Here is a 143,323-nt window from a genome sequence, read left to right on the forward strand (position 1 = left end):
GGTTGAATGTGTGCTTTAGCATGAGTGGGCGCTTGAGCAGACAAAACAGTACCTAACAAATGTAACAACCAATCTGAATAATGGGCCCTTAATTATCTTATTAAATTTATGCTATCATTAAAAGTATAGTTTAATACCCATGATTACAAAATAAAAAAAATCAAGAATGTGGTTTCACTTGCTTCGGACAATCATGAATATGTGTAATTTGGTTTTGTACGACACTGAATGATTAGAAATACAGCCTAAAATTTGACATCTTTTAGTTCATCTTGGATGCTACTAAACACATGAAGACATATTTCGGTATCTAGGAATCCAAACTTTTTTTCCCACTTTATCTTTCTATCTAATGGAGTACTTAATATCTAATCTTCAAATTTTAAATGTACAAATTATGTGCTCATAAGTAATAATGAGTAAAAATTCCATGGTCCATCTATACCAAGGTGGCATAATGAGTTGGTGTACTTCACCATTAATTCATTGACAAATGGACGCCCACATGCCACGTCAAATGAATATCAATTCAATAAATCTAATTGCATAAAATAGACATGTATTATTCATGGAAAGTGGCATTATATTACTATTATTAAATTGGAAAATATCATCATAAAATAGGTGTGCAATTAGTTACAATATATATGTATATTGACCTATTAATGTAAGTACTTAATATTTTAAACATAAAAAGTAATTATATTACATTATTTTTCATGCCAAGAAAAAAAATCATATTACAACTCTTTGACAGTAGTATTATTTTGATGTAACTAAACTTTTCGGTAATCAGCAAGCTATTCTATTTACAATAATACTAATATTTTTCAGTTTGATTTTTATTTTTTTATTTTAAAAATTTCATGAAAGTTTTTATATGATAATAAGAAAATATTGAAAATTATAATTGATTTCTTAATATACTAACAAATGATAAGTTATAGTCATAATTTTTATTTGTGTAAAGTTTTTGTTTATACTATATAAACACAAAACAAGAAAAAAAAGGTCTTATTCATAAAATCTCAAAATAGTACTATCAAGAAGGAGTTTTAATATAATTTTTTTTCTTGGCATGAAAAGTATAGAATATGATTAAACTGTGTAAAATATTAAGTATTACATTAAAAGGTCAATATGTATATATATTACACGCCTATTCTAATATTTTGTGATGATAATTTCCATACTCCCTCCGTCCCACGTTACTTGAGTCACTTCTTTTTCGCACTCGTTTTAAATAAATAATAATAAATAGTTAAAGTGAAGATAAAGTAAAGTAAGAAAGAGAATAATATAGTCTATATTATTCTCTTTCTTACTTTACTTTATCTTCACTTTAACTATTTATTATTATTTATTTAAAACGAGTGCGAAAAAGAAGTGACTCAAGTAACGTGGGACGGAGGGTGTATTTAATAGTAGTAACATAATCTCACTTTCCATAATTAATAAGTGTCTATTTTGTGCAATTATGTTTATTGAATTGGTGTTTAATTGATGTGGCATATGTACCATTTTTTATTTCCATTTGTCAATGAGTTATTGGTGAGGTACACCAACTCACTATGCCAACTTGGTATGGATGTACTATGGAATTTTTACTCGTAATGATATCATTGATTCATATTAATTGAGCCCAAAATCAAGCAATCGCAATGTATCTGGATTTTCTCATACATTATACTCAATCCATTCATAAAAAATAATCTTATTTATGGACAATGCCAGTTTGATTCATAAATTTGTAAAGTAAGATAGAAAAGAAGAAAAAGTGAGTAACATTACGAGAAAAAGAGAGTAAAAGTGGATAAAATATGAGAGTGAAGATGGATAAATTATAGGTTTAAGTTGTAAATAAGTAGGAATATAAGGATAATAATTTCAGGGGAACTTTCCATTTTTGAAAAATAAGACCATTTTCTCTGGACATCCTATGAAAAAAATTTGACTATTTTTTTTGGACAGATGAAGCAATAGTGGTATAAAATAGCAACATAACTAAACAAACTAGTACTGCCCTGTTGTATTTCTTTTAGGGATTTCTCAACTAAGTTGAGTCGTTTCCTTTTTTTATAAAAAAAAATATAATCACTCATACATTTTTCATTACCTACTTTAGTCTCTCTTATCTCTTCTAGTTTATTTTATTTTTATTTAATTTATTCAATACAAATTTATTAATTTTCGTGTCCAAAAGTTTTATTCCAACTTAATTTAAACGGACGAAGTACTACTATTTTTATTTTGCAAGTACTAAGTGGTCGATGGCCAGTGGTGTGTGGCGGTGGGATTCTCTTATAGTGCAAAACAGTACGTTGTGTTCCAAAACAAGAGGGTTTTAAAATTTTCTATTGTTTTGACGTGCATAATGAAGTTGTGCATGCATTGCAAAGGCCTTTTTTCCTGGTGGTGGAATGAATGATTTTGACAGTAAGGTCTTATTATGTTTAAACATGAACAAATATTTTAATTTCTAATTTATATATTTTGATTTCCAATTTAGGATGGTTTGCAGGCTAACATAGGAATATATATTTATCCAGTGCACATCGAAGGTAACCGTGGTTAATCTCTTAAACTAAGAAAAATTATTACTCGCTCGGTCCACGAATAGGAGTCCCGTTTTTCTATTTTGGCTCATCCACGAATATGAGTTCTGGTTCATAATTACCATAAATGATAAAGAGGCCCTAGATTCCACTCACTTATCATTTAAAACTAATATATACAAGTGGTACCCCTATTTCACTAAATTTCTTCCACTCACTTTTCTTAACATTTCTTAAAATTCGTACCGAATAGAAATGATACTCCTATTCATGGACGGAGGGAGTATTTTGTATGATGTGTTTTCTTTAGTCGTAAATTATCTTTAGTAAAGGAAGCTAAGAAAATATGAATGTTTTTTTTATCACATTTAATTATAGTGGTCCCAAAATAATATATCTATGATATAAAATAAAAAAAACAGCAACTAATCAATTCTCAAATATACAAACAAATATGGTATGAAAATGCAAAAACAGCAATTAATCCATGACCATTCTAATACACGAACTCACTTTATTTTTTCTTTTTACGAGCATCATGATCGTTTGATGAAATTATTGATTTGATGCAGCTAATGAATATTCATTAATATTGCCAATGGGGATCGAGATGAAAGATTTTGCATTGATGACAAGATGGCCTATGAACAAACTTATTCTGGAATTAAAGAGTTTGTTGGAGGGGATATTTAATTATGGGTTGAGGGATAGGAAATTCTAGGAAATTTGGGTGATAAAGTAGTACTTCCTCAGTCCCGCTTTAGCAGTCGCATTGACTTTTCTGCTCTCTTTTTGTAAAAATGAAAAAAAATAGTTAAACAAGAGAAATGGTAAATTAAGAGAGAGAATAATATAGAGAAGAGTCTTATCTACATTATTGTCTCTCTTACTTTACTATTTCTCCACTTTAATTATTTTTTATCATTTTTACAAAAAGATGGCAGAAAAGTCAATGGGACTGCTAAAGTGGGACGGAGGAAGTATATGCGTAGTAGAAGCATATTATTACGCCAATGGAAATCTAATAATCATTGATGGAAGACACCGAAATCTTGGTGCATACTAAATGATAATATTAATTGTGAACACCCAAAACATTAAATCTTGTAATAAATCTAGTACCTAAAGACTGAGGTTTAAATTCATTTCATATAGTAGTATACTTACTGTAAGGTCGCAATTACGGCTGAAGCCAATAAATTCTCTCATTTTCACAGCTGATATATATTAATATACAGACGTTCGCTTATGTATACAGACAAAATATTATACATAAGTTACTTAAACAGTAAACTAGGGCTGCAAATCTAGTTCTCAAAGTTTCGGGTGTCCAAATCCCGAATCTACGGATTCGAGTACAAGTTCGAGTAAATGATGTAGAAAGTTTTTGAATTTTAGGTACCCGAACGGGTAGTGGCAGATTTAAGGGGCGTTAAGGGTCAGCCACCCCTCCCGACTATCTGAAGAACCTGTATATTCCCTAGAGTCGAGCCGAAAATAGCATATTTGCCCCCTCAATGTGTTGAAATATAGGATTTGTATTTATTATCCATACATGCTTTATAAAATTTTGTAGTCCAATACTATAACTTTAGTCTTTCAAATGTGAGGTCTATGGTTCAACCTGAGAACATATTTTTTTCTCTTCTTTGTCCATTCTTTATTAATCAATTATTCTTTTTATTATCAGTATAAATCCAAATAGTATTTATTACTTTACCCATATTACTTTTGTATTTTTAATTACACTGGTAAATGTATTTTTATAATATTTACAACAATTTTGAATTTGTTTAAATTATAAGATGTTGCTCTCACTTATTATGTCTTTTACTACGACTACTCACTAATTGATTAAAACATGACTTGTTTACAATTGTAAAATATTTTAATTTCTTATAATGTACTCCCTCCATTCCACAGTAGAATACTCATTTTATTTTCTGTCTCGTTCAATAATGTTACTATAAGATTCATTTACTAAAAAAAAATACTCCCTCTGTCCCACAATAACAATCACACTTTGTCATTTTAGTTCGTCCCATAAATAAGAGTCACACTTTATTTTTATCGTAAATGGTAAGTAGGTCTCACATTCCACTAACTCACTTAACTCATATTTTTATTATAAAACAAATATAAAAAAGTAAGTCACATATTCCTCTAATTTTTTCAACCCACTATTTTTTATAATTTTAAAATTCGTGCCCACAATAAGAATGACTCTTATTATGGGACGTGTGAATAATTATTAAATCTTTAAATAATAGATATTCTAAAATAACAGAGCATTTCGGAACAGACGAAGAAAACATCTTACTAATATTAATATTCAACTAAAAAGCCGTTTTAATCACACACATTTGAGTGGAATGATCCTTTTCAGTCAAAGAGAGACTGACGAGTGAGTAGCAAACCCATTTGTTCTGATTCACCAGTTAACGTATTTAACTTTAAAATATACAAATATTCTGTCCGATATTTCAAGAGTTAGTTGAATTTTTCATTATTTTAGTTAGGCTGTTTAGCATTACAAATGAATTTTTTCCTCCGTCTCACTCTAGGTATACTCCTTTCTTAAAAATCATCAAATCTGCCCACCCAACATCAGGTGAGGGTACACGTGTCATAATTCCAGGCCTTCATTAGATGCGGCGGCTGGTTACAGAATATCTCCCTAACTTAAAATTTAAGTGTATGTTTGAGAACGTTTAATTAATCATAAAATTAGATTTACTTTTCCCTTACTAAATTTACATATTCTGAGCTATGGGATCCTATAAAATAGTGGCCTCTTCGCGCTCTCCAGCTTGCCTCAACCCAACTTTCGTCTCTCTCTATCTCAAAATACTGCTACTCTGCTACACTCTCTGTTGGGGAAGAGAAAATCAAAGGAATCCGAGTTCTGGTCTTGGTTGTACTTGTACTCAAAAAACCAAAGGAACCTACAATACTCCCATTTCCATTTGTGTAATCTTCTTCTGCATAGGAGTACATTCTAATTTGTCCTCTTTTTTTCACAACTTTAGCTTTCTCTTTCTGCTTCTCACAACTACTTTTTCCTTGTCAATATACCCATATTTTCACCTCCTTTTTTTCCCCTGTGCCTCAACCCTTGTCTCTTTAACGTTTCGCTTTCTCTTTATTCTCAAAGAATCTCAATTCTCCTTTAATTTCAATGCAAATCTGAAGAAAAAGGGGGAAAAAAGTCGTCTGTTTTGAGATGCAAGAAGAGAAAACAATGTTTTCTACAAGCAGGGTTAAGTACATCACCAGCAGGAGGCGGGAAAATCCAATTTCCGCCGGAAAAACGAGGACGGTGCGCTTCTCCGTCGCCGACCCCGACGCCACCGACTCCTCCAGCGACGAAGAGGGGGGGTTTAATGTGAAGCGCCGAAGAGTCAGAAAATTCATCAACGAGGTCAGAATTCAGCCCTGCTCCAGAGACAGTGTTGCCGCCGCCGTCAAGAAGAGCGGCGGCGGGAAGAAGTTCCGAGGCGTGCGGCAGCGGCCGTGGGGGAAATGGGCGGCGGAGATTCGCGACCCTCGGCGGCGCGTGAGGCTGTGGCTCGGCACCTACGACACGGCGGAAGAAGCCGCTATGGTGTACGACCACGCGGCTGTGCAGCTGCGTGGCCCCGACGCGCTAACTAACTTCTCCGCTCCGCCCAAGTCGCCCAAGTCTGTGCTACGGTTCGTTTCCTTGGCTGACTCCCAAGCGGAACCCGAGCCTGAAACCGAACCCGAACCGGAGGAGTCGTCTTGTGCTTTCCCCCGAAACGACGCCGTCGGGAAACATGCCGAGAACTTGTCGGATTTCGCGATATTCCCCCCGAGCGACGATATATTTGCGGAGTTTAACTTGTTTGATCAAACCGGTTTCTCAGGCGACATTTTGGGTGTGGATTTCAGCAGCAGCGATTTGGTTATCGGGTCAAGTACAGATTTCGGGCTCGGGTCATTCAGCTGGCAACCCGACAACTTTTTTCATGACTTTGGAGATATATTCGGGTCGGATCCTCTCGTTGCACTTTGAGTATTTTCTTTGTTGATTTCTAGGCAGTTTTGGGATGATTAATTAGTGTGTTTTATTTTATTTATTTGTGAGGAAATGGACATGTTGTGACCTAATTTAATTTATTGTGAATTTTCATGCTATTTTTGTGCTTCGCGGCTTTATATATATTGAATATTTTTAATTCATAAAAGCGATTTGGGGAAAGATTTTTATCATAATTAGAGGGGCAATCACGTGACTTGGAAAGTTATCAATTAGGTGAAAGAAAGAAATGGAATGAATAGCATAAAGTATCAATGGAAACAAAGATACACGTGGTTAATACAAATAGTTTGCCTACCCTTAATTTGTCACATTATTTGTCACACCGAATCAGATGCTTTAATTGTGATTTAAATTTATATTGTCCTTTGCTACGCTACTTTTATTACCATCAAATAAATTATGACCATAGACAGTTGCAATGGTACTAAATAGAGGAGGCATTATTACCACCAGTGTTGCGCAAAATTGGCCACATTTCGACCTTTATAGTTGCATTATTATATGCAATTCTTCATTATTGAATAGAGTAAATGTGACAATAATTAAACTAATCAGTGTAACCTACAATGATAATGCGTTGGATTGGACCATTGGGTACGTTTTGAAATACTACCAGTACTATTTTGGGAAAATAACTCTATTAGCATAAACATAAGAGTTTATGTCAATTTTATTTCTGTAATTTTGATAAAGGTCAACAATTCATGCTCCATATTCATAAACATAAGAGTTCATTATTTGTTCAATATTATAAAATTTTAAAAATATATATACTAACATGCCCAATTCAAATTTACATGCTTTTAAACACGAGATATATACACCATTACTCATGAATATTTACGTGGTGTCACGTTTTATTTCCACTTAGAGTCCTGAAAAAATCAAAATGCATGTTTTATGAAGTTTATCGTGAAGCTTGCATTTTTTGTAATCGTGATAGTATAGTACTTATAGTATAGTATAGTACATATAAAGTTATTACAATTACAATACATCAAAAATCGCCTCTTATAGGATTAGAACATTGAGTTGGCATTCATCTAGGAAGGCGATCTATGCATCCCCTATAAATCTTTTTAATTGAATGGTCGAAAATATTTAGGGCTTCTCAAGTGAACCCTCTCCTATTTAATGAGTTCAAATTCTATAAATAGGAGACGGAAAAAAAGTAGGTAAATCAAGTTGAGAAATAAAGTAAGATATCCACAAACAGAAAAAGGGAAGAAATAATGGTGTGTTTGACGACATTTTTGTTTGGGACACTGTAATGTAAGAAAAGAATGGTGCTGAGTAAGGTAAGTATAAACGGTTCTGCATATTGAGTGATACACGTTGGGACCCTTCACTCTTGTGTTCAGTTTGTTAGGAATTTTTTAAGCATTATTTTCAAGCTTATAAATTATAACCAAAGAGTGTTTCAATTTGTTCATTAGTGATATTTAATTTTGTTTAATTTACAAATAAGAATCCTTTTGTATAATTTTTTTAATAAAATATGATGAAAAATTGTTTATTTTTAACAGTAATATGAATCATATGGTATAAATTTATACTATGACTACGACAATGGAAAATGATTACAACTAGAAAGTTGTAAATGAAGTATAATAGCATCCAAACACGCATTATGCATAGAAGCATGTAATGAGAAATATAAAGTTTTCATTTAATTTTAAAAACTTTGCTATATAATAATTGTACAATAAGAGGAATAGAAAGGAAGGAGAAAAAGAAGAAGAGAGAAGTAACAATAACAAAAAAGAATAGTAGAAATGGGCAAACAATGCCAGTAACATTAAAAAACGTATAAGCACTGCAGTTGACAGCATTAGAACTCGATCGGTCCCTGTTTGACAATGGTTATACGACGCCACTACCAGGGGCGTAGCCAGGATTATGCTTAAGGAGGGGCAAAAATAGTATATAGGAAAATTTTATACATTTGAGAAGGGGCATTTAGTGTATTTGATCTATATAATTGGAAATGTGTGTATGGAAATGTAATAAGAAAAGGAGTGTGAGGAGGGGCAAATGCCCCATGTGGCTATATAGTGGCTCCGCCCCTGGCCACTACACCAACAGAGCACTTGTTCATGGTATGGCTTAATATATACTTAATGAATAATATTTGGGGATACAGTGATACCTCTTGTTATACATTGGATCCGTCACTGATCATACTACCAGGTGATGTTCAAGACTTCAAGGAAACACACACATGTAGTGCAATATTGAACTTGGTTGAATATAGCTTAATTGATTAGATATTCATTTCATTCAATAGACTAGGGATTGAATCTTTATGAGGAAAATGAGAAATCGTTATTGATCTTTGTTAAGGATCGAAAGTTGAAATTTGTTTTAAAAAATAAATAAATCGAAAAAATCTTTGGTGGAAAAAGTAAAAAGTTGTCTCTTTTGCATTAGGCCAATTTATGTAGATATGAAAACAAAAAAGGAAAATAGTGTTATGATGTCAGCCTACATCACCGGCCCTTGAGCCTTTGGTGCGGCTCAAGCCTCTGAGTATGACCTTCTATTCCACAATGATGGTAAGCCCTCCGCAAATAAGAGTGATTCTTGTTATTGTTTGAAGCCGTGATAAAATACAAGTGAAGAAAGTGTTAATAAAATATTTAAAAATGTCCAAAATGAAAAAAAAACAAACTATACCCTAGGCTAATGTAGGAGACACCATAAAGTGATAATTGTATGCTAATAGTATTTTGTGAAATATATATGGATTATTTCTCAATTCTCACAAACATTACATAAATCACAGTACTTAGTAAACATATATTTATTCATTTAATGTTATAGATTGGTTCAATTAAAAACTTTTTATTGTGATAACTATGAGGACGGTTGTCTTAAATCCGAGGTGACAAAATTCAGTTAATCATATTAGAATTAATTAAAAATATAATAATGTACATGTAAGTTTTTAAGAGATTTTAAATAAAAATTAGACTATGAGTCAGTAATTTACAAACTATTATTATGAGATCATTATTGATTTTAATATATAATCGATACTGAAATGTAATATGGAAATTAAAAATTCAGTGGTTGGGACATATTGTTACACGGTCTATTCAATCAATCATAATTGTATAAATCACTTTTCTCCTCCATTCTCTTTTCTCTCTTTTCATAATGGTGATTGGTTAGACGCACTATATTGCAATATGTCCAAACTAATGAACTTTTACTCACAACAACAATAAATTAAAGATTCTACATGAACTGGTTGAGATAATTAGTCTTTGTACAAACATAAAATTTTGCCCTAATAAGACACTCCTGCATAAATGTGCAACTTGGTTTGCAACTATATATACACCCAAACAGAGGCATATATTTGGTTTGTTATGTGAAGGCCCAAATTACAAGAATTGTTATGACACTTGTAGGATAGGTTTGATGAAAATCCTGAGAGTGGTCCAAGGATGAGCTGGTAAATCACAAATACTAGTATTTGGTTAAACAACTATGCTTAGCTTTTTTACCTTATGAATGTTCCATCTCTACCTCTCACTAATGCCAAAAGTATATGTGCCTATAATACATCATACGTGACATGAATTTAATTTACTTCCTTCACATATATAGTTACTATGTCATGTCAATTAGATCAGCACCTCATTGACGTGTTTCTTCAGCTTTGCTTGTGCGAGATGAGAGATACGGGAAAGATCCTCACTTTTTTTACACCAATAAATGAGGTGATTTATATTGCATTACGAAAATGATGAATTTTGAATCCACTTTCCACGTTGGGAGGAATTGAACTCAATTTTCAAGAATTGACATCATTAATTAAGAGACTAAAACAAGAGACTAAGAGGCAAAAAAAAACAAAATGTAACTAACAATTGAAAGTCTAAAAGAGTAAAACAACTCTAGGAAAATTCAAGTGGTCAAGTTCAATGTTCATCTTGTAAAGGGAAAAAGTAAAAAGACAGGTATTAAGGCATAAATAATAACAATTCTAATCTCAATGATAACTATAAATAGCAAGAAACTGGCAATGCACAATGATAACAATCAACAAAATCAAGCCCGTGAAATACGCTAGTAGGATTTAGGTGACAGTGTGATACCATGATCGAGACATTGCCATAACTGATGCGTACGGACTCATTGATGCCTAAGATCTTGGGATCGAGACATTGTCATATAATTCCACATTAAAGATAATTCACATGCTAAATATTAATGTAATCATCCTCCTACACACTCGCATCTCACAGATTACTTTATGCCATAAAATTATTCTGTGGACTACGGTTAATTACTTCATATACACAAATTGTTTTGCTTGAAACTCTATAATTAATTTTTCTAACACGTATACACCATTAGGATTAGGTTTTGAATAATAGGACATTCGCAGATCGCAACACGCAGCCAAATTGACCCTTCTATGTTAGTGGCTTTATTACTACGTTAGAAATAATGCGGTCGCTAATTCAAAGTCTCAAACACTTTTGTTGCATAATGCCCGACTTTCCCCAACTTGTGAAGAGAGGTAAAGAGGCACCAATTACATTGCGAATATTCCCCCATTTCTTGTTAAGTGACACGTTTATTTTCAATATGAAATTTAAGAAAGTCATGTTCAGTTGGTTAAATGGAAAAGATGTAAAATAGGAGATTAATTTTTGCTAAAATAAAAATAATCCACTTCCTTGGGACATCCAAAAATAAATACAATCACTTAAAGAGTATATTACCATTACCAAGGAAAATATATTCCTTAGTCTAGACGTACCATAGTGGCAAATATAAGGTGGTATGCTCCACCAATACTTCTTTGACCATATTTTGCATATGAAAACCTTTTAAACTAGGTTAGGGAATATTTTCTCTTTACGAAGATAAATTGCACAACTACCTTTGTAGGCACATGGAAACTGGCTGATTGTTAAAGAAATACTCCCTCCGTCCCCTATTAAGAGTCACACTTTTCCATTTCGATTCGTCCTCAATTAAGAGTCACATTTTATTTTTACCATAAATGGTAAGTAGGTCTCACATTCCACTAACTCAATTTATTCACATTTTATTATAAAATCAATATAAAAAATGGATCCCACATTCCACTAATTTTTTCAAACCAACTTTTCTTTACATTTCTTAAAACTCGTGTCCGGTCAAAGTGTGACTCCTAATGGGGGACGGAGGGAGTACAAAACATAGATTTCATTGGTTGTGTAGAAATTTGGGTCTTGTATTTTAAAGGCGTGTTCTGTATTACCACAACATGATTTTTGTTCAACCTTTTGTTGTAACACAGATTTATTTACAACAATTTCTTTTGGATTTGGTCTGAATTTCTGATGCTCTCTCTCAACTTCGTTATCACCCATTTGCTGCATAAGCACGCGGCCCTCTTTCTTTCTTTTCCTAAATAAAAAACAATTAGAAAGTACATATATTTTTACGGAACGAACTAAAAAAGAAAGAGTGCATATTCTTGTGGGACGGAGGGAGTATATGCCACTGCAAAAGTACAACATTTTAATGTTCAGTAATACCAATAACAACAGAATTCTTACATTTTACATTGAAAAACATTATAACCATATTACTTTCACAAAATATTATTTTGGTTTGTGAGACCATCCCATTCACAACATTAACCTTGAGATTGTGAATGGGTTTGACAGTAATCCAAAAAGCAGTTTCATCTCCTTCTACCAAACACTCCTATTAAGCATATCCTCATAATATAAGAGGCCAGTTGAATCTCATCACGCTCGAACAAGGAAAACCACTTTGGTTCTTTCAGTTTGAATTGTCTCAGCTCTTAGATGGCCTGATCTCGCCACTCCTCCAACCACCCGAGCCGAGAATGATTATACTTTTGTCTTTGATCTCCACACCACCGATTCATCAAGAGACAACAAAGGAGAGTTGTTCCCACCAATAACGATTCCAGGAAATTTGGTTTGGGGTGCAATAAATAATAATGATTTGAAATTTGAAATATATATAGGGATGTGATCAGGTCCATAAGTGAAATTCTGTCAAAAATCAAAACAAATCTCAGCCATTGGATCCTGTGATGTAACCGTTAGATTAATGCCACGTGTCACCTAATAATGTAGATTGTGTAGTCTAATAATGTAGCTTGGCTAATAATGTAACAGCTGTAGTCTAATAATGTAGCTTGGCTAATAATGTAACAGCTGTAGTCTAATAATGTAGATTGTGCAGTCTAATAATGTAGTCTAGTTAATAATGTAACGCTTTTAGTGTAATAATGTATCTCGGGTATTATGATCACAACCATCTAATCTGAGGATCCAAGGGCTGAGATTTGCTTTGATTTTTGACAGAATTTGCCTTATGGACCATAGTGCGCCTTCCCCTATATATATATAGGATTGTGATCAATTGAGATTTTTTATGCTAATTGAGAAATGTGATGCAATATCAGCCACTCATTTTTATTAAATGAGTGGTCCAGATTTTTCCAAATGGAAAATATCTTTAGATTAATTAATTATGAAAGGCCAGAATGGTAATATCACAGTAAATTTTATTCAATAAATAATTTTTTTTTTTAATTTTAATTTTTTATTAATTTTTTTAAAAAAAATTAAAATTAATTTTTTTTATTTTTTTTATTTTTTTTATTTTTTTTATTTTAAAAAAAAAATTCGTTTTTTTTTAAATTTTTAATTTTTTAAAATTTTTATTTTTCAACTACATATACAATTCATGTCAACTACACACATATAATGTCAACTATGTGTACAATCCATGTCAACCACACATACAATTCATGTCAACTACACACATATAATGTCAACTATGTGTACAATCCATGTCAACTACATATACAATTCATGTTAACTACACAATATAATGTCAACTACATGTACAATTCATGTCAAATAGTATTTATTGAATAAAGTTGTTGACATTTGATGTGTAGTTGACATGAATTGTATATATAGTTGAAAAAAAAAAAAAAAAATAATAATAAAAAAAATGAAATTTTTTTTAAAAAAATAATTTAAAAAATAATTTAAAAAAATTTAATAAAATTACAATTATGCCCCTCTGTTGACATAAACTACATGCTGTTGACATTTCACAAATATTCTGGATGAGTGGCCCATATTGCATCTCATTTCTCAATTTAGCTAAATAATCTCAACCTAACAAGACCCTCTATATATATATATAATATTCATTTTTATTTTATATTTTGTGGATATTACATAATTTATTCTATAAATTTAGATTTGTATAAACCAAATTAAATATTTGTGCATCGCGCACATGTTAATCACAAGTAGCTACTAAAAATCATCCTCTGATTTATTTGAGAAAAACTTCAATTACTTTTTTCTTAAATAAAATAAAGTAAAAAAGTTATGCATCATTACATTTACACTATAAGAGAATTAATATAATTTACCTCTACTATTTTCTGTAATCATCACAAAATGAGCACTGTAGTAAATGCTAAATTCAAATTTATTGTAAGTTTTTACTAATAGACTGTTTATATTTCTTTATACAAACGGGATATTAGTATAATAATGTTAGCTAAAATTTTGGTGTGTAGTTGTACTCTTTGTTCTCTACTAAGTCCACCGATTCTCCACATGTAACGTTGTGTGGTCTTAGGCATTTTCACCTGATTTTAATACTTTATAATTTAATATAATTTCTAATTAAATAAATAAACCATTAAACATAAATAGATAGATAGTATAATAAATAAGCATGATCTAAGCCAGTATCTGTGTTCTTGCTTGGCTTTGTGTCTATTTAATTCATGTTTTACATCTAATTAATTCATTGATCCAAAAAAATAGAAATGAAAATTAAGTCTTTATTATAGATTCCGTGTAAAAAAAAACCATCCAATTAACAATGATGTTCGCAAATACACAATCTCGGGCCAACAATTCCAGAACAACTTGACTGCCTCCATAACTTACTTCACACTTAATTTTACTATATTCATCACTACAATAAAATTAACTTCCTAAAATCGTACAATAAAATTAAAACTTACTCCCTCTGTTGTAGAAAGTTTGTTATATTTTTCCATTTTTTTTCGTCCCATAAAATATGTCATATTTCACTTTATACTGTGGGCCTTATATTCCACTAATTCATTCTTACTCACATTTTATTATAAAACTAATATATAAAATTGAGACTCACATTCTATTAACTTTTTTCAACTAACTTTCTGTTACATTTCTTTAAACTGTGTCGGTCAAAGTGTGATAAAATTTATAGAACAGATTGAGTATTTCACAAAAAATAAATCTATGCAACAAGAGGCATGGATCCTCTGCTAGAGGAAACACAACAAGGGCTATGGTGCCGTAAATTGGCGACGGTTTTTTGTTCAATTACTCACTTTTTAAATTAAGCTTACTCATGACGTGGTAATCTCATGAATTAATTTCTACCATAAGAATGTGGGTTCAAATTCCGTTGATGGCATTTAGTTATTTTCTATTTCTATTTCTTAGTCCTCTGCTGGATTTTATTTTTTATAACTAATTTCATTCTAATGACTAGTTTATTCTTTATATATTTCTCATAACTACTTAAATAATATTATATTTATAGAAAAATTAGTCATACTACTTAGTAAATTTGTTTATTTTTTCTATACGTATAAATATTGTAATTACAAGATCATAAAGTAATGATATTTAGTTTTAAAAACTCTATTCTTAATTATTTCACGTCGACATGTCATCGTATGGATAATCTTACAACTTAGTCTTAAATGGATAATCAAAGGATATTGAGTTGTAGCAACCGAACGACACCTACATGTACAATATAATGTTGTGTGGTCTTAAGCATTTTCAACGGATTCTGATAATTTCTAATTAAATAAATAATCAATTAAAAAATAGATAAATACAAAGGGGTGTCTTAGGCATCTGCACATTGCGAACAACGAGAGCTCATTGATACAAGTATTGATAAATAATTAATGAAGCATGGTCTAAGCAAGTATGGTTGTTCTTGCTTGGCTTTGTATCCATTTAATTCATTGATCTAATAAATGAAAATTGAAAATGGAAAGTAAGTTTTTTATTAATACTCCATATAAGAAACCACAAAATTAACAATCATATGAGCAAGTACATAATCTTGGGCCAAGAGTTCCAGAACAACTTGACTGGGCTCCGACATAAGTGTATTTTGTTTCACACTTAAATTTACAACATGCTTCACCACAAATTCCTGCACCACAACATATCTTATCTCCACATGCACCCAATCCAGTGAAACATCTTTTAGCACTTCCAATTTCAACTGCAAAAAAAAATATCCATAATCTTCATATATCATAAATTGATTGTCTCACAGAATGAATTAAAATATTAATTTAAAATAAGAACTAAAAATTTATGATACATAGTACAATTTAAAACAAGTTTTAAGAGCATTCGAAGATCAAAGCATGTATTTTGATTTCAATTTTGCTTTTTTTTAATGTCATTAATTTTCTTATTATACTTATTGATTTTGGTATAAGATGTAATCAACATTTGCTTTTATATGTTTCGTTGTGATTAATTATAAAGGCTTTTGCACAACAATGACACGAAATACCGAAATTGCGACAATAGTATACAAATTAAAAAAAAAAAAAAAAAAAAGTTGGCAAAACTCCTCATTTCTTCCATGTTTCTATTCCATCGGATGCAGGATTAAATTAACAAAAAAAATATTTTAAAAAAAAATTATAAACAAGTTTCAAAATACAACTCAAACAATAGACTAAACTGACTGGATTAAAAACCTAGTATTGTATAATATGTTCAAAAATATGAATAGGCTAATAACTTACATGAGGCAAAAGTAAGAATCAACAGAATGCAAACGAATTGATAAATTGAAGCCATTTTCATAATTAGTTGATTGTGTTTAAGAATTGGGAGACAATGATGCCATATATATAGTTTCTCGGCAGTTTTACAATTGAGAGTCAAGAAACTGTTTACATTAGTATATTTTTCCACGTTTTTGAATGGGGTTTCTATTAAAATATTCCATACCACATATAATTAATAATTATATCTTTTTATTGTTGTATAAATTAACTTATTAGTGTGAGTCGTCTTCTTAATGATTGTTAGCTTCCTAGAATAATATAATAAAATCATAACTTATTTCAAGAAAACTATGGTAACGGAATGTCATTACATTGTGACAGAAAACTATACTAGGAGTACCATTTTTTAATAAATCACGTACATTGTGACAAATAAAACTACATACTACATTTTTATAATAAAATGGGGTATTTGTCGAAAATAACTTTAGGTAAATTTTGATTTTTCTTATGAACTTTAATCGATGTGCTATATCTATAAGTCTATGTTTAAAATAATGGGTTAGTTTCAAATAATGTAATCTGTGAGATGAAGAGATGTGTAATTTACTTTATATTTAATTTAAAGTAATAAAAATAAGAAATATCCACATTACAAAAAAATGAATATATATGAAATAACAATTTAATATAAATATAAAATAATAACAAATTATATTAAATTTTATCTATTTTATGTTATTTTTACGTTCTAGGAATGTTAATGATGATTTTCTTTTTTTCCTGTGGTAAATCTATCCTCTAAATTATGGATCGAAACTTCTAATAAAATCGAGCGTTAATTACTATTCATAAACTAGCTTTTAGGTGGAGTTGTAAAATGAGATGTGCTATAATTGTCCTCTTGGAATAGTTAAATAAATATGGCATCGCAGAAAATTAGAAATTAGAAAAACTACGCGCACTTTGAGACTCATAGCATAATTTAAGTTAAGCCAAAATTGGTATGAATATATGTCTATTTTATGATTTTGGTTATATACTTTATCTTTTGAATTTTTGCATACTGAACATTTCAACTCGGATCACAATTGGTTCTACACTAACAATTCCATCAATTTTTAAACGGTTTTAACTCGATTTTGACCGATTTTTAAACGGTTTTAACCCGAATCGGTCAAAATATGGATAAAACCGTTTAAAAATTGATGAAAAAGTTAGTGTAGGACCAATTGTGATCCGAGTTGAAATGTTCAGGATGCAAAAATTGAAAAGATAAAGTATAGAACCGAAATCATAAAATGAGCATATGTTCAGGACCAGTTTTGACCTTTACTCTTTAACTTAATGTAAACTTATAGAGTACTCCATCCGTCCCACTGGAGATGACTCACTTTCCTGTTTAATTTGTCCCAATCAAGATGACCCATTACTAAAAATGGAAACACCCTCATCCCTACTTTATTCTCTCTCTTTTACTTCGCTCTCTCCACTTAACACACAAAATAAATTTGCATAAAATCACATGCTGTCCAAGGAATGGGTCATCTTTCTTGGAACGAAGGGAGTAAAAGTTATCATGCTATGATCATTTCAGTGTTGTGTCCTATCAGAGTCATTCGCATTCTTCATTTGAAATTCATACTCCCTCCGTCCCATTCAAGATGACCACATTTCCTTTTTTTTGTTTGTCTCAATCAAGGTGATCACTTTCTAATTTTGGAAATAACATCATCTCTCCTCTCTCATCATTAAAATATTCAACTACCTTTTTCCTATCTACTTTTTTCCACCTAACTACACTTCTTAAAATCTCGTGCCACTCAAGAATGTGGCCATCTTGAGTGGGACGGAGAGAGTATGACTTTTAAGTTTTCTACTACTACTTCCTCCGTCTCAATAATGTTGAGTCGTTTTTTTATGAAATATTCAAACTAAATTGAGTCATTTCTTTTTTTAACAAAAAAAATAAAACATTTAATTACGCATACTTTATTCTATTATCCACTTTACTCTCTCTTTATCTTTCATACTTTATTCCTTTCTTATACTTTTCAACACAATTTTATTATGTTTCCAAAAATTTTAACCCAACTTAACTGAACGGAAGGAATAAACTTTTCTCTATATACTCCCTCTGTCCCAATAAATATGAAACGTTTGCTTTTCGGCACAAGATTTTATGTAGTGTTTTGTGAGTTAAAGAAGAGAGAGTAAAGTAAGAGAGAATGAAAAGTAGAGATAAAGTTATTTCTATTTTAAGAAATGTTTCATTTTTAATGGGACAATCCAAAAATGAAAATATTTCATTTTTAGTGGGATAGAGGGGCATGCACACTAAAATTTGAGTTCTACGAGCCTACCAATCTAGATATCTCATCATTAAATAAATTTGACATAAACGATTGAAATGGTGCGTCAACAAGATAGGAACATTAACTTCTCCCAAAAGAAATAAAAAAGACAAAAAATCTCTAATCAGAAAAAATTAAATAGGAGTAAATAATCTTTATAATTGTTTGATTAAAGATTCTTGTCAAAATATAATTACCAAATATTTCAATTAGACCACACGTCGCATTACAAGAGATCTTGTTCCTTGTTTGGGAAATTCTTTACATTTCCACTTTTTTCTTAACTAAACTAATTTTCTTTTTTATTCGTCCCAAATTAATTGACATCCTTCCTTATTACTATCTTCATTCTATAATAGATGGGTCATTTTATTATTTTTGATTTCCATAATATTATAGTTATTTCTCTTTTTAATAAAAGTCAACACATTTCTTTTCACTTCTTTCATTCTCTCTTACTTTATTCTCTCTACATTTTTCATTTCGTACTTTATTCTTTCTTTATTTAACTCACATAACACGTTTTTTCTTAAATCACGAGCCAAAAAGAAACACATCCACTACCGTAGGACTAGGGGAGTACTTTTTATAATTATCCTCACGTTACACTAACTTATTTCACACTCATTTATCATAAAATTAATACTTTATCTATCCCAACTAAATTGAGTTGTATTCCTTTTTGGAATGTTCCAACCAAGTTGATTCATTTTCTTTTTTGACAAAAAACAACACATCAAGTCACTCTTACTTTATTTCATTACTTATTTTACTCTCTCTTTATCTTTTCTACTTTATTCATCTCTTACTTTTTAACACAGTTTCTTAACTTTGTGCCCAAAAGTTTTGACTCCACTTAGTTGGGACGGAGAGAGTATGTAAAGCTAGGACTCATATTATACTAATTTTTTTCATCCACTTTCACTAAAATTTGTGTCAAATTAAACAGTATCAATTAATTAGGAACGGAGGGAGCCCTATTTCATTATGTATCTTTGAAAAACATATGCTAGGATTCTTTTTAGAAATTTCATTTATCGGAGATACTCCCTCCGTCCCTCTGTAGTAGAAGTGTTTCTTTTCGACACGAGATTTAAGAAGTTGTGTTAAAAGTGAGTTAAGTGATGGAAGAATAAAGTAGGAAAGGAATAAGATGGAGAGATGAAGAGAGATTAAGGTAAGAGAAAAGAAAAGTTAGTGTTTTTTACTAAAATAGAAAATGACGCGGTTACAGTGGGACAACCAAAAAAGGAATACGACTCAGCTATAAAGGGACGGAGGGAGTATTGATTAGAAAGTTGACCATCAAATCATGGTGCTTGACTTAACAATGTAGTACTCCATCCGTCCAATAATAGATGATATAGATTGAAAATAGTAAGAGATTTTATAAGATATTGTTTTGTGTGTTAGTGGAAAGAGAAAATAGTTCTATATTTATATTAATATGAAAGATAACTTTTTCCAGGAAAGGAAATGTTACCATTTTTATAGGAAAAACTAAAAAGGAAAGTGTAACATCTATTAGGGAAAAATTGGTCTCTAAAATCATACTCTTTGCCTAAAATTTGGTATTTCCCACGAACTTTAAAATTGGTATATAATATCACAAACTTTGCACTTTGTTTGATATTTCTCATGGCATATCTATTATATTTGACTAACTTACGAGGCTTTTTTTATCGTACTTCACAGTTGCTTACGTCAAATAAGATTTTGATGAAAATATCTTATTTGAGTGAGTTTGGGAATTACCAAACAAAATACAAAGATTATGATATTATAAACCAATTTTAAAGTTTATGGAAAATACTAAATTTTAGGTAAAGTTCATGATTTCAGAGACTAATATCTCTATCTATCATGAGACGGAAAGAGTAGTATTTTTTTAGAGAATCGTAAAAATCAATGGGCGATATGGATGTATTTGTCCGTCTATTTCATCCTTTAAAAGATTCCATATGACTATTTCATGCATTAGAATTTTTAAGTTTTTCACTATAATTAGCATATAATCTTTCTGTTTCTTATTAATAGAGACACTTCTTTCCGGCACGCAGTTTAAAAATAGTTTGTTAAGTGAATAGTGAATAAAATAAAATAAAGTAAAAAAAATGAAGAGAGAATAAAGTAAGAGAAATAATTACTTTTTGACAAAAATATAAATGACTCCATGAACTTAGAACTTTCCCAAAATAATTAGTGCCTCCCTTGTCCACGAAAAATGCGCATCATAAGATTAACTAAGAGTTAAGAAAATAGTACTCCTTCCATCACACTATAATAGAGACATTTTGTTTTGAGCCCTCATTTTGAAAAAATTATACTCCCTTCGTCTAATAATAGATGACCTACTTGGGAAGTGACACGGGATATTAAGAGATATTTGTGTGTTAGATGGAGAGAGAAAATACTATATATATAACAATGTGAGAGAGAGCTTTTTCCAAAGAAAGAAAAGTGACATCTATAGGACAAACTAAAAAGAAAAATGTGACATCTATTATGGGACGAAGGGAGTAATAAATAGTTAAAGTGGAGAGAGAGTTAAGTAAGAGATTAATAATATAAATAAGACTCTTTTCTACATTATTTTTTTTCTTACTTTACTCTCTCTTCACTCTTACTATTATCATTTTTTCTAAACTAGTGCTCAAAACGAAACGCCTCAACTACACAGGGCGGAGGGAGTATTTGCTAATTGTTGATCCTTTTAGTAGATAAATTGATACAACTATACGTCATTCCCCTACGTCCACCAATACAAGGCCGATTTTGATCGGACATGGGTTCTAAGAAATATAATAAAAAATGAGTGGAAAATGTTAGTGGAAGGTGGGTTCTACGTTTATATGGAGTATTAGTTTTATATTGCAATATGAGTGAAATAAAGTTAGTGGAATGTAGGGCTTGGATCCCCTGCTGTGGAAGAATCACAGCAGGGGATGTTGTTCCTCACATCCCAATTTTTTAAAAAGTTTAAAAAATTGGGATGTGAGGAACAGCATCCCCTAGCAGGGGATCCAAGCCCGTGGAATGTATGGTCCATTTCCATGTAGTAAAAAAAAATAAGACATTTATTTGTGGAGGGAAGGAAATGAAAAAATGAGACACTTATTGGTGGACGGAAGGATTACTATGTAAAAAGGTATAATTTTTTTAAATAAAGGTGTTAATATTGAAATATAATACTCCCTCCCCGAAATAGGAGTCCTATTTAGTAATGATAGAAAAGTGAGTTGAATAAGTTAGGGAATATGAGTCTCACCTGTATATATTAGTTTTATAACAAAATATGAGTGGGATAAGTTGGTGAAATGTGTGGCCTATTTACCATTTATGGTAAAAGTGAATATGACTCTTATTATATGGGACGGACTGAAATGACAAAACATGACTCTTATTGTTGGACGGAGAGAGTATATTTATAATCATAACACGTTTATTTTGCAGACCAACCATATGAGCTTTATCTCAAACATTTAAACTCGTTTGAAACCTAAACTGGAATGACATATTGTCAAGTTTCTTGTTGCCAAGTTCGAGGTTCAGCTAACAAGCTCGGCTTTGCTAGCAAGATGAGACATGCCAGGTAATGTTATCGATTCAGGCGAAACGTCTCCAACTCTGAAACCGCTTCGCCTCAGATGTAGTAGAACCGCTAACAAACGATATCCAACGTCCAGGATGAGGTGGAGGCAGAATTTCGACGAAAAGAATGCAGTTAGAGAGGGAGTGTGTTGTGTGTATGTAGAGAATGTTGGTGTTTGGAATGCAAGAGGATACTCAGGAGGACGCGTGAGAGATGCTCTCAGGAGGCGCATGGAGACGTCTCTATGTGCATACATAAGCCCAATGCAAAGATTGTTGGTGTATGGAATGCAAGAGGACGCTCAGGAGAGATGCACACGAGAGATGCACTCGGGAGGCGCACAAGAGATGCCAGTATGTGCATGTATAAGCACAATCTCCCACATGAGTGTAAATAGTCAAATGCAATATGCATACACAAGCTTATAAAATTATACTCCCTCCATCCCCAAAGATTATGAACTTTAGGTTTGGCACGAGTTTTAATAAATAAGGAAAAAAGTAAGAGAGAGAGAGAAAAGATAGTGGAAATAATGTTACTGGAAAATGAGATCCACATTATTATAACGGTATAAGTGTTGGGATGGATCCTCTGCTTTATAAAAAATCAGGCTGTTGTGGTTAAAACGCACAGCAGTGCCCATGAAACGCAACCGAATCTTTTAAACTCAATTCTTTATTTAAATTATTGTAGGCGGTGGGCCCATATATAGCCTTATGTAAAATACATGTACACTGCACTTCATGCGTGTACACATTACTTTCTCCTTTTTCTATTATAATGCAAAATACTCGGTAAATTTTGTTTTGCATATTTCATTTATTTAAATACTAAAATATTATGAAACTAAAATTATATATATGCATATGAAAATACTTATAAATTGTAACTATGTTGTAATAAATATTTGTTTTTTTATTTTATATATGAAATACTAAAAATATCATGAAATTAAATTATATAAGTACATAGTATATAATATACTTGTAAATTGTAACTATGATGATATTTGTATAATTAATTTTATAAATATTTTATTCTTTCATATTGATTCACATAAAATTATTAAGCTTATTTGGAGATGTTCCTATTTGTTACTCCCTCCATCCACGATTAATTGACACTAATTTATTTTTTCGTACGTTCACAATTAATTAACATTTTTACTTTTTACTACTCCCTCCGTCCCGGCTAAGATGACACATTGCTTAGCCGGCACGAGATTTTAGGAGATATTGGTTAAAGTGTTTAATTGAAGAGAGAGGAGGTGGATGTAAGTATTAAAGTAGAGAGATAAAGAAAGATGGATATTTTAATAGGAGTGAGAAAAAGTGGTTGAGTGTATTAATTGGAGAGAGAAAGTTACCAAAAAAGGAAATGTGTCATCTTAGTTGGGACAAACTAAAAATGAAAAACGTGTCATCTTAAACGGGACGGAGGGAGTATATTTTTTCAACTCACTTTTCACTATATTTGTTAAAGCCCATGTCAAGTCAAACGGGCTCAATTAATCATAGACGGAGGGAGTAAGATAATATTTCATACTCCTATTAAAATAAAATATACAGATATTTATTACATCATAGTTACCACTCCTTCAGCCTATAGTAGATGTCACACTTTCCTTTTTAGTTTGTCTCACAAAAGTCACATTTCCTCTTTTGGAAAAAGTTTCCTCTCACCTCAATTATAAAATTATATTTTTCTCTCATCACTTAACACACAAAATAACATCTCCCAAAATCTCGTGTCATGTCCCAAGTGTGCCATCTTCTTTGGGACGGACGGAAGTACAATTTATAAGTATTTTAACATGTAAATTTATATAATATTGATTTCATAATATTTTAGTAGGGGTGCATTAAAATGACAACACTCTTAAAATGACACCGTGACACCACGCTAGACAGCAATCTACAGCAATCTGTAGATTGCTGTCTAGCGTATTGGATATTGCTGGCCGCGTCACCTTGCAGTCTAGAGTATTGGATATTGCAGTCTAGAGTATTGGATATTGCAGTATGCGTAAATTTACCCTTGCGAATTTTTTATGATTGTCAGATGGCAGCTGATTATTCGTCCACGCGTACAAATGATTGGTTAGGAATAATTGTATGATATTATTAAAAGAGATTGTCATTTTAACAAATTCCTATTTTAGTATGTAATAAAAGAAATATGCAAAATAAATTATACTGTATTTTGCATTATAACTAGAAAAAGGGGAATGTAAATTACACACGCATGAAGTGCTGTGTACATGTAATTTACATAAGGCTGTATATGGGCCCACCGCCTACAATAATTTGAATAAAGAATTGAGTATATAAGATTCTGTTGTTTCATGGGCAGTGCTGTGCGTTTTAACCACAACAACCTCTGTTGTGATTTTTTACACGGTAGAGAATCCATCCTCATAAGTATTAATGGTAATGGTATAAATTATAAATAAAATGATGTGTAGAGGTAGTATATGGTTTGAATTTTTTAAAATTAGAAAGTTCATATTCTTTAGGGACTGATGAAAAAGGAAATAGTTCATACTCTTTGGGGATGGAAGGAGTAAGGATATGTAGTTCATGACTTTGAACTATCCATAGTCAACACCATCGGGTTAGTAGCATGATACATTGAATCACTTCTCTACAGCGTGCACCGCGACAATAAGTGTATTTTCTGAAGTAGTTCCCACTTTTCACTTATATAGGTGATTTCTCAAAGGTCTGATGCATATGTAGCTCAAGGATTTGTTCGTCGACATCTTGTATGTGTGCATTATATTACACGATATAATTATCGAGAACAGATGAGAGGACACCTTTGATTCGATAGACAAATACATAACCATCGCCTCGTGCTCCCCGACTTTGAGCGAAGCCCCACCTCGAGGTGTGCCCACAACACTCCGAGATAAACAAAGGCGTGAGAGCCGATATGCGGTCGCAAAGCCCACGACCAACTAACTCTAACAAGAAATAATTGATTAAATTTGGAGGCACTTCAATCCCCCCGATGAAGATTTTATTTCAATTGTATTGTGTAATTCTTTATTTATTTAAATTCTTTACTTGAATTATGTCATTTTTTTTTAATTTCAATTACATAGGAGTAGTAATTTTTTATTTCAATGATGTGATTTTTAATGTCAATAAAATTTTTATTTTTTGATTATTTAAATATAAATTTTGTTAGTTTATACTCCCTTCATTACACAATAATCAAGTCGTATTCTTTTTTGGGTCGCAACCTAAAATGAGTAATTTCCTTTCTAGTAAAAAATAACACTTTTCATGTCTCTTACTTTATTCTCTCCTCAACTTCTTTACTTTACTTTACTCTATGTTACACTTTACTCTTTCTTCACTTAACTCTTTAAATAATAGAAATGTCTTGCTTATGGCCGGAGGAAGTATATCATAATTGCAAATTATACATGAAATAAGAAATAATCTAAAAAATAAGAAATGAGAAATATAAATAGTTAGTAACTAATGAAAGTACTCCCGATGAGTGAGTATTAAGTGATGGATGGACTCATGATCCATATTAATTACTCCTTATATATGGGTAGTGAATGCCCTAAATAAATGATGAAATTTTATTGGAGTTCTAAATAATGATTAATTATATAAGAAATACATGAAATAAAGTTTCAAAATTTAAAATCGTTCAGTAGTTAAAAGTGTTCCTACTTGTTCGGATACAACATAGACAAAAATAGCATATCAACGAAATAAGCGGGAACATATTTAAAAACTTAACAGACAAAAAAGGAAAAACAAAATACCAAAGAAATGAGATTTCAATGAACAACAACACACTTATATGTTCAGGTGATAAGCTCAGCCAAATAAAAATAACAAAAGAAATAAATTAAAGACAAAAAACAATTGGGTTTCCTATTAACAATCAAGGTGTTTGAATGAAAACCTTCATTTTCCATTTGTTTTTGTTGCACCTAATCTATTCCTTTCCACCACCATCTTCGGCTATCTTTGGTTAAACCTTATCAGGTTTCTGCTGAATATCGTTAGGGTTCATCCCGAACCCTTCAAAATTCAGCAGATGTCATTGCTTTCCATGAAACCTAAACCATTGATGATTTGTGTGTATTGTGAGTAGAAAAAATATTACTACCATCTACTCTTCTTTTCCTTGTTAATCGAGTCATTTTTCTATTTCGGAAAGTTCCAAGATAACTGAGTTATTTCTATTTTTGTCAAAAAGTAACCCTCTCTCTTATTTTAATCGCTCTTCATCTCTCTTACTTTATTTACCATGCCTCTATTTACAAGGAACGGAGGGAGTAAGAAATAGGGATGGATCAATTCAGGCAAGTTGGTGAGGTTGTGGGCAGTGTGAAGGCGTTGATGGTACTCAAACACGAGATTTCCATCAACCAAAGGCAATGCTCTCTGCTTGCAGACATGATGCAGTTGGCCTTTGACACAATCTCAGAGGAGATGAGGCTAAACTTGAAGCTCGACGAGAAGGCCACCAAGTGGAAGTCTCTGGAACTCCCGCTCGAGGAGCTCCACCGTGTCTTCAAGGACGCGGAGTGCTACATCAGATACTGCCTCGACATCAAGGACTGGTGGGGCAAGGCCATCAGCCTCCACATGAACCGGGACTGCGTGGAGCTACACATCCACAACGTGCTGTCCTGCTTCACCGTTGTGGTTGAGGCCGTTGAGACGGCTGCTGGGATCTCAGGGAGCGATGAGGAGGAGAAGCAGAGAAAGAGGGTTGCCCTCCTGCACAAGTATGATCATGAATGTGATGATCTGAAGATCTTCCTGTGGAAGTTCAGGAAGCAGTTTCTCATCCCTGCAGAGGTGTGCGGTTGCATTGACACTGCGTGGAGGGAAGATCGCTGGTTACTGTTAGACAAGGTTGGGGAGATGAAGGCGGCAGATAGTGAGCAGAAGCTGGCTGAGCTGCTGCTGAGGAAACTGAATGATGTGGAAGCTTCCAAGAAGGTGATGTCAAGCAGTGTTCTTGTAGGAGCGCAGGATTACCAAGTGAGGCGTCGTCTGGGGTCAGGATACCCCAACGGGCCGAGCCATCTCAAGGAGATCCATTGGCTGGGGGAGAGCTTCGCGTTGAGGATGTTCATTGGAGATGTTTCCCCTTTACTACCAGAGATCTCGTTTGTGCTTTCCCACTCGCATCCCAACGTATTGCAGTACCTCTGCGCGTTTTATGACAAAGTGAGGAAAGAAGGGTACCTCGTTATGGAGTTGATGAGCAAGGATCTTGCTTCTTATGTGAAAGAGCACACGGGGCAGAAGAATCGAGCGCCATTCACTATACCGGTGGCTGTAGACATCATGCTGCAGATTGCAAGAGGGGTGGAGTATTTGCACTCCAAGAAGATATGTCATGGAGATCTCAATCCATCCAACATCCTTCTCAGGCCGAGGAACGCCACCACCGGTGGCTTCCAAGTTAAAGTGTCTGGGTTTGGGATAAGCGCGATCTGGAGCTGTGCTTCGAGAAGCCCTAGGCCGGTCGCTGCTGATGCTGATATCTGGTTGGCTCCCGAGGTGCTGGCTGAGCTTGGTGGGAAATGCAAGGGCAACTACTCTGAGAAGGCTGATGCGTATAGCTTCGGGATGCTCTGCTTCGAGCTACTAACGGGGAAAGTCCCATTCGAGGATGGCCATCTTCAAGGGGAGCATATGCTCAGGAATATAAGGGCAGGAGAAAGGCCTCTCTTCCCCTTCCCTTCACCAAAATACCTGGCTAGTCTCACCAAGAAATGCTGGCAGACTAATCCCGCTCTGCGCCCCTCTTTCTCTTCTATATGCCGGATCTTGCGCTACATCAAGAAGATCCTCATCATCAACCCCAACCATGGCCACCCAGACGCGCCTCCGCCTCTTGTGGACTACTGTGAAATGGAGGCCGCGTATCTGAACAAGTTCAATGCGGAAGAAGGGAGTGATATCCTCGCGCCCGTCATGCAGATCCCTTTCCAAATGCTGGCCTACAAGATTATTGAGAAGGAGAAAACCAATAATAAGAAATGGGACATGGTCACTGAAGCAAGGATGAAACCCCCTGCATCAATCTTTGATGAGGACCAATTGTCTGCTATGGATGATCTCTTCCTCGTGCCAGCTGACCGAAGGTCGGTTTGTTCAGACATCATCGACAGCAAGAATTCAGTCGTTGATTTGGATCTCAGGACGGTTATATCAGAGACGATGCACCGCAAACTTTTCCAATCGGACTCGTTTGTTTCAGAGGTCTCAAGGAAGAGATACACCAAACCTGCAGAGGCTGAATCTATCTTACCAGAATCTGATCAAAATCTCTCATCTGAATCAGAAGAAAATAGCAATTTCTTCTCAGACAGCAAAAAAAGATTACCTGAGATTCCACAAAGAAAAGGGCTGCAGCTTCAGAAGACATTAACAGCTACAACCAACATCTCAGAAGATTATGACAAGCCTGAAAAGAAGCCTACATTTATCAATAAACTCAAAACCATCAAGACCAAATTCATCCCAGGTCAGTTTCTCCATAATTATTTATGTTTTCTGTTTCTGATAAAAGGATTGATATCGATGATCCATACACACAGAATCGCCAAAATCACCAAGATGTGATGCACCATTGTATCCATCAGCCAAGGGAAAGAAGGAATCGCCAGCAGCGGCCTCATCACCATCACGAGCATTCAGCAAGACAACGGTGCAGAGTCCACAGAAGGACGTGAAACGAACAGTACAATCTGGGATGAGGAGCAGTAACTCGCCAGCATCCTCACCCGCCAGAGACTTGACAGCAAAGAACGAGAGTTCAATGCACTCACCAGGGAGAGTGATGCCAGCTTCCTCGCCATCAAGAGGTTACAATATATGCCCATCGCCAATCCATCCATCGTCTCATCACACATATGCTTCTACAATGTCATCGCCCATTAATCCCAATATACGGCCTTCAAGACTTGCTGGTAGGCCGACTGCACTGCCTTCGGATGTCAGCCCTCGAGCATCAAAGATAGATCACATTCTCAGGTAGTGTGCAGATGGTCCTGCCTTCCGCACAACGTTGTAGGATCACATCAGTAATTTTGTCCATCTCAAATGAAAAGAAGTGCAAGTACATTTTTTGTTCTTCCCTTTTTTTGTGTAACCAAGCCAAAAAAGTTAGGCCATCGATTCTTGATTTCTTGGTGTACATGTCATCTCTAATTTCATGTTTCTCTCACTGGCTGCATCTTCGTGTGAACTAATTTAGCCTGCAATGACATATACCATGAGCTACAATTTTCTTCTAGTTTTAGATGAAGACAAGCTATGTAACAGAAGACAAAAGTCAAACCCATTGAAATCCACAACAAATATGAGGGCATCCGCAATGGTGCGGACGATGCGACGGACGATGCATCGTCCGCTACTGCAGCATTGCGGACGATGCGCAGAGGATACCCCATCGTCCGTCGCATCGTCCGCCACTGTGGACGACGCGGACGATGGGTCGGACGATGCTCACGCGTTTTGTTTTATTTTTTTTTTATTTTTTTCCAAATTTTTTTCTTATTTAAAAACTACAATTCTCTACCATTTTACACACTCCAATTTCACATCTCTTCAATTTCTCTTCAATTATTCTCTCTCATCGTCTCAAAAATGAATCCCGACGACTACGATTTGAGTACATAGGATGGCTGCAGATGGGCCTTGACTCGAGCCTTGTTCGATGCCGTTAATGAAGCCAAGGCGGAATGCATGGCACAAATGCAGCGGGAGCAGGCGGCGGCGGCGGTGGCGCGGGTCCCTCACCCGATACGACGTCGGACGTATGTCCCCCGCGAGTACGACGTAACGCACGAACGTCTGTTCGCAGATTATTTTGTCGAGAATCGAAGGTGGGGCCCGAATGTTTTTCACCGAGGTTTTAGAATGAGCCGAGATCTTTTTCTCCGCATTGTGCACACGTTGGAGGGACGTGATGAGTACTTCCAGTAGCGGGAAGACGGGATCGGCAGACCCGGACTTACGCCGTTGCAGAAGTGCACGGTTGCGATCCGCCCGGTTGGCCTATGGCACAACAGCGGATATGTTCGACGAGTACCTTCACGTCGGGGAGACAACTGGCCCGAATGTCTCAAGACTTTTTGTAAGTTAGTTGTGGAGGCTTTTGGCGACACATATTTGCGACGCTCGACTGCTGATGATTGCCAGAGTCTGATGCGGATGCACGAGACGGTACATGGCTTCCTTGGGATGCTAGGGAGCATCGACTGTATGCACTGGCAGTGGAAGAACAACATCGACGGGGTGGAGAGGCCAATTTACCAGTGGCTACAAGGGCAACCACCCTACGATGATTCTGGAAGCCGTCGCTGACCACCGCCTTTGGATCTGGCATGCTTACTTCGGTGTAACCGGGTCGAACAATGACATCAACGTCCTCAACTCGTCCACCCTATTCGCCGATCAGTGCAGGGGTTGCGGCCCGGCCATCGAGTTCACTGCCAACGGCCGCAGACATCATATGGGGTACTATTTGGCCGATGGCATATACCCAAGGTGGCTTGTTTTTTTGAAGACGATCAGCTGTCAAATTGGGAAAAGGAGAGTCTTGTTTGCAAAGCAGGAGTCCGCGCGGAAGGGTGTGGAGCGGGCTTTTGGGGTGCTCCAATCGTGGTGGGCAATCGTGAAAGGTCCGGCGCGTTTCTGGTACAATGAAGTCATCGCCGACGTCATGTATGTATGCGTGCATCATCATGCATAACATGATAGTCGAACAAGAACGTGGACATGTCACCGATTGGGTGGATGATGAAGCCGGATCTAGCTCCAGCACGACGACCTCGCCTATCATTCGAGGATTACCGATGGGCTTCGGTGAGGTTCTACAGCGACAATGCGCAACCAACATGACCATACTCAGCTCATGACCGACATGATTGAAGAAGTTTGGAACCGCAACTGCCACCGTTGAGAATTTGTAGTGTTTTTATTTCGTATTGTAATGTTTTAATTTTAATGAAATGAAGTTTTTTTTTTTCAAATTTTGAAGTATTTAAATATTCAAATAATAGATAAAATGCTTAGGGAGTCGCTTAGGGCGGGCTATAGTCCGCCCCACTGCAGGTAGAATAGGAAGAGGATAAAATGCTGACGTGGCGGTGCATAGGGCGTCGCTTAAGGCGTCCCACTGTGGATGCCCTAGACATGTGATAATTGCTTCATCCAAATGTACATGCAAAAATCTTGCTCGAAATGTACATTGGTAAAGATAACTTTTGAGTATATATGAAAAAATTTCGTCACCTCCTTTTTAAAGAGATAAAAAAATGTAGTTAATGAAATTGAAGAAGTACTGTTTTCAAAACAAAAAATGTTGCAATGAACATTGATATCATTTGCTTCACGTGAGGTGGAAATAGTGAAACATAAATACCAAAATATATAGGTAGCGTTCGGTTTCCTAGATAAATAGTACCAAGATATAAGCTCAAGTAATACCGTTACATTAACGAGTCAGTTATAAATTTTCAGTGCTCAAGTATATAGCAAACTAACCGATCTTCATTTTGTCGACATTCATCTCGGTTATTCACACTGATCCTAGGAAAGTACTGACAGCCAACTCCAGCCTCATGTCTAATTCCAATTACCATTCTAACTAATTAATGTGCTATGTGCTAACTAAACCCTTTGATTACACCCCTTCGTTGAAGACTTTAACTGTTGCCAATGTGGTGGTGGTGACAACTAATTTGGACCAGAGCCTCTAAAAAAAGAAAAAATAAAATTATATAGCAGGCATGAGTTTATTAGTACTCCATATCTTTTCATATAAATTAGAAAGAGATATCTTCTTCTATTTGTAACAAAGTATTAGCACATAATGCTCCTAAATATGTAAACAAAAATGTAATAGTACATAAATGGTGATCCTTTTATTCAAGGACAATATTCAGACACAAAATCCTGATTTCATCTCTCCACCTTTCCTACACCCCTCTTGGTTTGAGGATTTGTAAATTCATTTGCATCTTCACCATTTTCTCTCATATAATTAGGTAATATTGTTCTTGACATGCATCTTCACCATTTTCTCTCTCATATTCAGGGGATTTGAATTTACTTAGGAATTGCCAGAAAACTTTTACCTGAAACCATGCATAATTCTCCTGATATTTTGTTCACGTCCATTGATTTTATTTGAAAGGCAGATTTTTTTCAGATATAATAAATGATGAATAGGTCTCTAAGGTGATCCATTCATGATATTAGTGAACATTAAAGAAGATAAATAAATTCATGCAAAAGTGACCATAACCAAAATCATGCATTAATCTTTTCTTGTTGTTGTTGTAATTATTTGTTTAGATGGCTAAAATTGTGGAATATAATCTGCAGGTTAACATAGAAGACATTTGGTTTAAAGAGAGAAAATGAGATAAACAAAAGGGGTAAAGGGAAAGGCATACCTTCTTTAGCATTCTGGGGTGAAGCAGAGATGGCAAAGCAACAACGGAGATCGAAGTCCTTTTGCAATCACATTGATCCTGATAAGGAAGAACAGCTCAAACAAGTCAAAATAGGTACACCATCTTATCTTCAACTTTGATATTTTCATGAAATGTGATAGATCATTTTTATGGTTGTGTATTGATGCAAGAAAATTGACATGTTTTACGCTGTGTGCAGCGGTTGAGGATAAAGTGGACAGCGTTCTTAAGATCATGAACGATATAAACCACGGAAACAAAGAGACAAACTTGAGGAAAAAGTCGGAAACAATCGAACTCATCCAAGATTTCAACAAACAGTACGAAAAACTCAACATCCTCTATGAAAATTTTAGAGAAAAGGTGAATAAAAGTGTTGAAGTGGAAGACTCTCCCTCCGCTCAGGACTCGGATGCAGAGCCAAATTACTGGAATCGAAATGATGAAGTGAGCAGTGGCAGTTCAAGAATGTCAGGAAGAGAGAGCCAAGAATTTGAAACCTCTGACATAGAAGATACTTTGACTAGTGGGAGTGAGGTGACTAAGATAATGACCAGCGAACCAGGGTCGCCTTTGGACATTCTGAGGGACCTTGAGATTCAACGGGAGAAGGCTGGGAAGACGAACCAGATGTTGGTAGAGATAAGAGATATGGAGGCAATGATTGCTGAATTGAGGATCGAGGTTTCCACCCACCACACACACAAGAAGCGACTGGAAGAGCAAGTTGAGTTGAAGTCCAACGAAGCTGTGCAAGCACAAGACACAATTTCTGGAATGGGGGCTCAGATAATGGAAATGGAAGCCGAGAGGAGAGAACAAGAAGACCTCCTTAGCTCCTTCAGAAAGCAGTTTGAGGATGACAAGCAGCTCAACAAGACTAGAATCACAGAGATCAAGACTGAGGCGGAAGGAATGGAGCTCGAATTGAATAGTTTGAAGCATCAGAAAAGTGAATTGCAAGAAGGATTGTTGGAGGAAACTAAACACTGGTCAGCTAAAGTCGATGACCTAACGGAACAAGTTAGTTTTCTGCAGGAACAACTGGAGACTGTACATAGCCACAAGGAGGAAATGATGCTGGAAATAAAAAAGAAATCAGAAGAAATATCACATTACCTGCTCCAGATTGAAACTCTGAGAACCGAGCTGAGTTCGAGCAAGCAGCGAATAGCACAGGAGAAAGAAAGCCTGCAAGTTAAGGTACATGATTTAGAGTCAGAGATTGAGTCATTAAACAGCAACTTGGAAGAGAAAATAAGCCATGAAGCATCCCAATCAAGTTTAGAAAGAGAGAAACTAGAAGAAAAAGTGTTTGAACTGCAGAGAACTATTGCTATGAGGGAAAATGAACTATCAACTGGACAGAACAAGTTGAAATACCTAAAGGAAGGCATTGATATTCTCACGAGCAAGTTAGAAACTTCAGAAAACGAGAGAACCGGTTTGCAGATGGAGTTGGAAGCCTCGAAAAATGACAAGAAACTACTTCAGCGTGAACTGGACAAAGAGAAAGAGCACAAGAAATCCCAGTTGGAGAAAATCACCAAAGCAAACTTCCATAATGCGGAAAGAAAAATAGAAGAAATGGCTGTGGAATTCCGGAAACAGTTTGAAGACCAATACAGGATCCTGAGCCGGAGGATAAGGGTTGCCGAACAGCTACAAGCTGAAAACAAGGAATGGTACCGAAAGACAAGAGACTCATGCGAGCAAGATAACAGGGACCTCAAAGTGATGACAGACAGAACTGCTACTGAATTAAAGAATGTGAAGGACTTGACGGTTACAGCAAATGAATTACTCACAATGATAGACTCAAAGACTTTGAAATTCAAGGAATGCACTGCCAAATTCCAGAATAGGATATTAAAAGCCTCACGCGGCATCAACTCTGTGAAACAGTGGGCAGCAACGAAGAACAAATCCATGTCACACTCGAAAAACAATTTAGACTGCTTGCTAGCTCAGCTTGATGACAAGGAAGCCGAGATATTGGCATCCCAAGAGAAGATCTGCAAGTTAGAAGATAAGATGACTAAATTAGAGAAAATAATAGAAGAGAATGAAGATGAAATGCAAGTACTTACAGAGGGAAAGAGGGGGGCCATACATCAGCTATGTATTTGGATAGACTATCACAGAGACCGATCAAATTTTTACAAGGATTTGTTGTCTGAATACAGGAGGCAGGAGAGCATCTTGGATGCATTGTGAGAATTTTGTAACTCAGTAACCATAGCCTCAAACTAATCCTCTTCTTTTGTAATTTTATTCTTCAAACTGGGCAGCAGTGATTGTAGAGGACAAACTTCTCCGTGGAACCATCAAGCATCATTCATCTAAACAGCAATGTAAAAAATACTTATAAACTGAGGTTTTTGGTCGATTAAACTTAGCACGAGAACTGCAGAACACAGTTTTGCATTGACGCCATTTTCCTCTCTCAGTCCCAAAGCTTATATCAACTGAGTAGAGCCAATACAAAAGCTCCCATCCAGAAGGCACCTAATTAAACAACAGAAGCTGAAGGAAACTAAGCATTCAGAAGATACTCCGAGGCAGACATAGTTTCATTCAGCAATTCATTACAACGTCAAAAGGTTAAGCAAATCGATCATAGAACAAAACAACACAATCTTATCAAATGTACCCTATTTCGCATAAGATTTCCACTTGCAAAACATCAAATATTACATATTTAATGGTCCTTGTCAGTTTCTATGAGGATAAAGCTCCCATAGCGTTATAGTGGCATCTTCCTAAGATGAAGCCACAGTTTGCTTTCAGCTGAGAATGTGACAGCATTGCAAAATGCAAATTGCATGATGATATTTCAATATAGCCAATGCATTCCCTTTTTTGGTAGTCATATAACCTAACCATGTGATCCCAGCCAGCAGTGGCAAAAATTTTACCATCTGGCCTTATCGAGGTGCCTGTGATACAGTGACTCTTCAAAATAATTTCTTTCTTAACCATACATGACCCCGTCGAAGGATCCAAGCAAAATGTTTGTACAAATTTTTTTTTTCAAACCCCTCCTCCACATGAACTGTCAATGGACAAGCTTAGGTAGGATTTCTCAAATCCCCACAGCACCATTGATCCATCCTCAAAGCCAGCAACAACATGTGCATATATCTAAAATTCAGATGGTAAAAAGGCTCCCACTGTCATTCACATCCATGGAGCTCGGAAGGAGTTTCACAAGTTTTTCAGCAGTTTTAACATCCCAAATTTCAACCACAGAAAAATTTCCCCCAGCTGTGGCAACATAATTACGCCCTTCAGCCTCCATCCAGTTTTGCTTGGATACTATTTCAGTTGGCATGATTTCATCATATGCAGAAGTGGTACGAATTTGTATCTATCTTAGACCCCAGAGCTTGATAGCCCCATCCCTTCCTTGACTAATCACTCTGTTCTCCCCAGCAGCAGTAATGCTTATGATGCCATGAGCTGCACTGTGAAGCCATGATGATGAAATGATCCTACGCTGCAATGTGTCCCAAATCGGCAATTCTCCATCGGTCTTGAAGGGATGGAAGCAAACATCTGTAACAGAAGCGCGGTAGCCTCGAGAACAGCCACTGGATCAGGAGGAGGCCGCTTGCTCATTTTTCTTTATTTCTTCTACCTACTGCTCTGTGAGACAATATGTCGAACAGTTAGGCTACATTAACCTTTGGTGGTTACATAGGTTTCAATTAAAGTATGAAATGGAGAGTTTGCTGTTCCAATTTCAAGTATGCTTAATAGTCTTTTTAATGTAAATTTCTTAGATTTCATATCTAAAAAAAACCATCTGAACTAATTTTGAGATTGTTTCTTTACTTCAACAACATCAATTTCTGTTGAAGTATCAATTTCTTAAATCTCATGTTTCAAAACAAAGCATCTTAACTAATTTGATACTATTATAATGTTCTACTGTCTTTTAAAACTGATAGCTATCATTGTTTTCTGATAGCAAATAATGTCTAAATTGAAAAAAAAAAAATTAATTATAATTTTATGCTAAAAACAAATTAGAGTAAGAATCTATATATAATCAAGTTATAAGCTATAAGAGATTTTTTTTGTCGTATGCATTTATTTGCAAAAGAACTTAATTCATCGTTAATCCAATTCCCAATATATAGAAAACACAAAATGAAACCTGTTTAAAAGTATTAATCATATATAATTACTTCAAAATAATAATAACTATAATTATTACTATTATTATAGTTTAAAATTATGGATCATACTTATGAAAGAAGGGAAAGTAGATGAGGCTCTTAAGGTAGTTGATACATTTTGAGGAGATGGCGTTCGAGCTTATGAGCTTTGTAACATGCTTGTTGGGAAGCGTAATATTAGAATTGGAAAAAAAAATGTGATTAGGTTTTAGTTTAGACTGTATTTCCAACCTATATATAAGGCATTTTATTGTAAATTATAGTCAACTCTTCCAAAATGTAGGTGTCCGAGGAGATGTTTAGGAAGATGCTGGTTCATGAGTTGAAGCCGGCTTGACAGCAAGTAGCATTTCGAATCTTCGATATCCATTGATGATACTGATGTTTACTCGGTCGTATCGGCATGTCTTTGTCAAGAAAATCATCTCACAAAATGTGGGAGCCTGGTTAATATCATGATAGAGAGAAGTAAAAACATCAAGAACCTTGCTATTATAAACATATAGAAAATCTTAGGAGTATTTAAAATTAGTAGGGATTCTGATCAATTACAGTTGAAATGTTGAATTTTATGTGGAAGCAAATGTCAGTGTGTAAAAATGAAAAGAGGGACTAGTCCTTTTCTTTGCAATGCTGGAATCATGAGAAGCAACATCTTAGTTTATTAGTTATGGATGATGGAAAAGTATTGAGAAAGTTGTTAGTTTCTCAATTCTACTTTTCTTGTTTTTTTCTTCTTGTTTGGAACTGGTTTGGTTAGTTAGTTAGGTCTCATGACTCATTTCAGTTTTGTTTTCACCAGTGAATATCAAATTTATGGTGTTAGTTTGGTGATTGATTTTTCAAGTGAAGATTTATGTTGTTGCTTACTTGCTTTTATATAAAGTTGTCAAGTCATTGTCGTTTTTATATATTTCTCTTCTTGTTATGCTAGCTCCAAGTTAGGCTCTCTATTTTTTTATATAAATTCTGATTCTATTAACTTTATGGTTTATAACTAAAGTTGGGCTATAAAATTAACTAGTCCCTCCTCCCTTCCATAATTATAGGTAATTTATTTAATTTTTAATTACATAAAATAAAAAAATGTTCTAAGAAAATTGTATTTTTTCATGTAAATTAGTAGGGTACTTTCGTGTGCTATTTATAGTCTCAATTCATATTGACTTGACATGAGTTTTAAGATATTATTTAACTTTGTGAAGAAAAAATGAGAAAATGAGCTAGTGGAGTGTGGACTTTACTTTTATATATTGGTTTTATAGTAGAATGTGAGTGTAATGATTTAGTTGAATGATTACTCTACTTGATTAAAATGAAAAGCAAATAAATGAGACTTTAAATTATGAATATTTCAAAATAGCAAAATGAGACATTTTTTCATGGACATGTGGAGTATAAGAAAGTGCTTTGCGTGTAAAATACTTAAGAAAACTGTACTAGGGTTTATTAAATCTGAGTAATTTTTTGGAATGAGTATTTTTTTGGGAAAGGTCATTTGAAATTTCATGGTTTCCTGGGAATTGGAATGATCAAATATAAGTACTAGTCACTTGTGGTAGAAGAGTGTGTACAAAGTTCATAGTCGTTTTGGGAATATGTCAATTAATAATAAAAGAGTTCAAAATGATATTTATAATTGAATAAGGACTTCAGGGGACTGTGGTGTATATATGTCAATTTCTAGAATATATTACTGGGACAAGATTTATCAGCTCTGATGAAACTATTAAGTAAAAGTAGTAAGTATAATGGGATAGATTTGTCAGTTGGAATATTAACCAAAAGAAGTACTGAAATGATAGGTGGAATAGATTTCTTAGTTGATTATTAGTAGTATACTATAAAACTATAGCATAAGCTGAAATCGAAGGAAAATAGCTCAAATATGTAGTATATATATATATACAGATATATGGAGATGATCAAAATAAGAATGAATTTAAATCCAGAAATGTAGCCCAAATCTTGACCGTAGGATTAGATGATCTAATGCTTAATAATTAACTCAAAACATGGAAGGTCATAATTAAATAGTTTTAGGTCATATTATAAGATTTAGGTTTATGTCATATTAACATCATTTTAGGTCATGCTTTACTAGCATGACCTAAAAATAAACTAACTATGACCTAAAAATGTCATACGTATGACTTTGTTCTGTATTTAAATCTGGTCTTCATAGATCAAAACCCGATATACATATTTGGGGTATGTATATATAGGGTTTTGATCTATGAAGACCAGATTTAAATACAGAAACGCAGAACAAAGTTATACGCAGGGCATTTTTAGGTCATAGTTAGTTTTGTTTTTAGGTCATAGTTATATATAAAAGAGAAATTGTACACGGACGACGGAGGGAGTGAAAAAATGAGAAGTTGTACGGCAAGTTTGGTACAATTGAGTTTTTTTTTCAATATAATACATACATTTGATAGTTTATTAGTACTCCTACATTTGATTTGAAGATCTTTTAAAGTTTTTACTAAAGGTTGAGTCATTTGATTTGAAGAAAAAGAGATCATAGAATATAAAATTTTGAAAAGGAGATCATAAAAATATTAAAAGTGAGATACCAAATTTCAGAAAAAGATTCCAAGGATTACAAAATTTTGAATCGGGTTGGTATAGTTTACTAAATGGGAATACTTCTTCTATACCAAATTTTGAAAGTCAGGTGTCAAAATTATTATGTGAATGATGTCAGAGGAATGATTCTGAAAACTACATCTCATTACTAAACAATAGTGAATCTCTACATATTTAATTTCATAAATCCTAAAATCACACATAAATTTCATCGATATAGTAAGAATTAGCCACTAAGTTCCAGCTGGACTCAATCATAGCATGTTTAATCAAATTAATATATTTTTCAAGGCAACATAGTGGAGTAGTAGTTCTCTCTTCTTCCTTGTGTAATTCATCTGCTAAACCTAGACACAGAAATGCCGAAGCAGCGCTGGCGCAACTCGTTTAAATCCTTTATCGATCCCACTGAAGAAGATCAGCTCAGAGGAATCAAAACAGGTGCACAACATACATACACTAATTGCTTCATTTTACCTTCTAAGATCTTCCATGCCTACAATTTTGATTGCTCTTTTCTTAATCTTCTTCTGTTAAACTGCAGAAATTGATGGAAATGTGCAGAAAATCGTCAATTTTCTGAAAGAAAAAGACGGTGATGATAGGAAAGACGAGGTGGCGGATTTGATTCAGGATTTCCACAGACAGTACGAGTCGCTTTATGCTCGTTATGATCATCTATCTGGAAAACTTAGGGATAAGTTTCGTGTCAAGAGCGGGAAAGACAGTGCCTCCTCGAGCTCAGATTCGTCGGATTCTGATGATTCTCTGGCAAAATCGCGGGAAGAATTGGGGAGGAAATTGGCGGCCGCTGCAGATGACAAGGAAGCACTGCATCAGGAATATCTGAGTGATGTAAAGAGGCTAAACGCTGATGTCTCCTTGTTGCGAGAAGAGAATGCGCAGCTGCAGTTTAGGAATTCTGAGATGGAGAAAGTGTTGGCGGAGAAAGAGAGTGAAATCTCGAAATTTGGGGAAAGAGAGAGTGAGTCATCTGCGCGGATTGTGGCATTGGCTGCAGATGTGAACAATCTCCGAGAGCAATTAGGGCATACGATTGATCAGAAAAGTGAGGCAGATAGGGTTATTGAGAAACAGCAACAAGAAATGTCTGAGGTGTTGATTCAGATTGAGAATTTGAAAGAGGAATTGTCGCTGGCGGAGAATCGGAACACTGAATTAGGGCACAAGATTGTAGAACAGAAAAGAGAAACGGAAGAACACAGGGATGAACTCCTGAGATTGAGTGAGGAGCACAAGCAATTGGAAGGCCGGTTTAGGGATTGCAATGAGAGACTCGCTATATCGGAGAAGAGAACAGAGGAGATCTCTGATCAGTTCCGCGGAAGCATGGCTGTTAAAAATCAGGACATCGATCAGCTCGAAGAAACTATAGAAGATCTGAAAGCAGAGCTGGAGATTAAAGAGGATGAACTTAGCTCATTGACAGAGAATATGAGGGCTACTGAGGTTAAGCAGCGGCTTTCGGGTCAGAAGCTCCGGATCACAGAGCAGGTATTGAGTGAGAAGGAAGAGATCCACCAGAAGAGAGTTGAGAAGTTGCAGGAAGAGAAGGAGTTGCTTGAAGGGAGGATTGCTTCGCTGGCCGGGATAGTTTCTGTATACAAGGGAGCTCAACTGAGTCTGGTTGGAGAAATCTCTGAGAAGATGAATGAGACCTTGAATGGGATTGACACATTTAGTATGAAGTTTGAGGAGGACTACGGCCACTTGGAGTCGCGGGTTTATGAAATCGGGAATGAGCTTAAGGTTGTGGTGAACTGGATAACCGGGAACAATGCTGAGAAAGATGAGATGAAGAAGGAGATTGGGTGTTTAGTTGAGAAAGTGTTGGTGTTGACAGGGAAGGTTAATGAGATGGAGATGATACTGCAGAAGAACGAGGAGGAGAGGAAAAGCCTAAGTGAGACGGTGAGACAACATGAGGAGAAGGCGAAGGAGTTGAAGATGGTGATAGAGGAGAGGGATGGGAGGTTGGGAGAATTGGAGAGGAAGATGAGTGAGAAAGATAATGGTATGTTGAGCTTGAGTGAGGAGAAGAGAGAGGCAATAAGGCAGTTGTGCATTTGGATCGATTTTCACCATGATCGCTACGAAGATCTGAAAGACATGATGTTGAAGAAGAGGGGTGGTGGAACAAGGCAGATTGCTGCTTGATGTGAATCCAGAGAATGTTAGTAGTGTTATTTGTTTGTAAGTTTTTTTGTATGTGTTTGTGGTTTGGAGTTTGGATGGATGGTAAATGCTTGTTTGTGTGTCAAAATTTGTTTTGATTGTTTGGATGATGTGTTGTATCTATAGGCAAACATTCAACTTATCTCTTATTATATGTTGAAATCTCATAAGCATGCATGGGCAAATGCCCCACCTCAAATTTCATCACATATCTATAAAATATACATTATAAAATTAATTTGTTGTAATTTCTAACTATTTGCCCCTCTTGAAACTCTTAAATTTTATCTATGTATAATTTTGTCCCTCTTTATATAAATTTCTGGCTCCGTCCCTGGAAGCATGGACGGTGTAGATAAAGTTTGAAAAAATTAATAAAATACTATTCTCTCCGTGTCATAATAGTAGTTGAGTTATATTCTTATTTTTCTTTGGACAGTTCCAAGGTAGTTGAGTCGAGTACTATTTAGCATTTACAGCATTTTCAAATGTGATATGCAGCTTATTTTAATTATCTGTCGTAGTAAATTGAGTGTTGTCAACAAATTTGAGGTAGGAAGGAAATTAGCATATTCACAGATACTTAAAAAAAAGGTATTGTATTTAACTTGCATTTCAAATTGAGTTTCTTTTTAGCGGCATACATTAGTGCTTAGCAATTGGCAAACACGTCTACTTAAATAACAAATGTATGTAATACATTATAAAACTATACTCCTAATTAGGGCTGTCAAATCGGGTATCCGCGGATACCCGATCCGAAAATTTCGGGTACCCGATCCCAAATTTTCCAAAAAACGATACCCGATACCCGATCCGAAACTGAAATCGGATACCCAAATACCCGACTCGGGTATCCAATCCCGATTTTTGAATCTTTTTTAGTTGAAATTTAATTACAATGTACTGCACTATTATATACATATCTGAACTATTATATATTCACTGCACTACTAATGATCATATTTGGAAATGCATAAAATTGCATAAAGATCAAGGTACTGTACTACTAATCTACTATATGCATGCACATATCCAAATATTCTCAAATAGGAAAATAATAACACTCACACTGACACAAACACAAACACAAACACAAACACAAACACAAACACAAACACAGTAACACATTCACCATGGAGTACTGTATATGCTGAAACATACACACCCCAACATACACCATGTATATACTACTGTATATACATAAACATACAACACACTGGCACAATAAAAATACTTTTAATTTTTGGGGTACCCAAACTCGGATTGAGACTTAGTCAAGAGTTAAAAGACATTTAATTATCTAAAATTTTAAAAATCAGAATAACTAAATAATTTATAAAAATTAAAAAAAAAATTAAATAAATCGGGTAATTCGGGTATACCCGATCGGGTATCGGGTAACCCGATACCCGATAATTCAAAAATTCCAATACCCGATCCCGATCCGAAACCCGAAAAATCGGATATCGGGTATCCAATTACCCGACTTTTTCGGGTTCGGATATTGGGTATCCAATACCCGATATCCATTTTGACAGCCCTACTCCTAATATTGAATAAGAGGCGTGTAACGAAGATAAGGAATATGACTCACAAATAAGGATCTGTAATTTCAAGGGTGTCGTTACTAGAAAATACCTAGTGGACCTTCCACGCCAAAGTGTCATTATAAGGTGGTGTACTCAATCATTTAATTTTTGATAAATGGAAACATAAATAGCTCATATCCAACTAGACATGCCAACTAATAGATTTATTTTTAGAAGATATTCCATTAAACCACTTTTATAGAAGATATGAATTAAATCACTTTTATAGAATAATGCATAGTTTTTAATATTATCAATATCTTTTTTACCTCCTACGTATATATCACATACTTATATAGGGATGTATTCATATACTTTTCTTATCTTTTGTGCTTTTTCCTTTTTAATCTCCACCATCTAATATTAACATCTAAGGCCGAAATTAGTGGCTGATCTAATCATTTTTATTCATTAAAAATATAGAAAAGGGTGTTTAGGGGATATACATTAACGTCAGTTATGGAAAGTCCATGATTCTCTCCATCAGAAGATTGCAGCGGTTTTATACAACGATTTCATAAATATTTTTTCTCTTTCTCCGCTTATTCTCCCCATCTTCTCCATTGTAGACAATTATTTTTCTAAAATATCTGGCGAAATTTGCAGCGGTTGTTAATTTCGTCCAAATTTTATTTTATTGGAGCGTTCCCGTTTTGATTTCTGAATATTATTGTTTTATTGTTGTTATTCAACAATGGAAGAACATTGTTCTTCAACAATGGATGAAGGTAAAATTAGTGTAATTTTTTTGTTGAGATCAAACTGACTACTAAACCTAGGAATCGTTTGTTGTAGTTTTCGTTCATTGCAATAAGAATTTCCCACGTTTCATTTATTTGTAAGGAGAGATACAGTCGTTGTAGCTTGGATGTAGAACCCAGTGATGACCGCAACTGTTTCCAAAATTCACCCGTGTTATAGTTTTTTTTTTGAGAAGTTAGTTTTGTATTCCTTCATTGATTTCGATGTTTTCAACAGTTCCTTTTTTTTTTGTCGTTCTAGTCCAATTTAATTGTATATGATTCTAAAGTTTTGCATCAATTTTTTTATGGAGTTCCTGTATTGATTGTTCATTGAGATGTATAATTTTGTGTATTAACACTTTATACTTAGTTCACCCAACCATTCGTGATGTTTTTATTTCAACGTTCATTTTTTTGCTTGAACCAATCCAAAATTTACAATTTCTAATGATGTTGTTCGTGTGTATAATGTAAAACTTTCGTTTGTGTAATGTAGATAACACGTTCAGATTTGGCATGGACAACTCCTATATTTCCTAAAAGTAATGTACGATTTTAGTTATTTAATGTACCAATAGTATCTAATAATGTGCACGGATCAGTGAATAATGCAAAGATTGAAGAGAATAATGTTGAAAGGAAATTGAATTCATTCCCTTTGGGTTTAGCAATCCATGGGGCTAGGTTGTAGTACTCACTCACAAATGGAACCATCACAAAGGGCAGAGAGTTTGAATCATTCTCATTAGGTTTAGCAACCCATAGGGCTAGGTTATAGCACCACCACATGAATTAAATTTCATTTTTTAAAACTACTCATAAAATCACAACAAAAATGTCTCATAAACATATACATTACAAGACACAAATCGTCCATTACTGAGTAAATAAAATCCATTACACTGAAATATTTTTACATTAAGGCGTGCAATGAGATGGGCCATAACGATTGTAGAAACTGTCCAATGCTTAAAGAGATGGCGAAGGAGAAAGAGCTTCGTAAGGGCAAGAGGAAATGTTGATGTATTTTTATTTTCGGTTTAGTCTTATTATTCAATTCGTTGTTTTAGTCTTTTAGTCCTACTAGTGTCAACATTTTATGCATAATAATTTTATATTTTTAATCTGTTAATGTACATTATTATTCATGAAGCTGTACATAATTGTTCACAAGGACTTAACTTACTGTACATTATTATTCAAGTACAGTTCATTAATAAGCACAATCTGTACATTATTATGTTAATTACATCCATTATACAATTTTTGTGTCTTCATAAGAGGTACTCGTCTCGGTCCTTTGCTCAGCCAATCTCTCCCTGAACTTTTGCGCAATCACAATTGGAATAACATCATCGACCGCTTCGTCAATGTCCAACCTAGGCAGCGAAGCTGCTGTCCAAAAATCGGAGGTATCAATAATGTATCACATTTATATTATATAATGCATTCTACTTGATAAATAATGTACAAATCCAAGCAAATAATGCACAAATGAACACCTCTGACTACCAAAATGTATAATTAAATGACGAATACATATGCAGAATAATGTAATTCTGCAAAAACAGGAAACCAATATATTACACATCATAGAATAATGTGCATAACTGATCTTATGATAATATTGACAGAGCATATAATAATGCATATTTTCAACCTAATAACGTATATCTATGATGCCCAGTAAATCTTCGACTTACAAATCACCACATACATCAACAATGACCTACACAAATAATGCAGCAAATGTACATAATAATGTGACAAAAACGGACAACACTTTAAGCAACAATTGAACAGAGATGGAATAGAGTTGTAATGCCAAAAATAAGGATACAAATGCACAAAAAATACTGAATAATGCACCAAAATAAGGGAGAAGATACTATCAGTTTGGTAAAATGTACATACATCAATAATGTTGAAAGCCAACCAAATAATGCAGCATATGCACATAATAATGTGACAAAAACAGGCAACACTTCAAGTAACAATTGAACAGAGATGGAATAGAGTTGTAATGCAAACAATAAGGATACAAATGGACCAAAAATACTGACTAATGCACCAAAATAAGGGTGAAGTTGCTATCAGTTTGGTAAAATGTACATACATCAATAATGTTGAAAGCCAACCAAATAATGCAACAAATGTACATAGTAATGTGACAAAAACGGACAACACTTCAAGCAACAATTGAACAGAGTTGGAATAGAGTTGTAATGCAAAAAATAAGGATACAAATGCACAAAAAATACTGAATAATGCACCAAAATAAGGGAGAAGATACTATCAGTTTGGTAAAATGGCAATGCATTCTCACCTTCGGTCTGCGTGGGCTGGCTTTTGAGGGGGCGACCTCTTTTCGACATCCCAAAACTAACAAACACAACAACAACAGAAACCACTTTAGATTATACACCAGAACCAAAGCAAATTCGTCAACAGAACCCACAAAAAACCATTCTTCATCTTAAATAAAATTACCAAAATCGTGACAAAAATAAAGCATCTACAAAAATTGAAAACCAAAACTCGTATTTTTACAGCAAAATCGACGAATTCAGGACGTCTTAAACCCCAAATTCGAACAACAAACCAAATACAACTCAGAGACCAACAATATACTTGAAAAATGGGATAACCCTACATCTAATGCTCACAATTTCATATTTTACCAATAAAAAAACGCAAAAATAATTTGTGCATTATTGCAAATACGAACTCAATCGGCGAAAAAAAAGGATGATCGCTTACTGTGCCGAGCCGTTAATGACAAAAAAACGACGATTTGGAGTGTTTCTAACTACTAATCGAGAATTTAGAAGCACACCGTTTTCGTAGAAAGTAGATGAATCGACGTCCTACGGCGCAAGCGTAAAAAACCCTGAACTATGTGACTCCGAATCTCCGATCGAAGGCTCGATTCTAAGATAATTGACGGTAGCGGTGGTTTCTCTCGGTTGTGGGAGGCGGCTAGGGTTTACTGGCTTTGAATGAGGGGAGAAGTTTTTCAATCGTGTTTTGATGGAATGGAGTGAGAGAGAGAATGAGAAGATGGATGGACTAAGAAAATCCTGCTAAATTATCGGAGTTTCCGTTTTAAAACGTTTCTCAGATTTTGTATGATTACTATTACACCCTCATAATGCACAACATATGACCAATAATGCAAACCGGGATCCATTTACCAAGATTGATCTTGACCATCCACTACTATAATCTAGTGGATGATATTAAGAAGGAAATAATATCTAAAGAAGGGGTAAAAGGAGCTTAATGCTCCCCTATATATATATATATATATATATATATAATATAATAATAATATTTTATATGTATTCATCATCTTTTGACAACAACAAAAAATAAGTATTATAACGGAGTACAAAACTTTGTTAGTGTTATTTAAATTTTATGCTTATAATTTTCTTTTTCTTATATATTTATACATAAATATATATATATATATATATATATATATATGACTCACAAATAAGGATCGCATTTTTGTAAGGTCAAGGGTAAGTTGTTACTTATTCATGTCATATTTTACTCATGATATACTTACTTGCACCATGAAATAAATGTGTCCATATACGTTTAAGTTGTTGCAAAAATGTCACGAGTCCGACTTTTATAAATGACTAGTTAATAATCTACTAGTAGGAAAGAGAATAGCTAAGAAACTAAGAAACGTTAAAGAATAAAACTCTTGGAAAATTGCACCACTCTATTTGTTTCCAAAATTCATATTACTTTTTCTTATTTTATAAAAAATAGCAAACTACGTACTTAAATTTATAATTAAAGAATCAGATTACTTTGTATGATTTAATCTTTGCCAAATAAATCGCCCTTTGAACACAAATTTGGAACTTTTAATTTTCCAAACAGGGTCATCCTTTTTTCTTTTGGTGCATCCAAAATCCAAATAGTTCTTGTTCTAGACTCCCTCATCTTAATTTTCATTCTATTAATTGCAAACAAGATAAAGGTCAATGACACAATATTCCGATGGGGACAAAAAAAAGTTAATTTCGCCTCATCTAGTTAGTTGGACTTTTGTTTGGACTGAAAATTTAATGGCGTTGTTTTATATATTTTCAATCACACACATTTCTTTTCATATATTCAAATATTTTTGCACACTAATAAACCTATATTCAGTTGTATTAATTTTTGTGGCATCATCGGATTTACTCTGCTCTTCGCCGCCTCACAAGATCTTGGCCAGAAATTTTCCAGGTGAGTTCGATTTCATGACCTTAATTAGAGAGTTCAACATTAACAAAATAAATAGCTACATAAATTCAATTGATTTTTGCTTTTTATGATTATCGGTTTCTTTTTTAATGGCATTGGATGATTCCTTTTTCTGTTTTTTTTTAATATTTCTAATGCAACTTTCTTATTGAAAGGTTTTTTTTTCTATGTTCGTCTGTTAGAGAGAATTAATATGCAATTAACGGAAGCTCTCTGAGTTTTTTTCCCACACCCATTTTTTACTTTCTCTAGATTTTGAGAGAATTCGCAAATTATAATTTTGATATTTTGCTTTCGTGTTTATTTGTTTTTTGTAAATAAAATAAAATAATTTGCCGCTTTTGTCCAAAAGAATTTGGTTGTACCTCTCTTGTTTTGACTAAGATGTCGCAACGAATGTTATATCTAGAGCATGCAGTTAAGGGGAGGAGTGGAATTAATTAAGAAGATCACTTTTTTAACAAAGAAACCGAAAGAGAGAAAACAGCCAAAACAAATTTACAAGAAATTTGTCATTCAAAGTTTTTATAGCTATAAAATGGTGATAAAGGACATGACTCATGACATATTTTTTCTTAAAAGTCAAAATACAAAATCAGTTTATAAATATATTAATATATTACTGTTGTGGCATATTTTTTATTCAACATCAGTTTGTTGATCTATGAATATCAGTTTTGTTCTGAATTAATTTCAGTAATTGATATGTTTTGTGATGACAATATATTACTCCCTCCATTCTATAGAAATAGGCCGTATTTTCTTTTTCGTCCGTCTCATACAAATAGTTCATATCAATTTATCTTTTCTAGTTACTATTTTCTCTCTCTTTTACTTTAGTACTTCATCCGTCCCACAAAAGATGTCACACTTTCATTTTTAGTTTGTCCCACAAAAGATGTCACATTTCCCTTTTTGGAAAAAGTTCTCTCTCACATGAATATAAAAATTATATTTTCTCTCTCCATTTAACATACAAAACAAAACCTCCTAAAATCTCGTACCGTCCCACAAGTGTAACATCTTTTGCGGACGGAGCTTGTGGGACGGAGGGAGTATTATTTATGAGTCTCACCATCCACTACACAATTTCAACTATTTTTTTTTCTCTTATTTTACTAGTTACACATTAAAACTCGTGCCAACCCAAATGACCTATTTTTATGGGACGGAGGAAGTAATATTAATGTGTCATATTGAGTAAAAAAATTGGTATGGTTTGTGGCGGATGGGAAAGAATTGTCCTTGTTTTTGTTTTGGTTTTAGTTTTCTTTGAAACTTTGTTAGTTTGTTGCTAATCGATTTTCTCATGATTTAGCCTTTTATTTAATCGAAAAAATTAATATTCAAATCATATAAATTAGAGTAATCTTGAATCTTGATTCTTGAATAGTAATCTATTCATATTAAAGAGCTAACGAAGGCGTTGACTCTTATATTTAATACACAATTAAATGCATTGAGGCCATAATTATAATTTTAGTAACTGACAATATATATTTAGTCAACATATACAAAAAATCTATCTGGAATTTTATCACTCACCTTACATTCTATTAGTTGTCTTTGAAACTTTGACTCAATTTTACCAACTGTTATATGCACCCTTGAAAAACTCAAAAAATCAAAGGAGTTGAGTATATACACATTGAATAGGTAACTATGGAGAAGAACAAGGAGAAGGAGAAGAAGAAAGAAGGTTCGGTTAGTGTGAAAGCAATAGATGATGTGTGGAACTGTGGGACTCCACTCTATGATGCTTATGAATTAACCTCTATTGCATATATCATCGACAAGCATATGATCACTTCTCAATTTCACAGAGAGGAAACTGCTCCGAGGAACAAGAAGAAGAAGACGACAACTCGATACTCTAAACTCTTTTCTTGGATTTGTTTCAGCAACAGATAATGTACTAATAGATATCATATGAGTTCAAAAATCTTGTTTGTTATTACTGTATTATTTTTCCTTTTGGAGGGGAATCCAACCTTCTTTTACTAATTAGAGATTTAAAAAATAGAATTCATGCCTTCATGATAAGTTTTTAGTTTTTTGCATTTTTGGATGATATGTGAACTTGGTCGGGATTCTTTTGAAGAGCATTTACAACTTATGGGTTCTAATCCAAGGTGACAATTCAACCAGTTTGATAGTTCCCAGACTAGAATAAAATACATCGAGTTTATCTCAAACATCTAGGTTTTCCAAATACTTGTCGATCAACATCTACCATCCCTTTAGTATAAGTCTTAGGTTAGTCGTTAGTTCTAAACTATTAGAATCAGTCTTCTAGGTGCACAACTATGCCTTCGAGACGTATTAAGTTGGTTTTGCACATGTTTATGGTTATCATTTTAAACGTGAGTAGGTTCATTTGCATTGGAAATGTGTCAATACTGTGGGATATCTCATGAATTTCACCATGATCATCATGATTTATGGAGATATACAACTATTGTTCTCATTGTCTTAATTTCCCAATATGTGTGTGCATGATATCCATAAAATGTAATGACAAACAATTTATTCGCCAGCATAGTTAAAGCAAAATTAGTTGCAGAATACTTATAAAACTTGCATAAAATTTAGACCGAAAATATGCAAAAAACTTAGCCCAAAAATCTTCTAAAATTAAGACACTTTGTTACACTCTCTAAATCAATCTCAGGAATCTTTAAAAGAAATTAAAGGGGTTAAAATTGGTCGACGAAGCAGCCATGTCAGCTAGGGATGTCAGTACAGTCCGATCCGTGGAATGTGGCCCAAATAGCTTGATAAATTTAGAAGGTTAGAATTACAACTCGATGGGTTGGACCTAGGTACAATTGTTGTCTATTATTTCTTCATATTTGACACATAATTGGACATTTAATTAATTATTTTTATAACATAATAAAAAAACATTCAATGTTATATTTAATATACATATACTTTGGATTTTTATTAATAAATGTTATAATTGATAAGTAAATTAAAAATTTCAGATTAACCATACAAAATATTCTATTTCTAAAGTAGTTTAAAATTTCTCAAAATATATTAAATTTTTATTTTATTTGTACAAACTTTAAATCAATATTTAATTAAGTTTTATATCTTAAAATTGTCATAATTTAAGGATATAATCCTATAAAATGGCTATTTTTATCATTGTGCATTGGATTGACATATTAATATTATCGGTAACAACCTTATTAGCCCCGTTGGGCTAGTCCGAAACCCGAACATATAATTAGTGTTGAATATTTATAACCCAATAAAATCACAACCCGATTAGCCTGCAGCTCGAGTAGGGTTGGCTCAAAACCCGCTGGACGGACCTAATTGACATCCTTAGAGCATCCGCAATGGTCGGCTAGCGACCGGCTAGCCGATTCGTCGCGCTAGCCGATCGGCTAGCCGAACCATTGCAATCGGCGAGGGCGATTTCGGCGAGCGGATCGGCGTGGGCTGGCCGATCGCTCGTCGCCGGGCCGAAGCGCTAGCCGATCGGCTAGCCGCCATTGTGGAGGCCCGATCGGCCAGCGCCGATTTTCGTTTTTTTTTTTTTTTTTTTTTTTTTTTTTAAATCATATATAAACGCGATTTTCGTTTCATTTTCATTTGCACCGCTTGTTTTAACGAGTTTTCTATCTCTCTAACTTTCTGTACAAGAGCATCATCGAACGATGAGTAACGCGGGTGGTAGCGGTAGTGGTAGTGGTAGTGGTAGTGGTGTGGATCCTGAGGAGTACGAACGGAGGATGAACGAGGCTATGGAGGCCTACATGAACCGCGGGATGGAGCGGTACATGCGTATGGTGGAACAGCAGGCGATACCTCGCCCTCCACGAGTTGTCCACCACCGAGCAGTGATTAATCGGGATCACGTAGCTGCACATCAGCGGCTGTACAAGGACTACTTTGCAGAGTACCCGCGGTTTCCCGCCAACATGTTCCGGCGGCGTTTCAGAATGCGCAGGGAGTTGTTTATGCGCATCGTTAGGGCATTGGAGCGTCAATATATGTGTTTCGCTTCAGGCACGATGCGGTATGGCAGACCCGGCCACACCCCTATCCAAAAGTGTACGGCGGCAATCAGGCAGTTGGCGTACGGAGGCGCGGCAGACATGTGGGATGAGTACCTCCACATCGGTGAGTCGTCAGCCCTGAAATGTCTGAAGGAGTTCTGTGGGGGCGTGATCAGCATTTTCGGTGAGCAGTACCTTCGAAGCCCTACTCCCGAAGATTGTCGAGAATTTGATTCAGATGCACGGGGAGAAGCATGGGTTCCCGGGGATGTTAGGGCAAGATAGATTGTATGCATTGGGAGTGGAAGAAGCTGTCCCGATTGCCTGGAAGGGGGCCTACACGACCGGCTACAAGTCAAAGAACCCCACGATAATCCTCGAGGCCGTAGCCGATTACCGGCCGTGGATCCGGCATGCGTATTTTGGGGTAGCCGGTCGAACAACGACCTCGGCGTCCCGAACTCGTCTCCCCTCTTCAACGAAGTGCCAGGGCGTCGGTCCAGCCGTCTCTTTTGTGGCCAACGGCAACCGGCATGATATGGGCTACTACTTGGCGGATGGGATATACCCTCGATGGCCGGTCTTTGTGAAGACGATCCGACAAACAAGTGATGAAAAGAAGGCCTACTTTGCGCAACGACAGGAGTCGCGCGCAAGGACGTGGAGCGCGCATTTGGTGTGCTCCAGTCTCGATGGGCGGCAATCAAGGGCCCAACGCGTTTGTGGGATGTCGGATGCGTTTTACGAGATAATGTACGCCTGCATTATCCTGCACAACATGATCGTCGAAGACGAAGGCGTACAACCGACTAGTTGGGTCGGTGACGATGAAGCCGGTCCAAGCCACGGAACGGCCACCCCTAGTGTACGACATGTGGGGTACCTCTCGATGAAGCCGACCGACTCAAGGAATTTGCCAACACGCGCCAAGTGGATGCTCATATTCAACTCCAAAAGGATATAATTGAAGAGTTGTGGGCACGGAGGACTGCACGACGATAGTTTTTTTTTCTTTATTATGTATGTACTTTTTTTTATCTATGTAACTTTTATAAATGCAATTAATGAATTTTCCCGTATACGTGTCTAAATTTAATTCCGTATTTTAATCGGAATTTTAATTCCGTAAATGTAGTATATTTTGAATTGTTTTTATTGCGGTTTGCCTATGGCTGGCCTAAATCTGACGTGGCAGGTGGTTTTTTTAGTGTTGCTGACGTGGCAGAGGAGAGAATGGCTGGCCTAAGCACGATTGCGGATGCTCTTAAATTGTCAACAGTTATAACAAATCCAATCAAATCAAATCAAATCAAAGTACTCGTTCTCTTAACTACGCTTCCATCTTTTTCCCCACTCCTTCAATGATTTTTAATCATTAGTACTCCCTCCGTCCCCGATTAAGAGTCACACTTTTCCATTTCGGTTCGTCCCTAATTAGGTCTCACATTCTATTAACTCAATCCACTCACATTTTATTATAAAATCAATATAAGAAAAATGGATCTCACATTCCACTAACTTTTTCAACCAACTTTTCTTCGCATTTCTTAAAATTCGTGTCCGATCAAAGTGTGACTCTTAATCGGGGATGGAGTGAGTATTTTTTATCTTTAACTTTATCCATTTTTCTCTTTTTATGTAGTAATCCCCCGCCACAGAAAATTTATCACTTATTTTCATTTTTATTTGTCCTCGTAAATTTGTCACCTTTTACATTTACTATTGTTGGTAATAGACCCCACATTCTACTAACTCATTCTCGCTCATGATTTATTATAAAACTAATACTCATATAAAGCAAAACTCATATGCTACTAACTTTTTCAACCTGCTTTCTATTTATTATTTTCTCCGTCCCAATTAAGTTGAATCAAAACTTTTAGACACGAAGATTAAGAAATTGTGTTGAAAAGTAGAAGAGATGGATAAAGTAAAAGAAATAAAGAGAGAATAAAATAAGAGTAAATGAATATTTTGTTTTTTTATCAAAAAAAGAAAATGACTAAACTTAGTTGGGACATCTCAAAAAGAAAACAACTTATAATTAGCCAGGATGAAGGGGTACATTTCTTAAAATCTGTACTGCTTTAAATAGTGACAAATTATTATAAATGAAGAAAGTACTTCATTATTTATGCATTAAAACATACCTATACAGTATATTATTAAATTGAAAGAAATTTATAAGCCAACTTGATTACACCCTACCCATCATGCGAATATCGGCACCATGACCTCAAAGAAAGAGTTTGAAAATTTCAAACTGACATGACTCTTTCTCTTTCTAGAGAAAATATGACTTGAAAATAAGTATAATTTGGTATAAATAATTTGTAGTACTCCACTATTATAAGGTCAAAAGTAGTTGAGAAAAGTCAACTCAAAAATTTGTCGGCAACCTTGTTAGTACTACGTACATTTTTGTACTCATCGTAAAGTTCACCCATCCCCAAATGCAAAGCAAATCTCACCTTTTCATAGAAGAGGAAGAAAAATTTAGCAGCTTTGTTTTGTTTTTGAGGAAAAAGTTTCTTCTTTAATCTGTTTTTGAAACATTTTGGTTTAATTGTGTGCCGGAAAGTCTAGTCTGACTTTTCAGTCTTTGAATGCGACTGTTCACTAATTAAATCGCGTTCTTTTATTCATCCCAATACCATTGACTTGTTCCCTTATTCATTTTTGGTAGTTGAGGTTGAGTTGAGATATATCTATCTGCTTTCTGCTAATTGAGAAATTACATATTCTCGTTTCTACTCTGTCTGGTAGCGTACAACCACAGAATCCAAACATAATTTACAGATTTAGAAAATTAGCCAACCAAATGCAGTTACGAAATTAAACCAAATGGCAGTAGTTGATGTGCAGTTGGTGATTGCTGAGCTGTACTCGTCGTGAAAACCCCCTTCCTTCCCATACCCCTCTCTCTCTCTCTCTCCATCTCCTGTGCTGCTCTACCTCTAAAAGGTAAAATTCATTTTGTGTGTGTGTTTATCCTTTTGTATTGTACTTATGTGTTGAAAAAGACTGTGCCCTATCACCTGGGGAATTGAGTATTTGCTTCTATTAAAATTGTATTTCTGTTGACAAGTTTTGAATCTTGATATTTCCAAATCATGACCTTCATTTATTTGATTACTCATTAGAGATGCAGTGCTGAATCAAATCTTTGTTGGTGGATGAAGTTGAAACAATTGTGTAATGGGATTTTAACTGTTTTACAGACCTTGATTCTGAAATTGGGGTTAGCAGGAGAGAAACAGAAAGTATCAGAGGTCTAAACAATTCATATTCTTACTTTGTTAATAGAAATTTGGGAAAAATTGAATCTTGAATGTGAATTGGGCCAGTTCATGGTGCAGACATCTTCATTAGTATAACAAATCTGGTTTTAATTGGGGGCCGAGGCTTAGTATGGACCGAAGGCACGTGGTTGGTAAGAGGCCGGGGTCGTCTTCTTCACCGGCCAGAGGTGCTTCCGGACAGGGGAGAGACAATTACTATCTCTATCGTGATCAAGGGCCGTCTGGTTACAATGGGAACTCGTATTATGCGCAGGGTGAAGGAGGACGATATATGAATCGTGACATTGATGGGGTGTCCAGTTTCGAGAATTTGGAGAATTGTCGGGCTGAGCTCCTGCGAAAGCTTGATGAGTTGAAGGATCATCTTAGTCGGTCTTGTGAAGTGTCTGGGAAAACTGATGTGATGGTTTCTCCTGATCCTTATCCCAGAAGTCGTGCTGCTTATCTTCAAGAAGCGCTGACTACTTCACACGTTGTAAACCAGCTACGCCCTCATTTGGGTGAAGCGTCTGGATATGCTCCTTACGTCCATAGGGATCCACATTTTCGCAGCGGATACCAAGATGAAGGCTTGTCATATGCCCGGGGACCGTATGGGTATGGTCACCCACAAACTAAATACTTGCATCAGCCCTATCATAACCGTCGCCATGGTTATGGTGGCAATGTGGATCATCCAGATGCAAACTTCTTTCACAGTCCTACCTGCTCTTGCGTGCACTGTTTCGATAAGGATTGGGATTTACCTCCACACGTGCTATCTAACCCCGACAACCATCACCGTATGCATCCTATTGGGCACGAGCCACAGGGTTATCGTTCTGGAGGCTTCAACTCACGTAGTTCTCGTTCTCAGCCATCTATAACACCCAATTCCACAGATCTTGATTTTGAAGACGATGGAATTCATCAGGCTCGTCTTAGAAAGGTGCAGGAATCTCGTACAAATGGGCTTATGATGCGTCCTGTTGCAGGTGGGGCTCCTTTCATAGCATGCACAAGTTGCTTTGAATCGCTGAGGCTTCCTAAACAACACATTTCATTGAAAAAAAGGCAACAGAAGCTAAAATGTGGGGCTTGTTCTTCGGTATTCTTGTTTGAACTCGGGAACAAGGCTTTGACTCTGCCAGTTTCTGGAAGTTTTGACCATGTAGTGACTGAGATGGATGATTGTTCTAGCTTGGCAGTGGATGGAGATGTTGGTTACGAAGAGGGCGGTTCAAAATTAGCTGAGGCGTATGCGTGCTCTGATTCTAATGATGATTCTGTTCCCAAGGTTTCTCTAACAGACAAGAAGTCCAGTTCTGATGAATGTGAGAAGCATTTGGATTCGCTTTCTTCAGTTTCGAGTCCCTCCAAGGATCAGCAAATGGAAGATACTCTTCCACCCGAAAAACATGGTTCCCCATCTGCAGAACTACATATAATGGAAGATACTATTCCACCCGAAAAACATGGTTCCTCATCTGCAGAACTACATATAATGGAAGATACACTTCCACCCGAAAAGCATGGTTCCTCATCTGCAGAACTACATATAATGGAAGATACACTTCCACCCGAAAAGCATGGTTCCTCATCTGCAGAACTACATATAAAAGTCGAGTCACTCCCACCTCCTATTTTGTCTACTGAGGAATCCCCTGATCATTGTTCGCCTAGTAGTTTAGTCGGCCAATGTGACAATGGGGACAAAGTTACAAAATCTGAGTTAGACCGCAATGCCACTTGGCAGAATTCTGTACGAGACTCGGCTGTGTCAACTGAGATCGAGTCAAAAGAATTTCCAAAGAGCTATATATCACAGGACACTTGTGACAAAGGTGCAGAGTCTTCATCTTCAGGTCTTGACGACAGTAGATCCGGAAACTTCATGAAATGGGCTCCAAATGCAGAACTTGGTACATCACAAGTTTTTGTAAACGGGCACTTGATACCGGAGAATCTCGTTCAGAAGGCTGAACTCTTGGCTGGGCCGATTCAACCTGGAGAGTATTGGTATGCAATTTCAGCACAATATAAAATTGTCGATTATGTATTGGAACAAACCGGCATGCATATGAGTTTGCCATTGTTTTTTAACTAATGCCTTTCTTTCGAGTAAAAAAAAAAAATCAACTAGCTATATTATCACTCAACATACACCCTATGCATTTTCCTGGTTCCGGTATTGGGGTTTTAGCCTTGCATTTTTTAGCGTTGTGTCTTATTGATTCTCCCATTTTATCCAGAATGCTAATACAGACTAAACCAATGTTTAAACAATCCAGGTATGATGTACGTGCCGGATTTTGGGGTGTGATGGGCTTTCCTTGTCTGGGCATTATCATGGTGAGTTTATATATCTGAAGCATCAAAATCTTCCCCTCACCGAGCTTCTTTAATAATGAGCATTAAATATCACAAGAAAAGATGTGTAGTTATTGTTGTAGCCATAAGAGTCCAACATGGAAAATTTAATTGTTTTGGCAGCCGAACATTGAGGAATTCAATTATCCAATGCCGGAGAAGTGTGCTGCCGGAAACACAGGGGTCGTTGTCAATGGCAGGGAGCTTCACCAGAAAGATTTAGACTTACTTGCTGGAAGAGGTCTTCCAATTCTAAGTGGCAGATCTTATCTCGTTAAGATTTCTGGAGAGGTTGTCGATGAGGACACTGGGGAAGAACTTGACAGCATAGGCAAACTCGCCCCTAGGTACGTTTATCCATTTAAATGCAAGAAATTGCTAATATACATGCTTGAGAACATTATCTCATTTATCTTGTGTTAACGTATAAGCGACATTCCTCGTGTTCTGCTGCTTGGCATAATCATGATTTATGAGATTCATAAATAAGATAAAATTTCTTACTTTTTTCATCAAGTGCTCATTTTTGCATGTCTGCTTTGCTCCAACAAAAATGTATTGACATTGCATATCAGATTTAGTGAATCTCATCTAATTCATTTCATTTCAAACATCCCTCAAAGTCTAGTCGAAAATATGCTGACTGAATCGAAAGAAGTCAGTAATTCTAAGAGCACCAATATCACCACAAGTGCATAAATCTCTTCCTTCCATCCATTGCTAAAACTTTGATTGTTGAACAGCGTTGAGAGGGCGAATCATGGATTTGGTATGAAAGTTCCAAGATTTATCTCCCGATACCAAAGCTAGACTCATGATGGTTCCAGTATTCATCATGAAAACTTTTCACGCTACATGCTAAGTTAGGAAGTTGGTTCGACTGCTTCGACAACACATACGGTTATGGCTTGTTCTTAGAGTTGTGGGAGAACCTTCAACTGGATGATCTTCTTTTGATACCGGTACGCACCTTGTATTCTTGTCTTAATTTTGGCATCATGTGTAGAGAGTTCTGGAATTGTCACAATTCTTAACTGTAAGAAGATCAATAATATACTTGTGTGGTGAGTTTTACTTTGTTAGTCTTTCATCAAAAGGTACTTTATTTTTTTCTGTAATATGAAAATAGTACATTGATTCTGAGATCTGAGTCTTGCATTCGTCTTGGATCCAATTTGGAACTTGTAAACGGTGCTGCCTGTAAGTTCATTCACTTCATTCTTGGTAGCCTAGCCATGTACAACGAACGACCCTTATCTACGAATGCACGTCCCTTAGTTGGGTCTCGTGCCGCTTTTTACCACATTCCTTATTTAAAAAATAACACCAACACCTCATCATCTTTTCCTTTACAGGCCTCAACCTTTATTTTGTGCACTTCGGTCTTAACTGACTCTATGGCATTCATCTACTTGTTGCTGTGAAGAACTTTCTCCAATATTAAGACATACTTGAAAGACATATTGTTATAGGTCTCATAGAATTTAATGATAACTTCAAAAATATTTGGCTTAATTGTGCCACTAGCTCGTTCTTTCTCCTCGTTGTTGTTGATGGTGCAAAACTTCTGTATTGCTGAGCTCATTCGAAATGAGCCCATATCTTTTTACAAGTGAGACCAGTCGTATGTCTAAGCAACTCTATCCAAAAAAAGTCTTCGCTTTTTGGTTGTTTTCGATGATTGGATCCTCAAGGGTGTCAGCGTACCTTTCGTAGATCTGCTTTATTTCCCCCGACGGGTACATTGGATTTTGTCCAATGACTGTGTGGGGATTCGGACATGTCGGGCATGCCGCCCATGTATGGGATGTAGAGATCTTGGGTTCCCCAAGGATAGGGCGTCAAAGATTGGGCAGAACCGAGTTTGCCCACCGAAACGAGGAACTAAACCAACCATGTCATTGCTGCTGAACATAGTGAGAAAATATAAGATCTTAAGAGACAACATTAAGAGGAAGATACATGTTTTGGAGCGAAAAAAATACAAGGCGAAAGAGGTATTCATATGTATGAAAAGATAGTGTTTGGAGCATTAAAAAAGTAATACAAAAATGTAAAAGTGTGTTGGTAACAAAGGGATTGAAGTCGGGAAATAATAATAACATTTATCGACGTATTTCTTAAGACAAATTAACATTGCAAACTTTAGCCTTAGTAAAGTGTTCGTCGCAAATAAAGAGAATCATTGCTAGTGAAGTTTCATATGGTAAAAGTCGTTTGACAATATTTGTTGGAATGCTTTGTTATTTTGTCGATAATTTGTGAATAATATAAAGTGATCTTTTGAATATTTTTTAAAGTTTATACTTATCTTGTATTACGACAACTTGCTTTTTGCAACACACCATCAACAATTAAATTTTATCATTCATTATAAGGTTTCATTATTTTGTAGAGCAATATTGGAAGGTGTCTTCTTGCAATCGAAACATAGATGGAAAAATCTTTTATTCAAACTAATTCTTATAAAATGAAACAATACGAACTCAAATACCAACATTTCACGCTTGTGATTGAGGTGCCTTAACTATTATAACTTCCAAAACAAATTGAGTTATTCTACCTAAACAAATTGAAGCTCGCAATTGCAAATCACTTAAACTAGCCCTTCTGTTTGTATCATATAGGAAAGAAAACCTTAATTCAAACGAGGGATAATTTAATTAAATACGACCATAATTATATCATTTCATCACAATTTAAAATTCCTTAAAACATTCTAAGCATGTATTCATTAAATAATTACCATTGTAAAAATCAACTTACACAGTGGTCAATCCAGAAATCTAAATGTCATGTCGGAAATAATATAATACTCCTATAAAGATGCAATACATCCCACATCTCAGTTGTCGGTTCATGTAAAGGGAGAAGAAAATTTTAAACTAAAATCAGAGATGGTGAAGAGAGTGGAGCAGTGGCATTGGAGTTATCTTCACAAGAACAATTACTTCCTTCTCAAATTGGGTGTTTCACTTCTTTTAGCAGCCCTTGCTTTTATGCTTATCTTCAACAAATCCTCTGATTCTTCACCAGTTCTAACTGCTCCCTTTGTTGAAACCACGATTTCTCCCGATTCTGTGGAAAAAGGTCAGATCTTTCTCTTCCCCTTCACTTATTTCTCAATGTGAGTGGTGGAAGTTGGTTTCTTATCTGAATTTGCATTTCATTTGCTAGCTGTATTGTTATCTGAAGTTGGTTCTTGACTAAAATCATCACTAGTTTTGTTTATGTTTATGTAAAGATTGAATTTTTCCCAAATCATGATTGTAGTAGCTTTTCAAAGATATGAATTTGACCCAAGCTCACTCATTGTAATGATTGTTGCTGTATAGTTTTGAGTCCTGTTGTAATTAAATTAGTCAAACCCTGATTTGGTATGCAGAAAAATGCAATCTTTTTATTGGGGATTGGGTGTATGAAGCAGAGCCTCGTTACACAAATAGCAGCTGCAGCTTCATTGAAGACCACCAGAACTGTATGAAAAATGGCCGCCCCGACTCCGGTTATCTCCACTGGAGGTGGAAGCCCCGGGACTGTGAGTTGCGTCGCCTTGACCCCCGGGGCTTCCTCGACTTGATGACCAACAAAAGCTGGGCCTTCATTGGTGATTCCATTTCAAGAAACCATGTCCATTCTATCCTTTGTGGACTCTCAATGGTAATTCATCGACATTGTTTTTTCGGATATTGGTCTTAAAAACGGGTGAATTCTGGTGTTTCTCGCGAACTTTAAAAGTGATCTTAGAACATAGGTTTATTTTAGTGATTGAATGTTTTCTTACCTTAAATAGGCTATGGAATTGATACTTGTCAGGTTGAGAATCCAATCGAAGTCTACCACGATGAGACCTACAAAAATCGAAGATGGCTCTTCCCGTCGTACAACTTCACCCTATCGGCTCTCTGGTCTCCTTTCCTGACTTACGCGGCCACCTTTGAAGACAGCAACGGTGTTTCCACAGGTGATATCCAGCTGCATCTTGATGTACTCGACAAGAATTGGACGGAGGAGTACAAGAGCCACGATTATGTGATGCTATCTGTTGGTAAATGGTTCACAAAAACTGCAGTCTACTACGAGAACAACACCGTCTTGGGCTGCTACAACTGCACCAATACCGACCTCACCAAGCTACGTTTCAACTTTGCATACCGCAGAGCCATGAGGACTGTTTTCGACTACATTGTAGGATCAAATCACGAGGGCGTGACCTTTTACAGGACCTCCTCTCCGGATCACTTTGAGGGGGGCGAGTGGTTCAGTGGTGGGACATGTAAGAGAAAAGCACCGGTGAAGGAAGGTGAGTTTGAGTTAAACAAACCGGACAAGCTTCTACGCGACGTAGAGCTAGAGGAATTGGATAAGATATTGGTTAAGGCATCAGAGAAGGGTGTGAATCTCAGGCTTTTCGACGTGCACCTAATGTCGTTGTTGAGGCCCGATGGACACCCGGGACCCTACAGATTTTATCAGCCCTTCGCGGAAGACGAGAAGGCGAAGGTGATAAACGACTGCCTGCATTGGTGTCTGCCTGGTCCTATTGATTCTTGGAATGATGTCTTGATGGAAATGGTGGTAAATGGCTGAGAGATTTGATGATTCTTGCAATGATCAATGGTGGTGGATTCATGAGATTTGAAGCATTTTTTCTTGAAATAGACGATAATAAGAATTAGTCTCCCAAAAGGGGAGTTTTTTTTTTTAAGTTCTAAAAATGGGTATAACGTTTTCTGGCTTCAATTTCATGCCTCACGTGTAAGAAAAACGTGTCACTTAGAAAACATAATAACTTGAAACTTGTGCGCGTGTTTGACCTGAGTTCGAATCCGTCTTACACCGGATGGTTTTCTTTCTTATAGAATACTATACTACTTACTTCATTTGTCCTAACCTAAGTGAGATGTTTCTATCTTGGCATAAGAATTTATGAAATGATTTGTAATGGATTAATTATGGAGATAATAAATTATGATAGATAATAAAGAAGGGGATAAATAGAGAATAAAAAAAAAAGAGTCAGAATAAAGTATAGTAAAAGAGAACAATGTTAATTATTGCTAATTTAAGGTTATGTATCACTTAGTTTGGGACAGAAGAATGTGTCTCATTTAGTCTCGGGGAAGGAGTAGTAAATATAGTGCTTATATGAATGCACATTTCCAAACTAAGAAAACAAAATTGAAAGATTCTTGTAATTAATTGTATTTTTGTTGTTAAGTATACGATGGTATGTCAAGGTACTAACTACACTAACGAAATATTTTAGTACTTATTTAATTATGACTGCTGTCATTGATGTCCAAAATGTGTTACAAACCAGAAGCAAAATCTTTTGTGATATGGTAATGAGAACATGGTGTCCCACTTATTAATTGTGGTTATTGTGTTTTTATGGAGGAATAATGCTAAGGTCGAATCCCAAATAATATGGTGATGAGAACATGGTGTCCCACTAATTTGATTTGTCGAACAATATTAAGATTGGATATTTGAATGATTGAACATTTCCTGTTTTCCGGTATTATGTATTATGCCCACATCCAGATTTGTATATGTTCAAAACTTCAACTAGTGCATTATAAAATGTCATGGGATATGTGAGAGTTGAGACAGATATTCATTCCACTTTATATGAATTTAGAATATATATTTTAATTTTTATTTTTAAAGTTATTTGATGTACAGAAAAGGTAAATATATTAACCCCAAAAAATAAAGAACTGAAGATATTTTAGATTATATGAAGAATGATTACGATGATGGATTTGATGCGATTATAGCGGCCGCATGAGAGGAAGAGATAAGGCCTGACTAGAGGCCATCGTGGCTCCATTCCGGGACATCGAGTGATTAATGACTCTTGATCTAAATGAGATGGAGTGAAACTAGAGGTAAAAATTTGTAAAATGAAATAGATAGACAGAGAAAGTAAATAGGGGTAGTAGGCGAATACTCCCTCCGTCCCACAATAAGATTCACTCTTATTATGGGCACGAGTTTTAAGAAAGATAAAGAACAGTGGATTGAAAAAGTTAGTAGAATGTGGAACTCATTTTTTATATTTGTTTTATAATAAAATGTGAGTGAAGTGAGTTAGTGGAATCTGAGACCTACTTATCATTTATGATAAAAATGAAGTCTGATTCTTATTGTTGGACTTCTTATTGTTGGACGGATAAAAATGATAAAATGTGATTTTTATTGTGGAAAGAAAGGAGTAAGATTTTATTTACCTAATTAGTGATATGATTAGGTAGCCTACTAAGCTAAGTGGTTGTCAATACTAAATTGTCAATACTAAATTGATTTGAAAAATGAAGGAGATTACACTAACGAACAAGGGTGAAATCTAATCTCCTAATAAGCAAGAACTATGATTGTGTTCAAAACGAGCATAAGGATTATAACGGAGCTAGAATTCCCCCATTAAGTGCAAAATATCAAATAGAAATATTTTTTTGGGACATCACGATGGTATTAAAAATATTTTAGCTTTACCAAAAAAATAAAAAAATCTAGTAATCAGATACAAATATTGATTTTGGAATGTAAAGTTGGAGGTGAGGACTATAATTACTAGGGAAATTGGTAAAATATCATGAATTTTCACAAATTAATCTTTTTGCCTATGTAAAATGGCGATACTAATTCTAGAGCATTCATATATAATCATCAATTTCATCTTCCCCACAAGATGAAATGTAGCTCCGACTATTACACGTATAATTTTTTAGCATTTCAAAACAATTCGGAAAGTTCGTAATTTTTAAGACCACTTGTAAAAATTATGAAAAGTACTAGTAGTAGATTTTTGAATCATGGTTTTTCACAAATTTTTCAATTTTGTTACTAATGGATCTTGATATTTTCCCTAAATATGATCTACATTTTCTCATGGAACTTGATATCTCTAGCAAGAAATTATACACTAGTTTAATCATTTTAACGAATTATTTATAACTGAAATTTATTCTGTGTTTTTTACTAAAAGAAAAAGAATTGAGGTTCCAATAGCACAACATTCAATTCATTATGCTAGAATTTTCCCATGATGGACACTTCAATAAAACCGCTCCCATTTCTTCATTTCTTCATCACTACTCTTAACACTCTCTTTCAGTTTTCAAACATTTCCAATGGCTGCCGTTGCTGAAAACCCTACATTCGCCGAGCCAGCGCCCACCAAGAAGGGGAGATCAAAGAAGGCGTTGAAGCCTAAAGCTGTCTCGTCAAATGAGGCCAACATCGCCGCCGGTGCGGTTCCGGACCCCTCTCCCGTTGCCTCTCCGCCGCCGGAAAACTCCGCCGGAAAGGAGAACCACGGGAGTTTGTCGCAGAAGAAAAAGAAGAGAGGCGCTGCGAAGGGGAAGCAACAGGCCTCTGATGCGTCTTCTTTCGAGAAGCAGCTCCAGGAAATGCAGGAGCAGCTCGAGAAATTGAAGATCGAGAAGGAGCAGACCGAGGAAATGTTGAAGGAAAAAGAGGAACAACTCGAGACTCGAGATCGCGAGCAGGAGAAACTCAAAACCGAACTCAAGAAATTGCAGAAGATCAAGGAGTTCAAGCCTACTGTGGTTAGCCCTAATTCAATTTCTTTTACAATCGTACAATTACATTTCTTCATCATCTCTCTCTCTCTATATATATAATGTTAGCCCTAATTTCAATTGCTTCTACAATTACTCAATTGCACAGTTTAATTTCATCCCATCTCTCTATATATTGTTAGCCCTAATTCAATTGCTTTTACAATTGCTCCGTTGCTCAATTACATTTCGCCCTCTCTCTAAACAAATTGGGGGTTTTTACAGACATTCCCGCTAGGGATCGGAATCAAAGACGTAGAGCAAGATAAGAAGGAGAAGAAGAAGGGTGGGAAGAAGAAGCCATCTCCTCCTTATGTGCTGTGGTGTAAAGACCAGTGGAACGAGGTATAATTCATTCATTATCGCCATTTCATATCTCTTAATTTTAATCAACATAGTGATTTAACTCATCTTGTGATGTTAATAGGTGAAGGAAGCTAATCCAAATGCTGATTTCAAGGCCATGTCGAATCTGTTGGGTGCAAAATGGAAATCCGTCACTGCGGAAGAGAAGAAGCCTTATGAAGAGAGGTACCAAGCTGAGAAGGAAGCCTATTTGAAGGTTGCAGGAAACGAGAAGCGTGAGCTTGAGGCAATGAAGCTTCTTGAAGACGAGCAGAAGCACAAGACTGCGATAGAGTTGCTCGAACAGTACCTTCTGTTCAAGCAGGAGGCAGAGAAAGAGAACAACAAGAAAACAAAGTAAAAAACCACTTGAATTATCAAAAGGTAATGCATAAGCAGAGTAGTAAAAGTTCATTCTCTGATGTTTGTGTTGTGTTGTTACAGGAAGGAGAAGGACCCTTTGAAGCCGAAGCATCCGATGTCGGCCTATTTCATCTTCTCCAATGAGCGTAGAGCTGCTCTGCTTGCAGAAAACAAGAATGTGTTGGAGGTAATTAAGATGGCAACATAGTTAGGACTAATGATTTTGAAATCACAGGGTTCTTAGTTGAGATTGGGGCTGACTTGGAATTTTGATTTTTGTAATGAAGGTTGCGAAGATCACAGGTGAGGAGTGGAAGAACATGACTGACATACAAAAGGCCCCCTATGAAGAGGTCAGTTTTTGGGGTTGGAATTTGTGTTTATTTCCATTTGTAGGATGAATCTGGTTTCTGAATTGAGTTTTTTGCTCGGTAAATTTTGCAGATAGCATTGAAAAGGAAGGAACAATATGGGCAAGAGATGGAAGCATACAAGCAGAAGAAGGAAGAAGAAGCTGCTAACCTCAAGAAAGATGGGGAAGAGTTCATGAAACTGCAGAAGCAAGAAGCTATGCAACTGCTAAAAAAGAAAGAGAAAACTGAAACTCTAATCAAGGTATTTCTATATTTGAGGTCTCTCTGATTATTCAGTTCAAATGTTTCAGGATTATTGTATATTTATTCGTGCAATCCGCATATGCAGAAAGAAAAAGAGAGTAGGCAGAAGAAGAAGAATGAAGAGAAGATCGTTGATCCGAACAAACCAAAGAGACCTGCCTCGTCTTTCCTTCTCTTCAGCAAGGAGACGAGGAAATGTTTAGTGGAAGAGCGTCCCGGGATCAACCACTCCACGATCACTGCACTCATTTCGCTCAAGTGGAAGGTATTATAGATTCTATTCTAGCTGCAGTTGAAGAAGGTTGATTGAGTTCGTGAATAATAAGTTTGCAATAACTTCGAGTGTTGATTTGTGTAGGAAATAAGTGAGGAAGAGAAGCTGGTTTGGAATGAGAAAGCTGCGCAAGCAATGGAGGCTTACAAGAAAGAATTGGAAGCATACAACAACAAATTGGCAGCAGAAAACAAGGATGTAAACAAGGATAATTAGGAAGGCACTGAGAATTAGGGATGCTGTTCAACTTGGTTCATGTTGAACATGTAGACAGACTTTGATGCTTTTGTGTTCCTTAGGAATTCTGACGTTGTTTTGGATATTGTATTGCAAATGGTGATATCTCACTTATTTGTTTGCTTCAATTTTGTCTATTTTGACTTCATAACAGGCCAACTATATATATATTAGTAGTACTATGTTTCAAGGTTTTAATCTAACTTATGACAACACTCTAAGTGGGAGATAAAATAATGTAAGAGATATTAAAAGAATGGATTAAAAGAATGGATTATTTCCTACACGTTCATTTACTTCATAACAGGCCAACTATATATATTAGTAGTTGGCTGCTGCATAATGTGCTACTTTTATTTAACATGAAAAATTCCATCTATAAAAAAATGGGTTCATGTCAAAGGAGAAAATGGTTCATTTTGGATCATTTGGCCAATAAAATAGTTTTGGTTTTAACTTAAATTATAGGGGACCAAAAAAAAATCAATGTCCCCAAAGAAAAGTTAGTATTTATGAACTTTAGTTGTTCAAAATAAGATGGATAACCAAAATCTCTATGTGATGTAATAATAACAAATGAAATGTAACCCGAATTTTAACAAATGAAATGTAACCCGAATTAAGTTCGTGAATTATTTATCAATTTTAAATTTTATAGTAAAAAACAAATGTTTGAAAAGTTTCATGATATAATATCCCAATTTATTTTGAGTCGAGATGATAGGATTTGGAAAAAAGACAAAATATATATTGTAGACGTGGTTTCTTAATTTCGCCTAATTCGATAACTATTAAAAAAGTCTACAAAGTGTCGCTTTGGCGAGTGGTTAAGGCATGTGCCTGCTAAGTACATGGGGTTTCCCCGCCATAGTTAGAATCACTCAGGTGACGTTAAATAACTTTTATTCTAACAGTAGCCAGCTATATTCATTACCATGTATACAAATTATGTTTTGCATTTTTTGACCTATGTTGTCATACAATTCAATCTTTTTTAAAAATATATTTCACTCACACGAGTAAATTGAGGTAAAAAACTTTATTACACTTTCCAATCTGATATTTTGTCATAAATTGTAGTCTGAATTGAAACTCACATTTTAAATTTAGTATAGATATAGATTGGTCCAAAATCCCAAAAATGGCAGCAGAAGACTAGCATCATACTGTACTTTGATAATTACAAAATATGGAAGTTTATGAAAACCTAACTTAGGACCAAAAGTTACTACATTTCAGCACCAAAACATCACTTCTCTTTCAGATGTTGTGATACAAATGCAGCAATAGCCTCTGCGGCTTGCTGTTCTGTTTCTTCTTGATTGCATCCTGTAATCTGAAGATGCTTTTTGGAAACTTTGAATGAGTGATCACCCCCTTCGATCACATGCATTGCACTCGCGCAATTCATTTTCCTTCTTACACCTTCCAACTTTTCCAGTGGACACAGCCCATCTCTGCTACCCTTCATGTCAGAAACAGCAAACTCAGTAACATAATTACCAAATTTATTGATGTTGAAAAGATTAACCAACCCAGAAATTCACAAGTACTACTATTAAGCAGTAACCAGCATAATATACAAATCTAAGTAAATTTGACCTTTGTCATGCTATTGGAATATCATAAGATTAGGGCATGTATTTAAGGAAAATTTACCTGCACAAACAACACTGGGACTTTAAGTTGTAGTAGAGTATCATCTCGCAATGCACCATTCCTGCCCTAAAATATTAGAATTCCATAAAAGCTTCAGAATGACCCAATCCAAAAATGATAGTCTATTCGATATGCTTCGGATGTGTACAATGTTGTAGACCATATACATGAACGAAGTGTAGAAACAAAAAAACAAAGAGATGAGGTTATAGTAACACCAAAAACCACCATTGGGATTAAATGATAAACAGATAAGTTTACAGATTCATATAGTTTAGGCTAGAATCTTAGAGGCAGTGGATCTCTGAATCTACTTTTTCATGGTTTATGCACCTTTCTTGTAAGAGTTTGATGCACGAAACACCAACCCAACTCTTACGATGCGTTGTGTTAGACAGCATGAAGTTCATGGTCAGATACATTACCACTTCACAACTGAATACTAGTAGATTCATAAACATCAACCATTTTTTCCATGAACAGGCAACCATCCACGACAAGGAGCTTTTCGAGCAAAACAGAAAAACGGAATATACTGCTAATTGTCATGTAAATGACAGACCTTTAATGGATATCCCAGACAAACTACAGCTGATGCATAAATATTCTTTTCTCCGGCTACCATACAGCAGACCCTGTATATTTAAGTAATAACTCAGTTACTATAAGCTCATTTACATAATAACCATAACATTCTTGCAAATGAGAGTATAACGAACGTTACCTTGACCCCATGGACTTCCCAGCCAACACTAGTGGATGCCCTGGATATGTAGCCATGACCTTCCTGACAACGTCATAGTGAAAATCAACCAATTTTTCAGCCTTTGGAGGAGCCCTTCGCTTCCCTCCAGCAATGTCTGCCATCAAACAAAAATCCATGAACACTTTAAATAAAGACTCCTTTACATTTCCAGTTTATTCATGTTAAGATTAATCAAACTCTGGATAACCCAGAAAAATGATAACTATCTTTTTCTGACTTCACCGTATCCATGAAAACCTGAAAGTACTTACAGGGATAGTCAAAGGTCACTACTTCAATGGCATTTAGTGTCCTAGCCAGCATATCTTTCCATCTGTAGAAACACAGTTCCATGATTAAATTCAAAACCTATTCAGGTAAGATTCATAACATGAATCACAAAACTCAAACTTAAAACTTGAAAATTTAGCGCAGCCACTTATTCCACTAAACTAATCTGTATTTGGTATATTCAGGGCAGATTATTTTGCAGCCAGCAATTTTGACAGAATCAGTAATTCCGTAATTTTCCGAATGTATAGGAATGCAAAATGTAGGGAATTATAAAATCCCCAAATTAATCAGCATTTTGGGTAAAAGGTATCACCATCAAATAGAATGACAAGAAAATTGTACCTAATCATCCAATCGGAGGAGGAAGGAGCTCCGGCGCCGTGAGCAAGCACGACAACCGGAGAGTCCTGTGGAGATTTTTTGATTCCATGTGGTTGTGGTGGTGGTTGCTCTTGCTCCTCGTCTTCTTCCGTAGGATGGCTGTGGTTCTTCCTTCTTCTCTTTGAAGCGCGCGTCGTCACCATATCTGCAAGCGAATTTGGTTTTACAGTGTACAATCTGAACTGCGGAGAGAAGCCCTACAAGCGGAGTTGGCGCCAAAGTTATTTGTACTTCTCTCTTATTATTGGTGTTCATAGATAAATAAAGTACTCCCTCCGCCCCCGAAATTCGTCATAATTTGACCCAACACGGGTTTTAAGAAATGTAATAGAAAGTGAGTTGAAAAAGTTAGTGGAATGTAGATCTTATTTTTACATATTAGTTTTATAATAAAATGTGAGTGTGAATGAGTCAGTCGAACGTAGGGAGTAGGTGACTACAAAAATGATAAAAGTGAAAGATGACAAATTTTTAGGGACGGACAGAAATGGAAATAGGTGACAAATTTCGAGACGTAGGAAGTAGAAGACAAAGAAAAAATGTTGTATACGACCTGTAGGTCTCAGTATATATATACATATGTATTCAGATTAATGTGCAAAAACCTGTTAAAAAAGAAAACTAATCTCATCCATTGATTAGTATAGTCTGATGCTTATTATATAAGCCACATGTAATTAAAATAATTAATAAAAAATTCGAAAAAGGGTAAAAAGGAGAGAGCACAAAATTGGCAGTTATTTAAAACCCATGAATCACGTTCAATTATTATAATTGGAGATTGCTTTTCTTTAATTATCATAAAATCACAGTGAATCTTTTTCTTTGTGTCATTTCTGTAGAAGAGGATTTGTGTGTTATTGCTTCCAAAAATTCGATCAACAGTAGTTCTTCATCGACTTCAAAGTTCTTTATTCTCTCCCTCAATTATATTCGATCCCTTTTCCTATCTCCCTCAATTATACACGCCTTTCTACGTTGAAGATATCTGGTGAGGTATTTTCTCACGTACTATTCTTTTAATGGTTTCAGTTTTTTCAACAATGGAAGAAGGTAATTAAATTAATTCCTTCATTGATTCTTTTAATTTTTTTTCGTATTTGTTTTGTATTTGCATTACGTTGCCGCATAATGTGAAACTGATTACAGAAAACTTTCACTCAGGTCAGGGAGATGAATCCATTCCCCTAGGGTTTAGATTGCTATGGGGCTAGGTTGTAGTAACCTCTTATTTAAGAAAACTAACTTCACCACAGAGATGAATCCGTTCCCTAGGGTTTACCAATCCATTGGGTTAGGTTGTAGTAAAAGAACTTTAGGTTTAATGTATGTTTGTACTATGGTTTCGAAAAGCAGTTGATGTAGTGATACGGTGTGACGATGTACGCAACTAAGACGTTAATGTATGCCCTGTGTAGTAATGTTCAAAAACATTGTTTTAATGTCATGCAGCAATTGTTCGTCCATACATTGAATTGAATCCATCCCCTTTGGGGTTAGAAATTCATGGGGCTAGGTTGTAGTATTGAATGATGAATTAAAACTTCACAAATGGCATGGAGATAAATCACTGTTTGCTTCGCCATATTACCAACATTATTCACTAATTTTTATTTTATCCTATATAGCAGTTGATGTACAAGTACACTCTTGTAATGTATCAATCTGAAACTGTAAAGTAAAACCAGTGAGTTGGTAATGTATTAAAACATGAACCAGAGACATGAGTACATCGTGCAACTGTGCAGGATGTTATGCGATTTCGTACGCTTATGTTTGTATAATGTGTTGCGTTTTAGCTGACGTATTCCTTTTTTGTTTAAAGTCGTGGTTGTACCTGAATACTATCTAGAGTTGAAGCCATTTGCTGGACAAAGGTTTAAATCACTTGATTTTGCTGTTGCTTTTTACGATGCGTATGCTCGGCAAAGACAAAGAGAAGCGTAAAGGAAAGATGAAGTGTTAATTAATGTTCAATTTTTTTTGTCCAGACTTTGAGTTTAAATCATTTGCTACCAATTTTCAATTAGGAATTAGCGGTTGTATTATATTTTGTATTTCGTACATTGTTTTCAGATTTTTAAGTTGGTGTCTTATTTTATCATGGGATTTGTTATTTACTACTGCTTAGTATTGTGCAGTACCAGTAATGTTACTTAGTATTACGTAGTATTGCTTAACAACTCCATATTAGACATTCTCTTTGTAGTACATCGTCTAAGATTATATTTACATTACTCATTATCTTGCTTAACAACTCCATATTAGACATTCTCTTTGTAGTATATCGTCTAAGATTATATTTACATTACTCATTATCCAGATCATTTCGTGCATTATGTCATGCCTTGTGTCCTATGTTTGGCATTATATATATATATATATGTGTTAGGGTCCTTACAGCATCTTAGTATAAAACACAGCACTAATCACAGCCCTTGGATCATTAGATTGGATGGTTGTGATTAGTTACATTATCATACTAAAAATCTACATTATTAGCCGAGGTACATTATTAGACTAGAAATGTACATTGTAAGACTAAAACTGTAAATTATTAAACTAAAATGCTACATTATTATCCGAGCTACATTATTAGTCTAAAATTCTACATCATTAGATGACACGTGGCATTAATCTAACCGTTAGATCATAAGATCCAATGGACTGCAAGTGTTTTGAGTTTTACTTATACTTAGCGTTCTGACCTGAATACATCCCTATATATATATATATATATATATATATATATATATATATATATATATGACCCAAAGGTCCATTGTCATTGTATAATATGACTCGGAGGTCTTATTCCCATTGTATACATACATATATATGACCCGAAAGTCCATTGCTTTTTTATATATGACCCGTAGATCCATTGTCATTGATATCACACATCCTCTTTAATCATATGATTCATGTACTTTCAGCACCATATGTAAAATATATCAACTACATATCCATACTGTATTCTATTAAAAAATTCCAATACAATGTAAAATATATCCTATGCATCAATTATATATTCATGCCATATACCATTAAATTCACATATTCACTCCAATTTAATATATAGCAATGAACCATATAACACATCTAAAATTAAAGTAAAATTTATACGCACCTTTTTCCATCACGATTACAATCTTTGACCCTTTAACAAACTTTTCATTCCTTCTCCTCGCTTTCCTATCTTTCTTCTTTTACTAATCCTAATTGTCGAGCCTTCTAAATTTCACTTTTTTTTCGAGCTCATTTCTCTCCCTCACTTATCAATATATTTTTTTTCTAATAACTTTTTTTATTATTTTTTTTTGTCCTCCTACATTTTCTATTACCACCAATGTTAAAAGTTATTCATCCTCACCTCTATAATACACACGTCAAATTGCATGGGACATAAATTGCCATCTCCACCCTATTTTTCTCTTACACGTGTCCTCATTGCAATCAACGTAACCAACTTAAACATTATTATTACATAACTTTCATTATAAAAAAGAAGTCAAGCTCGCATACGTAGAAATACATTATCTACTTTGTATGACAAAAAGTACTTACACATACACATGAGCGTGTATATATTGTAATTACTTCCATTAATTAAATTTTCTAAAATAGTGTATACATTTATATATTGCATATATGGTTTCACTCACTAATTTATAAAAATTTGTTTAATACCATTGCTTAATAAATTTCATGTCCATAATATTAGTAAACAAAATAATATGCAAAAATCTAAAATAATACACATATTTTGGTCTATAAAATAATACACATACTTTGGTTCAAGATATTTCACCTCTAGCAGGTGGCTAGGACGTGCGTTCGTCCGCTATTGCGGATGCTCTTACTTTACCATACCATTCCCCTCCTCTCTCCTAATTTATCAATTTTATCTTAATTTTTGTATCATATCATTGTCCATATTTTTATTGAGGTAGTATTTCATTTTTACTACTTTCTTGTTTCATAAAAATAGAAACTATTGAAATTGTACGAATTTTAATGCAAAATATATAAAGTAAGAGGGAGCTAGAAAGAAAAGTGAGTTAGTGAAAATTGGGTTTCACCTCATTAAAGATAAAGAAATTTCCTAAAAAGGAAAGTTTCTATATTTAATGGACAGACTAAATGGAAAAAATTTCTATTTTTAGTAGACAGAGGGACTATAAAGAGTAATATGCCATGTATTCCACTAACTCATTCCACTTTCATTTCATTTAATATTGATATATTCCCTTTGTCATATAGAGACACTTTTCTTTTTCGTTCATCCCATAAAAATAGCTCATTTATATTTATTGAAAGTTCTCTTAACTCATTAAAGAATATACATCAATTTATTTACAACTACTAGGGAACACTAATGATAATATGAGTCCCACTGTCCACTAGCAATATTTTAACTACTTTCCTCCTCCTCCTCTTTTACTTTACCAATTATGCATTAATTCTTATGCCATCCCAAATGTTTCTATTTTTATAGGATGGAGGGAGTATAAAAATAGAACACATATATCACCCATTTATTACCATTCACTATTTTTAATACTCCCTCCGTCCCACTTAAGATGACACGTTTTCCTTTTTAGTTTGTACCAACTAAAATGACACATTTCCTTTTTTGGAAACTTTCTCTATCCAATTAATACACTCAACCACTTTTTCTCACTCCTATTAAATATTCATCTTTCTCTCTCTCTCTAGTTTAACACTTACTCCCACATTTTCTCTCTCCAATTAAACACACTAACCAATAACTCCTAAAATCTCGTGTCGACCATCAAATGTGTCATATTAGTCGGGACGGAGAGAGTATTTCTTAAATATACTCACTCCGTCCCACTTAAGATAATCAACTTTTCTTTGTGATTTGTTCCAACCAAGATTATCTGTTTCTAAAAATAGAAATACCTTTTATCTATACTATATTCCATCCATCTTACTTTATTTTCTGCACTAACACATAAAATAAAGCTATACCATAAACAAATGAGACTCATATTCACAGTCGAAGGGAGTATTTATCTCTTAGTAGTAGTATTGTTTTTAGTGGATAAATAAAAAAAGAGGAAGAGGAAAAGAAGAAGTGTTTATAATATACTCACTCTATCCCATTAGAAATAAACGTTTTCCTTTTTAGGTTGTCCCAATAAAAATGAAACGTTTCCTAAAATGGAAACAAAATCCTCTCTGTTTTTTCTTCTCTCTTACTTTACTCTCTCTTCATTAACTCACAAAACACCCCTGCATAAAATCTTGTGCCGGAAACCAAATGTTGCATACTTATTGGGACGGAGGGAGTAATAGAGTAAATAAGATTTTAATAAAAAAAAATCGTAAAAGTCAATGTGAAGAATAATTTTTTTTTACACTTATAATACTCCTTTCGTCAACTTAAAAGATGTCACACTTGTGGGACGGCACAGGATTTTTAGAAGGTTTTGTTTTGTGAGTTAGATAGGGAGAGAAAATATAATTTTTATATTAATGTGAGTGAGAACTTTTTCTAAAAACAGAAATGTGACATCTTTTATAGGACAAACTAAAAAGGAAAGTGTGATATCTATTATGGGAATGAGGGAGTAACATGTTTCCTAAAATGAAAACATAATCATATTGATTTTATTAACTTTTTTACTATATTTTCTTTTTTTACTCCCTCCGGTTCCCATTAAATATCCCGATATTTCCTTATTTGGATGGTCATCAATAAATTACTTTTACTATTTTTAGCAGTGGACCTCATATTCCACTAACTCATTCTCACGCAAATTTTATTATACAACTATTATACAAAAGTAGGACTCACATTCCACTAATTTTTTCTACCCACTTTTCTTCACAAAGTCAAACAATTTCTTAAAACTCGCACGGTCAAATATGGGACATTTAATAGGGACCAGAGGGTGTATTTTATTTACAATATTGCATAAAATCTCGTGTTAAAAACAAGCGCTTAATTTTATTTCCAACGAAAATGTCTCATTTTTTTTTTGGAAATTACACTTAAAGTAACTTATTTCTTTAAACGGAAATATTATAATCTCTATTTTATTCTTTCTCATACTTTATTTTATTCATTATTCACAAAATAATATTATATAAAATCTCGTACCAAAAAGAAAATATTTCACTTTATTCAGATAGGTGGAGTAACATATTAACAGAAATATATATATAATTGTTATTTAAATGGACATACTTTGCTAATTTGGATTTTCCTGTTTTCATTTAATCTTTTAATGGATTTTCCTACATGAATGGGAGATTCATATTATTTACGATGAGGGGCAACAAGGAGGATACTATAAAGAGTATTACGACCCCAATCACGGGGGATTATATTATTATGATAATTGCTTTGATTTTCCATATTCTGTACAAGATTATTATTAGAATGAGCATCGGTTCCCACTACCCAAGTATCCAATCAAAGAAATTTATAAGTTCCCTTTTGAAAATCCTTCCTACCAACAATTGGTTAGTATAAGGTACGCCGAGATGTCAAACCCACATAGAACGTTAACTCTAGCATAAAAGGATTAATCGCAAGAGGTGGTTGGTTGTGCAGCCACGCTTTACCTTTTCGGGAACTTATTTAAAGGTAAACAGCTTGGGCAAGTAAATTAACTAAGCATGTGAACGATAAGAAATCAACAATACTTGGACAATTAAAGAAAACAGTAATTGCAGGCATCGAAAGAAATAACGGAACACTTTAAACTACTATATCCTAGATAGAAGAGATGAAAAGCTTGCATTGTACCATGAAGTATGAAAGGAGTAAAATGCGGAAAAGAAAGAAGTACAATGCTACAACCTACATTGAACGGTAGGCGCAAAGCTTCATGTTCAAAGTTTAGGGAAGCAACGACAAATGCTGTCCATGCATGCATAAATTAAGGAAAACCTAATCCAACACCTTGGAAAATAAAGTTTCAAAAAAATAAAGATCTAGCCCTAATATTAATAAGAAAACAAAGAACAATTAACAAGATCTTCGTTCCTTAAGCCATTAGACTTGAAGAAACGAACGATTAAACAAAAGGTTAAGCGCCTAACAGTGGGTAACTCAACTCAACAAGCACAATTAACAATAATCTAGAACAAGAACGGAAAATATCTACCTAGCTAACTATGCATGTCATCGAAAGTAGAGTAAATGCAGAAAACCAAAACTTGAGCTAACACACTATGAGCATTACAAACAGAGATCAGTCTTTACACAGAAAGCATTTTTGATTCTCAATTTTTTCAACCTACTTTCCATTGCATTTCTTTAAACTTGTGGTGAGTCAAAGTGTGATAATTAATGGCGGAGAGAGAGTATTATTTTTAACAAAACCAGATCGAACGGATTTATTTGAGAATGTATAAATTGTTGAAAAGTGTGTTTTATAATTTTAATTTACGCACGTTACGCACGTATACAATGCTTATACTCACGTGACAATAAATTGTATATTACATAAAATTGAATTTCTTCATGTATAATACTAAAATATTGGATACAAAACATTCAACATGTCCAATACTAAAATATTGGATACAATAACCAAATGGTCAGGCATCGATCTTTGCCTTTGGGTATGGACCAGCTTTAAATCCTTGGGTCGATTGTTTCATCCATTAAGGTGCCTACAAATCAGCATGGGAAATAGTCACTGGACCCGCCGGCGGATACCCTTGGTAATTACCAAAATAGTAATTTATTGGATACAAAACATGAGGGTAAATAGTAAATGCACATAATGGTTGAATTTAAATATAGAGTTATTGGCAGTAACAGTACAAGAGTACTGCAAATTTATTTAGCCATCGAAGTGGAAACATCATGCTTTTTATATGGGATGATCTTGAGCGAAACTGCCCGGCGTACCGAAAACCCACTCATAACACCCTTTGCTTCCTCATCGCTCGCGTCCGGCCGCTCCAGTTTCCAGTCGAAGTTGTGAACAAGAATGGCCGGCACTGTATGCAGAATCCTGTAGGCCAATGGCAAACCCGGGCAGACCCTTCTACCCGACCCAAACAGAATCAGCTCGAAATCCTGGCCTTTGAAGTCTATCTTCTGATCGAGGAACCGTTCCGGCTCAAATGAAAGCGGATTCTTCCATATTATGGAGTCCCTTCCCATACCCCATGCGTTGATCAGCACCTGTGATACGTAATACAAATAGACCAAATAATATATTATTGGTTCATGGAGATTAAGTGAAATCGAATAGATATTTGTATTAACTTGTGTTCCCTTGGGATCCGATACCCGTTCACCACTTGGTCATTTTCTGCTTTGCGAGGAACGAGCAGAGCAGCTAGAGGGTGGAGCCGCAACGACTCCTTCACCACTGCCTGCAAAATACAGAAGCTTTGATATCTTTGATTCGTCCAACACCTTCTCGTCCCCAATCACGCTCTTCAGCTCTGTCGCCACCTTCGCCATTTTGTCCGGGTGCGATATTAGCTCTTGCATTATCCACTCCAGCGTGGTCATGTTCGTCTCTACTCCTCCAAGGAACAATTCCTGATCCATCCATCCACAATTTTAGCTAGTGGAATGTAGGAATAGCATGACACGATATACAAATATGAATGCGAACGAAGTAAATGTCACGACCGCCCTTCTAGGGTTAATTAAATGCGGGCAATCGCGACCTAAAAGGGCTTAAATTGCAAACAAAGACAAGGTCTAGGGTACCATAAAAGAGTTTGACCAACATTTAATGAACGGTTAACATCAAGATAAGTCCGAGCAACGCTTTGGTAGTTAAATCAAAAGGATAACAGCTATCATTAAAATAATCAAAATGACAAGGGTTCAGAGTACTCAAAAACATATCATGCCTCTAGGTTCCAAACGGGAATTTATAGTTTCAAGATCAACCAACGATAAGTAAAACATGTTTCAGCGGAAGCATCCAAGAGAAGAGTGAAGTAATGTATGAAGTCACAACGACACCCGAAGTTTCAAGACAACCATAGTATTTTTATTAAATTGCTCAACACCACCAACCGCTCATCGCCAGCTCAACCTGCACATAGCATAGCCCTATAGCCTAATGGAGCGTACTCACAAACTAGGCATCAGGCAAACAACATCATCAAAACAATCACAGGCATGGCATAACATTTTAAACCACCCTTATAACGCCGTAATCATGCTTTTCAATATAAAAGAGTTTAGGAGAATAAAGCCCACCTCGACTGCTTAGATCTCAAGTACTTTCTTCCCTTTACTATCACGCTTTGAGCGCGAGTTATCACCTTTAAATTAACGTGTATCACAAATCAGTCTCAATCAATGACTCAAAATCATGCTTGTTCCCAACGTTTCCCTTTTCCCATCGATTTGTTTTATATTAACAGTCACAATCAAGACATGCTCTTCATATCAATTTATTCATACTACAACTCCAGATCTATCATCAAATCATGGTCACGCATGAATGTTCTTCAACACACATCACACGCACACACAAACACACACGCCAACACACACACACACACACACACGTCGATCCACACACGCACACATGCATCCCATTTATCAATTGGTTTCCCCTTTTTCTCTCAGTCTATATGCATGAGAGTTCAAGAACACCGATTAATCGATTAGATGAGAAAGATGGATTAAATACCACTTCTTGATTGAAACGATCGGTAGAAACAAAGTAAAATCTTGATTCTTCAATAATTCTTGAGGCTTCAACGTTAATTCTTCTCAAAAGATAAAGAATTCTTGGAGAAAAATAGAAGAAAAATTGAGAGAGAGTGGGAGAGTGGGAGGCGTGAGTTGAGAGAGAGAGAGGCATGTGATTAGTGGTGGCTAGGGTTAGGTTTTTCTCTCTTATTTATAGAGTTCAAGAATATAATCCCGCAATTAAATAATCAAAGATTTTGGAAGATATGGAGAGGGGAGTTGGCGTGAAATCTGGGGAGAAATAAGGGGATTTCGAATTACATGCTAATTAATTAGCATATGAATTAATTTGGAATTTATTTGGAATATCACGGAGTAGAATAAAATAATAATTTCCCCCAATAAAATAAGAAAGTGACGTTTTTTTCATGCTCTCCCAAAAGGAATTAAATTCAAATCCTAATTAAAATAGGATATGGCAAGATCTTCTTAGATATGGTAAGATATCCTAGGATATTTGCATTTATTCACGGAAGAGAATAAATAAGGGATCAAATAATATAATAAATAATTCCTTCTCTCCATAAATAGGAGATTTTCGAAATCTCCTTAGAAATAACATGGGGATCGATTTTTCTCATGGAGAAATTAAGAATAATTGGGTTTTGGATTTAATTGGATAAATATCCCAAGCAATTAATTAAATCGAAGAAAATAGGATTCCTCTCGAATAAATCATAGTGGTCGAAAATTCCAATAAAATGGGTGGAATAATTAAGGATGAACCTATTCAATCTCACTCCCCTTAGGAAAATAATTCACCACAATATATTTCACCCCGCATCAAATATTTACACTGTCACATCACAATTTCAACCATTTTGACTATTCCACCTCCACGTCACATTTTCAACAATATTGACTATTCAACAGTCACGTCATATAATCAACAGATTTGACTATTCAAATCTATCTCAACTCCAAATCGCAATTAGGTCACAAGGATATCATGCATTTAATCCACATACTTCACGACATTAAAAACATTTAATGTAAAAATTTTATGGTTCGAAAATTAGGGTTCGAAAAGTGGGGCGTTACAGTAAGCCTTACACGAACACACAATTTTAGGGTTCAGGGCAGACCCAATAAGAAGGTTGGATTAGGGTTGGGTTCGGATTATGAGTTAAAATATCATTTTTTAATTATTTTTATTAGTTAAAAAATGTTATACTTAATTTTATTACTTAAATATTACCATGGTAAAATTATAATCATATTATAACATTGTATGGTAACTTCATTAAGGGTAGTCTGACCTTTTTTTTGGCACGTCACAATAACCCCCACGATCACGTACGAAGTTATTGGGTTCAGACCAGATAAGAACCAATAATTTTCGGTTAGGTTAAGGTTTGACCTTATTAGATTCATTCAATACTGGGATGACCTTATACCAACCAAAGCCACACGATTTGTCAAAAAATAATTAAAATAAAATAAAATAAATTATTGACAAATGGAAAAAAAAAGAACAAGTGTGATTTACTTTACCATCATGAGATGGTTAAATCGCTTAGCCGTCAACTTGTTATCTTTGTCCTGAAGAGAATCCACAATCATCTCCAAGAAGTCATCCTTCTTCGGAGCATTGGGATTCTCTCTTCGGAGTTGGATCCTCTGACGGAGATAGCCCTCGAATAAATCCAGCAATCTGCGGAATTTAACCTCGGCCAGGCGCTTGACCCCTTGCAGGTCGAACGGCCTCAAGACGGGGAAGAAGTCGGCAAAGTTAGGCACGCTTAAGAGGCTGGTGACGCCCTCTATGGTCTCCTTAAACTCCTTGGTGACTGAGGACTCGAACTCGGTGGACTGCATCGAGAAAAGAGTGCCCAACACGAGGTTGAGTGAGGTGGTGAAGGAGGCCTCGCGGATGTCAACTGCTCGGCCTTGCTCAGAGCATTTCCGGGCGAAGTCAAGCAGCTGCAGCAGCTTCTGCCTGCGGAGGTCTTGGCTTCTCTCCAAGCACCGGCTCGAAAACATCTGCTCTCGACATATCTTGCGCTTGTCACGCCACTCGTCCCCCGTGGAAATGAACGACATGGCGATCTCGTTGTGGCCCAACACGTCCAGCGCCTGCACCGTGGGTCGACCGGAGAATACCTGGCCGTGTTTTAGAAGGATTTCCTTGGCCATCTCCGGGGAGGAGACGACAACGGTGTACACGCTGCCGTGGTGGATGGACATCAAAGAGCCGTATTGCTTTGATAATTTGGCGAATGTCTCGTGAGGTTGGGGCCCGAGCTGCAGCATGTTTCCGATGATGGGGAGGGGCGTTGGGCAGGGCGGGAGGCTCTTCCGGCGCTGGAAGGAGATCAACCACGTTGCGGCGGTGATGAGGAATAGAGCAATGAGGAAAGGGAAGGAATCCATTATGTCTACCAACTTGGTTGGAGGGAGTTTTACTTTTTTATAACTAATTTTGTTATGGTGGTACTGTACCTAACAAAATTGATTTATGGCTCATTTCTAGCTAGAAATTAAATACTGCTATAGGAGGTCCAGCTATAAATTAATTATTACTCCATCTGTTTCGCTATAGTTGGGATGGAACTTTTAGGCACGGAGTTTTAGAAATAAATGTTGGGTGTGTTAAATAAATAGATAAAAAAGTAAGATAGGGGAAAAAGTAGAGAATAAAGTATAAAGTGAATAAAGTAGACAGAATAGAGTAAGAGAGAGTAAAGTAAAAAAGAGAAAAAAGTTACCAAATATGGAAATGACTCAACTATGAAGAAACTTCCTGAAATGGTAAAATGACTCAACTATGGCGAAACGGAGGGAGTACTATAGGAGTAAATAGGATAGTCATTGCAGCCAGCAACGGGATGATCTGAATAACCCGCTAAATTTTGAGTGCTAGGGTTGGAATTTTTCAACCCGATGAAATTATATTTATCTGATTAGCCCGCAATCCGACTAGGCCAGATATAAAACTCGATGGACTTGCCCGATATGTTGGATGTGTTGGGACTACCGCAGCGGAAGACACGAAAAACAAACAGGTCCTTAACGGATCTATTTAGGTGATTATGCATTCGACTCCAATTTAATGCAATAAACATAGATCTATAGATATAACATCAAATAAACACATAATCATGCATATTCGATGTAGATTCGATTGTTACCTCTTCTTGATCCATCATAGGATCGAAGTTGCTAGCTGCACCACCCGGAGATCCTTGGTTTATCAACCGTGAATCTTCCAACCTATTCCCTTGTCCTTGATCATCTATCCGTGTGGGCGGATCTTGAATAATCAATAATAGTCTTGAAGAGATCTAGGGAAACCCAATCACAAACTCGATATTGTCTTGATCTAATCCTATGAATTAGGATAGAACAAGAACAAAAACATAACCCTAATTCTCCCACGTGCCAAGGCACGAAAACCGAGGCAAGGAGAAAGAGAGTGAGAGAGCCGGCGACGGCTACTAGGGTTTAGGGGGAGGAGTGTTGTGTTGAATGGTGTGCTAGGGTTTCCACATCTCATCACTATTTATAATGGACTTGTTTGGCTAGGATGGGGATCCATGGAATGACTTAAGTGTTAGGCTCACCCATTAGATAAATTACTAATTAAATCAAATGACCCATGATTTAATATATTATCAATGAAATATTATTTTGTTCCACTAAAGAATAATATTGCACTCCCACTTAAATCACCAAATTACAAATAACTTGGGTCCATTTTATTTTATAATATTTTTCGCGTTTAAGATTATCCTGATCCGTCAATTTAATTCTTTTGTCTGCTATGTGACTAGAATTAAATTAATTCTCCAAAGATTTTTTAGTTTGAAACTTTATTTATTATTCGTGGAATAAATTCCAACTGCGCAGTTTTCTGAATAATAAATTCCTTTTTCAAACACCTCTTGGGGATTACCCCTTAGGGATTTAATCATACCACACTGGGCACGCGAATTCTATGAAATAATATTCCAATACCTTCATGTTATTCAATTACTACCACCCAAGATATCATGAACTTGAGTTACGTACAAACTCTCACATTGATAAGTCAAAGTGGCGTATGACTGAATAAACAATATTGATATTAATTCCATAGACTAGAAAATACTAAAATCTCTGAAATATATTCTTACAGTAGATAGCAATAAAGAATACATATAATATTAGATCCTTTCAGTGCTTTACCACACCGGTGTTACTAATCTCGTCTTAGGTAAGAGAGAATTATCACAAACACCGCAACCGTACGAATAGGTAGCCAAAGCCTATCTATGTTATGAATACGTTTTTCTTCTTACTAGATCTGGCCAAGTCCCCTACTGGAAAACTCATGAGGAGATTCATCGAATTTCCCTACTTGACCTTCTTAGTAAAAAGTCTTAGACTTGTTTATTATATTTCAATAATAAACCATTATATTATTTTACTTATTCTCATAAATAGGTAAACAAGTGGACGTGGCGTTTCGTATACATGCACAAGCTGACTGTACAAAGGCATGTACGCTCGAAGCATCTTTTAGTATACAAACCCCAGCAGGATGTAGGTACAACTATTGTTTATTATTTCTTCATGCTCAACGTATAATTTTCAAATTTTCATTAATTATTTTTTACAGTATAAATAACTACACCAAAAAATATTTAATTTTATATGATATAAATATATGTTAAATTTTTATTAATATAAATATAAATAAATCAATTTAAAAATTCATATTACTTATTAGAAATATTCTAATTTTAAAATATACTTTAAAATATATTTAAAATATGTTTTTTATTTTATTTTATTTATACAAATTTAAAATTAGTATATACCGTCTCCGTCCCGTAGAAATAGGCTAATTGAGGATGACATAGATTTTAATGTATATTTGGTAAAGTAATAGAAAAAGAGAAAAAAATGGTTGAAATAATAGTGGATGGTGGGCTAATAAATGATAAAGTAAAAAAGAAGGAGAAAAATGTTTCCTTAAATGGATATGAAAATATTTATGGGAAAGACGAAAAAAGGAAATTCAGCCTATTTATATAGGATGAAGAATGGTAGTGATAAAATGCAAACTTATATATTGTACAAATTCAAAACTACTCAACACAACTTCAACACAGTTTCAATACAATATCAACACAGTGTAAAATTTCAAGATTTTAATGTCAACATAGTATCAACACGATATCAACACAGCAGCAATTATTGACTACCGTTGAAATTCTGTTGACATTCTCCTGTTGATGCTTTTTTGTGATCTGTTGACATTTTTCAATGGTCCAGCTTATAGTTTTGAGTTTGTACAATATTTAGAGTTTTCATTTGATCACATTCCGAATAGAGGAAATAATTAAGTTTAACTGTAAATATGTATCTCAAAATTCCTATTATAATTAAATGTTTTATGTATAACTAATTTTTATCATTTTGAGCTAATTTAATTTGTAGCCGTGGCGCTAATTGGTGGCCATGGAGCTTATTTGTAGCTCAAATTTTCTACAAAAGTATATTCCATCCGTTCTGCGTCAATGGATGCGTTTTTTTTAGAAAAATTATGTAAAGTAAGCTAATTAAAGTAAAAATATAGTAGGGAAATTAAAAATTGTTAAAGAGATGAAGAGAAAATCTATAAATATATAAATGCACGGTACATGGAAAGAAAATTTTCACGTCCACTTTCATGAAATATTGATAACTATTTTATAAAATTGTATTAGCATGTAATATACAGTATTAATATATGATTGATATGCTATAAATGTTAGGTTTGGAATACTGAAAAACATGTTTTGGGCACAAATAGAATCTTGCTTGTATACGAAAAACTCTACAATCCATTTTTAACCCGATTCAGTATTATTCGAGCAGTTTCGCACGAATAGAATCACTATTATTATTACATCGTGTTTGCTTGTGCATTTATAAGATGTTTTACAAACATTTAAATGCATAAGAAGTAAACAAAAGCCTAAGCTTAGTACACCGGTTGTGGGCGATGTCCAATTTAAGATAACACGGTCAGTTCTATGCAATGCTTTGCAAAAGAGAAAGAAAAATTTCACAACCTAGATAGGCTTTGGCTACCTATCGTGAAAGGTTGCAATATCAGTCTGCATATTTCTAAGCCTCACTGAAATAAGATGACATTGGTGTGGTATAGTACTAAACGGATCTAACTGCAAGACGTGTCTTTATGGAGGTGAGTCTCGTTTGATAATGTCCTCAAGAGGAGCTCGAACAAGGTTTTATTATTCACAAAAACTGGCCAGATGGAATTTAATTATTCCATGAATAATAAATAAGTGTTTCTTGCTGAGTCCACTCTTGGAATTAAAAAGATGTTAATTAATTAAGTCCATAGCAGATATTAATTAATTAATAGACGTTTATATCTTAAGTGCGAGAAATAAATAATATAAATAACGGAAACCCAGATTACTTGTAATTTCGGATGTGGATGGGGAGGTCAATATTACTTCTATAGTGGTTGCTCGTAATAATCAAATATAAGCTTGTATTAAACTTTGGGTTCAATTTAATTAGTAAAAAAGCTAATTGGGGTGAGCCTATATCCAAAACTCGGCCAAATATGAACTTAATATAAATAGGAGAATAAAGGAGACATAATTAAGATTTTTTTTATGAAAATCACGTCCACTCTAAATAATAGAGTAAGGGGCGAATTTTTTTATTATTCTCCTCCGTTAGTTTTTCACCTCTCCTCCGTGAGAAAATTCTATCTTCTTTATTCGAGTCCAAGCCCACACTGATATCAAGATACAGTTCGGAAACCAGTCAGAAGATCCGTGGTCTAATATTGAAGATCATCGTGGAGAAGGCGCAAGCAATCATCGATTCTTTGGAGAATCAAATTCGGTAACTCTAAATCGTAAAAATCATGTTTTAGGATTTATTTTCTTGAAGCATGAATTATTTGCGTTCTAGCATGCAATTCTGTGTTAACATGTGAATAGATTAATTCCATAATCTGTCAAATAGATCTTATGTCTGATTTATTTGTTTTGTACAAGTCTTTCGTTGTAGAAAGAGATTCAAACCCCATCAATAAAGAATAAAGGGATGTCAATTGGTCAAATCACACTTTTTTTTATTATTGGGTAAAAATAAGATCAAGTGGTTTCTTTCTCAATTTATTTTATTGACCAATGAAATTATGTCATTTGTTAAAATCTCATTGGTCAATAAATATTTTATTTATTATTCAAATATATTTTATATATTAAATTAAATATATGTAAAAATTATACTAAAATTCATTTTTTTTTTCATCCTTTACAAATTGAGATCACATTTGCTATAGTTTTATTCATGAAAAAAATCTCTATCTTCTCTACATATAATCTTTCTTCTATATTATAATTTATCTTTTTGTTTTTTAAATTTATTCACCAAAAAGTGGGAATTTTTATTTTTCCGCCCACTTTCATGATAATTTTTAGAGTATATTGTATAAATCTTTTAGCATGTATATTAAAAATTTAATGCAAGATGCATCATATGATGTATTTTCATTGAATAAAACACCATTATACATTATATTATACACATTAAAAAATATGAATGAGTGTGATTGATGTGAGTAATAAGATGCTACTCCATAAATCAATGGTCAATAAACAAATCAATGTACTAAATCACACAATCTCATTGATTGATAAATGTTTTTACAAGAATTTTATATATCTGTTATATATTATATTAATAAAATATAAAAATTATACCAAATTCATAAATTTTCATCCTCTATAAATAGAGGCCACATTTGATATTGTTTTGATTACAAAAAAATATCATCTTTTTGTTCATATAATCTTTCTTCTTTGGTATAATATAATTTTTAATTTTGCAGTCTTCTTTGTCGTTCATTATGAATAATGATGTGTGTAATATATTCTCCGATTCTCAAAATTTCTATTTCTAATTTTTATATGAATCTGGGTCATCCTCTATTCTGGCTGTAATTGAAGGTAAGTAAAAAAAATCTCATTTGGCCCACTATGCATCTATTTACAAATCTTTTATGTGACTTAGTTGGGCCGTACATCCATTGACACCGATATAGTAAGCTTTAGGGGCTTCTTGGTATGATGGAATGAATGGTGGAATGGAATGTGATTCCTACTTCCATTCTATTCATTTGCTTGGTGTGATGGAATGAACGAGTGAATGGATGAAAATGCAAAGGAAATCCAAGGAAATTGACATTTCATTCCTATCTTCATTCCATTCCAACCTCCATTCCATTCCGATAGCATAAAATAATGCAATGATTTAAGTCTCTGATTGTATTATTACTAGTCTTCTATCAAGGGATTGTATCAATCCTTGATTTATCTCTTTCCTTGTTTAGTTTAGAAATCCTTGTATATATTGGGAAGTGTGTGATGAATATTCTTGAATGCAAATACAATATTTACATTCACATGGTATCAGCCTAGGATACTGAAACCCAAATCTCTTCTCGCTCTACCTTCTCTGCTGTTCTCCCTCAGTTCATAGGCCTTAAGCCATGGCTTCTTCTTCAAACCTCTCTTCTGATACATTGCCATATGGTACTTTAATCCATATGCTCACTATTAAATTATCATCAACAAACTACTTGTTGTGGAGAAGCCAAATCTACCCAATTCTCATTGGTCTAGGGCTTATTAGCCTAATTGATGGATCACATCGAGCACCACCGACTGACGTGGCCGCTGACGGAAACTCAACACCAAATCCAGCATACCAATCTTAGCGTGTTGAGGATCAGAGACTTGTCAGTCTCATATTCTCTTCCTTGTCCGAGGAAGCAATGTCCGTGGTGATCGGCTGCACCACCGCTATTGCTGTTTGGCTCGCACTAGAGCACACTTTTAGTCATCAATCTAAGGCTCGAGAACTCCGTCTAAAAGGACAACTTCAATCCATCAAGAAACGAGGTCGCTCGGTCTCTGAATTTGGATGAGATTTCAAACTCGTTTGCATCAATTATCTGCAATTGGGAGATCCGTTGATGAAACAGACAAATCCATCTATTTATGAAAGGACTTGGCTCTGACTTCTCTAGCTTCTCAGCAACTCAAATGGCTATGTCCCCATTACCATCCTTTTCTGATCTTCTCAACAATGCTGAAGCTTGGGACATGTTTCAACAAACACTTGAACCAAACATGTTGTCCCCAGCTGCTTTCACCGCACACACATACTCTCGGTCTTCTAATAATCAAATGTCTCGTGGTCGCGGTTCAGGTCCGAAAAAGAGTGGTCGTGGTGGTTTTAGCCAAAAGCGCCAGCCTCACTGTCAAATATGCAGGACAACCGGCCATTATACCAACGTTTGTCCCGATCGATTCAATCGTGAGATTGCTACACCTGTGGCCAACATTGCTGAGGCTTTCTCCGCATCGAGTATTGCCTCTGATCCTCCTATCTCTGACTAGTACTTAGACATGGGTGCATCAGCACATATGACTCCTACTCCGACGCAACTCCACTCATCTACGTCATACACAAGTTCAGATTCAGTTGTAGTCGGTAATGGTGCCTTATTACCTATCTCTCATATTGGCACTTGTTATTTGAATAATTCTATTCATCTATCATATTGGCACATTAACTACTGATTTACCTATTGATGTGGTTTTTACTGATAATTGCTTCAAAATTCAGCATCGGGAAAATCAACACATTCTGGCTCAAGGCAGTCGTAGGGATGGTCTCTACGTGTTGGATGATACTAAGTCAGCTCTGGTTGCAGCTCGTACGCCTAAAGCATCTTTTGAACTGTGACACTCTCGGCTTGGTCATGTTGCATTTGATGTAATTTCTTTTTTACATAAAATTGGGAGCATATTTGTTAGTGCTTTGTTACCCAAACCAATGATGATGTGAGCCTCGTTGGCTCGCCAAGACCTCGCGACACCTCTCCGAATGAATCAGCCTCTCGTCGACCGTATGGACTGCGATAACTACGATAAACGGGTTTCTGCATGATACTCCGTGACTTGTAACAACTATAACACGAACATGCTTCAGAATATGTATGAAAATTGCAAGAACTCGTTGTAGACATGGCATTCCTACAACTTCACAATATGGATGGATATGGGTTCGACGTGAAATATGGGGTGGAGATGGAATGAATGATGCCACGATTGAGGGCGGAAACTCAATCGATAAATCAATAAACTATTCGAAAACGAACACTTTGCTACAAGGATTCGAATAGGAAAATCAAGAGTAAAAAAACTCAAGAAACACACTCAATTTTTATTCATCGCAAAACTTCTACCCTTCTCGATACATAAATGGCTCTATTTATAAGCCTAAATTCAAACCCTATTATATAGATAGATATAAACGAAAAATAGCAAATCCTACGCTAAATCTCTAAATGAGATTTGATATACATAAGATATATCATAATCTAATTAACTAAAGAGCTAATTTAAAATATACCTAAAGCTAAACTCACGCCTAACCTAATAAAACGTAAATCATAATAATATAATTTTCTTAGGCTTATAAATCCTATAATTGAACTAGATATAAATCCCAATATTTCTAACTAAACTTATTAGCTCATAAATAATATGAAATCCTAACTTCTTTCACTCTTTTCATCCAACTCAAGACTTCAGACCAAGCTATGTTTCCTCTTCTTGTGCACAGCTTTGGGATCGAAACGAGAATCACATCAAATGATTTGCGACGCTTGTGAGAAAGCTAAAAGTCATCGATTACCTTTTGTTCGTGATGAAAAACGATCGTCTTCTATTTTAGACATTGTGCATTGTGATTTATGGGGCCCTGCGCCGGTTAACTCTGAATCTGGATTTCGCTATTATGTTATTTTTGTGGATGATTATTCCATATTTACATGGCTATATCCATTGAGACAAAAATATGATTTCTATGAAGTGTTGCTTCAGTTTAAGGCTTTTTTTTTTAAAATCAATTGTCTAGTCATATTAAAACTTTTCACAGTGATGGGGGCGCAAAGTTTACCAATAAAAAGGTGCAGATGCTATTCCAGGAGTCGGGCATACACCATATATTTTCATCTCCATATACGCCTGCACAGAATGGACGAGTGGAACGTAAACATAGGCACGTTACTGAAACAGGTCTTACAATGTTATTTCATTCCTTTACTCCTATGAAATTTTGGATGGAAGCCTTTAGTACTTTCGTATATGTTATAAATCGTTTGCCCTCGAAGGTGTTAGATGGAAAATCACCCTTTGAGTTATTATTCTCAACTATTCCAAACTTTGCACACTTTCATCTATTTGGCTGTAGGGTTTATCCATGTCTGAGAGACTACACTACAAACAAGTTTGAGCCACGGAGTAGAGCTTGTATTTTCTTGGGTTACAGTAGCTCGCACAAAGGGTTTCGGTGCTACGATCCTTCTACTTTCCGCATCTATATATCTCGTCATGCTAAATTTGATGAGTCATCTTTTCCATTCTCTAAGCCCCCTGGCAGGTACAACCTCTCAATTTCTTCCTATCTCGGAATTTACTGAACCAATGCGATTGGATGGTCAATTGAAATTGCAGCTCCCAAATGTAAATCCTGATTCGGCTCCTCAACCAAGTTCTTGCAATCTATGTGATGAGCCGACTCTACTTTGTAGATTACAGTCACACACCAACCAAGATGAGCCTACTATCAACACTCATGAGTTGTCTGCTATTCCACACGAGACACAGTCACAGCCCAACCAAGAAGAGCCTGATATCAACGATCAACATGTTAATGAGTCAGCTCTCGATCCTATCATTGAGTCCGGTCCACCAATTGAGATGAATCCAATTGTCCCTCCACCAAGAGTATCTTCTACTCATCCAATGCAAACTCGAGCACGGGCAGGTATCATCAAGCCAAAGTACATACCAAATTACGCATATACTCGTTTATTTCAGGCTCTCATTACGGTGATTACCCCTCGTGGAATCAAGTCTGCCTTAAAAACACCAGAATGGGTTAAAGCTCTAAAGCAGGAACTTTCTGCCATGGCTCTCAAGGACAGTTGGAATCTTATTCTCGTCCTAAAGATGTAAATGTTGTGGGATCAAATGGGTTTTTCGAACGAAATTCAAGGCGGATGGCTCTCTTGATCGCTATAAAGCTCGTCTTGCTGCACAAGGCTTTACACAACTTCTGGGTTTTGATTATTGTCATACTTTCAGTCCAGTTGTTCGTGCTTCTACAATTCGAGTAGTGTTATCCATTGTTGTTTCCAATAATTGGCCTCTACATCAGTTGGATGTCCAAAATGCCTTCCTGAACGACGTTCTATCCAAGCCAGTATATATGGAACAACCCCCTGGCTTTATAGATCCTCAATTTTCAAATCATGTATACCGTCTTAAAAAGGTGATATATGGTCTAAAGCAAGCTACTCTTGCGTAGTATCAACGACTCAGTGATTTTCTTGTACACGTTGGATTTTTCTGTAGTCGTTCTGATCCCTCACTGTTCATCTATAATCGTGGCTCATCCACTATATATCTCTTGGTTTATGTTGATGATATATTCTGACAGGAAATTCTTATGATGACTTGAAATCTTTCATCCCTCGCCTTCATCAAGAATTTGCACCTTGGAAAATTTGGTTATTTTTTGGGTCTTGAAGTCACTTATACTTCTTCTGGTATTTTCTTGAATCGGGCTAAATATGCTCGTGATATCCTTCAGCGAGCATCTCTTGAAGAGTCAAAACCTGTCTCTACACCCTTGGTTCCAGGTTGCCAACTTTCAACGGACGGCCAGCCATTTGAGGATCCTACTTTATATCGGTCATTAGTTGGATTGCTGCAGTACCTGGCAATTACTCGTCCTGATTTATCATTTTGCAGTAAATCTTGTTAGTCAACATCTTCAACATCCTACCGTTGCTCATTTTCAAGCAGTTAAACAAATTCTTCGCTATGTAAAACACACTCCAGCCTTTGGCTTAAGTTTTACACGTAGCTCTTCGTTTTCTATTGTTGCATATTCTGATGCCGATTGGGCTCGTTGTGTTGAAACTAGACGATCTACTTATGGCTATTCTATTTTCCTTGGCGGTAATCTAGTATCTTGGAGTGCCAAGAAACAACCCACGGTCTCTCGCTCTAGCTGTGAATCCGAGTATCGAGCTCTTGCAAATACAGCTTCTGAAATGGTGTGTGCGCTCCAACTTCTTCGTGAGCTTCAAGTCCAGCTGTCTTCTTGCCCGACTCTTTATTCAGATAATAATAGTGCTATCTTTCTCAGTCAGAATCCGAGTTCTCATAAACTTGCTAAGCACATTGATATTGACTTCCATTTTGTTAGGGAGCTTGTTTCCAATGGTCAGCTAGAGACTAAATTCGTATCATCGGACTTACAGGTTGCAGACATTTTCACAAAAGCTCTCCATCGTCCTTTGTTTGAATTTTTCACAGACAAGCTATGCGTTGGACCTCATTCGACGTCTTGCTTGAGGGGGGATGATAGCATAAAATAATGTAATGATTTAAGTCTCTGATTGTATTATTAATAGCCTTCTATCAAGGGATTGTATCAATCCTTGATTTATCTCTTTCCTTGTTTAGTTTAGAAATCCTTGTATATATTGTGAAGTGTGTGATGAATATTCTTGAATGCAAATACAATATTTACATTCACACATTCCACCCCCATTCCATTCCATCATACCAAGCATTTAGTGTATTAAAAAAAATTCATTTCTTTGAAAAATGTCCAAGCAAAAGTGCCAATGCATAGTTTTAAGCCTCATTCATCTGGGATATCCCAACTAAGTTGAGTCATTTTCTTTTTTGACAAAAAATAAAACATTCAATCAATCTTACTTTATTTCATCATATACTTTACTTTCTCTTTATTTCTCCTACTTTATTCATCTCTCATACTTTTCAACACAATCTCTTAATCTTCATTCTCAGAAATTTTGCCTCAATTTAGTTGGGACGGAAGAAGTACAAATTATTCACTATTTTAAATAAAATATATTTTAATATCAATAATTAGGGTACATAAATTAAATATATAAATATAAAATGATTGGAAATATCAAGTACCGACGATGGAACCGTTTTTTTTAAATAAAACCGATATCGGAACCGAAATAAGTTTTTCAATTCCTGATTCCTAAATTAACCGGCCGATTCAGTTGTAATTTCGCTTAACCAAACCGTTTAAGCACTCCTACAAATAAATGTAGAGAAGAAAATATGAAGGTAATTAATTAAGTGAAGAAAATATGAAGTTTGAATGAGAGAAAGAAGAGTGAGTACAAATTAAGTACTCCTTTCGTCCACCATTTAAATGGTTATTTTGTCATTTGATTGTCTATGATTTATAGAACTATTTACTTTATTTTACTTTTAATATGCAGATCTCATATTCCATTAACTTTTTACACTCACAATTCATTATAGAACTAATACTCCCTTCGTACCAACTAAGTTTAGTCACGCTCTCTTTATTTAACTTACTAAACACAACTGTCCTAAATCTCATTCTGAAAAGAAACACCTCAAGTAACGTAGAATAAAAGGAGTATTCTTATTTGAGATGTCCATTTTCTTTTATGACAAAAATAAAACATCAAATCACTTTTTACTTTATTCCACCACATACTTTACTCTTTATTTACCTTTATTAATTTATTCTTGTCTCCTACATTTTAATACAATATCTTAACCTTCTTGTTCAAAAATTTTAACTCAACTTAGTTAAAGTGAAATGGATATCAAAAATAAATATTACATTTCACTCATTTTCTTTCTTTAAATTTTCTTCAAAATTAAATAATTTCTTAAAATATACTCCTTCGTTTCTTCATAGTTGAGTCATTTTTCAATTTCGGAAAGTTTTTTCATAGTTGAGTCATTTCTATATATAATAACTTTTTTTCTCTCTTACTTTATTCTCTCTGTTTTATTCACTTTATACTTTATTCTCTCTACTTTTTCCTCTCTCTTACTTTTTTATCTATTTATTTAACACACTCAACATTCATTTATAAAACGTGCCGAAAATTTTTGTAGAGTATATGGATTTTCGTGGTCAAAGCTAATATTTTGTTATGAGGAAAAAATATTACTCCGAAGTTTGAGGGAGATAAAAAAAAAAGTGGGCCCAAGATAGCATAGTCGTCTGCCACGTGTCTGGTCAACCCCACTGCCCGCTCTCCTCCCTCCTAGTCCACTAGGGTTCCCAACTTGCCCGATCTACCCGGGATTTCCCTCCTATATCAGATCGTCTCCATACCTCAAATTACGACCCAACTTCATACCATGGCGAAATTCCGCACCACTATCATCGCCGCCGCTCTCTTCTGCCTATTCACCATCTCACTCGCCCGTCCTCCGCCGGATCTCACCGTAACCGCCGCGCAGGTCGCTCTTCCCCTCCGCGATGACGCTCCCGCGCAACGTCTCCCCAGCGAACCGATCAACACCGACGCAAACGCCAAAACCGATCCTAACTTCGCCGTCGTCTCCTCGGCTCCGATGACCAAGATCACCTTCCGCCCGATCAACCGCCTCTTCCTTAGGCGCCCCTGCCGCCACCACTTCAAATTCTACCCTGCCATGAGGGATAACCACCAGATCTCCCTCGGAAACGACATGCTCATCGCCTCCGCCGAGAATTCCGACTTCAAGCAGCCTACCGTGAGGCATAACCGCCAGATCTCCCTCGATAACGACATGATCATCGCCTCCGGCGAGAACACCGACTTCAAGCAGCCTACCATGAGGGATAACCGCCAGATCTCCCTCGATAACGACATGATCATCGCATCCGCCGAGAATACCGACTTCAAGCAGCCTACCATGAGGGATAACCACCAGATCTCCCTCGAAAACGACATGCTCATCGGCACCGACTTCAAGCAGCCTACCGTGAGGGATAACCGCCAGATCTCCCTCGGAAACGACATGCTCATCGCCTCCGGCGAGAAAATTGACTTCAAGCAGCCCGCTGTTCGCGGTGGAGGCAAGCGGATCCCTGGGCGGTGGATAAGGATGCATCGCCACCACCTCCGCCGCAGCGAGGACGCCAACAACGATAACGAAGAGGAGGTAGATCGGGTGAAGAGAGTCGTGTTCAAACACTACGATTACGATCGGTTCGATCGCGAGAAGAAGCTGAAGATATTGAAGCAACGTTTCATTCTCCGAAATGAGAAGAAGGAAGAGAAGACGAAGAAATCCCCTTTCTTCAAGGGCGTGCGTAAATTCTTGAACAATTATTTCTAGAAACTTCTATGGATCACCAATAATAATCCCCTGCTCTTAGCTAGTATTTTGATACGTATGTTACCACTTATATATATACATGTATGTAAATAAATTTGCTTCCATGGTGTGATTGATTGTGTTCAATTCATGTAAACAAAATAATTGCTAGTATAACACATTATAAAATTTACTGTCTCTTCATATTAAAAGGATAAGCTACATATTAGGGGGATTTTAGAAGGAAGAGGAGCATGCACCTAACCGCTGGCGGGAGGAGAGCTGAGCGCACGGCGAGGGGCTAACTTGAACGGCGGCTCCAATCACATGAGAGCACTGCCACGGCCGTGCGCCACTGAGATGTATGTTGGAGAGGCAAATATCAGTGAATGGTGCATTTTTAAGGCCGCGGATGAGGCCGGGTTGCTGGACTCTTTCTCCCCAAACATTCTTGATCACCACATTCTTGAGAACCGGGAGAGCTTTCCGGTTGTAGTACTCGTCCGGGTGGTCTCCTACATCGCCTGAGATCTTTATCCCTGTCCGAGCATTCTCCATGTAGAGGTTCGACACAGTTATGTTCCTCACCACCCCTCCCCTGCCGACGTTGGTCTTGAGGTGTATGCCGATTCCCACGTTGTATAGGGTTATGTGGTCTGCCAGGACGTCCACCACGCCACCGGAGGTTTCACTTCCAACTGCGATGCCAGCAAATGGGGATGATCCGGTTAGTCTTCTGATGGTGATGCTGTGGCTGGGGCGACCAAATGCTATCCCGTATTCATCCCACCCGCTCTTCACAGCTACTAGGTCGTCCCCGGTGGATATGTAGGAGTCCTCGATGCATATGTTGGAGCTTGAATCTGGATCACGAAATAGTCAAAATTCAAAGAAAATGATCAGATACCTGGAAGAACGAAATGCTTTTCGGTTTTATACCTGGATCGATACCATCAGTGTTAGGGGAGTCAGCAGGGGCAAGAATCGTTACATATCGAACCACAACATGACTGGCAAGAGGGAGTTCAAATCAAAAACATGTTTTATTCATATAAATTTTCAACATATTGTGAGCATTCAGATATTACCTGCAGTAAACAGGGTGTATGTTCCAAAAGGGAGAGTTCTTGAAAATGACATTGGAAATGATAATGCCTCTCGAGTTCATGAACTCGATAAGGTTTGGTCGGGTAAACTTGAGATTTCTTCGCCTCCACATGTCCCACCAGATGCCGCCTTGGCCATCGACTGTTCCATTTTCCCCTATCAAAAAGGCAAACATTCTGTTGACTTGAGATTTTTGTTACATACTAAGGCATGTAGAATCTAGGTAGATATATATGGACCACAAGTTTCTTTCACCTGTGATGATCACATCATGTAGACCGTTACCGTGGATGAAGCTCATATACCTTCCCCCAGGCCGTTCTCTTCCTCTTCCATAAGAGGGCAACGGTGCTATCAATGGCCACTTCCCAACATCCTGAAGCATTTAGCAACAACAAATGTCAAAGACTGGTGGGAAGTGATTACAAACAAGATTAATTCTATTTTATAACCTCTGAAGTAATTTAATTTATTATCCAAACAATTTAACTTCTGTTCTATCAGAAATGTAAACTAATAGCTGCAGACGAGTTACTGCATGATTAATGAAACATAAAATGCGGGAAGCACTTCTAAAGCAAACAGTAACCGCTCATTCGCCCTCTAAGACGATAGATTACGAGTAATACATAGGAGACTCAGGTGGGTTTCTGGGTATTCTGAATATAAACTCCAGTTCTCAGTCTCACAGAGGCAATTATTCAGAGTCCATTTCATCATCTACACAGTCCATTTCTTAATTTTTCTGCTGGTTTTTTCACTATCACAGCTGGAAAACAAAACTCCATTTGAAACATCTCCACATGCAATAAAGTCAGCCAGCTATCCTTGGTCCACATGACAAACTTAGTGCATCCTATGCCATGATTCTTTACTAGGAAATCGAGCTTTAAAAGCTATCGGTCTCTTTCACCATAACCCGAGGCACGTCCTATTGAACCAGATACATCACAATTAACACACAACATATGGTCCCCATTCCCAATCCTCTTCACAAACTTTGCATTTAATCATACTCATCAAAAACAGAAACTACAACGGCATTGCTTCGCTTGTCCTAAAGCTCAAGTACAATTCAGCAGTAGAATTTAGAAATGCATAAGTCACTAGGCTTCAACATAGAAACATCACCATTTTGCCCCAACTCTAAAAGCACACTACCACTCTATGCAAGACAAATTGAACTTCCTAAAACTCCAATTCAATTTCAAAGCAAAAGCAGCAATGGAAACACAAAATGCACATGGATTAAAAATGCAAAGATTAGATACCGTAGTGGCTTTGATCACGGCGCCTCTGGCCAAGTAGAGAGTCATACGGCTAGTGAGATTGAAAGGTCCGGTTAGATATTCGCCGGGAGGAATGTAAAGCAGAGAGCCACCTCTCCTTCTCAAATGCTCAATTCTGTAAATTGCTTCCCTGAATGCTTTCGTGTTCAGCGTCACCCCATCGCCTACGCCTCCGAAGTCCGTAATCGATATCTTATCGTTCCGGTAGTTCATCGGAACGATCCCGGAGCAAGTTGCCCATTCACCATTCGCGAATTCTCCAAAATTAATTAACAATAGTAGTGATAACGTTCCAACACAAAACCAAAATGAACAATCACAACGATGCATTTGACCTAATTGCGTGCTGATTTGGTGAGAGGAAACAAGCAAACACAAGGCAACAAGGAGAGAGTAGTGAGATTTTTGGTTGAAGAAAGGAAAGCGACGCAGAAAGGTAAAGAGAGATCTGGGAATAGAGCGAGGAGAAAATTCCAAATGCAAATCTTCTAGGATTGATGGAGGCACAGAGCAAAATTAGAAGTTATCCGATTATGAAATGGGGAAAATAATTAGTGCCAAAAAAGAAGAGCATTCGACGAAGAAAACACACAGAAGCTAACAAAAAAGAGGCGAAGCCAAAAAGTGCACAGAGACAAAGCAGAATGAGACTGTGCAAAAGCGGAGAGCTGAAAATGGAGGCAATGTTTTGCAAAGCGGAGGGCTTCTCTTGTCTTTGCCGCGAAATGAGAGAGATATATTTTAAGCAGGAAATAGTGATCGCAATTATTTCGTGACAGGCGATAAAATTTTTTGGAATTTGGAAACGTATAAAACAATTTTAACGGATATTTTTGGATTTGATTAAAAACATTCGAACTATGTTTTGGTACATACGCACTTCACATCTTAAAATACCTATATTTTCTTTTTAATCCATCCCTCGAATTTTATTTTACCCGTTATTGAGATGTATTCCATTTTTAGCTATATCTCAATTATTTTCTTTTCTTAATAAAATTTTATTTTTGCTCCTATTTTATGGAATAGTAGTATTTCTTTTTTTTTTCTCTTACTTTATTATCCCTCATATTTTATTCACCTACACAACCTCTAAATTATTGATCTCTGCACCAAAGACAAATGTCAACTAAGATGGGACAAAGGAAGTATATAATAATGTTGGAAACAGTCACAGACTCCTCGCCGACCAAGTCTTTTGGCAATTTAGTTGTCGAAGGTTATATCTACTACGAGATTATCCACAGCGGAATAGAGAGGGCGCACCAGCCACAACGTCACAACAGGTGGTGCAGTCCAATGCAGGAGTGGACGAGTGGCGGCACGAGATGGGACGAGAGGTGGATATAGGGACGGGAATGGTGGGCGGCACGAGCACTGCTCGGCCAAGGGTAGTTTGGTTTGTCACCATTTTTGGGGAAGAAAAAGGTGAGGGGAAAAATTTACGTTTGTTTTTAATTATTAATATTATTTTTATTCAATTATGAATTAATATTATTAATACTAGAATTGTTATTATTAGTTTTGTGTTTTTAATAGTGATTTTGTATTTTATAAATTATTTAAAATAATGAATAATGCAAATTAATATTATAATTATGACTAGAAGGATGATAATTGTGAGAATTGGGACATAGCATAGGAAGAGAGGGGAATAATGGTGTAATGGATGAACTGTCGACTAAAGAGATTGGTGGAGATGCTCATTGTGAATGCCTTTTATACTTCCCACCAATAGTAGTAAATAGCAAAACTTTTCATATTCCCACCACTAGTAGTATATAAACAAGCTTTAGTTTTTGGAGGGAAAGACAGTAATTCTTGCAATAACATATATAATGGCTTATAATTTTCACTCTTAATTTCAATACGTACATTTGCTTTTGTCAGGTCCATACTCAGCTTATTCTCTTAATTTCGTTATATTTTGGATGTTTAGCGCGTTTGAGATGCTTCAATACATTAGAAGTGGTTTGATTATATTTGACTCAAATTATTGTTATTTGTTTATAGGTATTTTTTTTTCATATTCAGTTATTTTTCCAGTTTCTTGTTTGGGATTCTGTGTTATCAGTATTTGGTTTAGTTTCAGATAAAATATTTGATCGAGAAACGCCTATTTAACAAGTAGTAGTACTATAATTTATAGGTAAATTCCAACAATAATTATTTCAAAGAGAATCCGGTGTTTGTTTGTGACTCCAACTCGAGATTGGAGAATAAATGTAATAACAACAATTAACCATCCGAATTATCCAAAATTCTAGTGATCTCGAAAGCTGTAAATTTGTCTCTCACAAATAAAATTGAAATGAAAAGTCAATTTTTCGTAAAATGGTGTTGCATACGACACAAAACTTGCATAATTCCAAATTCATTCCCTCTAAAACCTAAGCACTTTGAAACTACGTAATTCAAGAATTGGTAGAGAAACAAAATAAATGCAGGTATACCCAAATTCCAAAAACAATAAAGTTTGGATGTATTGAAATAAAGAGTGCATGTGACTGGTAATTAAAGTACAAGATAGATAGTGTCCGAAATTTTGCATGTGCCTTCAACCTGTCGCATTAATGTTAATTTTTAACGCCACTTCATTAAATTTGTCGCTTATATTACCACCATTATTGACCATCAATCAACTTTGTAACATAAAGCTTTACTAGCAACTAGCATAATATAATGATAGAGTATTATATATATGTATGTTAGTGATGATATTGATTAATGTCTAAGCTAGGTTTGAGTTCACCGTCACATAATATATACTATTATAATTATTTGTTCATTCGCTAAATAAATGGAAGTTAGGAATCGTGATTTCGAAATAGGTTCTCAATCAAAGGCTAGATTTCTATATGCAATGTGTGTTAACTCCGTTCGGTATCATTGAATTGAGTTCAAAATTGAAATTGGAGCCTTTAATTCCAAATTTTAATTTTTGGCACAATAGATTATTTAGATTTGAAATTGAATTATAATTTCAAATCCTCCCAATTCCACAATTACAATTTCATATCAAAAGTAAAAAATTGGAGTTCTACATACCTATAAAATTGGGCACCTTCACACACACACACACACAATATCAATTTTACCGAACAAATAATTTAAATTAAATTATAATTCAATTTTTTCAAATTTAAATCCGTAGAATTCAAATTGTGTACCGAACACTCTTATTTGTGAAATCAATGGGATCTAGATTATGCTCCTTATTTTGCCCGGACACTTTTATTAATTTTTTACTCCCTGCTCTTTGGCAAGAGCACAACACCCACATCCATGCTCTTCCGTAAGAGCATGGTCAAGAGTCCTACCATTCTATTATTTAATTTAAATACTTCAATTACTAAAAACATTTCCACAATATTAAATGCATTAATAATACGCAAAATACTATTACAAATTACTAAAAAATTAAAAATTACATAATTAAAATCCTTTAAAAAATCCTAAAATTTGAGATTAAGAGAGTTGTTTGGTATAGTGTCATTTTTTGTGTTTGAAATGAGAGTATTTATAGATGAAAGTATGAATTTTTGGGTAAAAATAATGAAAAAATAAATTAAAAGTGTGGAAAAAATGGATATATTTTATTAGAAAGTGGGAATTTTTTTTATTATTAAATCTAAATTTTTCAGATTTTTTCAATTTCTTTTAAAAAAATAACAATAAAAAATGATAAAACCAACGGCCAACCAGAGCATGCCGTGTCGGCTGCTCGTGCTCTTGCTATTGGCACGGCGAGCAAGGGTCTGCTCTTGCCGACGGCACAAACGCCCGTCCTTGCGCAAGAGCACCGATGGGGTCTGATCAAAATTTGGTACTCCCTCCATCCTATAAAGATGTCACACTTTTTTTTTTTGGTTATCCCACAAAAAATGTCACATTTCCTTTTATGGAAAAAACTCTTTCTCACATTAATATAAATATATCATTTTCTCTCTCCACCTAACATACAAACATCTCTTAAAATCTCGTGTCATTCTCAAGTATGTCATCTTTATGGGACGGAGAGAGTATTAGTTTTAAATTAAATATCTTTTGAAATTTTATTTATGTACTACATGATATAACTTTATATTATCTTTTTATTGGGTTGTATGTGTGCAGTGCGTGTTTTGTATGTAGGGTCTATTTGCTATATACCGATTTTTTTAAAAAATTGTCAAATATTTACTTGTACTACAGAATGCAAATTGTAGAATTGAAAGTACTTAGGATAAAAATATAATTATAGATTAAAATATTTTTGTAATATAATTTAAAATTATATGCTACTCCTATAATCTAAACTCACACCCCGGCTTCATATTTTGACGCGCACACTAATAGAGTAATAGTAGTTTTGTGCGAGCATGTTATAAACGAAAACGACGCAAAATCTCTCCTATAAACCACGCTTAAATTGACATAAAACGGTGCAAAGAAAACCTTTATCCCAATTAAAATGACAAAAAAAAATTTCACACTTGGTTTTAAAAAAATACAATAAATAGTTAAAGTGGAGATATATTAAAATAAGAGAGAATAATATAAAATGAACTGTCTTTTAAATTATTCTATCTCTTACTTTACTTTTTCTCCATTTTAATTATTTATTATTATTTCTTAAAACATATGAAATAAAAAAAATTATCTTTAATTGGGACGGAAAGAATATCATATTTTCGTATTACTATAATTGAGACACTTTAGTAGTATAATGCTATATTTAAATGAAATCATATAGAGAACTATATCATTGCTTTTTTAAGTTGGGATGGCAGCTTTAGTAAAAGCATGAGTAACAGTACTAACTGAAGTGGGAACGACAAGATAAAGCTCCACAAATTTCTATATTGTCTCTCCAACAACTTTTTTAGTTTATTCAAAATCAAGGGAAAATGCTTTACAAAAAATTGCACTACTCAATAAGAGATGCTCCTACAACAATATTCAAATCATCATCAATATTGTTCATTAGTTAGTTTGGACAGGACAGAATTGTTAGAATCAGCTAACTTGATCAGACTCATGCGATATGTAGCCATCACATGATATCCAAGTGAATAATTTTTTCAATGATAATTTCTTAAAATATTAAAAATTAAATTGTAGAAAAACAAAATCGAACTTCCATTTTGTTTTCCACACAGCTGCCAGCCAAAAATCCCTTTGTTTGATGACATATTTGCATGGTGTTCAATCCACGATTTCTTGATCATAATACATTGTTTTATGACTTTTATGACTTTATCCATGCCAAGTCATGGTGCACAAGTGTAGCCTAATTCAAACGATTGTAAACAGACTCTAGTCATACTAGTATTAGGATAATATTGATAGTAGTACAAATTATTTTTGTTTTAGTAATAATTTTGATTTGATAGTACAAGTAATATAATTATTATTTAATTTTTACTTTTGTGAAATTATAGCATTAGATTCGTTGCATGTGTTAGCACATGATACCCGCATTTACTTATAATTAGACTAATATAACTGGTTTTGTGGAGTGCTGGAAGTCAAGATTACCTTGTCTGTGGATTACCTCAAATGGCGGCCGCTTTTGTTACCGTTCATCCAATTACATTTTCCTTTTAAGGGAAGTTTACTTCAACTAGATTGCACACAATGTAACAGCTTTCCTCCAATCAAGTCAATAAAATCAGTAGCATGAAAATTGCTACATCTAAACATTTATAAACCGATGGTTGATTGATGTTTGTTTAAATTGCAACTTTTAATCAAGATATATTTCCAATACTTCCAATAGATCGAAGTGTCAACTTAGTCACATTATCACAACACAAAAAGTAACATCAAATCCATCCATCTCCAAACATATCAAATTAATTCATCTTACTACCCTACAATATTTACAAAACAAAGGTTTGAAGCATATACCAAAACGGACGATGGTCTCGGATGCAACGAGATCGGGCCAATCATGGAAAAACTAAAGCAATGTTCGCCCTTCAAATGGGATCGGAGATGGCTGAAAGACAGCCGAGGTGGAGCCACGCCCACTCCACTCTATCAACTTCACTTTTAGATATATGTATATAGCATCATCCACCGACCACCATCATTGAACACCGGACTCTATTACCGATTGGGGCTCTGTCCGGTCCTGCACGGCCAGATGCTCAGAGACATCAGCCAGTGACTTTAGGTTGCATTTGATCAGAGCCTCCACAAAGTAGCATGTTTCGTCCTTGGTGTTCCCTTCCGGTACATCCACAACGAAGGACTCGATCACCATTGTCCCCGGCCTTCCATCAATCGTCTCTGGATGGACGGTGATGATGGAGGAGTAGTTCTGCAATCGGAAAAACTCCATGCTCATACCATCACCCAAATTGTTCAGTACTCTCAAATCACCAGCCAATTACAAATTCAAGTAATGTATCAAACAAAATGTATTCCTAAATTGGGGGAAAAAAACCTAAAGTTCATGATTGTTAGCTAAAATCTGGCACCAGCAATTGAGAATTGAATAAGCGATAATCTAGATTTAGAAAACCGAAATTGAAGCCTAATAGCGTCGATTTGGATCATGAATGAAAAATTGGGGAAATGCAGGTGATTGAAGGAAAAGCGAAATGGGGAATACCTTTAGGCGGTGATCTCCGCCGACAATCCGCACACTGAAAATGTGTTCCTCATCATCTAGCAGCTCGAGGCGCTCCTTGCTGGTGGTAGCAGGCAGCCCCGATTTGACATTGACCTCTCTCACAGTTCCGATCCGCAAATCGCCCTGCGCTATGCACCGGCTGACGAATGGCTTGTAGCGCTGCGGCTGATCGAACCGCCGCACGAGCGACCAAACCTGAGGCAGAAATCACAAGTCGATCGTCAAATCTGAGGGAAATGAATCGCAGATCTGAGCAGTGTAGAAGCGTACGAGGGGGAGAGGAGCTTTGATGTGTTTGACCAAGGAGGAAGAGCACTGATTGTCGGCGACGTCGTGCTTGTGGTGCCTCCGGATGAAATCCTCCTCGGATCCGGCGACCATTGCTGATTTGATTGGTGCGAAATTGAGGGAGAAGGAGAATTGGTAGTGGGTGAGAGGAAGTGAATGAGAATCAAAGTCAGATTTCACAACAGTCCAAAACACACCGCCATTGGCAACTGCAACTTGCCTATATTAATACTGTTATTCTTCCTGTTATTTTACTCCCTTAATATAAGTAACATTTTATTCGGTTTGGATTTTGAAAAATGTTAAAGAAAAGTGATTTGAACAAAGGGAGTATTTTTTTTTACCTTTTCTCATACTTTATTCAATTTCTTCTCTTCTCTCTTATTTTACCAATTTTATATTAAAATATGGGTAATTTCAAAAATTTCTATTTTTCTCATCCTATTATGTTTAAATACGTGCAAGATGGAGTATATATAATACGATACACAATACTACCTCTACTATTCACTTGCTAATACTTTTCATTTGCATACAAAATTAAATTCACATTCCAATTTCTCAACTTTATGAAGACCATCGTATCCCCAAAAGCAAAATTGAATTATCTAAAGAGGTTTTAAGTAAAATAGGGAAAAGGAAAAGGGTAAGGTTGAATTTCAATAATTGGTGGGTGGAATAGACTAAAGAGGATTGGTTGGGGGTGAGTATTAACACGGTTGATATGATTGGTGTAAATTGAATCCTACTTTTGTGGGAAAGGAAAGGAGATTGGTTAATTTGGTAAGAAAAGACAAATTGGGATAGTTATGTTTTGTTAATAGCTTCCGCAATTCTCTTTCTCTCTCTGGAAGCTGTGAGTGACATGAGAAATTCGAATTTTATTATATTCAACCAAGAGTTGTAATCCCATTTATTTAATAATAGTAGAGTCATTTTGTCTTTTTATACATTACACAATAGTGGAGTCATTTTTCTTTTTTAGTAAAAGTCAACATATTTCTTCTCTCTACTTTATTCTCTTTACCTTTTCCCTTTCGTACAATTTTTTTTAATCTTCATGCTGAAAATAAAAGATTCCACTACTACGAAACGGAGGGAATAGTAGTTATGCGAAATTTGTAAATAAATATTTGTTTCTTTAGTAAAAGTTAATTTTAATATTTATCCGAATATGTAAATTTTTAAGGTTTAATAAAGTTCTATGCAATTCAAGTCTTTAATAGTACTCCCTCTATCCCAACAAAGTTGAGTCGTATTTCTTTTTTGGATGTTCCAACTAAGTTGAGTCATTTACTTTTCTAACAAAAAACAAAACATTCAATCACTTCTACTTTATTCCATCACCTACTCTCTCTGACTCTCTTCCATATTATTCTATCTCTTATTTTATTTTTTCTCCACTTTAACTACTTATTATCATCTTAGGAAAACAACGACAAAAAAGAAATCAATCAGTTGAGATGGGACGAAGGGAGTACTTTACTTTCTCTCTTTATATTTTCTATTTTATTCTTCTCTCATACTTTTCAACACAATTTCTTAATTGTGTCCTAAAAGTTTTGACTCAACTTAATTGGGAGTAGTTGTTAAATGTTTTATAATTGGGCAACACACATCATTTTTTCATCATATACATTCCCCTCTTAAATCGAGCATGCATTCTCGTGCTCAATGCGGTTCAAAGTCTTGAGCGCTCTCTTCATAATAGATTAATCGCAGAATGCCATGAAGCGTGCTTAAATTTGTTTTAATCTTAAAAACTCTAATTTTATTTTATTTATAAATACCTTCGTTTTTTTTTTCTATTTTAGAGATTTCTCTCGCTTTGTCTTTGAAAATTATAGGACAACTTATATGCATGAAAATACTGAATCCAATGTGCATTCGCTTTAATATTCAAGATCCAAATCATCTTATTTTGGTGATCGGGGTAGTGATAAAATTACATCAACACAAAATGTCACTACGATGTCAACACAATGTCAATACAACATCAACTATTGACACTGTGTTGACACATTTTTTGTTGACGTAATTTTATTATCTGTTGATATTTTTCAAATGTCCAGATCATAGTTTGGAGTTTGTATAGTATTTAAAGTTTGCATTTGATTACATCCCTGAGTAATATGTCAATTCAGGCCGATGTCCACTGAAATTCGTAATTTATTAATTATGAAATATTTTGTTTATTTTAATGTAATTTTAGTAGTTTTTCCATGAATTGATTTGATTAGGATTTTACAAAGAAGAAAGAAATGGTCCAAAATAAGAAATAGGAATAATAAATATTTTTTTCTTTTTTTATTGTTTTAATTGAACAATATTAGTTTAAGTATCACCAAATTTGTAACCGTTGAGTAAAACTGAAACTTTGTGATTTAATATTTTATTTCGAACTTTATGGAACTAATATAATTTAATTATATATTATAGTATTGGTTAGAAATGAATTAATCGGATAATCGAGTTAAAAACACATTATTGATGTGTTCAGTTTAAAGTCGTAGAATATCGAAACTGCTAAAAAAAGTCACTGAATGAAGACATTAATGTAGACACAAAAGTAGTCCTTCCACATTAAATAAACAAAGTGCATTTACATCAAGAAACAGTGCTAGTTTTAGAGCTATATAGTGATATTGTTGGATCTTAAATAGGAAGGATATGATAACTGTCCACTTTCTTTTTCTCTCTGCCAGCTTAGGGAATTGTTTGGCTGCGGAACTCTAACACCATACGTATTTTCGATATCATCCTACAATTTTCAAACTATTTGCACAACATAACAAAATTTCACTCTTAAATCATTAGTAAAATATGCATATAAATGGGGCCATGGGTAGGGGTGTCGAAACGGGTACCTGCGGGTATCCGCACCGACGAGTCGGGTACCTGCACCTGATTTCAGCCATATATACAAGTACTGCCAATAGTTGATACACATAAATATAACTGTGTGTACTGACAATACATATATAACACTCCTACATACTAGCAATAAATATATATGTGTGTCAGTGTGTGTTATGAATCAACATAACACACTTGGAGTATTTCACAATCCTTCCCTGACTGTTTTTAGATCAATATAAAAAAAATTGAAGATATATGATATTATCTAATATTATCTCCATGAAGATTGGATTAAATAGTATATATGTGTACTGTGCAAACGCCGGTGTCAATCAATAAATTGGAGATTCGAATCTCACTTGGCATATTTGAAGAAAACAGAGCAATAGTAGGGAAGTAGGCAAGGAATATACAAAGATGCCAAATTTAAAACAAAGGATACATTCAAGGATACAAAATCACAAACACAGTATCACAAAAACCAACTGCTTACTAAATTTGCATCCTTCTTCACATGTCTCAGCAGTTACAAATATCAACAGGAATGGCTACATTGGTACAATCACATAGTATCTACCAAGAGTGACAATCACGAGACATTTAGCGGCATATTGCAAGCGATGTAAGAGCAGCAACATCTGAAAAGACGAGCAGTTCGCTATCAAGTGAAGGGGAAAAACTACATAGTGTTGAAACTACCCACGACTTGATGAATGAAGAAACAAGCTCGAGCGAAAAATATGGATGTAATGCAACACGTGTGGGTATTGATCATGAAGATAAGGAATCCAAAGCAGTTCCACCTCAGCTCATGAATTGGAAAGCTGTTCTGTTGGGCCACTAACAACGTGTGTGAAAGGTGGTTAGAAGAAAGGATGATGGACCATGATCTAGTTAGTTTCAGATTGCACGTTCTGTCATTTGCAGTAGATGACTATATATATAGCTTATTTTGTAACTTGTTGATGATTCGAGAAATCAAATTAGAGATGCAATTCAAAACTTGCACAATGAAGTTCTTTTGCCTACTTTGCTTTGTTGCTATTTTTGTTCATGGTACCAGAGCAGGTGCCTAGGCCTTGACTCTATACCTTTTCACCCTCATTTTTTTTTCTCCTACAATGGCAGAATCAGATTCAAACTCAACCACAACCCCACATGCTTCCGCACAAAACTCTCTCCCACGTATCTCTACACCAGTGCTCTCACACAACCACCCCATTTCAGTCAAACTGAATGATGATAATTTTCTCATTTGGAAACAGCAGATCCTCGCCATTGTGCGAGGATATCGTTTGGAGTCTCACTTGACAGGAAGCCTACCGATCCCACCGGAATTCATAGCGGTGAACGGATCAGACCAAATGGAGGTGAATGAAGATTTTCTGGCTTGGCATAGTCAGGATCAGCTACTCTTGGCGTGGATACAAGCGTCGTTGTCAGATAGCGCCTTGATTTTGGTGGTTGGGCTGAGCAGCGCAAAAGATGTTTGGAATGCTCTTGAAACTAATTTTGCAAGCCAATCGAAGGCGAAAGTGATGCAATTTAGGCTGCAGTTGCAGACCTTGAAGAAGGAAGGTCTCTCCATGAAGGATTACCTTAACAAAGTTAAGTCATGTTGTGATCTGCTTGGGGCCGTAGGATGCCGAGTTCTTGAGCAAGATCAAATCCTATACATCCTTGCAGGTTTGGGCCACGAGTATGATTCTGTGATGGTAACAATCACTTCAAGAGGTGATATGTGGACAGTGCAAGATGTCACTGCACTCTTGCTTAGTTTCGAATCGAGACTGGATAGTGGAAAACAATCAACTGTGGAAGCGGATGGAGTGCTACCAACTGCAAATTTTGCCCAGGTTACTGGGCAAAGAAGGGACAACAACTATCAAAGTAATCGAGGAGGATTCTCTGGAAAAAATGAAGGAGGTCGAGGACACTTCGGGGGAAAACCAGGACATGGAGCATATAGGTGCTGGCACAGATTTGAACAAAGCTTCACTCCACAGCCAATTCAACAAGGCAGGCAACAACAACAATCCAATCCCTCTGCCAACATGGTTCAAACTCGAGTTCATCAGCCACTTCCTCTTCCATCTATCAGACCTCGATCGGAGTACAACTTTGAGGGTAACCAACTGACTTCTTGGTACCCGGATTCAGGAGCCACAAACCACATCTCTAATGGCCTTTCGAACCTCAACATTAGCAGTGAGTATCATGGAGGTAAACAACTTATTTTGGGGAATGGTTCTAGTGTTGACATTGATCATGTTGGTGAATCAAGTATTTGTCCTGTTTCTTCACAATGCTCTAAACCTCTTTTTCTCAAAAATTTGCTTCATGTCCCTGCTATCACTAAAAATCTGTTGAGTGTGTCACAATTTGCTAGAGATAATGGAGTATTTTTTGAATTTCACTCTACTCATTGTCTTGTTAAGGACCAGGACAGCCAACAAACAATCCTCAAGGGTTCTCTTGATCAAGGTCTTTTACCGCTTCTTTCTGCCTAAGTCTGCTGTCATTTCAACACCTCCAAATCCAGCAGTTCTTCCTCCTACAGCATGCTCAGCCACCTTAGCTTCCTCTTCCAGCATTGATGTTTCTAGTGTAGGCCTATGGCATAGGAGATTAGGTCACCCATCTTTTAGCATTGTAACACATGTTCTAAATGGATGTAATATTCCTTTTGATTCAATGAAAACATCTCCTCTTTGTCATCCATGGTGAGCCTCCAAGAGACACAGGCTCCCATATTCTGATTCTAAATCTACATACTCTCATCCTCTTGAACTTGTTCATAGCGATTTATGGGGTCCTTCCCCGACAACTTCAAGATGTGGATACTCCTATTATGTTACCTTTATTGATCAATTCAGTAGACATACTTGGATTTACCTCTTGAAGTTGAAAAGTGATGTCTATGCTGCATTTAAGAACTTTAAAAGCTGTGGCTGAAAATCTTTTGTCTACCAAAATTAAAGTTCCTCAAAGTGATTGGGGAGGAGAGTTTCAAGGATTATCTGGCTTTCTGAAAGATAGTGGAATTCATCACCGTTTGTCATGCCCACACACACATCAATAAAACGGTCTAGCTGAAAGGAAGCACATGCATATTGTTGAAACTGGTCTTGCTCTCTTATCTCAGGCTAACTTGCCTCCTAAATATTGGGATGACGCGTTCTTGACTGCGGTTCATTTGATCAACAAACTGCCCTCAAAGATCATCAACATGAAATCTCCTTTTGAAATGCTCTTCAAGAAACAGCTTGATTACACTATTATGAGAGTATTTGGGTGTCTTTGCTACCCTCTCACAAGGCCTTACAACACCAATAAGCTGCAGTACAGATCACAAGCTGCTACATTTCTTGGATATAGCAGCTCCCACAAAAGGTTACAAGGCCTTACTCCCTCATGGTAAAGTGATAGTTTCAAGAGATGTTGTTTTTGATGAGTCATCATTCCCTTACAAGAAGACACCAATTCTTGCAACTCAAACTCATTCCTCATCCTCTCTTTCACCTTCTCCTAATCCATGTATCATAGACCACATCACTCCATCTCCACCTACTCTAAACTCACCATCAGCTGCAGACACCAGCTCAAATGCTCCTGTTTTTTCCAACTCTCCAGCCATAAATGATCCAATCACTAATCACTCACTCCCTTCAGATGCTGGCTCGTCCTCATCTGCTCCTACTACTACTCATGATATCATTACCACTGATTCTGCCTCTCCTGCTCACAATTCTTCACCTCCTGCTCCTTCTCATAAAATGGTGACAAGGTCTAAAGCAGGCATCTTTAAGCCTAAGGTCTTCACTGCTACCATCCCCGAAATTCTCTTACCCAAATTTGCTCTTGCAGCTCTACTTATACCTGTCTGGAAGCTCGAGCTGATGTGTCCTCATGCTTCATAAGTCTCAAATTGAGACATCATCTACATTCTTCTTTTAACATGACGACAAGATGTTGGTGACTGCTCTAATTCAAGGCCCATAAAAAAGGGCATCAAACAATTAATTGAATGCTCACTTTTCTTTAAAAGACTAGAGGTTCAAGATACTTTTTCTGGCATGAAGTCTCAAAACCCAAAATAAGGCTTTCATCTCGCCAAGAAAGCTATTTTCGTTAAAGATCTTTTAAAAAAGGAACGATGATGCAAAGAGGCCGCCAACTCCCATGATATCCAACTGTGAAATTCTAAGAAAGTCATCGTGAAACTTCAATCAGATGGGAAAAAGGTGTATAGGAGTACAAGAGGGGCACTGTAATACGCCACCATTACGCGACACGCTCATAGTGAACAAAGAGTCAATACAATGACAACTCACCCAGATTCATCAGTCAGTAGTGCATGGATCTCTGTGTATCTCTACGAATATCAGATCATGGCATTCAAGACACAGATCAAATGTGGCAAATACATTTTCTTCCCATGCCGATCGGGTGACCTGATCTTGACTGATGCAAGGTCTACAACCGATTAGTACATGGGTCGAACCTCATATCGTCAGGCCTTAAAAGCAATGGTAGACCAGGTCCAAACACTAAGGCGTAGCATCGTCTAGCGTGATGTTGCCCGGGAGATTTGATTTAAACTGGATTTTGAGCTGAGTTTCAAAATTGGCGCTCGCAGAGCACTCTATTGTTCGAAGGGATAACTTCGAGTGACCGCTTCGCTCCTCAAACCCCGTTTCATGCCTCGACAAAGATATTTGTGGCTAGATTTGCACTTTGCAGAGACAAAGTGATAAGGAATGAACTCCGGATGTACCATGCGTCATTACATCAAATCGCCGATATCTTCAAGCCGTTGAAGCTATAATTCTTCATGTCGGTGAACAACTTTCGGAGTTCCGTTTAACGCCGCCAATTCGCGGAGGTGTTGAAACTACCTTACCCACTTGATGAATGAAGAATATTTTGTAACTTGTTGATGATTCGAGAAATCAAATTAGAAATGCAATTCAAAACTTGCACAATGAAGTTCTTTTGCCTACTTTGCTTTGTTGCTATTTTTGTTCACATAGTAATACATGGCTAGACAATACCAAACCCAAATCTAACAAGCATAAACATGGATCGCCTTTGTACACTACATATGTTTAGGTCAAATCAGGAGTGATTCTTGTGCGTAGCTGAAACTATTCGAGCTGCAGAATTCGTTACACCATACAGAATTCGTTAATAACCACAAGTCGTGATCAAGAAGGTTTACCAATGATTTAAGTACAAATCGAATATTTAGGACTAGATTGTGTTGTATATGAACAAATGGAGCATGCTTTTTTTTTTTTTAATTTGCTCATAGTTTAACATTTGTACCTTTTGGCTTCTAAATCGTATGAGCACTTTGAGGTCGTAGTTGCCGTACTCCTCTTGCTGAACCTTCTGAATTTCTTGCGCTGAGGCCACGACGGAAGAGCCACATTCATGTACTAAACCTGTTTGAAGGGTTGGGATATCTCCAATATAGCAGGGGATTTCCTCTAGCTCTTTGCATTGAATTACATGCAGCACCCGGAGTTTAGGGAAGTTGGTCTCGTTGGCTCTCCAACGCACTATATTCAAGGAACATAGTCTTAGAAACTGCAGTGAGCGGAATTCATCTCCTTCTGTCATCTCCCACTCTTCTTCCTCTGCCTCTCCATCTCTTTCAAACACACAATACCTTATTTTGAGCACTTCTAGATTCGGTAGCGCACAAAGAGTTGTCAAGAAACTCTGAGGTACTGCACATTCAATTAGAACTAACTTTCTAATATTACATGGAAATATGAGTTTGTGTAGAAAACAACAAGCATCATCTTTATTCGAGTTTGTGAAGATGGCTAAGATCAACTTCAATGTCCGGTGAATCTTCGAAATGGATTCCTAAGCTTATGATATTTGGGATGGACTCAAAGAAACCATTCCTAATCATTGAAGGAGTTATCCTCACAAAGAAAATCTTATGCAGCTTCTTATGAACAGATCTAAACATGCATTCCACCCCAATTTCAGTTAACGTTATCAACTCGAGACGTCTTAATTCCGACATCTCCCATATCTCAGATGGCAAATAAATAAACACACTGCGCCTACAAATCAAGGTTTGCAGAATTCTGCATCCAAAACAATGCTCAAGTTATATGATCTAAAATGCGTGTTCTTATCATATGTTCAGCTCGAGCCATGAGTGATTCTTGCGCGTTGCTGAAACTATCCGAGTTGCAGAAAATGATACACCATACTGAAGACATACAGTTTAATAACCAGAAGTCGGGATCAAGAAATTATACCAATGGTGTAAGTGCAAAAAGAATATTAACGACAGGATTGTGTATATGAACAGATTGGAGCATGCTTTTGATTGCTTGGAGTTGCATTTGTAGCTTTTGGCTTCTAAAATGTGTGTTCTTATCATGTTTTGCTACCAAACTGCCCCTAAGAATACAACCAAGGGATGTTTAGGAGCATATTGCGAGCGACGTAAGAGCAGCAGCAGCTGAAAAAAATGAGCAGTTTGCTATCAAATTAAGAGAGAAGACTGCACTACACACTAATGTATAGCTAGACAATACCAAGTCTATATCTTACAAATCTTACAAATCTTACAATCATAAATATGAAGGACTAGATTGTGTGTATGAAGAAATGGAGCATGCTTTTTTGATTGCTTGAATTTAGCATATTTACCTCTTGGCTTCTAATCTTCTATAATAACTTTGAGGTCGTAGTTGTCGTACTCCTCTCGTTGCACCTTCTGAATTTGTAGTGCTGAGGCCACTACGGAAGCGCCACATTCACGTATGCCAATTTCTTGGAGGGTTGGGATATCTCCAATGCCGCATGGGATTTCCACTAGCTCATTGCATCTGAATACATGCAGCACTCGGAGTTTAGGGAAGTTGGTCTCGTCGTCTCTCCAGCACACTATATTTAAGGACTGGAGACACAGAAACTCCAGTGAGTGGAATTCATCTCCTTCTGTCGCCTCCCACTCTTCTTCCTCTGCCTCTCCGTCTCTTTCAAACACACAATAGGCTATTTTGAGCACTTCCAGATTCGTTAGTGCACATAGAGTTGTCAAGAAACTCCGAAATACTACACAGTCAATAATAACTAACTTTCTAATACTACATGGAAATCTGAGTTTGTTCAGAAAACAGCTACCATCTTTAGTCAATACAGAAAAGCATTTTAAATTTTTGAGTTTGTGAAGATGACTAAGATCAACTTCAACGTCTGGTGAATCCAAGTAATAGATTCCTAAGCTTCTGATATTTGGGATGATCTCAAAGAAACCATTCCTAATAAGTGAAGGAGTTATCCTAACAAAGTAAATCATCTGCAACTTCTTATGAACAAATCTTATCTTGTATCCCTTCCCAATTTCGATTAATGTGACCAACCAGAGATGTCTTAATTCAGACATCTCCCATATCTCATCTGGCACACTGTGCATCATTTCTTGCCTAGAAATCAAGGTTTGTAGATTCCACAATCTTGATATCCCAATAGGTACTCCTGAAGTGCAAGAGAAAGCTATGTAACGTAGGTTTACAAGTTGTAACATGTCTTTGGGGAACTCCTCGAATAACATTTCCATTACATCTAGCACCCTGACCAATTTAAATATGGAAAAGATAGGAGATATAATCTCCTTCCCAGTGCATATAAAAGATCGAGCAAGTGACATCAATTGGGGTGAAGCACGCACATCTTCCATTCCATGTGATGACTGAACACTTGCACGGCGCATGCAATTCTTGACGTTTAAAAACTTCTCCTCGTTTGTCTTCCTTATGTACAAATCCCTCAACAGATCATGGATTGAGTAACTCATTGGTTTCCCATTGGATTTTTTCTGTCTAACCAAAAGTAAATTCCTCTCAACCAGAGCTTTTAAGTAATCCTCGGCTTCTTCCTCCAAACTCTTATCTCCACTGGATTTCACAATCCCTCAGCTATCCACAAACTCTAAGTCTAGATCCCTTAATTATGTAATCTTCTGGAAAAGCTCCCATATATAAGAAACATGGTTTCAAATGAATAGGTAAGTGGTTATAACTCAAGGAAAGTATATTGGAGAACTGCTTGTCTGATTCAACAATTGAAACTTTTACATCGGTTGAAACACGTTCCCAAACATCTCTTGATCTTTCAACCTTTGACAAGAGCCCTCCAATCACATGAATGGCAAGAGGAAGTCCACTGCAATCACTCCCAATCTTAGCCACCACCCCTTGCAATTCACCAGGGCAATCCTCTTCTTCAAACATTATGCGACAAAGTAGATCCTTACTCACAGACTCGTCTAACAAGTGCACATGATGCAAACTCTTCGAGCCTGCAACATGTTCCGCCATATCAGACTCCCTAGTGGTGATCACATCCGACTCCCATTACCGTTGTCCGGGAAATACATCCTTATCTCATCCCAGACTTTCATGCTCCATATATCATCCAACACAATCATATATCTTCGCCCAAACAATCGCTTATGCAATATTTCTCTCAACTCATAATCTCCACGTCCAATCAGTTCACCGCTTAGCTTTTCATCCAGGCCACGAAGAAGACTTAACATAATTTCCCGCATATTGGGAACTTGTGAAATCACAGCCCAACCACGATAATCAAAGTGAGAAACAGTATACGGATCGTCATAAAGTTTTCGAGCAAGGGTGGACTCACCGATACCACCCATACCAACAAGGGGTATGATCTTCACCTTCTTCTCCATATTCGTGAGACGATCCTTCAACTCCAACAGAATTGCATCAACTCCTACCAAATCAATCTTAGATCTCGAGGAAGAAGCACTCTTTTCCTCCACTTCCACGAGCTTCACAGTTTCAAGTTGTTGAGTTGCTTGCTGCAAATCTGAGGGAGTAGGCATCTTCTCAGCCATGTTCACCATTGCAGAATCAAGGTCTTGAGTGACTTGCTGCAAATCTGGTGTTGAAAAGGTCAATCTCTTGCTTTCTGGGTTGGAAAGCATTTGATGAACCATCTGTGATTCAATAATATCTTCTGCTTTATATACTGTATCTCTGATTTGGCTCTCCAAACTGGTAATTTGGATGTGTGAAGACTTTTCAAGAATCTGCATAAGAGATTCAGCTTTTTGGAGTAGGGATTGAAGCTGTGGTTTGTTGTGATCAAGAGTCCAGTGAGTTTGTTCAGGATGAAGGATTTGTTGAAGGATGGTGATGAGGGATTGAAGATTGTATGCCATTTTTTTCAATGAGAGGAAAAGGTTTTGATATCTTTGCAGCAATGAGAGTAGACAGTAGAGCAAAATCAATCACTACCCTAGAGTATCTCCAATGCCGGCTAGCCAACCGGCTAGCCGAATCATTGGAGCAGGCTAGCGCCATTTCGGCGAAAAAACCGGCCAGGGCTAGCCGATCGCGTGTGGCTGGCCGATGCGCTGGCCGCCATTGTGGCGGCCCGATCGGCCAGCGACGATTTTTAATTTTTTTTTTAAAACCTATATAAACACAATTTTAGTTTCATTTTCATTTGCACCGCTTGTTTTAACGAGTTTTCTCGCTCTCTAATTTTCTGTACAAGAGCATCATCGAGCGATGAGTAACGCGGGTGGTAGCAGTGGTGGTAGTGGTGGTAGTGGTGGGGATGCTTGAGGAGTACGAACGCAGGATGAACGAGGCCATGGAGGCCTACATGAACCGCGAGATGGAGCGGTACATACGTAGGGTGGAACAGCGGGCGATACCTCGCCCTCCACGGGTTGTCCACCGCCGAGCAGTGATTGATCGGGATCACGTAGCTGCACATCAGCGGCTATATGACGACTACTTTTCAGAGAACCCGCGGTTTCCCGCAAACATGTTCCGGCGGCGTTTTAGAATGCGCGGGGAGTTGTTTATGCGTATCGTTGACGCTTTGGAGTGTCGATATCGTGTTTCCGCTTCAGGCACGATGCGGTTGGCAGACCCGACCACACCCCTATTCAAAAGTGCACGGCGACAATCAGGCAGTTGTCCTACGGAGGCGCGCCAGACATGTGGGATGAGTACCTCCACATCGGTGAGTCGACAGCCCTGGAATGATACCTTCGAAGCCCTACTTCCCAAGATTGTCAGAATTTGATGCAGATGCACGGGGAGAAGCATGGGTTCCCCGGGATGTTAGGCGGCATAGATTGTATGCATTGGGAGTGGAAGAACTGTCCGCTGCCTGGAAGGGGGCCTACACGACCGCCTACAAGTCAAAGAATCCCACGATGATCCTCGAGGCCGTAGCTGATTACCGGCTGTGGATCCGGCATGCGTATTTTGGGGTAGCCGGGTCGAACAACGACCTCAACGTCCTGAACTCGTCTCCCCTCTTCAACGAGAAGTGCCAGGGCGTCGGTCCAGCCGTCTCATTTGTGGCCAACGGCAACCGGCATGATATGGGCTACTACTTGGCGGATGGGATATACCCTAGGTGGCTTTGTCTTTGTGAAGACGATCAGGCACACAAGTGATGAAAGGAAGGCCTACTTTGCGGAACGACAGGAGTCGGCGCGCAAGGACATGGAGCGCGCATTTGGTGTGCTCCGGTCTCGATGGGCGGCAATTAAGGGTCCAACGCGTTTGTGAGATGTCGGATGCGTTTCCCAAATAATATACGCCTGCATTATCACGCACAACATGATCGTCGAAGACGAAGGCGTACAACCGACTAGTTGGGCCAATGACGATGAAGCCGGTCCAAGCCACGGAACGGCCACCCCTAGCGTACGACGTGGGGTACCTCTCGATGAAGCCGGCCGCTTCAAGGAATTTGCTGACATGCACCAAGTGGAAGCTCATATTCAACTCCAAAAGGATATAATTGAAGAGTTGTGGGCACGGAGGGCTGCACGCCGTTAGTTTTTTTTCTGTATTATGTAATTTTTTTTTTATCTATGTACATTTTTTTTAATGCAATTAATGAATTTTCCCGTATATGTGTCGTAAATTTAATTCCGTAATTTAATCGTAATTTTAATTCCGTAAATGTAGTATATTTTGAATTATTTTTATTGCGGCTGGCCTATGGCTGGCCTAAATCTGATGTGGCAAATGGATTTTTAGTGCTGCTGACGTGGCAGGGAGAGAGATTGACTGCCCTATGGCTGACCTATTTGCATTGGAGATGCTTTAAGCTGTAATCCACTGAGAATGGTCTGCATATTTAATAAGATATTGCATGCCGATATGAATAATATACTTACTAATATTACTATTGTATGATTATGTCCACTAGGTGAATTTCGCCATATAAAATTTGATTAACTTTTGATTTGCTGTATATCATTAAAATTTAATAGAAAATAACCATCTAATTTTGCTTATTTTAGTACTCCCTCCATCCCAGAGAAGTTGGCACACTTTTCTTTTTAGTTTGTCCCACAAAAGATGTCACATTTCCCTTTATGGAAAAAGTTCTCTCTCACATGAATATAAAAATTATATTTTCTCTCTCCATTTAACACACAAAACAAAACCTCCTAAAATCCCGTGTCATTTTCAAAGTATGCCAACTTCTCTGGGACGGAGGGAGTATATCTTAAATTTTACCTTGTTATCTCTGTCCGCAGTTAATTAATTAGTGTAATTAGTGGAGTGTAAAATCTATCGTCAATTCATCGCGGAAGAAAGAATAGTACCACCTCCGTCCCACGTTAAGTGTCGCATTTAATGTGGGCACAAATTTTAAGAAATATAAAGAAACGTGTGTTGAATAAGTTAGTAGATTATAGGTCTCACTTATATATATTAGTTTTATAATAAAATGTGAGTAGAATTGATTAGTGGAATGTAAGGTCTACTTTTAATTTATGGTAAAAGTGAAATATGACTCTTATTGTGGGAATAACCGAAATGACAAAATGTGACACTTATTGTGGGACGAAGATAGTATTAATTTTTCGATATTTTTTAATTTTAATTTTTTTAAATATATTCAATTTATTTTGATTTTTCAATTCAATTAAGCTTAGCAGACTCACTTTCACGGGGCATTTCTTTTTTGCTTCTAGAGTAAAAGTTAGGTTCCATATTTGTACTGGACTTTTGTTAAAATCCGACTTTGGGAGAGACGCATTAAGGTCATGCATCTCCTTTTAATGAAACTCACGAGCGTCATGCGTTTTAGGATAAGACGCATAGCCCTCATGCGTCTCTGAATTTTTATTTATTTTTAATTAGAAGACGCATAAGCATCATGCGTCTTAGGGTAAGACGCATAAGCGTCATGCGTCTCTCTTCGAACTTATCAAAAATCACAGCATCAAGCATCTCAAACATATCAAAAACTATACTATAGAATGAATTTCACCAATAAAATCCATTAGAACTAACAATTGAATTTCACCAATAAAATCCATCTCAAACGCCGAGATTCGCCAGAAAATCGCCGGAAAATCGCCTTTTCTTTCCCTCTCTTGCGCAGAATGAAGCTACTGCCTCTGCCTCGCGTCTGTTTTAAGTTCGAAGAAAGACGCATGACGCTTATGCGTCTTACCCTAAGACGCATGACGCTTATGCGTCTTCTAAAAAATAAAATAAAAATTCAGAGACGCATGAGGGCTATGCGTCTTACCCTAAAACGCATGACGCTCGTGCGTTTCATTAAAAGGAGACGCATGATCTTAATGCGTCTCTCCCATAGTCGGATTTTAAAAAAAGTCCAGTACAAATATGGAACTTAAGTTTTCCTCTAGAATCAAAAAAGAAATATCCCTCACTTTCACTCTATGCTCTTATGATATTAAGTTATGGTGGCCGGAACAGAAAATCATGGAATAAGTTAAACAATGTTATCTTTCATAAAATGACGTCACTTAATACAAAAAAACAAATACTAGTAGCCACTTCGAAAATTTTTTTGCAAATAAATTAGAACTTCATAATTAGAGGTTTTAGGAGATTTTGTTTTGTATGTTAAATAGAGTGAGAAAATATAATTTTTATATTCATGTGAGAAAGAACTTTTTCAAAAAGGAAAATGTGACATCTTTTATGGGACAAACTAAAAAAGAAAGTGCGATATCTTTTTGGGACCGAGGGAGTAAAAAATGGAAGTACATCATTAATTGAAAAAACTTAATGCACAATAGGATTTGGCACCCTGTATATTTTCTACTACTACTATTTTGGTCCCCCATACTTTTATTTTATCATCTTTTAGCCCCTCCCGAAATTTGCTTTCTGTCCCTACCTCATTTGAAAGGGATAAAGTCCCAAAAATGGAAGGTGTGATGGAAAAGCAATATATATGTATATTATTTTCTAAAAATGTAAAAGATGAAGTTTACTATTGCAATTTGCTCTCTTTTCTCCCACCAAATAGTCATAGTTCAATAAAGACAAGATTTTGGCCTAGGAATATACCTTATAGAATACAGGTCTTCAGCAGAGGATATAAAATAGAAGCGCAGCTGTGATAACTTTTGAATGAAAATTTAATTATTTAAGTTATAGTAATAATCTTGAAGGCGACTGGACTCAACATGGTTTTTTTTTTCATACGAATACCAAGAGAAATACACTAAAACCATGTAGTGACTAGCATTCATACATAGTTTATTAGGGGTAAATAAAATTAAAGGAATTATCATATACATAATCCAAAATAAGTCAATTTCAAGCTCTGGGCTTTTCATAACATTACTGTGAGAGTCCATTTCTTTGGTTGTATGTAGACAGCCTATTTCAAGTTCTTGTACATGTTGTCAATAGCAATCTGCACCAACACAGTATAAGAATAAGCACAAAAGATTTTCAACAATATGAGGAAAGTAGTAATTCAATGAATTAATGTCATCTCATAATATTGTTAGAGAGGTCAAAGACAGCCCACCTGGTAGTACTTGAGCATCTGAGGCCTTTTAATCTTGAACGTTGGCGTGATAAGGCCTCGTTCCAAGTCGAATGGAACTGGATCAAGGTGAACATCTTTGATGAATTCAAAACCCTTTAACTGCAACACAATAATATGGTAGGTTTAGACTTGATATTCAAAGCTTTTCGAATAATTTAACTGAATCTCCAAGTCAATAGGAGGTTGCAACACAGGAGAAGAGAAAAACCTTCTTTTCCTTTCCAATCCTTGCAAGCTCTCCAATGAAGTATTTTTTTACTTTGGGATTTTCACAGAGGGTCTCGAAGTTGTCACCCGACACACCATTCTGTTCGGCCCATTCCTCCACTGCACGTTTGCTTGGGTTTATTACCGCAACAAGGCAAGACTCGAAACTGTTCCCATATACCCATATCTGCAACAGAAAATACATAATCCAACTCAGAAGACCTGAAGTAGCATATTTAACAGTATTGGAAGTTCTTCATGGGATTGTTTGATTCAAGTTTATGATCCGCAAGCAGATATAAACGGACACCAATAGAAGAATGGTTTCCTGATACAATTCTCATGATATATATTGTATGATAGATCAAACAACTTTGCAAGCCTTTGCCAAGTAATAGCCTCTTGTATCTGAAAAAGAATGCAGAACACAATAACAGTCGCACTTACCGAGTCAATTGCAGCAACTAGACCATAGACGTTTTCCAAGTTCTCTACTGCTACATATTCTCCTTGTGAGAGTTTGAAAATGTTCTTCTTACGATCAATAATTTTCAAGCTGCCATCTGCCTGCCATTCACCAACGTCACCTACAAAAATAGTGATTTCCAGGAATAAGAAAACAAAACTAGGACTAGAGACCAATCCAATATGATCACTGTGATGGTAACCTGTGTGAAACCAGCCATCAACAAAGACTTCTTTGGTAAGGTCTTCGCGTTTGTAGTAGCCGGAAAATAGAGTATCCCCCTTTATACATACTTCTCCACGTGGTTTGCTCGAAAGTGCATCATATCCCATTTCAGGAACAGATTCCAGACAAACATCTACATTAGGCACTGGAGGTCCCACTGTGCCCAACATATTCAACTCATCCGGTAATGAAACAAATGTACCAGCACAAGTTTCTGTCAAGCCTACATGCATGCAAAACGAAAAACAAAAACATCAAGACACCAACAGTTGCAACCATCAATTAACGACTGAAGTCCAAAAATAATGTAGACCAATAAAAGCCATGGCAAATTTGAAAAGACATATCATAGTTAAACTTTTAAGAGCGTACTAAGGCAGTCTTGTAAGTTCTAGTGTAGATCATCAACAATCAGTTCAAGTTATATTAAAGGGAATATTTTATTAAATAGTGAGATTGTTATAACCAATTTATGGAAAATATCATCAATATAGTACTCCCTCTGTTCCACTCAAGATGTCCATATTTTTGAGTGGCACGGGATTTTAGGAGTTGTTAGGTGAAGTAAGTAGAGAGAAAAAAGGTAGTTGAATATTTTAATGAGGAGAGAGAAGAGAAAGATTTATTTCCAAATATAGAACGAGGACATCTTGAGTGAGACACACTAAAAAGGAAAGGTGGACATCTTGAGTGGGACGGAGGCAATAAAATTTAAGAAGAAGTGTAGCCAGAATTTTCTGCATTTAAGAAAGTAATAATGTTACATGTAAACAGGTGTAAACTTTAGTTTCCATCTTTTGGAAAAACCAACAAAAAGGCAAGTCAAGATGCAACCCCCAAAAACAAGCAAGGGCTAAACAAGAGACATTTCAACAAAAAAAAGGAAAAGAAAAGAAAAAATAGGGTGCCAGTAAGTAAATTTCATACGATAAAGGAAATTACCGTATCCCTGAAGAACATGAGAACCTGTCACTATTCTCAGATACTCTTCTACATGGGAGGCAAGAGGTGCTGCTCCGGACAAGATTATCCTCACATTACCCCCAAGACCTTGCTTTATCTGAAACAGGATACCAGGAGAGTGCAGTCACACATCTGTGACAACTTTGACAGATATGAATAAGACCATTTAAATATGATAAAAAAAAATACCTTACTGAACACAACTTTGTCCGACATTGGAGATGCCACGGCATGCTTAAGGCCCTTTCTCATATTACCTAGTTTTCTGGGAAACAGAGTTTTATGTGCAGGTATTAGAACCAAGGAAACATGATAATGCCATACCATTCAAGTACAGAGGCTACAGCTTGACAGCAGTAAGAATAAAGCTGTACATTAAGGCCCAACAAAGTCTTATTCATTAGTGATTAAATTAAGGAATGTTATAAGAAAAAAGATCATGTTGTGGACTTTTATATATGACAAGGAATGTTAGAAAACTTTTTCTTGCATCAGTACTTCATACTATGATTTTGTTCTTGTTTTTCTCCTTTTATTCCCCTATTAGAAACTGAGTGAGTTTGTGAAAATGAGCAATAACTTACAAAGAGTAAGCAAAATTAAACATGGTTTGTTTGATAAAACCCCCTGCAGATATCTTCTGTTGCAAACCTGAAATAGAAAACAAACACATTAAGGTTGCTAGGAAAAGCAAAAACCAGAGTCCAGTCTTCAAAAGTGTGAAGTTAAGTACTTAATCAATACATTGTGTAGGGATGGTTTTCAGGCTGGACTCAAAAGATTTTCTAATAGGCCTCAGTGGACTGGAGTACAGGACAGAATAATTGACCCATAACTTTGTAAAATTTATATGCCAGATATGGGATCTTTTGCCAGAAATAACAAATTTTTAGGTGTTATCAATCATGATGGAAAAAGGTAATCCTTCACAAGTATTCCAATCAGCAACTCACATTCCTATGATCCATCTTCAACTAATCAATCATTCAGCCATCAACAGTTATTATGTTGAATGACAGGTACCAACCTGAATAAATTCTTTCTAAAACCCGAGGAACTGCGCAGAAAACAGTCGGCTTAAGCTCCACAATATCTTCCGTTAACAATTTCACATCCTGTGAATAAGAAAATATCATAATCCCATTAGTCATACTCTGTCTCCATTGTTCAAAACCTGAAATATAACCCTCTTACCCCACGCCAAAATCCAATTGAAGCCCCTTGATTAATGATACATTCTTCAATAACACGATCAAAGATATGGGCCAATGGAAGGTATGATAGATACACATCTTTTGCTGTCAACTGCAAATTAAGCAAGAGTGAAAACTGCAGCTTCTTTCCCGAGTGATTGTTTAGGAATAACAATAGTAAGATAAGATCAAAATTTCCAATCTCTCAATTTAAGTATACAAGCAATAACAATAATCAAATAGATAAGTAACTACCGCTTCATTGACACTCTCTAGTACACATTTCACTCCAGCTATTAAAGTGACAATGCTGTTGTTAGAAATCATGACTCCCTTGGGGTCTCCAGTGGTACCACTAGTATACATGATAGTGCAAATGTCGCTTTTCTTTTTCACGGGAAGTTCAAAGTTCTTATCTGAGCCCTGCACAAGATAAATGGAGGAGAATTATATATAATTCCAAATCAGAAATAAATGAACTGAAGATGCTGTTGTATGAAAAGATAGATAAATGGATTCTTGTGTAACATGAAATTCACAGATAGTATAACAAAGTAATTCAAAAAATTCATAATATTCTTATTTTATACTCCCTTCGTCCACCAAAAATAGTCCCATTGGTGGACAAAACGTGTTTTAATGCAAAATTGGTAAAGTATTAAAAGAGGATAAAGTGGGTAAAGGATTAGAGAGAAAGAGAAACTGTGAATAATGTAGGAGAAAGAAAGATCAGAAGTGAGTAATAAAATTAGAAGTAACTTCATTTTTAGTATAGGACTAATTTTGGCGGACGGGCGAAAATGGAAAATTGGATTAATTTTTGGGACGGAGGGAGTATTAGGTAAGTATCTAACACACAGATAACATGCAAAGATCATTAGCTTGATTAACCCAGAAGTCACCAAATATTCAAACATAGAGCCCCCAAAGTCTATTTGCTCCATCAATGATACGATCCCACATCGGTTTCACACGAAAGTGTGGAATAGCATATATTAGGGAGTCAACCCTTTACCTTTGACCATGGTTTTGGGTTAAGTTAGGGCTTCCTATCTTATATGCTTATCAATTTGGTGCGGTGAACGTGGATCCGGATGTCCTACGGTAAGGGGACCCGTAGGTGTGACCCAAAGGGGTGCCACTGAAAAATGTGGGCCGGAAAAGGGCAGCAAAGGGGATGGTGGGCCCGTGGCTTTGGGTTTGCCACCCGGCGTGTGCCGTCCGTGGACGTCCGGTTTAAAAGAGGGATGGATTGATACGATCCCACATCGGTTTCACACGAAAGTGTGGAATAGCATATAATAGGGAGTCAACCCTTTACCCTTTGACCATGGTTTTGGGTTAAGTGCTTCCTATCTTATATGCTTATCGCGTGTCACATAAGTACGACAATTTTATTGGCAGAAATAACAACATAAGCATTTTTTTTTTCTCCTTTCTGGTAAATTGATGGAACAAAATATTTTTTCTATTAAAAATTCAGGAACCAGGAACATGATAAAATACTGGCCACCTAACTAGAACCATAATAATGCTAGAAGACTCCACTTAGAAAATCAAAACAAATTTGTAATGAAGCAATTTTAGACCAATGTGCTTTCCAGCTAAAAGTGGTCACAGACTCGATGATGGCAAGTGTCAGGAGTCATGCAAGGCAATTGTAAATCCAACTGGTGATACTACAGAAAGAAATAACAGATTAAAACCATCTGCTTACCAATGCCAAAAATTCATCCCAAGAATGCATAGTCACCCCATATTTTTCAGCCTCTTCCTTCTGCTGAGAATTAGCCTTCCCAAAGCTTACAATTGCTGAAAATGAAGTTGTACAGTTATCATCATTGTCACAAACATGAATGCACAATGATTAAGGAATTGTGGCTCCACAAAGTACTTACTTTTCAAGTAACTTGCTGCACCCGGAAATGTTTTTAAAAGCTGCAAATCCAACAGTTAAGTGTCCATTAGTTACTCGTGATGATATCCTGGTTAAATTTATCCAATACTTATATACTGGGCTTTGGAATCATATATATGGATTCACTTCAAATTATCCATCAACAACATTATAATCTAACAAGAATAACAATGGAAAAAACTTCCATATTACATGTAAATATATGATACAAACTCTAAGGAACTTTTTTTTTTCTCTAATCTAATAAATGTACCTCAGAGATCTTTTTCTCTTCTACAAAAGCTAGTGTAACTTCAGCATGACAGATGATGAACTCAATAGCCCCAGCCCCTGAACCATCCAAAGAGAATAATTAAGTTTGGCTGAATATCTACTTCGGGTGATGAAACCTATAAACTTGTGTTTTGTCTCTTAATGTTACGACAGTAATAGTGAAGGAGGGACCGATTACTTACCTAACGTGTCATATAGAGGGATACAGTAGAGTCCATGAGCATTGCATGCCTGCATAAATATCATAGTCAGCACATAAATTATTTCCAGATAATGGGTGATACCTTCTAAGGCCTCAGGCCCAAGGGCTGCTAATAATCAAGAATAGAAGGGACGGAAGTATATGATGTGAGAAAATATAAATTGAGATATATACAGACGTTTAGCATGCAGTGGATATAGGAAAAATCAAAGGTATAGAAATCCATTGTACTTATAGACCCAAATAGACATGTAAACAAACAAGGATGAACAAAAAGAGAACAGAAATTCTTTAAGTACCTCCATACTAATAACCCACTCAGGAGAATTGGCGCCATAGATTCCACAACGTCCTCCCTATCATAATTAGTCAGTTCAAAGGAGGGTAAGATGGAAACCATTACAACAGTAATAATAAAAATCGTAAGCATAATAATAATAATAGAACAAAATTGATTCAACTAATTTGATAAAACATAATGAGCAGCATTGAAGTTATAGGCACAGAGTACTGAGAAGGGTGGAAACCTTTGGATGCCGTTATAAAACTGGTAAGAAAAAACAGGTGGGAAGTATATATACTGGTTAACGGTAATTTTCAGCAATGACAAACAGAATGCTGCATAACTGCGTAGTTCTATAATTAGATTTGCAGCCAGATTTCTCTTTTTAGAGAACATAAAAATTTGATTACAATGTACCTTCTACAGGGTAAAAGAAAACTTAACAGCAAGGCTTAAGCTAGTCTACAAGTAATAAAAAAGTTAGTCTAGTAATACTTACTTGCTCAATGCCACAACTGCGGATGGAGTTACCAACTTTCACCACTACATTGTACACCTCTCTGTAAGTCATCCATAAGAATTTACCTGGCTGTGAGGTAGATAAATAATGACGCTTAGCCAAGAGGTTCCCATGGAGGTTCAAAGGGATTAAAAAAGTACGTTGAAGTTGAAATCTAAACCTAATTCTTAATCTTAAGCATTAACATATACCTTCCCATCAACAATTTCACGGCGACCAAGCATCCTGTTATCGGGATATTTTTCTACTGACAAACTGCACCACAAAAGAAAAGTTGGGTTCAAGATCTATGACATTGACAGTTGAAGGGGGGTCTAGAAAATTAATCAAACAGGAAGCTCAGTAACTCTTTGAGAGACGTAGCATGTGTCGGAGACAGTATTAAGTTTGCGTATGTTTTTTCTTTTCTTCTTTTGTTTTCTGTGGGGGGCTATAGAGGCATAGCTTAAACTTCTAAAATCTACATTAAATTTCACATTCAGTTTTCTGAAAATCCTGTGATTTCTACTTGTCCTCATGTATGAACAATTCAAAAAGATTGTGCAAACCGGTAGAATTGAAGCTATCATCCCCACAAATAAGAGTAAAAAAGCAGAATTTTCTCAGGAGTTATTGGCACTATGTTTAAAATTTCTGGCATTCGTGTCATCAATTGTATTTCCAAGACACTCTTTCCATTTTAGACTGATTCATAAAAACAGTCCACTTCAATTGTTGGTAACTTTTTTTTCTCTAAGAGGTTGGCTCCATTCTCCACTAAATACTCCTATATATTTTTTTCTCTCTCTTTTACTTTACCAATTGTGCATTAAAACTCATGTAATTCCAAAGTATCTATTTTATGTGTCTCAGACAGTTTTAGTAATTGCATGTCACGCTAAAGACTTCACAGCTTTCCTACAGCCTGCAATTTTCCCATCACAGTAGAGACTGTATAATCAAATACAGTTGCAGTGGGGGATGAAATTGAATATAAACAAGGATGATGAGTATCCAGATATTAGAAAAAGATCGAAATGTCAACGTTGCTAGAATATCATCATGATACCAAAAAGGTGATATGCCCTATGCAGATAGCCATATTTAATTAAAGTACATAATTCACTTTTAAAAATAAAAAAACTGCACTATCTCATCAGTCAGGGGTCCCACTGCTAGAAACCTGTTTCAATCAAAAAATTCGTTCTAGAATAAAATTCAATCGCACAAAAACGAAATGCTTCAATTCAAAATTCGACGATTCACAAATAAAAACGTTGAATCAATGAGTTGGCGGCACATGCAAGTAAAATCACAAACAATTTCGTAAAATTCTCGGAAGAAAAGCATTGAGAAGAAGAGAATCACACCGGAAAATATCCCAGCAGCTGTCAAGTCCGGGAATCGGAGGGGGAAAACCATCCTTGGCGAAAATGCTCCGGTAAACCGGTCCGATCGACGGTTTGCCGTCCTTGGCAGGCTTCCCTGGCTCTACTTCGACGATATACTTGTTCTTCGCCATTTTGAAATCTGTGTAGCTCTCTGTCGCTGCGTAGATGAAATGTGTATGCAAATGTCGAGGGCAGTTATAGAGGAGAATTGAATAGGTCTGGTGTCATTTTGTAGCTTACAATTTCATAACAACCTCATATGCTATTTACCATTAAATACAGCTTTCATCAAATAACAAAATGCCAAACGGAGGGAGAAGCTGACCTCCTATTTCTTAGTATTGTTTTTTTATATTTATTTTATTATACTCAGAAGTCGCACATTTAGTTGGACAAAGTAATCAAAAGTAGTCTTATAACTAGAGAATGAGTAACAAATTTGAGAGAAAAAGTTTTCAAATAAGAGTATATTTTTTAGGACAGACTAAAAAGAAAGAGTGCATTTTATTATGAGATAGATGAAGTATATTTATAATGGTGAAGTATATTATTGCGGTGTACTGTACATCGAATTTCGATACTTATATATCGCATATCAATAAGGCCCAGTAACAATACGAAATTAGTCCTATTGAATACTATAGTACTCCCTCCGTCCACAAAAAGTACTTCCTCCAATCACAAAAAATAGTCCAATTTTTAGCTAGATGACACGAATTTTAGTGACAAATTTAGTAAAGTAAGAGAGAAGGAGCAAAAGTTGGTAAATTAAAAGAGAGATGTAGAAGAAAAGTAGGTAAATATGATAGAAAGAGTTTTTATTTATAAAAATGAGACTATTTTTTGTGTACATTCCAAATGAGACTATTTTTCGTGGATGGAAAGAGTATATCGTAACTCAGCTCGATTGATTTGGTTAAACTTAAACACTTTCATGCACAAAAATCTTGACACATTACTATATTGAAAATGTCATGTCTATAGTTGATAGTCAATTGTATAGTCCTCCACGATAAATAAGAAATTACGTGTAGTTCTTTCTTTGATTAATTGATTGTTTGTATAAAGATTGAGGTGTATGTTTTGCTTCGAAGAAGAATAGTTAGCATGTAAGGTTAGTTTTTAGCGGAAGTATACATTGAGTTTCATTGTAAATTATCTAAAATAAGATGTGAACTTGTAACAATACTATAATTGTTTATAAGGAGTGAGTATCGACAAAAACAAATACGTATTAAATCACGATATAGTATTGTTTATTCATATGAAAAAGGAAATCTAGATTTGTCGCATGCAGTTCGCTTGGTTGTTGCTACAGAATCAAACCCTTTTGTATTTGGATAAATAAATATTGTACGTAAAGTCAAAGAGGCTATTCATCTCTCAATCCGTTGAGATTCAGTCCTTTATAGCCTCGATTATTAAAAAAAAAACTATTCATCACTCATGTCTCATTTCATACCTATCAATATCATAACCTTCAGGAATTTTATCAATTATATCAAAAGGTTTTATATAACCACCATATGAACATTTCTTAGAGCCAAAGAAAGAAAAATTGAAGAGTTTAGTCATTTTACCTTCATAACTTTTGATTCAAAAATTCCATCTCGAAACTCAAAATAAATGGTTAATTATCATAAGAATTGACAGATCAGATTTTGATTCAATTTCAATACTCTCTCTTTCCGGAGCCAGACAAGATATTGTTTTTAACAAAATCTAATAAATATTACTAGTACTATAATAACCGTGGTGCCCCTAAAGTTCCACCGCCAACTAATGTTGCAATTATATTTAACAAACTGTTATTAATGGATTTGGCAATAGTGTGGTCATCAAACGAAATACCTCAGCCAACTATTAGGTGTGAGGATTTTTATTAACAAGTAATTGTTCACTACATATTTTATCTGTGCACTGATCTCGTTTGACACACATTCAGCGTTATTCATTTTAATTTATATATTTAGTTTGATTAATACATTAAAATTTATTATTAAAATTTTTAATTTCATAAAATTCATATAAATCAAAACTTGATTTACTATTTTATTAATTTATTTGAAATTATAGAAAATATGAGCACATCAAGCTTGAATTTTATGAATTTTATAAAATTAAAATTTTCAATAACAATTTTTAATGTATTAAAATCAAACCAAAAACATAAATTGAAATGAACAATGCTAAACGTGTGTCAAACAGGATTGATGCTCACACAAGATATATATCATATCATTCATCTTTATTTGGAATTTCACATTTAATTTTAAGTTTGTGTTTCTTTTTCTTTTAGAACCTTTTTATTTGTGATTTTGAGGCCATTCATGATAATTTAGCTTTATTTTCAACGTCAAATTAAGTTAAAATTCTATTTATCGTGTCACTATTTTAATGTTCAGCCTAACATCTATAATATGGCCTCATTTTCAGCAATAACTCCGGCCGCAATTTAATTTTTTAATTCCGTAATTTTCTTATTATTCATTAATTAGTGGTGAGATGGGGTGTTTCTCTTCTTTCATGAAAATGACTAATAAAGATCGTATTTTTATAATTGTAAATAAATTAATCATTACTCCCTCCATCCACCATTTAAAGATCCATTTTGACTCAGTACGGGTTTAAGAAATTATTTAACTTTGTGAAGAAAAATAAAAGGAGAAAGTGAGTAGAATGTGAGACTCATTTAAAATATTAGTTTTATATTAGATTGTGAGTGTAAAAAGTTAGTGGGATGTAACATCCGCATACTAAAAATTGAATAAATTAAATAGTTTTATAAATCTTGGACAAACCAAAATGGCAAAATTGTTTTTTAAATCATAGACGGAGGGAGTATATTTTATCCTTTCAGTTAGTACCGAATATAGCTGTGTTGTAAGATTTGTAGATTATTAGTACTAATTTATTGCACACGAGAATAGGTTCTATCAAATGCACACAGCACACGTAAAAGTCACGATGTGGAATTCTACAAAATAAAGGAGGGACTCTCATTTATTTATTTTTCCATCAAAGTTCACATATAAATATAGCTTTATTGGCCGGAATTAATCAAATGATAATTTTTTGTTAGAATTGCTCATCGAATATAATATGTAGTACTAGTTATTAAAGTATGTGGTTAACTTTGCAAACCAATAACCCTAGTGTTAAAAAAATTATCAACCTTAATGAAATCAATAACCCTAACTTTAGATGACGTTTCATTAGTTTGGTAGGGAATCAATACATTCTCACCTAATTAATTAAGAATATGATTTTAGTTACTCATTTGCCTACGTACCGAAATGAAATCGACGCCTATTAATTAGTTTGGCTATCCAGTATTATATAGATGGCTTATAAATTACAATCGCAGGGTGATTAATTAACATTTACGTATCTAATTTAAGGACTTTAATTCTTGATTAAACGATTGCATTTAGTTGAAGCACAATGGTCGACAATCAAATTTTATAATAAAAATAGTACTAGTATAAACTAATATGTGTTAATTTTTTTAAAAAATGCTAATTTGTCCGAACTTTGACGTGTATGCCTTGAATCCGATATCAAAGTAGTATGTGCACAAAATTAGAGTATTATCAGAATCAAGCTCGAAGATATAGCCCTAACCATATTGGCAAATTTTGCAAAAGTTCATGGTTTAGTTTTTGAATTATTGTTAAAGTTCGTTATATATTTACAACTCCACTTAAACGTTGGACCATAAAGTAGCATAAACCATTTAATTTTATATCTTGGATTACAACTTGAGGCGGCTTCTAGATTGATTTATATAAAATGATCGAGCCTAGTACTAGTATATTAGATAGTCTTGAAATTTAAAACCAAAGGCTACCCAAATTTAATTTTAAAATGCTGAAAATGGACTTTCAAGAGTCGGTGTAAATCGTCACCATAGAAAAATAGCTGCTAGAAGCAGGGGCAAAACTCGGAACATAAATGGAAGGACGCAAAATTATATACGAGAAAATTTTGAGAATTCAAAAAGGGGCAAAAATAGAGAAATTTAGATAGTTTTGCATAATTGAGCAGGGATATTTGCCACCCATTGGCTCCGTCCCTTGCAGGTAGTCACTACATTGAGATATATACCCAGAGAATATCATAGAAAACTTGAGAAAGTATAAGATAAATATTCGTTGTTTTTCCATCAATCTAAAATATCAAATTTTAGCCCAACACTATTGATAATTTGATATCCTCCTCTAGATATCAAAACACCACTCTAAATATCCCCTTAACATATTTTTTACATCATAAGTAACTTCATTCCTATGGTGAAAAGTCTCCTAACAGAATCTAAACCTTTTTATATAGTATTTTTCAATACTTCATTATCATCACGTGTAGCATTTGACAAATCCAATTCTCCATGTCTAACATTTTTTTTAACAATATGTTGTATGTAATCACCACGCATGCCACCTAATTCAACATCAACTTTATTTGCAAATGAGTTAACTAAATACGTGTCACTAAAAGTTTCACCAACTTCAACTTGTATCGAGGATCAATAACAACCGTAACTAGCTTATTCATCCTCTCATGGTATCCCCAATACTCCCTCCGTCCGCGAATAAGAGTCCCGTTTTTTCATTTTAGTCCGTCCGCAAATAGGAGTCCCGGATCACTTTTACCATAAATATTAAATGGTAATAGAGTCTCATCTTCCACTAACTCATTCCACTCACATTTCATTTAAATACAAATAGGACCCTTATTCTACTAATTTTTTTCCACCCATTTATCTTAACATTTCTTAAAACCTGTGCCGCCAAGAAATGAGACTCCTAATGGCGGACGGAGGGAGTATTTGTCAAAATTTTCTTTGCCATTTTACTCAATTCATCATTACTAATTTTAATTAAAGCTTTCAACAATCCTTGCACTTTGTAAATCTCACGAATAAATAAATTAGTCATAACATTTAACGATCCAGAAATATTGTAAATTGCCTCATAAAAAATTCTCAAGAAATTCAACATCAGTTTTGCCTTTTTCCATCTTCCTTTTCAGGCACCCCATCCTCATCATCACCATATTCAAGGTCACTTTTTTGCGTTCAGTCTATCAACCCATACCTAAAAAAAAGCTTTCTCAAATGTTGTTGCAGCTTCCAACGTGAAGAATGTCGAGTTCTATCAAGTAGAAACATTTAAGCACAACAAACACTTACTTGATATTTTTTGTAGTTCAACTGAACACTCTATAAACTTTTCCAACCTAGTATATGAGTGTCTAAAAAATCAAATAACATTTCTAATTTTCTTCACCGACGACCCAATCTCTCTTCCTTGCATCTGCATATAGTCTATTAGATTTTTTTTTTCAAATAGCGTAATACAAGATCATTCTAGGAAGCATTATCAACGGTAACACCTTATCCATTCCCCAATCATACAAGCATTTTTCAATTTTCAAACCGATGTTTAATCCTTTATGACTAGTAACTGGACAAAAATTGATAATTTTCTTGTTCAATTTCCAATCATTTTCTATAGTGAGCAGTTAAACACGTGTAATTCACTTTTTGACAAGAAGCTCATGTATCTATGGTAAGCCAGACTCTTTAAACCGACCAACTAAAGAATATGTCTTACCACAAATACATGAACTTCTTGTAAAAATGTGAATTACATGTGTTTGACTGCTCGCTATATTGATAATAATTGAAAATTGAACAAGAAACTTATTAATTTTTGTCCAGTTACTAGTCATAAGGGTTTAGACATTGGTTTGGAACTTGAGAAATGTTTGCATGATTGGGGAATCGATAAGGTGTTCACTATTACTGTTGATAATGCATCATCGAATTATCTTGCATATGTTATTTGAAAAAAACTATCAGCCAATGGGGGAAAATGTTAGAAATTGTGACTATGCACATAGATGCATTGCTCTATATTCAATTTTGTGGTGCAAAGTGGCTTGAGAGAGATGGGTCTTAAATGTTGTTCGGTTTAATCTACTAGTTATGACAAGTTAAAGGAGTGTTGTGAACTGGAAAAAAAATCAAGAGTTTGTTGGGCTTAGATGTTGTTACTTAATGGAACTCCACGTTCTTCATCTTGGAAGCTGCAACAAAATTTGAGAATTTTTTTTTTAGGTATGAGTTGATAGACCCAACTTATAAAAGTAATTTTGAATCTGGTAACGATGGGGATGGGGTGCCCAAAAAGAAAGATTGGAAAAAAGAAAAATTAACGTTAAATTTTTTGAGGATTTTTCATAAGGCAGCTTATAAGATTTCTTATTGATTATTTAATTTATTTTACTTATATAACTTTTTTTGTGTATGAATAACAACTTTATTATTTACTCAATGTTTAATAAATTAATCAATCTTCATTATTTGCTGAAATTGAATGATATTGAAAATTTGTTGTGAAATTATCATTATTTGTTGAAACATATGAAAGTCGGAAGTATTGAAGATTAGAAGTAGATTTACATTGTCATAATTTGTTGTTGTGGATTTATACGATGTCATGTAATTTAGTTTGGTTGAAATTTAATCTTGACTATTTGTTGTTGATTGAGAGATGCTAATCATGTTATGGTTTTATGGAATTTTTATTCAATTTTTTCAGATTTTAGGTTTTAGTATTTGTTATAAAATCTCTTACAATTTCGGCATTTTCGGTTTAGTTTGGTTTTATAGTCCAACTTCAGTTTTTCAGTAAATTGAAAATTCAGCATTTTCTATTTCAATTTTTAAAATAAATTAGTTTTTGAATTCAAAGTTCTTAGCCTAAGCAGAATTCCAATGAGCGTAAGATTATGGCTATTTTTATTAGAAACTCTTAGCATCATCAACACCAAATGTAGTTACATATCGTAACGAACTACCTTTATTATTTTTCATGACTCTGATGTTATTGTCCTTTCCCACCATGAAGTGGGCATGAACTATAAGAATCTTAGACTATCAACCAAAATCTTGAGTATCTGAATCAATGACAAAAGGCGAACACGGATACAACTAGAGGCCGCTAATAAGCAAATGACACTAGGCACCGTAGACCTATAACAAAGCTCTGGGCTAGGTTTAAACACCCACCCGTTGATGTGAATCATGTGATAGAATGGTATTATTTGAGAGTGAGAGAAATCGTATGTAACATATCTTTTCAGTTTAGTTACCTGCTTTTCTTCCCTTTCTTCCTTCCCTTGACTCTTTGCTCTAAGGCATCAACCCGTTGATTAAGGGCTGTATTAGAGGCTATTCTTTGATTCATAGGTTTCGGCGATCGTTCAGGCAAGGATGATAGAAATTGTTGTTTTTCTTTTACGGCTTGAGACTCTGCATACTTCTTTATGGATTCGATAAATGAGAGACCAGGTTCCTGATTAGTTGATGGTGGTTTGACAGGTACAATTGGTATGCCCAAGTACTCCTTAACTTGAGGTCTCTTTACCACTGGAAAATATAGTTAACAAAATAAAACAAATTCATAAAAGAAGATTTCATATGCAAGCTAGAATATAGCAATACCAGTACAACACACACACACAGAGAGAGAGAGAGAGAGAGAGAGAGAGAGAGAGAGGATTCACCTAAGCCATATGCAAGTGAAAACAGGTTGGAGGTAATCCAATAACAAAATACAGCCTGCAGAGAAATAGTACAACATTAAAATCAAATTTCACTGATGAATTGCATTAATGATTAATCATATCAGCACATACTGTACATGAAGAGAAAGTAAGCAAATGATCGTACATAAAGAAGAGACAGATAGAAAGTAAGCAAGCTAATGATTGTATATAAAGAAGGATAGTTTGTTCCAAAGTACAGAGATATCAACACAAAATAATCATAGCTTTACATATATACCCATAAATCACAGAAAGAGCAATGACGCAGATACATCTGTGCATTTTCGATCAGTAAATATATTCAAGAACAAAATTCTACAAATCAACAAGGTAAGTTTATGTTAAATGCAAGTGTAGCATTTCAAAAATTACACCAAAATCCATCTCGAATTTAGGAGGATTAATAAGAGATGCATGAGTTGAAGGTAGGTAAAGTTAGCTAAGTAGTTCAGCAATAAATCTAAAGATACATAAGAAAGCAGAAGAGGCTCAGAGTATATAATCCATGATATGAAGATATTATTGAAGTATCTGGTCAGGTTCCTGCCGGTGAAACTTTACACACTATACAAATTCACAATAATCAGTGTGCAATAGAGGCACACCCAAATGCCACTGATATGATACTAAGATAATTTTTTCTTTTTAAGTGTTACGGATTACCGTGCAAAAGAAGTGAAGGAGCAAAAATAGCAATGCTAGTATTTAGTGATGATGTATGCCGCACGTCATAAGGAGAACTCATTGTAAATATTCAATGTGGACAGACCATTTATATACCACTACTACTGGGTACAGTTTAGTACTAGCAGATAATGCACCACGTACCTTCGGAAAACCAGCAGTGAGAGGAATTGAAAGTGCTGCAAAGCCCCTAAAGACATTTTTAATGATAGCACCAGAAGGATTCCCTTCCATACCTTCTTGTGCATTACACTGAATACAGATTAAAAATCAGCTATTAAACCAAGATCAAGGACTCAAATGAAACATGTTTGAGCACCAGCCAATCAAATCTGGAAGGAATGATAAAGGCATTTCAAAACAAGAGAAATACAGCCAGATAGTAGAAAATTAGTTATGAAGCTATACATAAAAACACCTTCGTTCACCTGGTTCATACACTTTATTTACCAGACTACACATGAAGACTTTCTTTATAAGAAAATCGATAATTTTAAATGGTTACATTGGAACTTATTAAGTAATTGGAACTTTGAGATAATAAAATCTTTTAAATTATCAAACATCCAAAATGCTCATTAATATCCTATGTGCATGATTCCAGAACAAAAGTTCCATCTTTACATATTGTATGATATGAAGTGAGATGAATGTCATTCTGTGAGGACAAATTAACTTGGTCAGGTTCACCCTCACTATGGCAAGTCCAAATTTGAGTCAGCTCATCAAGAAGGAACCTCGTTTAATCCATTGTCATACCTTAATGGGTTAGGGGAAGATCAGCTGAAGGCAGATATTTTCTATTTAGTATAAACCCCCATCCCCCCTACCCAATAAAAAAACTATGAACCGTGCTTATATAATATACATATATTAGTGCTTCTTTTTATGTCATTACTTCTCTGTACATAGGGGGAAAGTATTATTGGATCATCTCCCTATACAAGACTAAATACATTGTAAAACATATATAAGACCTCCCGAGGATAACATGAAAGGCAAAAAGCTATACCTTGACATACAAAATAAAAAGAAAAGATATAATGATGCTGACCTCCACTGTAATCCAAAATGTCAATGCAGTCAAAACAGGAAAGATATATAAGCTATCCGGAGTACTCAAATCAGTAAACCATAATATTCCACCATCCTGAAAAGAGGGAACCTTCTCGGCCAGGTTTCGAATCTGAATAGAACATTATGCCTTAAATTGTGAATTGTATTAAAAGGTATAGAAAGAGATGGATCAATCAGAGAAAAATAGGGAGAAAAAGAGAGGGAACTTTGAAAGAAATTACGTAAGCAAGGAAAAGTGTACTTACAGCAAAGAAAAAAGCGCAGAAAATAGGTCCATTAATTAAAAGTCCCTTTATAGGGGTGAGTGGAGTTACACCATGTCTGCAAAACCAAAATGCAATCAGATAAGTACATACATATCCGCGCTGACATGAGCTTAGAAGGGACTAGGGGATCAAAGGAGAACTAGAAATATAAGAATATCATCAAAAATTCTAAAGCTCACCATCCAGATGAAATGAAATATTACCCCTGTCCACATAAAATAGTCTGTGTGGCGGAAGGCACATGTTTTAATGCGAAATTGGTAAAGTAAGAGAGAGGTAGAGAGAAAAGGTGATTGGAGTATTGTTAGTGGAAAATGAGACCCACCTTATTAGAGAGCAAAATTTCTATAAATAGATAGAGACTAATTTTGGTGTATGGCCCAACATAGAAAAACAAGACCATTTTATGTGGACGGAGATAGTATTAACTATACACTAAAAACGAGGCTTAGCTGTCCGTGCCCTAAATACTTTTGTGTATCATGTCCATTGTCCGTTTTTAGTGGAAAATGGGACCCATCTAATTTTTCCATTATTTTTAGTGGAAAATGGGACCCACCTCGTTTTTTGTGTATCATGTACATTGTCCGTTGAAAATGGTGATGCATCCATACCTTTTTATTCACATCAAAGAAACCAAAACAAGGCTTAATTGTTCGTGCCCAAAATACTTGTAGAGAAAAAAACAAAATTTCTTCCATTTAGCAAAGTACTATTACCATATCAAATAAAGTTGTGCAGCATAGCTATCTCCGTGATTCATTCATGCACTGCACACCTTAATCATAACAAGCTACACTCAGCCATTTCTTATGTGGATAAACTTGTAATGTCACAAATGACTGAAAATATATAAGGACATTCTCCAATCTACCATATATTGATAGCAGTAAAAAGTAAAAACTAGCTGTCGTAACCTCTTCATAATTTTCGTAAGACAGTGAGTCCAGAGAACTGTTGAAATACATTGACCACATATATTCAGGAGTGATTTTCTGGATATTTGTCAACTTGTACATTTAAAGATAACCTGATCTATTTTAAGAAGGAAATAACTTAAATTAATCTCTCTAACATAAAGCTAGATCACATATATGTATCTTATCAATAACAAGAAAAAAAAAATACATACTTTTTGAATAGAGCTTTCATTTTCATCTGACCTTCAGCAGCAGCATTAGGGTCCATGGCCTGTCAAATAACCATTAACATGACAATCGCTAGTATGGAGTGCCATAATAAAAGAGCATATGCAATTTAGATTGATGGATGCAACAATAAATAAGGTTCTGCAGCATAAACCTCGCATAGACCATAGAGAAAGCAAGGAGGATCCAGAGTAAATATACATACACAGACTATTAAGTTCATACCTTATTACTCATTTCTTCCCTAACTGCCTCCAACTCTGGTCGTAAAATCTGCACAAGATGTACAACCATAAAATGGTGTTTATGGTCAAATGCTTAGAGCAACGAGGTGAGCCGAAGTCGTATTCAGAATAATGGCACAATAATAACTCTATGTAGTACGACTGTACGACTTCATCAATATACAAAACCCAAATTGCAGAGGACACGAAGAACTCACAGCTAATTTTGAAGTGGACTTCAGAGTATTTATAAGAAACGGAACTTGAAGCCAACGAATAACAAGAGTTGTCACAACAATCGATGCCCACCTAAACACAAGTATGAAAAGTCACTTTGCCAACACACACATCTTAGCCACAAAAAAAAAAAAAAAAAGAAAGATCTCTCCACTTCAGAAACATTACAACAGTAGGATTTGCACTGATCCATGCCTTTGTGTGCAACACTTGCACACACCATCAACTCTAAACAGGATAACCTTCCTATTAAACTCAATACAATACTTCAATATGCAACTCCACAACTACTCTTATATCATACAATTAAACATTAGAAATCAGGATAATAGCACTAAACAGCAAAATAGAAAATACTAAAAACTCCAAATATGTAAATCCAAAGAAATGTCCTCACCAATCCAAACCAGTAAAACAGTGCACATAGTCAATCACATACTGAAGGGCGGCCACCGGAGCAAACGAATCCGCCGCTGCAATAGCCACCTCGTTCAACGCAGGAGCAGCCTCTACGGCCTTATCCCCCAGCACAGTCACCACATCATTCAGAACCTCAATTTTATCAGCCGCTCCTTCTCCAACACTCGCACTCGAATAATTCCGAGCTCCAAAAACCGCCGGCACGGCAAATCTCTTACCTTGAAGAAAGCTTGTTGGCCGGCGGTAATTGCTGAAATTATCCCTGCCTACGAAAAATCGGTTGTAGATATTGTTCCCACCTTCATGATAGCTCGAAATCGGTTCGTTCTGCAACTTGTGAGAATCATCATCGTCGCGATTCACATTTGAAATTGAAGGAGAAATTCGATGCTGCTGTTGATAAAAGAGCTTCGCCCGAGCTGTGATGCTCCGCCTGTACGCCATTTCAACAAAAATCGAGACAGAAGATACAGTTCTATTAAGGAATTATCGGATCTTAATAGAACGTTTGAAGGGAATTATTTCGAGGATTGAAGGAGGTAGGGTTTAACTGGGTTTAGGCATTCGCCCAGAATATTCAATTACCTCTCACTTAAGAGCATTCTCAATGCTCTCCCTATAAACTCTCTTATTTCTCCCAATTCCTGCCACATGAGGACAAAATTTATGCCCAGTTTTTAGCCAACTGCTCCAATGGTTTCTCCCTTATTTTTCCCTAACTCAACATTTCATTTTTACCTCATCACTAATATTGTTTAATTTTTCCTACAAATGTGTTTAATAAATAGATTTATAATGAACAATTCATCGTTGTATTAATCATTGGAAAATATAATACAACAAGAAAAAAAAAAAACTACAAATAAAAAACCATAAAAAATAAAGATTTAAAAAACATTGGGAATGCTCTAAATACCCAATTTTATCGTTAATCCAGTTTTATTGCTACTCCGGAATGGCGGAATTAGGGCTGGCAAAATATAACGAAATATCGAAATACCGCACTTACCGTACCGAAAAAATACCGAAAATACCGAATTTTAGGTATACCGCATTTTTCGATACGGTATGATACCTTACCGATAGATTAAGGTACGGTAAAGGTATGAGTTTTGCATATACCGCGGTATACCGCATCATACCGCAATTACGGTATATACCCTTAATAATTATATATATTTAATATATTTATTATTTATATTATTATACTTCAATATTTATATTTTCAAAACTAAAGAAAGAGTAGAAGACTAGAGGCGTAATTCTAAAGACTAGAAGACTAGAGGCAAAATTTCTCTTTTTGTACTTGATTTAATGATTCTTCAGTTTTGTAGACTAAGTTTATTGAATGGAAGAGCAAAAACACTTCTTTTTTATAGTTAATTTAATGGCAGTTTTGGTATGATTTGCGGTATACGGCGGTATACCGAAATGTCGGTGAGGTAAA

General features: G+C 35.7%; 14 protein-coding genes, 2 long non-coding RNA genes, 1 other non-coding gene and 2 pseudogenes across 21 annotated transcripts; 10 read left to right on the forward strand and 9 right to left on the reverse strand.

The window, feature by feature from the left end:
* The first annotated feature begins 5,334 nt into the window (after positions 1-5,334).
* Positions 5,335-6,713, forward strand: LOC125212859 (ethylene-responsive transcription factor ERF069-like). The gene has a single exon (XM_048113136.1). The coding sequence runs from the start codon at positions 5,779-5,781 to the stop codon at positions 6,589-6,591; it is 813 nt and encodes a 270-aa protein (XP_047969093.1). The 5' UTR covers positions 5,335-5,778; the 3' UTR covers positions 6,592-6,713.
* Positions 6,714-26,721: 20,008 nt separating this feature from the next.
* On the forward strand, positions 26,722-29,450 carry LOC125210246 (mitogen-activated protein kinase 4-like). Its single transcript, XM_048109811.1, has 2 exons — positions 26,722-28,918; positions 28,992-29,450. Exons 1-2 carry the CDS (start codon positions 26,722-26,724, stop codon positions 29,429-29,431), a joined length of 2,637 nt encoding a protein of 878 aa, XP_047965768.1. The 3' UTR covers positions 29,432-29,450.
* Positions 29,451-30,364: 914 nt separating this feature from the next.
* LOC125210247 lies at positions 30,365-31,150 on the forward strand. The gene is made up of 2 exons (XM_048109812.1): positions 30,365-30,532; positions 30,647-31,150. Exons 1-2 carry the CDS (start codon positions 30,365-30,367, stop codon positions 31,148-31,150), a joined length of 672 nt encoding a protein of 223 aa, XP_047965769.1.
* Positions 31,151-32,887: 1,737 nt separating this feature from the next.
* Positions 32,888-35,138, forward strand: LOC125210248 (COP1-interactive protein 1-like). Its single transcript, XM_048109813.1, has 2 exons — positions 32,888-32,972; positions 33,079-35,138. Exons 1-2 carry the CDS (start codon positions 32,888-32,890, stop codon positions 35,094-35,096), a joined length of 2,103 nt encoding a protein of 700 aa, XP_047965770.1. The 3' UTR covers positions 35,097-35,138.
* A 527-nt stretch (positions 35,139-35,665) lies between these two features.
* Positions 35,666-36,500, reverse strand: LOC125210250 (annotated as a pseudogene).
* A 3,417-nt stretch (positions 36,501-39,917) lies between these two features.
* LOC125211022 (COP1-interactive protein 1-like) lies at positions 39,918-42,018 on the forward strand. Its single transcript, XM_048110695.1, has 2 exons — positions 39,918-40,096; positions 40,200-42,018. Exons 1-2 carry the CDS (start codon positions 40,015-40,017, stop codon positions 41,831-41,833), a joined length of 1,716 nt encoding a protein of 571 aa, XP_047966652.1. The 5' UTR covers positions 39,918-40,014; the 3' UTR covers positions 41,834-42,018.
* A 3,392-nt stretch (positions 42,019-45,410) lies between these two features.
* LOC125211790 lies at positions 45,411-47,200 on the reverse strand. Its single transcript, XR_007174565.1, has 3 exons — positions 47,023-47,200; positions 46,513-46,568; positions 45,411-45,578 (listed from the first exon to the last, which is right to left on the reverse strand). It is a non-coding gene; the product is annotated as an uncharacterized LOC125211790 (long non-coding RNA).
* A 1,125-nt stretch (positions 47,201-48,325) lies between these two features.
* Positions 48,326-50,498, forward strand: LOC125209185. The gene is made up of 2 exons (XR_007174314.1): positions 48,326-48,437; positions 50,112-50,498. It is a non-coding gene; the product is annotated as an uncharacterized LOC125209185 (long non-coding RNA).
* Positions 50,499-54,989: 4,491 nt separating this feature from the next.
* LOC125215720 lies at positions 54,990-59,262 on the forward strand. 4 transcript variants are annotated; one of them, XM_048117244.1, is made up of 6 exons: positions 54,990-55,432; positions 55,612-57,305; positions 57,363-57,768; positions 58,041-58,101; positions 58,243-58,466; positions 58,863-59,262. In XM_048117244.1, the coding sequence occupies exons 2-6, from the start codon at positions 55,880-55,882 to the stop codon at positions 58,927-58,929; spliced, it is 2,184 nt and encodes a 727-aa protein (XP_047973201.1). In that variant the 5' UTR covers positions 54,990-55,432; positions 55,612-55,879; the 3' UTR covers positions 58,930-59,262. The 4 variants fall into 4 exon arrangements, with proteins under 4 accessions (XP_047973201.1, XP_047973199.1, XP_047973200.1 ...); XM_048117242.1 differs by having other exon boundaries at positions 54,991-55,432; positions 55,612-55,740; positions 55,828-57,768; XM_048117243.1 differs by having other exon boundaries at positions 54,991-55,432; positions 55,690-55,740; positions 55,828-57,768.
* Positions 59,263-60,979: 1,717 nt separating this feature from the next.
* LOC125214997 (protein trichome birefringence-like 23) lies at positions 60,980-62,920 on the forward strand. Its single transcript, XM_048116264.1, has 3 exons — positions 60,980-61,209; positions 61,505-61,779; positions 61,936-62,920. Exons 1-3 carry the CDS (start codon positions 61,017-61,019, stop codon positions 62,707-62,709), a joined length of 1,242 nt encoding a protein of 413 aa, XP_047972221.1. The 5' UTR covers positions 60,980-61,016; the 3' UTR covers positions 62,710-62,920.
* Positions 62,921-65,225: 2,305 nt separating this feature from the next.
* Positions 65,226-67,672, forward strand: LOC125214996 (high mobility group B protein 6-like). Its single transcript, XM_048116263.1, has 8 exons — positions 65,226-65,696; positions 65,934-66,053; positions 66,136-66,410; positions 66,498-66,603; positions 66,704-66,769; positions 66,861-67,031; positions 67,119-67,298; positions 67,392-67,672. The coding sequence occupies exons 1-8, from the start codon at positions 65,259-65,261 to the stop codon at positions 67,521-67,523; spliced, it is 1,488 nt and encodes a 495-aa protein (XP_047972220.1). The 5' UTR covers positions 65,226-65,258; the 3' UTR covers positions 67,524-67,672.
* A 998-nt stretch (positions 67,673-68,670) lies between these two features.
* LOC125210698 (KAT8 regulatory NSL complex subunit 3) lies at positions 68,671-70,814 on the reverse strand. 2 transcript variants are annotated; one of them, XM_048110269.1, is made up of 6 exons: positions 70,585-70,814; positions 70,221-70,282; positions 69,928-70,063; positions 69,766-69,838; positions 69,204-69,269; positions 68,671-69,009 (listed from the first exon to the last, which is right to left on the reverse strand). In XM_048110269.1, the coding sequence occupies exons 1-6, from the start codon at positions 70,764-70,766 to the stop codon at positions 68,794-68,796; spliced, it is 735 nt and encodes a 244-aa protein (XP_047966226.1). In that variant the 5' UTR covers positions 70,767-70,814; the 3' UTR covers positions 68,671-68,793. The 2 variants fall into 2 exon arrangements, with proteins under 2 accessions (XP_047966226.1, XP_047966227.1); XM_048110270.1 differs by having other exon boundaries at positions 68,790-69,001.
* A 7,631-nt stretch (positions 70,815-78,445) lies between these two features.
* On the reverse strand, positions 78,446-82,711 carry LOC125210251 (annotated as a pseudogene).
* A 13,995-nt stretch (positions 82,712-96,706) lies between these two features.
* On the reverse strand, positions 96,707-99,676 carry LOC125213394 (probable polygalacturonase). The gene is made up of 5 exons (XM_048113911.1): positions 98,934-99,676; positions 97,918-98,038; positions 97,644-97,818; positions 97,495-97,565; positions 96,707-97,418 (listed from the first exon to the last, which is right to left on the reverse strand). Exons 1-5 carry the CDS (start codon positions 99,279-99,281, stop codon positions 96,793-96,795), a joined length of 1,341 nt encoding a protein of 446 aa, XP_047969868.1. The 5' UTR covers positions 99,282-99,676; the 3' UTR covers positions 96,707-96,792.
* A 5,033-nt stretch (positions 99,677-104,709) lies between these two features.
* LOC125210252 (abscisic acid receptor PYL8-like) lies at positions 104,710-109,999 on the reverse strand. The gene is made up of 4 exons (XM_048109814.1): positions 109,812-109,999; positions 105,844-106,081; positions 105,553-105,768; positions 104,710-105,258 (listed from the first exon to the last, which is right to left on the reverse strand). Exons 1-4 carry the CDS (start codon positions 109,997-109,999, stop codon positions 105,025-105,027), a joined length of 876 nt encoding a protein of 291 aa, XP_047965771.1. The 3' UTR covers positions 104,710-105,024.
* A 370-nt stretch (positions 110,000-110,369) lies between these two features.
* Positions 110,370-110,505, forward strand: LOC125217208. Its single transcript, XR_007175627.1, has one exon. It is a non-coding gene; the product is annotated as a small nucleolar RNA Z247 (small nucleolar RNA).
* Positions 110,506-115,411: 4,906 nt separating this feature from the next.
* LOC125210256 (putative late blight resistance protein homolog R1B-16) lies at positions 115,412-117,074 on the reverse strand. Its single transcript, XM_048109819.1, has 2 exons — positions 116,800-117,074; positions 115,412-116,651 (listed from the first exon to the last, which is right to left on the reverse strand). The coding sequence occupies exons 1-2, from the start codon at positions 117,072-117,074 to the stop codon at positions 115,412-115,414; spliced, it is 1,515 nt and encodes a 504-aa protein (XP_047965776.1).
* Positions 117,075-122,153: 5,079 nt separating this feature from the next.
* Positions 122,154-130,447, reverse strand: LOC125211764 (long chain acyl-CoA synthetase 4-like). The gene is made up of 19 exons (XM_048111683.1): positions 130,186-130,447; positions 129,028-129,091; positions 128,816-128,905; positions 128,333-128,389; positions 128,014-128,062; positions 127,812-127,888; positions 127,539-127,578; positions 127,358-127,452; positions 125,896-126,063; positions 125,642-125,752; positions 125,475-125,562; positions 125,032-125,098; positions 124,637-124,712; positions 124,427-124,544; positions 123,462-123,707; positions 123,241-123,380; positions 122,795-122,980; positions 122,566-122,685; positions 122,154-122,448 (listed from the first exon to the last, which is right to left on the reverse strand). Exons 1-19 carry the CDS (start codon positions 130,335-130,337, stop codon positions 122,413-122,415), a joined length of 1,980 nt encoding a protein of 659 aa, XP_047967640.1. The 5' UTR covers positions 130,338-130,447; the 3' UTR covers positions 122,154-122,412.
* A 6,607-nt stretch (positions 130,448-137,054) lies between these two features.
* Positions 137,055-142,452, reverse strand: LOC125216305 (mitochondrial inner membrane protein OXA1-like). Its single transcript, XM_048117986.1, has 9 exons — positions 141,854-142,452; positions 141,438-141,528; positions 141,221-141,268; positions 140,980-141,038; positions 139,827-139,902; positions 139,559-139,690; positions 138,649-138,756; positions 137,779-137,833; positions 137,055-137,641 (listed from the first exon to the last, which is right to left on the reverse strand). The coding sequence occupies exons 1-9, from the start codon at positions 142,318-142,320 to the stop codon at positions 137,361-137,363; spliced, it is 1,317 nt and encodes a 438-aa protein (XP_047973943.1). The 5' UTR covers positions 142,321-142,452; the 3' UTR covers positions 137,055-137,360.
* Positions 142,453-143,323: the final 871 nt, after the last annotated feature.

Source organism: Salvia hispanica, chromosome 3, assembly GCF_023119035.1.
Source record: "Salvia hispanica cultivar TCC Black 2014 chromosome 3, UniMelb_Shisp_WGS_1.0, whole genome shotgun sequence".
NCBI classification, from domain to species: Eukaryota; Viridiplantae; Streptophyta; class Magnoliopsida; order Lamiales; family Lamiaceae; genus Salvia; species Salvia hispanica.

Excerpts from the sequence above, each read along its gene's own strand:
- LOC125213394 (XM_048113911.1), bottom strand. The coding sequence starts at position 99,281 with ATGCATCGTTGTGATTGTTCATTTTGGTTTTGTGTTGGAACGTTATCA. Across the intron at positions 97,566-97,643 it reads ATACACCCTGTTTACTGCAG|TCATGTTGTGGTTCGATATG; the intron begins GTAATATCTGAA and ends CCCTCTTGCCAG. Across the intron at positions 97,419-97,494 it reads CACTGATGGTATCGATCCAG|ATTCAAGCTCCAACATATGC; the intron begins GTATAAAACCGA and ends TTCGTGATCCAG.
- LOC125214996 (XM_048116263.1), top strand. The coding sequence starts at position 65,259 with ATGGCTGCCGTTGCTGAAAACCCTACATTCGCCGAGCCAGCGCCCACC. Across the intron at positions 66,054-66,135 it reads GTAAAGACCAGTGGAACGAG|GTGAAGGAAGCTAATCCAAA; the intron begins GTATAATTCATT and ends TGATGTTAATAG. Across the intron at positions 66,770-66,860 it reads AAAAGGCCCCCTATGAAGAG|ATAGCATTGAAAAGGAAGGA; the intron begins GTCAGTTTTTGG and ends TAAATTTTGCAG.
- LOC125210256 (XM_048109819.1), bottom strand. The coding sequence starts at position 117,074 with ATGGCGGAACATGTTGCAGGCTCGAAGAGTTTGCATCATGTGCACTTG. Across the intron at positions 116,652-116,799 it reads ATTGTTGAATCAGACAAGCA|TGGAGATAAGAGTTTGGAGG; the intron begins GTTCTCCAATAT and ends TGTGAAATCCAG.
- LOC125210247 (XM_048109812.1), top strand. The coding sequence starts at position 30,365 with ATGAGTACTTCCAGTAGCGGGAAGACGGGATCGGCAGACCCGGACTTA. Across the intron at positions 30,533-30,646 it reads CGAATGTCTCAAGACTTTTT|GGAGCATCGACTGTATGCAC; the intron begins GTAAGTTAGTTG and ends TTGGGATGCTAG.
- LOC125216305 (XM_048117986.1), bottom strand. The coding sequence starts at position 142,320 with ATGGCGTACAGGCGGAGCATCACAGCTCGGGCGAAGCTCTTTTATCAA. Across the intron at positions 139,691-139,826 it reads TCTGCGCTTTTTTCTTTGCT|ATTCGAAACCTGGCCGAGAA; the intron begins GTAAGTACACTT and ends TGTTCTATTCAG. Across the intron at positions 137,834-138,648 it reads TCACTGCTGGTTTTCCGAAG|GCTGTATTTTGTTATTGGAT; the intron begins GTACGTGGTGCA and ends ATTTCTCTGCAG.
- LOC125210248 (XM_048109813.1), top strand. The coding sequence starts at position 32,888 with ATGGCAAAGCAACAACGGAGATCGAAGTCCTTTTGCAATCACATTGAT. Across the intron at positions 32,973-33,078 it reads GCTCAAACAAGTCAAAATAG|CGGTTGAGGATAAAGTGGAC; the intron begins GTACACCATCTT and ends CGCTGTGTGCAG.
- LOC125210252 (XM_048109814.1), bottom strand. The coding sequence starts at position 109,999 with ATGGCGAGGATCTGCTGTTTCCAAATGAGAAAATTATCATCATTCAGT. Across the intron at positions 106,082-109,811 it reads AAAAAAATGAGGGTGAAAAG|GCAAGTTGCAGTTGCCAATG; the intron begins GTATAGAGTCAA and ends GTATTAATATAG. Across the intron at positions 105,259-105,552 it reads GCGGAGATCACCGCCTAAAG|AACTACTCCTCCATCATCAC; the intron begins GTATTCCCCATT and ends TTCCGATTGCAG.
- LOC125212859 (XM_048113136.1), top strand. The coding sequence starts at position 5,779 with ATGCAAGAAGAGAAAACAATGTTTTCTACAAGCAGGGTTAAGTACATC.
- LOC125210246 (XM_048109811.1), top strand. The coding sequence starts at position 26,722 with ATGGATCAATTCAGGCAAGTTGGTGAGGTTGTGGGCAGTGTGAAGGCG. Across the intron at positions 28,919-28,991 it reads CAAGACCAAATTCATCCCAG|AATCGCCAAAATCACCAAGA; the intron begins GTCAGTTTCTCC and ends CCATACACACAG.
- LOC125215720 (XM_048117242.1), top strand. The coding sequence starts at position 55,880 with ATGGACCGAAGGCACGTGGTTGGTAAGAGGCCGGGGTCGTCTTCTTCA. Across the intron at positions 57,769-58,040 it reads ATTCAACCTGGAGAGTATTG|GTATGATGTACGTGCCGGAT; the intron begins GTATGCAATTTC and ends TAAACAATCCAG. Across the intron at positions 58,102-58,242 it reads CTTGTCTGGGCATTATCATG|CCGAACATTGAGGAATTCAA; the intron begins GTGAGTTTATAT and ends TTGTTTTGGCAG.
- LOC125211022 (XM_048110695.1), top strand. The coding sequence starts at position 40,015 with ATGCCGAAGCAGCGCTGGCGCAACTCGTTTAAATCCTTTATCGATCCC. Across the intron at positions 40,097-40,199 it reads GCTCAGAGGAATCAAAACAG|AAATTGATGGAAATGTGCAG; the intron begins GTGCACAACATA and ends GTTAAACTGCAG.
- LOC125211764 (XM_048111683.1), bottom strand. The coding sequence starts at position 130,337 with ATGGCGAAGAACAAGTATATCGTCGAAGTAGAGCCAGGGAAGCCTGCC. Across the intron at positions 124,713-125,031 it reads TTTAATTTTGCTTACTCTTT|AAAACTAGGTAATATGAGAA; the intron begins GTAAGTTATTGC and ends TCTGTTTCCCAG. Across the intron at positions 122,449-122,565 it reads AGATGCTCAAGTACTACCAG|ATTGCTATTGACAACATGTA; the intron begins GTGGGCTGTCTT and ends GTGTTGGTGCAG.
- LOC125214997 (XM_048116264.1), top strand. The coding sequence starts at position 61,017 with ATGGTGAAGAGAGTGGAGCAGTGGCATTGGAGTTATCTTCACAAGAAC. Across the intron at positions 61,210-61,504 it reads TCCCGATTCTGTGGAAAAAG|AAAAATGCAATCTTTTTATT; the intron begins GTCAGATCTTTC and ends TTTGGTATGCAG. Across the intron at positions 61,780-61,935 it reads TCCTTTGTGGACTCTCAATG|GTTGAGAATCCAATCGAAGT; the intron begins GTAATTCATCGA and ends GATACTTGTCAG.
- LOC125210698 (XM_048110269.1), bottom strand. The coding sequence starts at position 70,766 with ATGGTGACGACGCGCGCTTCAAAGAGAAGAAGGAAGAACCACAGCCAT. Across the intron at positions 70,283-70,584 it reads TCCTCCGATTGGATGATTAG|ATGGAAAGATATGCTGGCTA; the intron begins GTACAATTTTCT and ends GTGTTTCTACAG. Across the intron at positions 70,064-70,220 it reads AGTGACCTTTGACTATCCCT|ACATTGCTGGAGGGAAGCGA; the intron begins GTAAGTACTTTC and ends GTTTGATGGCAG.